At 49.2% G+C, this 121,896-nt stretch overlaps 3 protein-coding genes across 3 annotated transcripts; 2 read left to right on the top strand and 1 right to left on the bottom strand.

The window, feature by feature from the left end:
• The first annotated feature begins 493 nt into the window (after positions 1–493).
• LOC310707258 (alkaline phosphatase-like) lies at positions 494–26,379 on the top strand. The gene is made up of 11 exons (XM_083504250.1): positions 494–965; positions 5,167–5,283; positions 10,124–10,239; positions 12,186–12,360; positions 14,108–14,280; positions 15,596–15,721; positions 16,228–16,297; positions 19,979–20,113; positions 21,112–21,303; positions 23,643–23,759; positions 25,860–26,379. The coding sequence occupies exons 1-11, from the start codon at positions 893–895 to the stop codon at positions 26,159–26,161; spliced, it is 1,596 nt and encodes a 531-aa protein (XP_083360376.1). The 5' UTR covers positions 494–892; the 3' UTR covers positions 26,162–26,379.
• A 2,722-nt stretch (positions 26,380–29,101) lies between these two features.
• LOC310707265 (intestinal-type alkaline phosphatase-like) lies at positions 29,102–51,255 on the top strand. The gene is made up of 11 exons (XM_083504259.1): positions 29,102–29,591; positions 34,053–34,169; positions 37,668–37,783; positions 39,647–39,821; positions 40,948–41,120; positions 41,826–41,957; positions 44,054–44,126; positions 46,331–46,465; positions 46,638–46,829; positions 48,579–48,695; positions 49,570–51,255. The coding sequence occupies exons 1-11, from the start codon at positions 29,531–29,533 to the stop codon at positions 49,830–49,832; spliced, it is 1,554 nt and encodes a 517-aa protein (XP_083360385.1). The 5' UTR covers positions 29,102–29,530; the 3' UTR covers positions 49,833–51,255.
• A 1,682-nt stretch (positions 51,256–52,937) lies between these two features.
• Positions 52,938–95,806, bottom strand: ECEL1 (endothelin converting enzyme like 1). Its single transcript, XM_083504090.1, has 17 exons — positions 94,653–95,806; positions 74,362–74,430; positions 73,848–73,958; positions 72,593–72,685; positions 71,741–71,865; positions 70,763–70,985; positions 69,268–69,366; positions 66,032–66,106; positions 64,589–64,692; positions 63,275–63,333; positions 62,771–62,822; positions 61,764–61,831; positions 60,722–60,846; positions 57,969–58,034; positions 56,633–56,728; positions 55,826–55,902; positions 52,938–53,468 (listed from the first exon to the last, which is right to left on the bottom strand). Exons 1-17 carry the CDS (start codon positions 95,415–95,417, stop codon positions 53,369–53,371), a joined length of 2,307 nt encoding a protein of 768 aa, XP_083360216.1. The 5' UTR covers positions 95,418–95,806; the 3' UTR covers positions 52,938–53,368.
• Positions 95,807–121,896: the final 26,090 nt, after the last annotated feature.

Raw genomic sequence — 121,896 nt, 5'->3', positions numbered from 1 at the left:
CAAATACAACTCCCATGAGCTCCGGCCAGCATAGCTCTGCTAGATGGTGCTGGTGGGAATCGTAGTCTGAAGCATCTGGCATTTCACCAAACTACATTCCGCCCTGTACTTTGGACTTGTTTGGATTCACCTTGACTTGTAAACTCCAATGTATTTGTATGTGTTTTTCAAATTCCATTGCTTGACATGCTCAGACACCGTTTTCCATTGCCCTTCTGGTTTTAAGCGAGTAAATGCAACATTGGGCAGGAAGGGAACGTGCATCCTGGGCAATTTCCAATCGTCAGCAGACCAGACCAGACCAGATCTGCCCAGTTCTATGGAAGGAAGCAGGACTCGGTTTTTCCATGCGTGTTGACTTCCCAAAGTGTCCTTGCCACTCAGTTCAGCGGAAGCAGCTAAGGAGGCAGGCATGAGCTTTGCAGTGACCTCTGGGGCAGCCTTTGTGTCCTAGAGGACCCTAACCGCCTGACTCTCCACTGGCCGGGCCCACAGGAAGAAGACTCCCTATCTCTTCGCAGAAACCTGCAAGTGGCTGTGTGGTCTCCTCAACAGGGCAATAGCCTTTGGTTTCCTTCCGGAGCTGGTGTTCAGAAGAGGTGTCCGGGAGGAGCCTTGGAGCCTACAGATAGGGCTGGCCGATTCAGCAGAAAAATGCTCTCTCCACTGCAGACTTGAAAGGCTGTGATGAAACTGTGTTGTGGGCAGATACCGGTACTTCTCTTGGGACAGGGGATGGGACGTCATCTTCATTTCCTTTCCCACCCCTCCCAGCCTTTTGGCCCCGTGCCCCCCTGGGTCCAAAGGTGAGAGGAGGAGCATAAAAACCCCAGAGCCTCAGAAGCTGCGGTCTTTCATCAGGCACTCTTTCCATCCTTGGCTTGGCTGCAGGATGAAGCCCCTGGCTACCCTGAGGATCCAGGCTTTCTTCTGCTTCTGTGCCTGCCTCTCTGCCACATCCTTAGGTGAGAAACTAAGCTATCTGTTGTTGTTTCACAGCTTGGGAGAGGGTCTTCTGGACCCAAATCGGCCACCAGCCCAAGTTTCTGGAAAAGAGGGTTGTTGTTTGTTGTTGTTTTTTGAGAGAGAGAGAGAGAGAGAGAATACAGGAAGCTGCCTTATACAATTTCAGACCTGTAGGTCCCTCTAGATCAGTGTTGTCGGCACTGGCTGGCAGCAGCAAGCCAGGATTTCAGCCAGGGAGTCTTTTCTGACCCTAACTGGAGAAGCCAGGGATTGAACCTGCGACCTTCTACATGCAAGACAGACACTCTGCCACTGTGTTACGGCCCTCCTCTGCTTCACTTGGAGATAAACTTCATCTAAGTCAGTGGGTGCTTGATCTGACGAGAGCAGAGAGTCTTCTGTAGACATTCAAAGCCCAACCATGGAAAGGGCTGTTCTGTAATGTAAGCATTCAAGCTGGCTTTGTTTTCTGCACAGCGGCGATGCTCTGGCTGGGACGGAGGGGAGTGTGCCATGTTCTGGGGAGCTGCATGCCTGCTTTTAGGGATCCTGACTTCTAACTCACCAAGCAAAGGAACCAGCTTCTGCTTTCAATAACAGCCCAAGGAAATGACCCCTCTGGGCTTGTGCAGAGTGTTTCCCCAGGAACTGACTTCTCTTAAAAAATGAAGCAAGCTTAAGGAGTCCTAGCTGGTTTTCTACAGTTTGTCCTGTTGCATTTGAATGTCTGAGGACTTGATGTTGTTTTTAATAGTGCTTAAAATAGTGATTTGCTGTTTGTACGCTTGGAAGGATTTGGGTCCTGCTCCCCAGGTAGCTGTTAGGGCAGGTCAGCCACTGGAAGAGCAGGATACCTTATGGGACGGGCCTTTGGCCTGATCCAGCTGCAAGGCCATCTATCATTCTTAAGGAAAGGTAGTGATGCTGCTTACGAGAAGAACGGGAGCACAGGTCCAAATTCAGAGGTACGACTTGATCTACGCGGTTTCTTAGTTTGCAGAAAGTCTGTGTCCCGCTTTGCTCTGTTGCCAACCTTTGCTAAGCAGGGAGGGTGAGGGCAGGCAAGTATTTTGAGCAGTCTTCAAAACGGAGGAAAGTTGTGTTAGTCCAAATCATAAAGCAAGAATGTAAAACCCAGGCCATATAATCATCATCATCATAAAATGGGCTGAGATCAGCAGGTGAACTCACAAGGTTCTCCCCACTCTGGGTTTTACTTTTGCAGAATTTGTGCTGTTTCTTTCGCAGAGAAGTTGCATCAATGCACAGAGCGTGTCCTGGAAACAAATTGCCCACTTCCTTCCACTTGGTATCTTATGCTCTGGTCTGGTCTTGCTTAAAGAGGATGTTGGGCAAGATTTGCAAGGCATTGCTGCTGCAGCTGAGAGCAGAGGCTACTTACTGTTGTCACTCTCCCTGCACCTCTGCTGAGATGGTTCCTGTGTTATCTTCTGCAAATATCCACAAGAGGGTTGTGGAACAAACTGGGCCAAACGAGACTGTGCAGGAAATCAGTCAGTTGCTTCCAACACAATGCAAAGTTGCAAAGAACAGCTGACCCTCAAGAAAGGAAGTGTGTGGTGAGGGAACCAGCAGTCTGAGAGGACAACCCTGGTTGAGCCTCTTGCGCTTTGACCGGGGCTCAGTTTGGGGGAAGCAAAATGTCATGGATGTGCGATGAGTGGGTTCCTTATGTCCTTATGCACGCTGATCTGCTTCAGGTTCCGGGGACGTTGGCACAAACAAGGCCACCCCAAAGTTGGTAGGTGGAAGTCAGAGGCAAAGAACTGGAGTTTGGGGGGCACCTGGCTGCATAGAAAAGGGATTGCGGGCAAGCAGAGCTTCCCTTGTTCATTCATGCTCCCCCCTTTGTTGTTGTTTAGTCGTGTCCGACTCTTCGTGACCCCCTGGACCAGAGCACGCCAGGCACTCCTGTCTTCCACTGCCTCCCGCAGTTTGGTCAAACTCATGCTGGTAGCTTCGAGAACACTGTCCAACCATCTCGTCTTCTGTCGTCCCCTTCTCCTTGTGCCCTCCATCTTTCCCAACATCAGGGTCTTTTCCAGGGAGTCTTCTCTTCTCATGAGGTGGCCAAAGTATAGGAGCCTCAGCTTCAGGATCTGTCCTTCCAGTGAGCACTCAGGGCTGATTTCCTTCAGAATGGAGAGGTTTGATCTTCTTGCAGTCCATGGGACTCTCAAGAGTCTCCTGCTCCACCATAGTTTGGCTGAGTGTTCCATGCCAGCTGCACCAGGAAGGTGGGCAGAGAAGCAGGACTTCCTAAGGGATCATAGTGTGGGATCTGAAATCTGGTGTGTGTGTGTGTGTGTGTGTGTGTGTGTGTGTGTGTAGGAAAAGAAAGGGAAGGAATATGATTCTCTCTGTCCCCGCCCCCGAACTTTCTTTATAGATGATGAAGTTTTAATAACTGTCGTTTTAATTATTGGGTATTCAACATGGTTTTATTGCATTTTAGGCTGCTATCTGTCCTTCGGTGAGGGAGAATGGGACAGAAATTGTCATGAAAAATAAATAAGTTATGCCCACACTCCCCTCCCCTGGATGAATGAGTCTGTGCATATCAGGCAATTTTTATAAGCAACAAATGAGGATGCTCTGCCTATTTGATTCCTTTGCCAATCGCACAGCTCTGCTAAGCGAAGAGGCTCAGTCATTTAAAAGGCAAACCCCTGATCAATGGGTGATTAATGAGCATGCAAGGGTTGTGAATGGGCAGGGTCTGTTTTGCTAGGGACCAGGCGGTTGATGCCTGTGACCTTTGCTCCTTGTGAGGTCAGGTCCCAACTGGATCTGTTGATCCCATGCAGCCTTGCTGATAAGAATTCCCTGGGACGGGCAATTCACAAGCCCCCTGCCTCCAAACACAGGAAGCAAAGGCTGATGCGGCAATTTTAGAATCTCATTTCCTAAGGCTTCACAAGAACATCAGGTCACAAAGATGGTGGTAGCCTTCCTTCCTTCTGAGTTCCGGGCATCTGGTGGTAGACTGCCAACATCTGTGGAAGGTCGCTATCATACTCTAGCCACCACTAGCTCACCGCTGTCCCAAGACTGAGTGAGGAATGTCAATTGGGGTGCTCTGGTCTTTGAAGAGGCCATTTCCTTTGGGGAAATTGCCTCAGGGGGCTTATCATGTCCTTGGCAAATGAGCTGCTCCTTCCCAAATGTATACACAGCTCCGAGCTTCAAAGTGGGGAGAGCAGCAGCAGCAGACTTTTGCAATCTTTTGTAATGTGACGCCCAGGGCGAGGCCAAAATTTGGTGCCCTCAAAGGAATCTTCTCAATTATGGATCTTCTCAGTTTTGTGCCTCCTGGGCTTCGCACTCTGGTGGTGGCATTGCCCTCGCCACCCTAAACCCAGTGCTGGGGGAGAGGCATATCCTTGGTGTCAAGGTGCCAAGGAGATAAGGCTCATGGAGGGTTGAGTTGAAGTGTGGGATTTGGGAAGCAAAAACATGTGGGCAGGAGCTGGAGAGGAATAGAGACATTTCTGAAAGAGTCTTCCCTAAGAGCCCTTGCGCTTCTTCAAGTCCACTTTCAGCTTCAAAATTTCTTAAGAAATAAAATAAATAATAATAATAATAATAATAATAATAATAATAATAATAATAATAATAATAATTTATTTAGACCCCACCCATCTGGCTGAGTTTCCCCAGCCACTCTGGGCAGCTCCCAATCGAGTGTTAATACAGCATTCAAAATTAAAAACTTCCCTAAACAGGGCTGCCTTCAGATGTCTTTTAAAGATAAGATAGCTGCTTATTTCCTTCACATCTGGTGGGAGGGCATTCCACAGGGTAGGTGCCACCACCGAGAAGGCCCTCTGCCTCGTTCCCTGTAACCTTGGTTTCACAATGAGGGAACTGCCAGAAGGCCCTCAGAGCTGGACCTCAGTGTCCGGGCTGAACAATGGGGGTGGAGACGCCCCTTCAGATTCCACAGTTGAATGCCTTAGGCCAGGCCTGAGGAACCTGTGCCCAGATGTGAGGGGATCTATCTCAGCCAGAATGGCCAATGGCCAGGGGTGGTGGCAGCTGGAGTCCAAGAATATTTGGAGAGCCACAACGTGCTTCACCCCTGTGTTAGGCAGAAGCTGAGTTTTCACTCAGACCAGCCAATCCAAAAAACACAAAGGCATACAGAGCAGTAACTTTCTCCTCCCCTGGTTCTTCTAGAAGAGGAAAAGGACCCAGAATATTGGAACATGAAAGCCAAGCAGACCCTGGAATCAGCACTCAAGTTGACACCCATGAACCACCGAGCAAAGAACGTCATTCTCTTCCTAGGAGACGGTGAGTTTGCACATGGGTGTACAAGGCTGCGCACCCAGAGTGGGTCTGGGGGCAGATTTATAGGTGCACACAACTATGGGGCCTGGGTGGGTCTCCAAATCTGTGAAGCGAAAGCCAGTACAGTTAGAGTTATGGACTAAGACCCAGGAGAGCAGGGTTCCAATCCCCGCTCGGCCATGAAGCTCCCTGAGTGATCTTTGCCGAATCTCTGCCTCTCCCCTGAGCCGACCTCACAAGGCTGCTGGGAGGATAAAAGGGGGGAAAGTGTGAATGCCACATTGAGCTCCTCAGAGGTGGGAGAGAAATGCAATACAAAGGCCAAATGCAAACATTTGAATTTTGGATCTTTTCCCACTCCATATCTACACATTGCCACCAGAACCAGGCATGCTAATTTGGGTAGCAGCAGACCACTCTAACCATCCTGACCCAATGAAAGCAGACCTAACCAGGAAACGTGCACATCCTTTTTTTGTCCATCTTAGGCCAGTCCCACTGCCATATCTGGGACTTGCTTTTGAATAGACCTACCCAGGATTCCTTCCAGTAGCACCTTAGAGACCAACTAAGTTTGTTATTGGTATGAGCTTTCGTGTGCATGCACACTTCTTCAGATACACTTCAAAGTGTTGGTGCTGACCTTTAAAGCCCTAAACGGCCTCAGTCCAGTATACCTGAAGGAGCGTCACCACCTCCATCATTCTGCCCAGACACTGAGGTCCAGCGCCGAGGGCCTTCCGGCAGTTCCCTCCCTGCGAGAAGTGAGGTTACAGGGAACCAGGCAAAAGGCCTTCTCGGTAGTGGCACCCGCCCTGTGGAACACCCTCCCACCAGATATCAAAGAGAAAAATAACTACCAAACTTTTAGAAGACATCTGAAGGCAGCCCTGTTTAGGGAAGCTTTTAATGTTTAATAAAACATGAGTCTGACCAAACTGCGGGAGGCAGTGGAAGACAGAAGTGCCTGGCGTGCTCTGGTCCATGGAGTCACGAAGAGTCGGACACGACTAAACAACAACAATTTTAGTGTTTTGTTGGAAGCCGCTCAGAGTGGCTGGGGAAACCCAGCCAGATGGGCGGGGTATAAATAATAATTTTTTTTTATTATTATTATTATTATTATTATTATTATTATTATTATTATTATTACACTTCTTCAGATACACATATTCTTCGGGTATGAGCTTTCGTGTGCATGCACAGTTCTGTGTATCTGAAGAAGTGTGCATGCACACAAAAGCTCATACCAATAACAAACTTAGTTGGTCTCTAAGGTGCTACTGGAAGGATTTTTTTTTATTTTGTTTCGACTACGGCAGACCAACACAGCTGCCTACCTGTAACTATTCCTTTCTTTGATCGCAAGGTGCAGAGAGGGCTCTGGCCCTTTCGTTGTGTAGAAGGAAGCATTTCAAAAGGTGCAACTTTGCGGGACAAGTTACAACAGCTGCTAAAAATCCCCCCTTTCACACAACTGTTAAGTTTGCAGGAGCCACATTCTAGTTTGCATCTGCCTACCAGAAACCCTCCAACATTTCTCTGATGAAAATAGGGATGTCCTATTCCATTAATAATAATTTTACTATTTATACCCCGTCCATTTGACTAGTTGCTCCAACCTCTGGGCAGCTTCCAACATATATAAAAACATAACAGAACATTAAAAATTAAAAAAAAAACCAAAAACCCTTCCCTGAACAGGACTGCCTTCAGATGGTTTGGGGGGTCAAATATCCTCCAATATTTATCCGATGACAATAGGGAAAAGCAGGATACTCTAGGATCAAACCAGAAACCAGGACAGCTTCTGTAAATCTGGGACTGTCCCTGGAAAATAGGACACTTGGAGGGTCTGCTGCCATCCCAATTTCTTTCTCTCTCTCTCTCTCTCTCTCTCTCTCTCTCTCTCTCTCTCACACACACACACACACACACACACACACACAATTCTACTGTATATTCTTCAAAGTTGTTTATCTGTTTGCTGTGCCCCTGGACACTTCTTTAGCTGTTGTAACCAAGCTTTGTGCAACGCTCCCTGAGTTCAAGAAGCAAGTTTCCATCTCTGTTTGGACACAATTGGACCCCGCTTGAGTCAAAAAGGTGCACCAAACCTTTTGCTCAGCATTTGCCTTTGCATGCAGATGATGCCCAGGTAGCATCTCCAGGTGGAGTTCGGAGAGACTCCCTGCCCGAAATCTTGGAGAGCTGCTGCCAGCCAGTGCAGACAATACTGAGCTAGATGGAGCAGGGGTCTGACTGGGTATAAGGCAGCCTCTTGTGTCCCTGTGATTCAAGACCCTGGCCCAGTGCTTGAGTTCCAAAGGGAGCATTTCCCTGGTCTCTGCTTCCTCTGGCTCAGCACTCCCAGCGAAGGTCTACCAGGCAGCAGTCCAGCCCTCTCTTCCTCCTCTCTAAGGTGAGGCCCAGCCTCCCTCCTGCCACTCTCCAGCTCCCCTTCATGAAGCTGATTTACACCCTTTGGCCGCTGCCTCTGGCGCTGTCAGAGAGCCGTCTCCGCATAACTCAACCCAGAGTTTGCGCAAAGTGGATTTTGGCAGGCGGAGGAGCAGCCGCAGACCTCGCCAAGACCCACTCATCATCATCCATGCAGGTGGGAGGCTCTTTGGGTCACTGCAGGCCATTGACTGCCAGGTCGTTCTGCCCTCTGGCAGCTTATCTTAGGGACTGGTGGCGAGATGGGGGAGACTCCTGGATCGGAGGAGGGAGGCGAGGAGAGCCAAGCGCTGCGGAGACCCAAAGCTCCCAGTGGCTCATGCGCTTCTGTGCAGAAGCAAAAGGCTGTGCAGAGGGCACTGTTTCCTGCACATTTCTTGTAGGGAAGCATATAACCCCCAACTTCTTCTGCATGCCTCCAGGTTATCTGAGGCCATCACAGGAGCATCCCAAGAGGAGGCCGGCCCCTCCAGAACTTCTTTTCCAGGGACAGTCCTGGATTTACAGAAGCCGTCCTGGTTTCTCTTTTGATCCCGGAATGTCCCGCTTTCCCTTAGGACGTCCCTTTTCTTATCGGAGTTATGCAACCCCTGAGCCAAGGAGATAAGTAACTATGCAACCTTTAGAAGACATAGGAAGACAGCCGTGTTTAGGGAAGCTTTTTAATGTGTAATGTTTTATAAGGTTTTTATATATGTTAGAACCCACCCAGAGTGGTTGGGGCAACACAGTCAGATGGGGAGGGGCACAAATACTATTATTATTGTTATTATTATACAGGACATCCCTATTTTCATCAGAGAGATATTGAAGGGTATTCCCCTCTACCCACGTTGGGGCTGGTGGGTAGAGAATGAGACATTTATTGAGCTGTTTAAAAATAAAATAAAAAAATAAAGTACAGATTTCAATGTCCAGCGGTTTGACAAAACTCTCAGCGACAAAAAGACACGTAGTGGATTTTCTTCAATTAAATGCACCAGACGCGATGTTTTAAGACAGTTTTTACTTGCTGGAAAAGCACAAAAGTGGAATCCACGGCCCTATAAGTTGCACAGGCTTATTTTAGAGGTGTTTCCTTGTCTTAGCTCTGCACGTACAGTAGAAATTAATCCCTGCAATAAGGAAAAGGTAGCTAAGCAGCAGTGTTATCAGAAGAGCAAAAGTAATATCACAGACACGGGCTTTGAGGAAGAGGAGCGAGGCCATCTGTCAGTGTCAGCAAATTCCTTCACACGTCTTGCCAGACATCTTGACTCTTACGACATCCTTGCAGCCAGGAGTCTCTTCACACTTACGTTTACTGCTCTGTGAGCTATCTTTCAATGTATTCAATCTGTAGGTTTATATGTCACAGCTGCCGATGGTGACCCTTAGTATTTCACAAAGTGATTCAAGGATTTCACATGTATTCTTGTAACCCTTAACACCAACCCTGTAATGTGGGCCAGGATTATCCCATTGACCCCCACATTTCTGCGATTGAGGTTGCTTGCCTAAAGTCACCTAGTGGGTTCATATCACAGGTGAGATCTGGGAAAGGAAACTGCTGATCCTTAGCTCAGCCTCTTAGTGGCGATGCTTTTATTTAAAAATAAATAAGAAACTGAGTCTGGCTCTCAATCCATTTACCCTTGCATTTAACACAGTGCCTGGTTCTGCTAAAACCGATTCATTTTAATGCTTGGCACTCACTGCTACAAACCACATCAAAGTTACAAAAATCATAGAACTGTAGAGTTGGAAGGGACCCCGAGGGTCATCTAGTCCAACCCCCTGCAATGCAGAAATCTCAGCTAAAGCGTCCCTGACAGATGGCCACCCGACCTCTGCTTAAAAACCTCCAAGGGAGTCCACCTCCTTCTGAAGGAGATAGTAAATAATGGACCAGCTAAGCAAGACCATGGTCTTGCTTAATGCAATAGTGTTTATTTATACCATCAGGGCTGCAAGCTTTAATTAGTAGATTAATCAACTTAAGTTGCAGTTGATTAACTGGCGGAGGCTAGTGTCATTAAGGAGGGTGAAAGTTAATCATGTGCTTCTTTCTCTTCAGAGTTATTTAACACTTGCGTGTGCTTCTGTAATATGAAAGGGGGAAATATGAAATATGTCCCTTTCTTTCCGGCAAGGACAAAGGCCACATTCGCTCCATACATTTAAAGCACCGTAGTACCATTTCTGCACCCTTAGCAAACTATAGCTCCCAGGATCCTTTGGGAGAAACCACGACTGCTTAAACGGGTACCAAAATAGTAGGAAGTAGGCCCTGTGGAAGAATGTGCCTCCTGTTGATCTCTCCAAAGGCAGGCGCTGAACCTGCTCCATCCGTTTGTTTAGCCCCTTGACAACTCTTCTAATGACCCTCCTTCTGCCCTTTCAGGCATGGGGGTGCCCACCATCACAGCCGCGCGAATCTACAAGGGCCAGCTGGCCGGAGGCTCCGGGGAAGAGAGCGTGCTGGCGATGGAGAGATTCCCCTACGTCGCCTTGTCCAAGGTGGGAGCCTGTGCCAAGGAAGAGAGTGCCGCTGCACGCTGCTGTGTTCGCCCTCAGCCAGTTCAGGGATAGGAAGTTCCCAAGGAGGGCCCAGCCTGGCTATTTTCCAAGGCCTCCCTCCCATCAAGCCTTTACCTGGGATTTTCTCCCAGGTAAGTGTGCCTAGGAATTGCAGCCTTAACTCACATAATCATAGGGCTGCCGAGTTGGAAGGGGCCCCATGGGTCATCTAGCCCAGCCCTCTGCAATGCAGGAATCTCAGCCAAAGCATCCCTGACAGATGCCCATCCAGCCTCTGCTTAAAAGCCTCCAAGGAAGGAGAGTCCACCTCCTTCCAAGGTCACACCTGGAGTGTGGCCACACCCTGACCACACCTGGAGTCCTGTGTCCAGTTCTGGGCTCCACAATTTAAAGAGGATGTTGACAAGCTGGAAGGTGTGCAGAGGAGGGTGGCCAAGATGGTCAGGAAACCAAGCCTGATGAGGAACGGTTGAGGCAGCTGGGTATGTTTAGCCTGGAAAAGAGCAGACTGGGAGGAGATATGATAGTCATCTTCAAATATCTAAGGAGCTGTCACATGAAAGAAGGAAGGAGCTTGTTTTCTCCTGCTCTACAAGGTAGGACTCGAATCCATGGCTTCAAGTTATAAGAGAGGAGATTTTGCCTAAACATCAGGAATAACCTTCTGACAGTAATACAGTGGTACCTACGGTTACATACGCTTCAGGTTACATACGCTTCAGGTTACAGACTCCGCTAACCCAGAAATAGTGAGCCAACAATGTGACGCGGCAGCTAAAAAAGCCAATGCAATTCTGGGCTGCATCAATAGTATAGCATCTAGATCAAGGGAAGTAATAGTGCCACTGTATTCTGCTCAGGTCAGACCTCACCTGGAGTACTGTGTCCAGTTCTGGGCACCACAGTTCAAGAAGGACACTGACAAACTGGAACGTGTCCAGAGGAGGGCAACCAAAATGGTCAAAGGCCTGGAAACGATGCCTTATGAGGAACGGCTAAGGGAGCTGGGCATGTTTAGCCTGGAGAGGAGGAGGTTAAGGGGTGATATGATAGCCATGTTCAAATATATAAAAGGATGTCACATAGAGGAGGGAGAAAGGTTGTTTTCTGCTGCTCCAGAGAAGCGGACACGGAGCAATGGATCCAAACTACAAGAAAGAAGATTCCACCTAAACATTAGGAAGAACTTCCTGACAGTAAGAGCTGTTTGACAGTGGAATTTGCTGCCAAGGAGTGTGGTGGAGTCTCCTACTTTGAAGGTCTTTAAGCAGAGGCTTGACAACCATATGTCAGGAGTGCTCTGATGGTGTTTCCTGCTTGGCAGGGGGTTGGACTCGATGGCCCTTGTGGTCTCTTCCAACTCTAGGATTCTATGATTCTAGTGCTTCAGGTTAAGTACTTTGCTTCAGTATGAGAAAAGAAATTGTGCTCCGGCGGTGCGGCAGCAGCGGGAGGCCCCATTAGCTAAAGTAGGTTAAGAACAGTTTCAGGTTAAGTACAGACCTCCGGAACGAATTAAGTACTTAGCCCGAGGTACCACTGTAACTGTTCTACATTGGAAGAGACTCCCACAAGAGCTGGTGGGTTTTCCTTCCTTGGCATTTTTAAAGCAGAGGTTGGATGGCCATCTGTCATGTCCAATCTAGTTGAGATTCCTGCAGGGGGTTGGACTATGATTCTATGATTCTATGATCCAATGAACAGTCATGGAGCATCCTGGGAATTGTAGTTTGTTAAGGGTGCTGGCCTAATGGAGCTGCCATTCCCAGCATCCTTAACAAAGAAATATCCTCCCGGACAGCTGCTAAACATCCCTTTCCTGTAACATATCTCAGGATGAGCTCCTGGCCCCTTGCTACACGGCCGCCTGCCAGTCTTCTGCCAGGCCTCCCTGAATCGCAGCATCTCTCCATTTCTATCGGCAGACGTACAATGTGGACCGGCAGGTGCCTGACAGCGCTGGAACCGCCACTGCCTACCTGTGCGGGGTGAAGGCCAATGCTAAAACCCTGGGCCTGAGTGCTCGTGCCACCTTGGGCCAATGCAACACCACCTTTGGCAACGAAGTCCACTCTGTGCTACATCGGGCAACATTGTCAGGTAGGAGCTGAGGGAAAGAGGGAGACATTGTGGGTCGGATGGGGGGGGGGCATTGACAAAGATCAGCCTTTCTCCAGGACTGGAAGCTCCTTCTCCATGTAGTAGCAATTATTATTATTATTATTATTATTATTATTATTATTATTATTATTATTATTATTCCCTGCCCATCTGGGGTAAAATAAAAGCCACTCTGGGTGGCTCCCAACAGAATATTCAAAACACCATAAAACATGGGGGAGAGAAACTTGATTTGATTTCCCAAATACAGGAACCGAAAAGCAACTGCCCGCTAAAATCTGCATTTCTCTGAATTTTGCAATGTAGCTCTTCACGCAAAAAAGCGTGTATATTATTGGAAAGCAGGCATAAACTCCTCCCCGGTGGAGTGCTAGTCCAACCCACTGCTAATTTAGCTTTCCCATTTCCACGCCTTTCCCAATGACCCTCCTATGAAGGAGACAGATGACAAGTGTCTCTTTTAAAGGCATGTTGGGTCACATGGCAGGACTACTCCCTGCCACTTTAAACCCCTCAAAGGTTATCTCTCCTCGGTGTCTGACTGTCAGGAGTGCATGTAGGAGCCAGGCCATGTGACCAGTAGGGCTTTGCAGGGCTGGGACCTTCCTAAGTTTGTTCTCTAGAGGCGAGGTGCAGCTGCACAGGTGAGGCCAATTGGTAACTCACAGCACCTGGTGGCAAGAGCCGGGAAGGGATATAAGGTCAGCATTTCCCTTTGGCTCTTTGCCACAGCAACACATTTCCTGCCTTGCTGCGTTTGGCTCCTTGACCCCTTGCTTCCTGACCCTCGGACCCTTGGCTTCTTGACTCCTGGCTCTCTGACCCCCAGACTCTTGGCTCCCTGACTCCTGACTCCTGTTCCTGCTCCCACCCCACCATCTTGCCCTGGTCCTGATGTCCCCAGCCGGCAGTGGCGTAGCATGGGGGGTGCAGGGGGGGCCGGCCGCACCGGGCGCAACATCTGGGGGGCGCGCGCTCGCACTTGCAGCTCTCTGCCCCTACCTGGCTCACTCACTCTCTCTCACTGCAGTGGTGGCTGTGCGAATCCGATCCGAGCCGCTGGGTCGCCGCCCACTGTGGAGGGGGTGGGTGCCAGGCGTGCGGTGCGGAGAGAGAGCGAGGGACTATCTGGGGGAGGGACAGTGCAGCAGCCGCCCAGCGCAGCGCTGAGCGCGGGAGAGAACCACACCAGACCAGACCAGGCAGCAGCAAGAAGAAGCTGGCAGCGGCGGCAGGTTAGGGGTTAGGGGGCGCAAATTACTTGCCTTGCCCCGGGTGCTGACAACCCACGCTACGCCACTGCCAGCTGGGCCTTTGATCGCCCGTGAACCGGACCGTGACACTGACCCAGTGCATACTGGCATGCCAATGGATACATTGCTCTTTCCAAAATGGCAGTTTAGAAGTGTAAAATTGTAGAGTTGGAAGGAACCTGTAGAGTCATCTAGTCCAACCCCCTGCAGTGCAGGAATCTCAGCTACGGCATCCATGACAGAAGGCCATCTGACCTCTGCAGATCAACCTCCAAGGAAGGAGAGTCCACCACCTCCCGAGGGAGACGGCTCTGCTGTTGAGGTGGGGTGAAGCAACCGCCTCAGGCGGCTAAAGCACAAGAGATGGGGGCCCAACCGGCAGCAGTGGGAATGGTGGGGAGGGTGGAGGGGGAGTCCCATTCCTATCCCCCTCTTTCTAATCCTGCCTCCCACATGCCCTCTCCTCCTCACAGGGAAGTCTGTGGGGATCGTGACCACCACCCGTGTGCAGCATGCCTCTCCGGCTGCCGCCTATGCCCACTCGGCCAGCCGCGAGTGGTACGGCGACGTCAACATGTCGAAGGAGGCCGCCAGCCAAGGCTGCAAGGACATCGCCTACCAGCTGGTGCACAACACAGACATCAACGTGAGTGGCTGCGCAAGGCGGGGCGGGGAGACCCATTCAGGGGCCTGGCCGGAGGAAGAATAGAATCATAGAATTGTAGAGCTGGAAGGGACCCTAAGGGTTCATATAATAATAATAATAATAATAATAATAATAATAATAATAATAATAATAATAATATATATATATATATATAGAGAGAGAGAGAGAGAGAGAGAGAGAGAGAGAGAGAGACAGAGTTGTTTAGTTGTTTAGTCGTTTAGTCGTGTCCGCCTCTTCGTGACCCCCTGGACCAGAGCACGCCAGGCACTTCTGTCTTCCACTGCCTCCCGCAGTTTGGTCAGACTCATGTTTGTAGCTTCGAGAACACTGTCCAACCATCTCCTCCTCTGTCGTCCTCCTCTCCTTGTGCCCTCAATCTTTCCCAGGGTCTTTTCCAGGGAGTCTTCTCTTCTCATGAGGTGGCCAAAGTCTTGGAGCCTCAGCTTCAGGGTCTGATTTCAGGGCTCAGCACTCAGGGCTGATTTCCTTCAGAATGGATAGGTTTGATCTTCTTGCAGCCCATGGGACTCTCAAGAGTCTCCTCCGGCACCATAATTCAAAAGCATCAAAATGTCTGCTTTATATACATTATTTACACAGTGGGCCCCACATGATTGGCTAATTCCGGGATTCTCCTGTAGGCCAATCAGGTTGCGGATTCACTTCTACCTGGAGCTGGATTGGGTGGCTCCTGTGGACCAATCAGACTGCTGCATTCTGGATCCTATTGTTCTGGGACCAGTCGGACTGCTGCATTTTGGATCCTATTCAACTCAGTACATAATGAACAATAATTTATTATTTGTACCAAGCCCATCTGGCTGGGTTTCCCCAGTCACTCTGGGCGGCTTCCCACAAAGATTTAAAATACATCAAAATGTCACACATTAAAAACATCCCTGAACAGGGCTGCCTTCTAAATGCCAGGTAGTTGTTTATCTCTTTGACATTTGATGGGAGGGCGTTCCACAGGGTGGGTGCCACTACCGAGAAGACCCTTCTCCAACCCCCTGCAATGCGCGATGAAAATTCTGAAGAAAAATAACTCTGTGACTATGAAATGCAGTAGAGGTATGAGGTGGTCAGAACCCTCCGAACTTGAAGCATGGGAAGATAATTTGGCAGAATATTTGGATTATTTGATATGTATATGTATAATTTGGAATATTTAATGTGATTTGATTGGATTGTTAAAATGGAAAATTTAATAAAAATGAATTTTTTGGGGGGGAAATAACTCTGGCGAGGTGGTGATGCTCTCTGAACAGTGACGGTGCCTTATTCACATTGGCAGGTGATTCTCGGAGGAGGGCGGAAATTCATGCTGCCTAGGAACATGAGTGACCCAGAGCATCCGAAACAGAATGGGACCAGGAAGGATGGTCTGAACCTCATTGAAATGTGGTTGAGCAACAGAATGGTAATGGGAATTGGGGAAGGGCTGGGAGTCCAGCGGGATGGAGTGGGGGGCAGAGGGAGGGGAGAAAACCCTGGTTGTGTCTTAGAGAAAACATTCTCTCCTCCTCTACTCGAACTCTTTCCATTTCAAGCCTGTAACCCAGAACTACTGGCTGCTTTCTTCTTCCTCCCTCCCAATCTCGTTTTCCTTTTGTGCTGTTCCTTTTAGATTTTAAGCCTGAAGGCAGAATCTGTCTTATTGCTGATCTTTGTAAGCCACTCTGGGAGCCTTTGTTGGGTTGAAGAATAGGGCAAACATGCTTTAAATGGTAATCATAACAATGGAAATATATCCATTTATTGTACCTGTTTAATGCAGCCTCCCCCGCCCTCTAGATGTTCTGGACTGCAGCTCATATCAGTGGGAGTTGTAATTCAAGACATTAAGAGGGCACCTGGTGCGGGAAGGCTGGTGTAATGAATATGCTGTTGATTCCTGGCATTTATGAACCCCATATTTGTTTCTAGGGAGCTCAGTATGTCTGGAATAAAACAGGCCTGGCCTCCGTCAATGAAAACACTACCAACCATCTTATGGGTAAGAGTACTAGGGGGGTTTCCTGTTTCTCTCCTACTGGTCAGAGGAAGGGGACAAACTTTTCCTGATTCCTGACACCCTGCAAGGGAATGTGAACTGTGCAGGGAGAGATTGTGTTTGGACACAGATAAACAGCAGACAAAATAAGCCACTAAGGTAGAATCTAGACACATATAAAAAAACGCTGGGAAAATGCTTTTTTAAAAAACGTTTTTAAAAATATATTGAAATTGCCGTTAGCTCACCATTGCCATCTAGTGTCACATTTGTATAATGCACATGAAACACACTTAAAATGTTATATTTGCAGCTGCATAGCTGAGTCCTCATTGAGTGTACTCTGCCTTTATTCAGCATTTTATGCCTGCTTGACCCTTAAGAACATTACTTTTCAAATGTTTTTAATATCTGATGTTTTATTATGTTTTTATATGTGCTGGAAGCCGCCCAGAGTGGCTGGGGAATCCCAGCCAGATGGGCAGGGTATATAGTCGTACCTTGTTTTGTGACTGGGATCCGTTCCAGAGCCCTGGCCGCTAACCGAAACGGGCGCAGCACAAAGTGCCACATCTGCGCACACGCACGGAGCGGTTTGTGCTTCTGCACATACACGAAGTGCGATTTAGCGCTTCTGCGCACGCGTGAGCGGCAAACCTGGAAGTAACTCGTTCTGGTACTTCCGGGTTTGCCATGGACGTTCGCCAGAATGGACACTAGACAAGGCAGACATTCACGGAGGTATTACTGTAAATGATAATATCATTATTATCATTATTATTACTTTAGGGTTTCACACCCCCAAAGTTATTTGGAAGAAAGAAAAGGTGAGTCATAGGAGAAATGATAGATAAAACTTTGCATGGTATGGAGAAAGTGAGGGTGGGTGGGTGGAACTTTTATCCCTTTCCCATAATATGGGGACTCTTGGACAATGGAGCTGAATGTTGGAATTAATAATACTAATAATTATAATAATAATAACAACAACAACAACTTGTATCCTGCCCATCTGACTGTGCTCCCCCAGCCACTCTGAGCAGCTTCCAGCACATATAAAAACATAACAGAACATTAAACATTAAAAACCCTAGACAGGGCTGCCTTCTGTATAGTTCTTTATCTCCTTAACAACTGATAGGAGCGCGTTCTACAGGGCGGGCACCACCACCGAGAAGGCCTGGTTCCATGTAACCTCACTTCTCACAGCGAGTAAATCGCCAGAAGGCCCTCGGAGCTGGACCTCAGTCCACAACCCAAAGGGCTTGTCCACACTCCCACTTGTCCTGTGCCAAGAAAGCAGAGGTCCAAGCAATACAGTGTTTCCCCTGGCCATTTTTCTCTGGAAATCCCGCTCTTTAGCACTAAATCAAAACAAACACCAATCTGGAGAAAACCAAATTGGCATTTGCTACGATTCAGCGGTAAACAGCAGATTTCCCTGGGGGGAAATGGTGGGACAAGCTGAATCTTGACTGAGCCCATAGTTGACCTATGGAACTCCCTGCCACAATATGCAGTGATGGCCGCTAACTCAGCTGGTTTCAAAAGCGGATTAGTCAGATTTATGCAGTGTAAGGCTATCAATGACTACTAGCCACAAGGGAAATGTCCAAGTCCAATGTTGGAGGCAGAATCTGCCTGAATGTCAGGAGCTGGGAATCGCAAGGGTGGAGAGAACTGCTGTTTGTGCTCAGGTTCTGCCTGAAGGCTTCCCAAAGGCGTCCTTTCATTAATTTCCCACTCAATCAACATTAAACTGAAATTTCCTGGAGGCAGGGAATCATCTCTCTCTCTCTCTCTCTGCACTTGTTACTCTGCCTAATAAATGTCTCTCTGCAGCCGCCATCCCCATTAACGCCCACTCTCTAAAAAGAACAAAAAACCGCAGAGCAATTTTTCCAACCTAATTCATGGGCAGTAGTAGCCAGGGGTGAGGAGAAGCCATGGACCATATCAAAGGGGCTGCCCCATCCCTAATGTAAAATAATAGCAATAGTGTTATTATTAATATTATTATTAATAATAATAACAATAATAACAATAATAATATTGTTATTATTAAATTTGCATACTACTCTCCATCTGAAAATCCCAGAGTGAAGGAGCCCAGGAAAGGAGTGCCAGCTTGGTCCCACGACGGTGGGTGCCCAGGGCCGTGGGGGCCATGCAGAGTGCATGGCCCCAAAATTTGTGGGTGCTCGGCCCTTTCATGGGGAATTTTGTGGGTGCTCAGGCAACCAGGGCCCCAGGGAGTTGGCACCTATGGCCTAGGTTGACAAATGCACCATATATATATTTTCTTAAAACGGTGAGCAACAATCACCTTCTCACAGCCCATGCTTGAAGGGTTTCCAGGAACATTGTCTTTCACCCATCAAAATGCCTGGGTAAACAGGAATGTTTTCAGATTCCTCCCAAGACTCGATCATGAGAGAGACAGGTGCTCTTCACCCAGGGAAGGAATTGCACAAACGGGGAGCCACCACCGAAAAGGCCCCGCCGGGATCAAATGCCAACTGGGCCCACGCCCCAATCTGAATAGCCAATGATAATGAAAACATACCGTAAATTTCGCTCCAAAACACGCACTTTTTTGCTCCGAGAAAGTAAGGGAAAATGCCTGTGCGTGTTAAGGAGCGAATGCACGGATCAGAGCCATGGCTGCCGTCAGTCAGGCAAAGCGGGAGCCACTTACACGCTCTACGAGGCTCTCACTTTGCTTTCTTTAAAGCGACCTGGAGCCAGGAAGGAGGGAGGGAAGGAGAGCCATAGCAGCAAAGCCGGCAGCAGCCGCTTACACGGGAGGGAGAGACGCTTGCAAAGGTCTGCGCGCTCTCTAAACAGAGCAATGAGGCTGCAGAGAGACGGCAGGAAAGATAAAATTTAAGCAACCAGCAGCAAAATAAAACCAACCTCTAGCTCTGAGCCACGCAGTGAAAACCAGGAAGTAAAAAAAAAAAGGCTGGGGAGGGCATGAGGGAGAGGGGAAAACTTCGCAAATCCCCCGCGTCTCAGCTGATCGGCTGGGATGGAGCAGCTTGTTTTCAGGCAGGATAGATTTGAGGATTGTCTGGGTCCTAGTGCCCCTACCGCTTTTTTGTGCTCCATTCTATTGCTGCTGCTGGTGGCTGCTTACCATTCAGGCTGCAAGGAGGAGCACTTTTACACAGCTAATGGCAAATCCCCTGCAATCCCAAGTCCTCCTCACTTGCTCAAATCTATTCCGCCTCAAAACAAGGAGCGGAAGGAAAAGGCTGCAAACTGTTAAATGGAAAAAAAAACCCAGGCACAGGGCACATACCTTAAGTATACCTTTAAAGCAACAGTGCTCTTTCCCTCCCTCCTCCCCGCGGAAAAGCTCCTTGTCCCTTGAGTTCTTTTCCTTCCCTCCCCACTTAAAATGTGGTTACAAAGCACGGATCCACATGGATCCTCAGGATTTTTGCATTGGGCTACCCCAAACTCGCTGTCAGATCACATGTCTGTGGCCACAGCATGAACCATAAAAATCATACATCCACTGTTTCATTTAGAATATTTTTTCCTCGTTTTCCTCCTCTAAAAACTACATGCGTGTTATGGTCAGATGCGTGTTATAGAGCGAAAAATACGGTAATCTTCCCTCGTCTCTGTCAGGCTCCTGCCACAGCGACACTCACTTTCTCTGATCCAATCCGCTAGGTCTCTTTGAGCCGCACGACATGGCGTACGAGCTGGACCGAGACAACAACACGGACCCCTCCATTGTGGAGATGACGGAGAAGGCCATACGGATCCTGCGCAGGAACCCCAACGGCTTCTTCCTCTTTGTGGAAGATGAGTATCCTCGTTCTCCGTCTTGAAAGGGGCAGCAGAGACCCCCGGGAGATGATATGGCGACCACTGTGCTCTGGGAGGGAACCGGCACTGGCTCCCGTCTGAACCCAGGAGGGACTGGCAGGCCTCGCGTTGGCTAGGGCAGTGAACCTGCGCAACTCTGGCTTGCAGCTTGAGGCTGACGTGACTGGGTGGTTCTCTGAACAAACAAAATGGTTCCCTCCGCTCAGAAAACGAGCACCTCAGGCAGGTTATGCTAGAGACAGGAGCTGCCAATCTGTGGGCACGTTTTTTGAATTTTGAGAGAGTGCTCGGGCAGGCAGTCACAAAATGGTTGTCATGGAGGGCCTGTGGAATAGTACAAAGTGGCAGCTGTGAGGCAGGGCAGAACTCAAGATGGTCGCCATGCAGAGCATGTGGTAGAACACAAGATGGCCGCCATATAGAGCAGGTGGCATAGAACAAGATGGCCGCCATGTGTCAGAACACAAGATGGCAGCCATACAGAACAGAGCATGTGGCAGAACACAAAACTAGAGAGACAACCAGCCTGGCCACCTTATGCTTACTATGGGATGTCAGATATTTCCTGCTGGTCCTGACATACAGAGTTCACACCCTGCTGCTCCTGCTGCCTAATAGCAACAGGGAACATTGTTTGATACCAGGAAATATACCACACCGCTCTCATTCCACTTCGTAGGTTACCTGCACATTTTACCTCATAACTTTCTTTCTGGGAGAGCTAGAGGCTCACTTTTTGAAAATGAACGCTCAGAGACCGGGTCACCTGCTCTGGGTGGGGCAGCACCGGAAGCCTTGACGGGTGCCCGGGTGCCCATGAGCGCTGGCTTGGCGACACCTGGGCTCGAACCTTTCTCCCTCACACCCTACTTTTCATGTTTGGGGGAATGTTTGGTCATGAGCTTGAAACAGTGTGGTTGGTGTCTCTTGCGGGCTAGAAAAAGGTCTTGATATGTTGCCTTTTTCTCCTTTACGAGGCAGGATTGACCATGGGCATCACAAGGGCAGAGCCAAGCTGGCCCTGAGCGAGACTGTGATGATGGACCGAGCCGTGGAGAGAGCCGTGGAGCTGACTGACGCCTCAGAGACTCTCATGGTGGTCACAGCTGACCACTCGCACGTCTTCACCTTAGGCGGCAACACACCACGGGGCAACAACATCTTTGGTGAGAATAAGTTCCCAGGCTCTTTGAAGAGCAAGATTTTGCTCCCTATCTCAGAGGCAAGGGGCAATGCAGAGAAGCTTTCCCACCTCTTCTGGAAGTCTTAGTCTCAAAATACTCTGAGCCACCAGGCTGAGAAGTCATAGAATTCATAGAATTCAACGGATTGAAGTTGAATCCTGACAAGACAGAAGTACTGTTCTTGGGGAACAGGGGGTGGGCTGGTGTGTGATCCTGAATGGGGTAACCGTACCCCCGAAGGACCAGGTGTGCAGCCTGGGAGTCATTTTGGACTTACAGCTGTCCATGGAGTTGCAGGTCAATTCTGTGTCCAGGGCAGCTGTCTACCAGCTCCATCTGGTACGCAGGATGAGACCCTCCCTGCCCGCATACTGTCTCTCCAGAGTGGTGCATGCTCTGATTATCTCCCGCTTGGACTACTGCAATGCGCTCTAAGTGGGGCTACCTTTGAAGGTGACTCAGAAACTGCAATTAATCCAGAATGCGGCAGCTAGACTGGTGACTGGGATCAGCCACCGTGACCGTATAACACCGGTCCTGAAAGACCTACATTGGCTCCCAGTACATTTCTGACCACAATTCAAAGTGTTGCTGCTGACCTTTAAAGCCCTAAATGGCCTCGGTCCTGTATACCTGAAGGAGCGTCTCCACCCGCATTGTTCTGCCTGGACACTGAGGTCCTGCTCCGAGGGCCTTCTGGCGGTTCCCTCCCTGCGAGAAGTGAGGTTACAGGGAACCAGGCAGAGGGCTTTCTCGGTGGTGGCGCCCACCCTGTGGAACGCCCTCTTAGCAGATGTCAAGGCAGATGTCAAAGGCAATAAACAACTATTTTACTTTTAAAATAAACAACTGAAGGTGGCCCTGTTTAGGGAAGTTTTTAATGTTTGATGTTTTATTGTGTTTTTAATATTCAGTTGGAAGCTGCCCAGAGTGGCTGGGGAAACCCAGCCAGATGGGTGGGGTATAAATAATAAATTATTATTAATTATTATAGAATCGTACAACTGTAGAGTTGAAAGGGATCCCACGGTCATCTAGTCCAACCCCCTGCAATGCAAGAATTCTCGTTGGTGCAAACCGCACTAGGAATCGCATCGCTTCTGAGAAACAGAACTGCCCTTTTTAAAACTTGAAAGCAAATTTCTAGCCCATATGGTTTCCCAGGAGGGGGGGGAAATCCCAGAAGGGCACAGTTTCTGTTAAACCTTTTCAGCTAATGACTTGTGTAAGGGATTGGATTTTAGCACACAGATAAGAACGTAAGGAAGGAGGCGAAAGGCCCCTCTAGCACAATTCCCAGGGTAGTCTGAGAATCATAGAAAGTGTGGGGTCCCCAATGGTCATCTAGTCCAACCCCCTGCAATGCAGGAATCTCAACTAAAGTTTCCGTGACAGATGGCCATCCAACCTCCAAGGAAGGAGAGTCTGCCACCTGCTATGGCAGTCTGTTCCATAGTTAAATGGCTTTTAGTGTTAAAAAATTCTTCCTGGTGTTTAATCAGAATCTCCCTTCTCTAGAGCAGGAGAAAGCAATAAACCCCTCTTCACAGGGAACTTGGGAAATTGTAGCTCTATGAGGGGGAGTAGGGGTATCCTAACAACTGTTAGCACCCTTAATGAACTACAGGTCCCAGAATTCCATGGGGGAAGCCACCATGGCTGTTTAATGCGGTTCAAATCCTCACAACGGGGTGAGCTCCCATTGCTCGGTCCCTGCTCCTGCCAACCTAGCAGTTCAAAAGCACATCAAAGTGCAAGTAGATAAATAGGTACCACTCTGGCGGGAAGGTAAACGGCGTTTCCGTGCGCTGCTCTGGTTCGCCAGAAACGGCTTAGTCATGCTGGCCACATGACCCGGAAGATGTCTGCGGACAAACGCCGGCTCCCTCGGCCAGTAAAGCGAGATGAGCGCCACAACCCCAGAGTCAACCACAACTGGACCTAATGGTCAGGGGTCCCTTTACTTTTCCCTCAGATCTGGAAGCCTCTCCTTCTGAGGAAGGAGAGTTGAGTAAGATTAGCTAAACCAGGACATTTGCATTTTAAAAAAATAAAAAATGGTGAGGGACAAACAGATAAATCAGGTGCCCTCCAGGTCTTTTGGATTACAACTCACATTAACCCAGCACCATACAGCTGTTGGTAATTGTAGTTCAAAACATCTGGAGGGCACCTGGTTTGGGGTGGGGGCTGAAATAAATGCACATTTATTTATCCGGCCAGCCTGAGACCCTCCTCCCATTGATTCCACTCTGCTGTAAGTGTGTCTGACTCTGGTCAGGTCAGAGCCAGCCCTGAGCATCGTCTGTGTTTCTCCACAGGCCTGGCACCCAAGCAAGCGAAAGACAAGCGGGCATTCACCAGTATCCTCTATGGGAACGGACCTGGGTACAAGCTCAGGAATGGCAGCCGCCCAGATGTCAGCTCCGAGGCTATCGGTATGCAGAGCTTTTGGATGCGGAGCTCAGCAGAACCACCTCTGCTTATGGACTGAGGGGCTGCAAAAAGAGGGGGCGGCCTGGGAAGGGGGGTGCCGATGAAAGCAGGGGTGTGCAAGGCGGGTGTGCAAGGATAGGAAGGGTGGTAGTGTCATAGCAGGGCAGAAGCTGAAAAAGGTTTGTAGAAGTTAAGCCGTGTGGGACGGGGAAGATGCAACTGATTAACATGGGGGCGGTCTGTGTGCGAGGGGAGATGCGACAAAGGAGGGGGGAGAAGAGAAAACAAGTGCAGAATGGGAGAAGCTGGGACTCCTTCTTGACTGGGAAGACAAGAAAAGGGTATGGTAGCAAGCTGAAAATGCAGGTGAAAGCAGATTCCGCTCGCCAGTATATACAGAGAAAACATGGATCCCACTCCTGACACCAGTGTTACAGAGGTTGCACGCCACCCCCAATCTCTGCTGAGCAGTGCACAAGATTCCAGGGGATTCCAGGTGTCTACCTGTGGTCGTGTTTCCATTGGGAATTCAGGCACGTCAGAGACTGTAGTGTTTTAAGATATATGGTTTATTTTACACCTATATACACCTGGAGGGGGTGTGGAACATTATACCACAAGAGTGTCTCTCATTGCCCCTCTCATAGCTTCAGCAAGCTTGGGTCCAAAGCAGCAGTCAGTCAAGGCTCCCGGTCTCTCCGTTCAGACTCTTCCAGCCATGAAGTTCTGCTCACGTCCTTTTCTTTTTTTGTTCCCATAAACTCCTTTAGATTTCAAAAGGACACATTTTCCTGTGACAGAACCGGTGTGGGTGGGGGGGACAGTTCTTTGGCCCGTAATGCCTCAGTAACTGGCTCGCCATTGTTCCTTAATGGCTCTGCACTTCGCTAGCCCGGTCAGGCTGGTTTGCAGAAGCTAGTCCTGGGTTTCCCAAACTTAGCCCTCTAGCTGTTTTTGGACTACAATGCCCATCATCCCTAGTTAGCAGGACCAGTGTTATATCTGCATTTGCCAACACCATTTCTTGCATTGGCTGATTGTGGATTCAGACATGGATCATTCTATCGCACCTTCCCTCACACCCTGGGCCTAGGAGCCCTTCCCTCTGAGGACGGACCCACAGCCTGAGTTTCTGCATGCAGCCATCCCTGCCCCACGGTGCTTTGCCCAGTGGCAGATTGTTCTCCAAGTTCCTTTGTCCTAGAGAGGCCATCATTGCTTACTGTTTTGAATTCCATTTGCGCTCTTATTTTCCTTAGCGGGTCATTCAAAGAAAGCTTTTGATAGGGTAGGGGATGAGCTTATGCAACCCAGGGGCTGGTGGCCCACAGAAATGTGGGTGCCACTACAGTGGCGTAGCGTGGGGGTGTTGGAGGGCCGTTGCCCTGTGTGCATTTTCCGGGGGGGGGGGTGTGTGCAACGAGGCGCCCCCACTATAGCTCCCTCATCGAGGGAAGCCGCAGCCGGGCTGGCCTTCGGGGTTGGGGCAGGGACATGCCAGGTGCTCAGATGAATGAGCTCCATCAGCCCTGACCCCACGAAGTGTTGCGGCCAAGGGAGCTTGTTTCTCCTTTGGTGCATGGGGGTGCTGCGGTGGGCTCCTTCACCCTCCATGCCCCACTCCCGATAAGCCCCATCTCAGTGCCCCCTGGGCGCCATGGGCTCACACAGTGCCACCAAGGCACTGTCCAAAAGTCTATTTTTTATAATATTTTATTAGGTTTTGACAGTAGAAAAGTTTAGAAAACACAAAAGGCAAATGCAAAACAAATACAAAATACAAAAACACAAAAATACAAAATACAAAAATACAAACATTAAACACAAAAAGAAGAAAAAACACATATAGAAGAAAAACAAAATTTCTCTCTTTCTTAATCTCTCCACTTTAAATTGACTTATTTTCCTGACTTCCTCACGTCTCCCATTATTGTATCCCTTTTAAATTTAGTTCAGCAAATTCCTGATCTATTAGTTTATCTATTATTAGTCCCCTTATACTTTTTACCTTGTTGCTAGAGCCCCTTCAATTCATTTCAATGTCATCAACATTCAGCACTGTCCAAAAGTCTAGACTGACCTCTTGCCTCTCGCCCATCCAGAGGACAAGGACTACCGGCAGCAGGCAGCTGTGCCCCTGGACACCGAGACCCACGGCGGAGAGGACGTGGCCATCATGGCACAGGGACCCATGGCCCATCTCTTCCACGGCATCCAAGAGCAGAACTACATTGCCCATGTCCTGGCCTATGCAGGCTGCATCAAGCCATATGACAGGCACCCCGACTGCCCTGAGCAGGTCCGGACTGAAGGTTTTGGATCACCTGGCCTGGGTGTCTTACATCGCCCCTCCTCGCTACCCCTCCTTGCACTCTGGGCCTGCCTTTTCTTGCTGATGATGTGACACTGAAAGACACACACACACTACTGGAAAGCTCGTCTTCAAAATACCTCTCTGGGCATCACCTGGGAGGTTGCTAGTGTCCCCGGACATTCCCAAAGGGACATCAGTCTTGTTCATTCATTTGTTTGGCTTCATTGCATACAACTGTATATTAATGGATGGTGATGCTCTCCTTAGCCTCAGCTTTCAAAGAATAAAGCATGATGTTGTTTTCTTTATACCTGTAATATTATCATTATTATTATTATTATTACCTTTATTGTCAAGGTTACCTGTGTACAAGGAAAATAACCGAGCCTCCCTCTCCCCCACACAAACATTCAATCTCATTGCACTCTGTGTGCTTGTTGCACTATATTATTTTCCGTTCAGCAGCCTAACAGCCCATGGATAGAAACTGTTTTTTAACCTGTTGGTTCTTCTATATCTCCTGCCCGAGGGTAGAAGATTAAAGGTTGTATAAGGTTGCAAGCTTTCACTTCCTGCAGTTCAGAGCTAAGGTGATGGAGCAAAGCCACAGCCTGAGACATTGGGCGGGGTGGGGGGTGGGGGGGAGTGCCAGAGGGTCAGAGTTTACTTATCAGTAAGGATGGTGGATTCAGTTTGCATTTCAAGGAGAACTCGCCAAATTTGCACTTTCCGAAGAATACATTAGGTGGGGCGCAACCTTGCTTTGAAATGTACAATTAGGGGAGATTTGTTCTAAAGTGCTGATGAATTTTTGAGGCCTATTTTTTTTAAAAAAAAAACCTGAAGGGAAGTTAGGATTGGAAAGAGAAACGGACAGATTCACACATCCCTCCGAAAGGACCGGTCCTTTTGCTGGGCATAGCAAGGGTGTCCATGGGTCCTTCTTTGGCCAGAAGACAGTCCTCTGTTGGAAGACATCTTCTACTGGAGGGGGCGCAACGGCCCTCTCTCTCGCTGGCATTGCTGCGCCAGCCCTCTGGTTCCCTTTCCCTCAGGTAAAATCCCTAATGGAGAATGAATCACGAGCGACAGTGGGTCTTTCTTTTGGGAAAACAGGTTGCAAACAAACTTTATTATAATAAACAAGGAGTTTTGGTTCTACTTCCACAGAAATGTAACAAACTGAGGTTATTCACGGCGCAGTGCTGTTGTTTTTTATTAAAACGTATACTGCCTCAAGTTATAGGCTGCATGCTGTTCAGGCTTAAAGTCAATTTCTTTTACACATTTTCCATAGATCAGACTTCTTCACACACACTTGAGGAACGTAGGATTTTAACTGGACTGTTTCCTTACAGACCCCCCAAATCCTCCTTGGCCTTGGAATCACTGAAGTGTAGGTGGGTCCCCACAAGGCAACAGCAAGAACGTTTATTGAACTACGTAACTGGGAAACAGGGGCAAAGCAACTGCTTATATACATTCCTGGAAGCCTGGGCCACTCCCACTCCCAACGTGATTGGCTGTCTAAACTTTCGAGCTGCGAATCATGACTCCGAGTTCAAGGGCCAATGGCAGAGGCCCAAATCCTGAAATGTTCTGTGATTGGACATCATTTATCGAATCAGAACGCAGACACTCAGAATCCTTAGTCCAGACTCAAGCTCAGACAAACACTGACCACTGAATACATAACGATCACTACTGCCCTTTCCTGTCAGAGTACAGTGGTACCTCTGGTTGCGAACGGGATCCATTCCGGAGACCCGTTTGCAACCTGAAAAGAACGTAACATGTGTCTGCATTTGTGCGGGTCGCAATTTGCTGCTTCTGCGCATGCGTGTGACGTCATTTTGCGTGTCTGCGCATGCACAAGCGGCGAAACCTGGAAGTAACCTGTTCCGTTACTTCTGGGTCGCCGTGGGACGCAACCTGAAGCAAACGTAACATGAGGTATGACTGTATTCCCTCTGAGGATCCTTTTTCCTGTGAATATCATGTGGGACTGTGTCTTGACTATTTTTTAAAGGCGTTCTGCAATTCAGAACCTGAGAGCATATACTCTCGGTTCTCCTCAGCTCTACCAACTGTCAAAATGAACTTTCCTGACAGAAATCCCCCTCAGAGACCCCATGAATCGCTCTCATACAGTCACTCACTTCCCTTGTTATGTACTGAGTTGAATCGGATCCAAAATGCAGCAGTCTGATTGGTCCTAGAACAATAGGATTCAGAATGCAACAGTCTGATTGGTCCACAGGAGCCACCCAATCCAGCTCCAGGTAGAAGTGAATCCACAACCTGATTGGCCTACAGGAGAATCCCGGAATTAGCCAATCACGTGAGGCCCATTGTGTAAATCATGTATATAAAGCAGACATTCTGTGGGAACTTCTATTCCTCCTCACTACTATGAGCTGAATAAAGAGCATGAAATCCACTCTTGAGTATATTTCACCTCTCCAACTGCCTCCCTTGGAACTCTGGCCAATCAGGAGCTCTTGCTAGTTAACTGTTTGCTGGCGGGGGACGGGGACACGGGGACGGACACACTCGGTGACTCAACCTGCTCAGTAAACAAACTTTTCTGTTGGAGGGGGTGTCAAAGTCAATTTCAAAGATTAAAGAACCTTAAGAAGGGAAAGTGGGGGTGGGGCAAGGGAGAGGCTTGAAATGGCTGGCCCACCAGTACTGGCAAGCCAAGATGGGGGAGAATCTTAAAAGTTTGGAAGGAGGAAAGACAAGTTACCTTGGCCAACAGGAGCTAATAGGAGATATTAAAGGTAAAGGTAAAGGGACCCCTGACCATTAGGTCCAGTCGTGACCGACTCTGGGGTTGCGGCGCTCATCTCGCTTTACTGGCCGAGGGAGCCGGCGTACATCTTCCGGGTCATGTGGCCAGCAGGACTAAGCCACTTCTGGCGAACCAGAGCAGCACACGGAAACGCCGTTTACCTTCCTGCTGGAGCGGTACCTATTTATCTACTTGCACTTTAACGTGCTTTCAAACTGCTAGGTTCAAGATATTAGGAGCATCTATAACAGAAGGCACAGGAAGGAACCGGCCTGGGTGAAAGCAGGAAAGTTTAGGCAGAGCCCAAAAAGAGTGAGAACAAGACAATGAAAAGAAACAATGGAAGAGGAGAAACCGTTGGGGGCAGAGAGAAAGCACTCTTAAAAAGTGAGGACTGGAGACTTGAAACCGGTGTGGAGGTTGATCTTCTGCCAAAAGCCTTGGAACCGGCTTGATGACCGCACCATTGCACATTTCCTGTTGCCAGCAGCAGTTGTGAAACTCCCCAGGGTGGGGTCTGGTGAAGGGAGGAATCTGGGTGCCACTAATGATGGTTTGCAGCTGTCCAAGTGTCCAAAGGTCTCCCTGGGTTTAGTCTTATAAGTCACAGAGCTTCCTGAAATCTCTCCCGCTTGCCCTGAAACAGCTCCGCTCCATTTGCAGCAATGTGGCTCTCCGGACTGGCTCTCTGCCTGGGGCTGGCATTCGCGGGTGCCATCATCCCAGGTAATGTGGCCGGGTTGTGAGGCTTGCGTCTGCTCCTCATCCACTCTACTGGGTTGGTACCAGAGCTTAGGGAGATGGACATGGCTAGGGTGAAGAAAGATTAGGGTGCTCGGGTCATGCCCAGGGTCTCCAAAATGGCAAGGAGGAGGGCAACCAAAAGGCCTGGAAACGATGCCTTATGAGGAACGGCTAAGGGAGCTGGGCATGTTTAGCCTGGAGAAGAGGAGGTTAAGGGGTGATATGATAGCCATGTTCAAATATATAAAAGGATGTCACATAGAGGAGGGAGAAAGGTTGTTTTCTGCTGCTCCAGAGAAGCGGACACGGAGCAATGGATCCAAACTACAAGAAAGAAGATTCCACCTAAGCATTAGGAAGAACTTCCTGACAGTAAGAGCTGTTTGACAGTGGAATTTGCTGCCAAGGAGTGTGATGGAGTCTCCTACTTTGGAGGTCTTTAAGCAGAGGTTTGACAACCATATGTCAGGAGTGCTCTGATGGTGTTTCCTGCTTGGCAGGGGGTTGGACTCGATGGCCCTTGTGGTCTCTTCCAACTCTATGATTCTATGATTCTATTCTATGATTCTATGATTCTATTCTCCTGGAGTGTCCTCAGAATGGGAAGGTAGGATGTATCAAGAGAAATCTCTCCACCTGGGATTTGTGAGGAAAGTTGCCCCAGCTGAATAATTGCCTGGGGTCTACTGTGAAGTTCAGGGGCGCTGAGCGACTTTGGAGTGGGTCTCTTTTGTAGATAAATTTTTAATGTTTTCATCATGTAGTTCTTTTTCCAACAATCCTTATTATCACATTATAATCCCTTTGACTCTGCCGAGTCCTGACTTCCTCCCAACCACTGGTATATACATCACATACTTTTTCTGTATATTATTATCATAACTCTACTCTTTTACATTGAAGGTGTTATTCCACTCCTGCTAGTGTCTTAATATTTTTGTTGTTCTCCTTTATATATTCAATAAATTTGTTCCAATTGTCACTGTATCTCTGGTCCTCTTGGTCCCGGATCCTTCCTGTCAATTTGGCAAGTTCTGCAAACTTTATCATCTTCACCTGCCACTCCTGGATGCTTGGTAAATCTTGTGTTTTCCATCTTTGGGCCAGTAAAGTTCTTGCGGCGACTGTGGCGTACATGAACAAATTCTGGTCTTTTATTTTAATTTCTCTTCCCACCAGTGGGTCTGTTTTGTTGCAGTTCCCATCTGCTATGGAAACCCCTGAAAGATGACCCAAAGTCATTGAAATACATCAGAGCGGACTCACCTTCCTTGTAGGTTTTTAAGCAGAGGTTGGATGTCCATCTGTCATGGATGCTTTAGCTGTGATTCCTGCATTGCAGGGGATTGGACACTGAGGTCCAGCTCCGAGGGCCTTCTGGCGGTTCCCTCCCTGCAAGAAGTGAGGTTACAGGGAACCGGGCAGAGGGCCTTCTCGGTGGTGGCGCCCGCCCTGTGGAACGCCCTCCCATCAGATGTCAAGGAAATAAACAACTATCTGAATTTTAGAAGAAATCTGAAGGCAGTCCTGTTTAGGGAAGTTTTTAATGTTTGATGTTTTATTGTGTTTTTAAAATTCTGTTGGGAGCCACTTAGAATAGCTGGGGAAACCCAGTCAGATGGGCGGGGTACCACCACCACCGCTAATAATAATAATAATAATAATAATAATAATAATAATAATAATAATAAACAATCATTAGATGACCCTCTGGGTCCCAGGTCTACAATCCTGATTCAATGAACTTATGTAATCACTGTATACAGATCAGCATATTTCACCCCTTCTGATAAAACATAAAGGGTTCTCCGTTTTCTTAAAGTATTCTTCCATCGCTTCCCTTCCCCAATCAGTATGTGCAATGTCGTTTATCATGTCGTTTATCTGGTCGTTCATTAATAGTAGTGATACACTTGGCTTCTCTCCAATATGTTGCATATCAAGTTCCACTTGTCGAGGGTTTACAGATAAATAATTTCCTTATCCGATACTGGGATATTCTACTGAATGTCTGTTGAAAAAGAGGATGGGTTGTAAAATTGAAGCAACAAGGTGTTTATCTATTGTAACTTGCATTTTCAACTTCAAACCAATAAGTCTGTGTTACTGAGCATATCTATGGGAGCATGGGGGGAAAAACATATTTTATTTTAAACATTTCCATACTGCCCTCCAGCTGAGACAGTCTCAGGGCGGTGTGCCAAAATAATAATAATAGTGAAGATATTAACACTGCAAAATAAAACTGTGGAAGTACCTATTAAAATTGAGGGAGGGGACACTCTTGCGCCAATGGTTCTGACTCTGAACAAGACAGCTTCCTATGTTTAAAAATATGTCTCTCTAATTATTACGCACAGCTAAATCAGCTTATGTGTCTACCTTTCTGTCTAAGAGTTCTTACTTTGCAGTTATGCTCCCAGCCACAGAAATAACTGAGACAATTGCACATTCCTTCCTTGGTTTCTCCTGCCTCCCATCCCCTCAGGTGCATTGAATTTTGAATTGTAAGCTCCTTGGGGCAGGGGCCTCTTGTACTCTGCACCTTATAAGTGTCATGTGCACTGATTGCACTGGATAAGTGATAAAGAAAGCCAATTAAATTTCACTCTCTATAATCATCCTAAAATAGACACTTGTTTCGGCTGCCAGGCAAAACATCTTGAGTGTAATAAAATTTATCAAGGTTCAATCGTGATTGCCTGGATGAATCGGTCCAAAGTCTACGGCTCCATTTGGAGCAGGTGTTTGAAGTTGAAATAAGCAAGTTCTATACCTGGAGCAAGTTCTCCATTCACTGTGTTTGTTTTTAGTATTTGGTTGGAAAAAAAATGTAGGTATGGTAAAATAAAAAGGAGAATTCCCTGGTTGCCTAGATCAAGGCTCGGGGCAAGTACTTTTGGTGAGAGAGCCCCAGCAGAAATTTAAAATCACAAAACAGGCAGCAAAGTAAAACGTGGAAATATAGGCTGCTTGACCTTTAAAATCTCCCCTTCTAAAGTTGCTTCCAAAGTTCCTCTTCCCTTAGCATAGAAAGAGACCACACATTTGGTAAGTTAAAAATGGTTTACTTACAAACTCTTCAAAGGTCAGATTCATGTGCTTTTCCATACAGCAGCAAGAAAAGACAGGCGGTATAGCTTTGGTTCCAAAATGGTAAATGTTTCTCAATTATTTGTACGGAAACACAAAGATGGCTTGCTGAAGCCACACAGTCGAAGCTTGGAGCATCCAGCTTAGACCTCTTTACTGGTAGGGTTTGTATGGTGGAAGAGTAGGAAGTGGTAGAACAGAGTTTGGTAAGCCAAGGTGAGGGGAAGCGATCAAGCTAAGCCTGGCAGGACAGCTTACTTTATGGTCTTAACCCCTTCATGCAATAATTTTGCAACTTGAGCAATAATTTATTTATTTATTGAGCAATAAATGCAACTTGAGCATGTTGGTTATATGAGGCTGATTTATCCCACACACCGTTCATTCCTGGTTCTCCAGGCCTGACACTCCTCTTTTTCTGGGGATTTGATATGCAATCTCTCCCTCACCAGTTAATTGCAGGTTGCATGTGATTACTAAGGTTGCTTCCAGGCTGCCAGTATTTTGCAGGAGGAATACGAGCACATACTAGACATTAAGGTCTGTGCAGTTAAAGTGGCTCTGCTTTCCTGGGGCAACAAATCCACTTTTTAAACAACAGCAAACTTTGTGCAGTTTGGAAACCGACAAGCAAGCAGGTGTGCTGAAAAGTGTGAGGTCAGCAAACGTTGATCCAGTTCCGGGCACCCCAGTTTAAGAATGATATTGACAATCTGGAATGTGTGCAGAGGAGAGCAACCAAGATGATCAAGGATCTGGAAATCAAGCCATATGAGGAGCAGTTGAGGGAACTGGGTATGTTCTGTCCGGATATGAGGAGTCTGAGAGGAGATATGATAGCCATCTTCAAATATCTAAAGGACTGTCACATGGAAGAGGGAGCAAGCTTGTTTCTGCGGCTCCAGAGGGTAGGACCCCAACCAATGGATTTAAATTGCGAAGAGGAGATTCCGACTAAACATCAGGAAGAATTTTCTGACAGTAAGAGCTGCTCCACAGTGGAACAAACCCCCCTTGGAAGGTGGTGGACTCTCCTTTGGAGATTTTAAGTAGATGTTGGATGACCATCTCTTGTGGATGATCTAGCTGAAATTACTGCATTGCAGGGGGTTGGACTAGATGACCCTCAGGAATCCCCTCCAATTCAATGAGTCTATTCTTCTATGAATGGGAAGGTGTATATCCTCCCTGCAGACAAATCAATACTAACCAATCTATCCTTCATGTAGGCTTTGTGGAAGCAGATCAGGATGAAGTTCAATAAACCAGTCATCTGGAGGAGCCATAAGAAAGGTTTGCACTTCCTGTTTGCCAACCCTAATTCCTGGTTGTTGTTTTCTGTTCCTCAAGCTCAAGAGGAGAAGCCCTCCTTCTGGAACCAGCAGGCTCTCAAGGCCATCGAGCAAGCCCTAAACCTTCGTCCCCGGCACTACAAAGCTAAGAACCTCATCCTCTTCCTGGGAGATGGTAAGTGGGCAAAACGCTTGGGTTGCGCTCCCCTGTCTGTGTAGCATGAGCAAGAATAAATTCTTCTCTCTGTGCACGCAGAACTAAGCGCACACAGAACAATGTGAGCCCCAGTGTAGAACCAAGTCAGCACTCCCAAGACGAGGCTTCCCCAACCCGATGCTTTGCTGATGTTGTTGGGCTTCAAAATGCCTGGAGGGCACCAGGTTGGGAACAGTGGTGTAGCATGGCTTGCCAGATCCTGGGGCAACACGGAAGGAAAGAAACAGACAGAGTACGCTTGCGCATTCAACTGCCTAATGCAGTGATTGTCAAACTTGGCCCTCCAGCTGTTTTGGGACTACATTTCCCATCATCCCTGACCACTGGTCCTGTTAGCTAGGGATGATGGGAGTTGTAGTCCCAAAACAGCTGGAGGGCCAAGTTTGGCTATCACTGGCCTAATGGCTTCTGTGTCACCCAGGAGATCATAGCCACAGAGATAAGAAAAGAAAAATCATTCCGTTGTCTGGAGAGGTCACTTCCTGGTTCTAGGAGAAGCTGTTTTCAACGGAGCCCAGTGACGGAAACACACAGCTGTTTTGAGACAGCACCAGGTGTTGGGATTTTGTGCCCCTAACAATTTTGTGCCCAGGGCAACTGCCCCGTGGCCTCCCCCCACATGTTACGCCACTGGTTGGGAAGGCTGCGTAGTCAAACAAGCTCCTTTCCCTGAGCCTTGCGTTTCCAAGAGCCAGCCCCAAGGATGCAGAAGCTTGCTTTCCTCTCCAGGTTGTGTTTGATGCTGATAAACCGATTTGGACAGGAGTCCTATATCAAGGGAAACGCTATCGGTGCATTAATGGCTCTCATTAACTGGCATTAAATGTTCAGAAGGTGTGTGCCATAATGATTTGCTGGTCGTGTTGTCAGTAGTCTTCTTTGGACTCTTGATGTGCTTGATGTGCACAATTCAGGGAAACTCTGGTTCCAAAGTCAGGAAGGAAACAATTCCGGAGGCTGCGAAGATTATGGGAACTGATGGTTATGCAAATTAAGTGAGATAAATTAATAACGTAAGAAGATCAGGCCAAAGTCCCACCTATTTCAACAATCATTTCACACACTGGCCAACCTATGGCAAGCAGGCCATGAGTGCAATGTCAATGTGTCACTCTTTTTTATAATAATAATTTTTATTAATTTTCAAGTACAATCCAATAATAGCCTCATTATAACAATACCAAAGTATAATACAATGACTAATACCAATCATTCAAATACCGAATTATATAATTTAGGTGCCGCCACCCCCACCCCGCATGCTAGAATTGATGGTTTGATTATTTTCTTTATTTCTGTGTTCCAAAATCTTATTAATTTCAGTTTCATATCGGTCAAAGTAATAATCTCTTATACAACAACTGCAATATTAATATCTTCTATTCGTATTGACACATTAAGTGATGTATAGAACTACCAGTGAGGCACTCTAACTATAACCTTGTTCTTCCTGTGTGTGGCAATTATTCTGTCCGTGGTGTTTCTTCCTGTCCTTGTAAAATGTTATGTCTATCTTTTCCTGTTTGTTGCTGTTATCTGTCATTCCTTGGGCGAAGCTGATATCCCATTATCGTTGCAGAAATTTCTCCGTTGCTCTGTCCCGTGCTTTGTTGTTTTGCAACTTTAACAACAGCTGCAAAAATCACTCTGTCCCAATAAATAGCCTGTGTCACTCATGTTCCCCAGCTTTGTTTCCCGTGAATTTGCTAAGGAGAGCCTGCAGGGTCAAGAAAAAAGTCCCATCTAGTACAGTATCTTGTTCTCACTACGGTCAGCCACACACTCCAATGGGGAGCCTGCAGTCAGAACCTGAGTGCAATCTCTTTGCCGCTGGTAAAAAACTGGGGTGCAAGGAGTGGTGGACCAACATTTGGGGCTTCCTGAACTGTCACAGGGGCCCCTTCACAGCCAGCAATGAGCTCTGGGTAACCTCTGTCATCTTCTTCAATTGGGTTGTTCCATGACAGATCTCCGCAAAGTTTCCACGAGTTTGTGTTTTTGGGGATCCACCTGAGGACTTGTGTGAACTCATCGTTATTCCTCTTTGTTATGACCTCTGTTTAAAAGGGGAGGGAAGCATCAGCCGCAGCAGAACAGCCAACTTAAACACAACACTCCACCTTTACAACACCTGTGCTTCTGACTCTGAAACCTTGGGATTGTTGAAATATATACCAAAAACAAATTAATCAATTTGAGTCATGCAACTCAAATTGGGGACTCAGCCATGTAAAAAAACAAAAACAAAAAAACCCCAGCATTTTGAATGTGTTATAAATATGCAACAGCAGATGGCAATGAAGAGCAAAAAAAAAAATCTTTGTGATTTTCCATAGTGGTTTTTTCCTTTTGTTATAACGGTTTAATTTCTGGCTTATTTATAGCATTTTATTCCTGTGTATAGATCCACCCTGGGTCTACTAGACCCCACTTTTTTAAGCAATGTAGACTAAAGCCGTTTCTGGGGCCCTCTGGGATTGGGGGCCCTGGGGTATATGCTTCGTTAGTTTCATAGATGATCCAAAGCACCAGTCCCTCTTTCAAACCATCTTTCCTTCTGTTGCCTTAAACTGGGTTATTTTTTGTTTTGGTAAGTCAGGGAGTGTGAAATACCCCATTTTTCACTCCATAAGACGCACCTGACTGTAAGACACACCTAGTTTTTAGAGGAGGAAAACAAGAAAAAAAAATATTCTGAACAAAACAGTGGATGTATGATTTTTGTGGTTCATGCTGTGGCCACACACATGTGATCTGATGGTGAATTTGGGTGACCCAATGCAAAAATCCTGAGGATCCATGTATATCTGTGCTTTGTAACCACGTTTTTGCGCCATTGTGGCCCCAGGAAACAGTGGATGCGTGATTTTTTTGGTGCAGGCTGTAGCCATGGACATGCTATGTGATCTGATGGTGAATTTGGGGTGACCCAATGTAAAAATCCTGAGGATCCATGGGCTTTTACCTCCCCCCACCCAGGCAGCCTCCTCTAGGTCCCTTATCCCTCTTCCGATCCCACTGATCAGCTGTTTCCTTTCAACACTCCCTTCCCTCTTGTTTGCCTTAGTGTCAGTTTTTTGCTCCTCCTTTTCTTCTAATTTCTCTCCTTATTGCTTTAGTCTTCCTGTTTCCTTCCTTTGCAAGTTTGCCGTCTTTACCTCCCCTCGCCCAGGCAGCCTCCTTTATCTCTAGCATCCCTTATCTCTCTCCCCAATTCATGCTTTTCGCCCCTGGGCAATTTGGCTCCAGGGTCCACGCATTCTCTCCATAAGACACACAAACATTTCCCCATACTTTTTAGGAAGAAAAAAGTGTGTGTTGTGGAGCGAAAAATACAGTAGATGTCGTTTCTCTGGGAGGAAACTGGTCTGGGAACACTGTGGATTGAAAGGCATAAGAGGTGTTTGTGTCAGGATCCTGTGGGTTGCAAACCTTCTCACTCTGTCTCCCTGTCAGGCATGGGCCTCCCCACCATCACCGCCACCCGCATCCTGAAGGGAGAGATGATGAACCGGCTGAGCCCCCAGTTGCCTCTTGCGATGGATGCCTTCCCTTACGTGGCTCTTTCCAAGGTGCCTTCCATCTGCGCTTGTCCCTGCAGTTCCAGGGGCGGGGGGGGGGGGGGCAAATGGCTTTCTGGGAATTGTGCCTTCCTTTCCGCTGAGAAGGTTCTTTTTCTCTACTTGAGGCCAATCAGGCAGTAATTCAGCAGGTGAAGCCTGTACTGACTGCACCTTCTTTGGGCGAGGCTCGTAGCTCAAGCTCTCACCTTGCATGCATGCAACTGCCAAGTGCAGTCTTAACATAGCTGTCAACTTACAGATTTGAAAATAAGGGACCAGCAGCCTTGAAAATAAGGGATCAACAGCCAAAATAAGGGATTTTCCCAGCACAGGTATGTTCAACTTCTGAGCCCCTCTGAGCCAAAGGCAGAAAGCCCAGCCAGCAGCCAAACGAAGCCTCAAGCGGTGGTTCCCACAGCGCAGCAACCCAGCAAAGGGGATGCAGCAAGGAAAACCACTGTCACCTCTCCGCTGGGAAGCGCTGAGCAAAGGCGAGTCCCCAGGCAACGCGGCCGATTTGATCGGCACAAGGCATGCAAGCTCCACCCCCCAGTCGTTCTTAGACTCCTTATTGGGTGAGCAACGCAGCCAAGCAACCCAGTTGGAGCCTCCCTCCTCCCTGACCGGCAGGGAGGGAGGGAGAGGAGCTGCTTCCTTTGAAACCCGGGAAATTTAAGGGACATCATCAATCCGGGAGAGCAGCGGGACATGGCGCTGGGATAAGGGACTTTCCCACCAAATAAGGGACGGTTGACAGCTATGAGTCTTAAGCAAGTTGGTTTGGGGAGCATTGCTGGAAGAGGCGGCAGAGAGCCAGTAAAGGACCTGTGGCAGCTATATCACATTTTCCCATTCATTGGCCATGGAAAAGCGTCACATGATTGAATTTTCACCTGCTGTCAAGTGTTGTCTGCAATGACTGGTAACCTCTCTCCAGGGGTTGAGAGAGGGGTTCTTTACTGGAGATGCTGAGGATGGAAGCTGGGACCTTCCCTCTCCTGCAAAGCAGATTCTCTGTCCCTGAGCTACAGCCTTAGTCAAGGTGGGGTTGAGGAACCACAGAGAACCCAAAATCAATGCAAGTGGGGCAAGTGTGGGAGACATTTCCCTTGGGTCTTCAAGTGCGGAGACTCACACCCAATTCCTAATTAGGTTGTATTCAGTATGCATTACCAGACGGAGTCCTAAGAGTCTGCCAGAGCTTACCAGTGCACACACACTATACAGTGGTACCTCGGGTTAAGTACTTAATTCGTTCCGGAGGTCCATTCTTAACCTGAAACTGTTCTTAACCTGAAGCACCACTTTAGCTAATGGGGCCTCCTGCTGCTGCTGCGCTGCCAGAGCACGATTTCTGTTCTTATCCTGAAGCAAAGTTCTTAACCTGAAGCACTATTTCTGGGTTAGCGGAGTCTGTAACCTGAAGCGTATGTAACCTGAAGCATATGTAACCCGAGGTACCACTGGTAGTGGAAAAACATGTCACCTTGGCTGTCTCATCCTCTTCCAACCACCTTACGGCCACCCCATCACCCCACAATTTCTCATCCTTGGAAAAACTTACTCAACCCACTTTTCCAAACTCTACGTGCAAAACCCTCCATGCACCTTACCTCAGTTGTTTTTCACTTTGATGGTCAGCTGTTAGCTTCCAGCCATGTGGTTTTGCCATGTTCTTGCGTACGTGACACTGTTCTCGCTGACAGAAATGCCACAAGCAATTTTCTCACGTCCTGTTCACGGGCTGCAGGAAACGGCTGCCTATCGTTCCCTTACCCCAACAGTAGGGCCGGCCTCCCAACAGCTCACTGGAGGGTGTGAGAGGGCAGCCTTTAAGCTTCTTCCCAGCCATGTCTCCTTTGGTTTTGGCAGACGTACAACGTGGACCGGCAAGTACCCGACAGTGCTGGCACCGCCACCGCCTACCTCTGTGGGGTGAAGGGCAACTACAAAACTATTGGGCTGAATGCAGCTGCCCGGGTCAGCCAGTGTAACACGACAGTTGGCAACGAAGCCGTGTCTGTGATGCAGAGAGCCCGTGCAGCTGGTAAGATGGAGGGCACAGATGGAGAAACAGAGTCTCATTCACATGAGGGGTGGGATTAAAGCACTTTTATTTCATCACAAAGAACCCTGGGAACTGTAGCTACTAGCAGGCGCTGGGAGTAAACTACAGTTCCCAGGATTCTTTGGGGGAAGCCATGTGCCTTCAATGTATGTTGTGTCCAACACCCGGCCTGCTAGGTCTTCTTGATGCTTTAAGAGAAATGTTTTGAGTCAGGATAAGGCCCCTGGGTCAGAGCCTTCTTGGGTCTGGAGGTGGAGCAGAGCAGTTTGTGGCAGATCTATTTGCCCAAGACGTACAGCTAAAAAGAACATCAGAGGAAGTGGGGTTCATGGAATCAATTTGCCAGCCCATGGTGGTTGGCAACCATTTTTGTAGCCATCTGGGTGGTTTGTCTGTCGAAAGCTCTCCGATGCTTGTAAGGAGTCACAACACCTCCAGGCCACCAGGGGGCAGCACCCCAACACTTGGTTACAGAAATGTTTTTGTGTGTGTGCCCCCCCCAACTTAAGGTAAAGGGTAAAGGGACCCCTGACCATTAGGTCCAGTCGTGACCAACTCTGGGGTTGCGGCGCTCATCTCGCTTTATTGGCCGAGGAGCCGGCGTACAGCTTCCGGGTCATGTGGCCAGCATGACTAAGCTGCTTCTGGCGAACCAGAGCAGCGCACGGAAATGCCGTTTACCTTCCCGCTGGAGTGGTACCTATTTATCTACTTGCACTTTGACGTCCTTTTGAACTGCTAGGTGGGCAGGAACAGGGACTGTGCAACGGGAGCTCACCCTGTTGCAGGGATTTGAACCACCAACCTTCTGATCGGCAAGCCCTAGGCTCTGTGGTTTAACCCACAACGCCACCCGCGTCCCTCCCCCCCAACTTAGTTGGCTCAGGGCTTGCCCTCACACTTGCAAACCCTTAATCCCAGAGATGTAGATGGTAAGCATGGTCCTTTCATACTTAGGGGAGGCACTCAGAACATGCCCAGAAGCACTGTCTTCTCCTTCCTCCAAGTTTCTGATCAAAGATGAAACCCCAGTTCAATCTCTTGCCTGGCCCAGACAGTCCCTCTTGCAGACAATCTCTCTCTCTCTCTCTGTGTCCAATTTCAGGAAAGTCTGTGGGGATCGTGACCACCACGCGAGTCCAGCATGCATCGCCCTCCGGGAATTATGCCCACGTGGTGAACCGGAACTGGTACTCGGATGCCGACATGCCCGCCTCAGCAATTTCAGAAGGCTGCAAGGACATCGCTCAGCAACTTGTTAAAAACGTCAACCTGACGGTGGGTTGTGGAGAGGGGCAGCAAACCTCCACCTTTCTGGGCCTGCAATCTACTCCTGCCCTCTCTGCTCTGTTATCCTGCTTAGGGCAAGCTGTGGGGCAGCTTTTGCCAACCTGGTGCCCTCTCCCCACTTGCGACTCCCTGCAGCTGTAACCCTGCATTCTTCCTTCCTGCCTGGGCGTCCCCCTCTTCCCCATCACGCTTCCAGGCTTACCACACATTCTGAACTTACATTTTGTACTTTTGTAACTTAGATAGTAGCTATAAACCTGCCCCTCCATTTTTCTGCCATAACTGCTGCTTCAAGACCTAGATTATGTAAGTAAATACTACTTTTACTTCTTCACAAAACAATGTTGTTTTAAAGGGGAGACACCAGGGAAACCCACCCTGTCTTAAAAAAGCGTCCTGGATTATTGCTTCCAGAAGGTTAAATCAACCTTGTTTTAGCTTCCAAGTTTAAGCTGCAAAACATGGTATTCTGTTGATCTCACCCACTTGAGCAAGGAAGGATAATAACTATATCATATATCCTCTCCCCGTGCCTGTATAAATCCATTCCTCCAGCGCACCTCTCGAGGTGTCCTTGCCCTGGGTCCCTTCAAACCTGGGAAATCTCCAGCCAAGATGGCTCCCCTGAGTGCTTGCTTTCGCTTGTGTGCACATTCACACAACCCTTCGTATGACATGTGACTTTCTTGACAGGTGATCCTGGGAGGCGGTCGGAAGTACATGACTCCAGCGGGCACTCAGGACCCCGAGTACAACACCAACTCCAGCAAGGGCATTCGCCAGGATGGCAAGAACCTCATCACAGAGTGGCTTAACTCCTCGCCGGTAAGTTTATTGCACCAAAGTGCTTTTGCTTTTGGAATTGTGGACTTGACACTAGGATGGTGTAATAAACAGAAATCTGCCCTTATTCCCTTATGGGGGACACAAGAGCCCTTATAGAGTCCTTCGTAGGTTCTCCATCAGTCGGAGAAAAGAACAGAGGCCAACCAGAGAATATTGAGAAGCAAAGCAGCTCATAAGCCTGATCTTTATTGATCTGTTGCAACAGGGTCTCCCCTCACACGCAGGAAAGGAGGAGGACCCAGAACCAAGGTGTGTTCACCCTTATATAGACATTTTAAATTGCCTGCCTTGGAGTCCAAGACCACCCCCAGATACATCATACATACATCACAGAAGGGGTGTAGCTCAAGATCAACCCCCCCCGCCCAGACACATCATACCTACATCACAGAAAGGGCGGTCTACAGCAGAAATCTGAGTTGTTTATCTCCTGTCATTGTTTATCTCCTGTCTGGCAGGTTACCTGTTAATGCTTGCCCTGGGGAGCCTGGCCAGTCCTTTGTAGTAACAAATACCCAGTTCCTGAGCCAGGCCACAGGCTCACCCCATTCATACACAGATATACCCTTAAGACAGGATTTGTGAAGGAAAAGACAATTTTGCAGAGAAAACATTTGGTCAGATTGGGAGCCAAAATGGCTCCAGGACTGCCCTCCTGCGCTGCTTCAGACATGTGGCTCACATATTTATGTACATGTTTGCTTGGTACATTTATGAACATTTATTATATACATAAGACCTTAATTTATTTATTTCAATGGGAAGCAGGTGTGTACGTGTTGTGCAACATCATTTGCAATGTACTTTGGCTGTGCACACATTGTACACCTCTGGAGCACGTTTTCCCTCGCAAAGATTTTCGGGCACCATAGGGTTACAATTCTCAGTAGCCCTTATGAAATTGCAGCTCATGCAATTCTTTGAAGGATAAAATGTCTCTGATGTTTTAGCTGAGTTTACTGCATTGTAGGGGGTGGGACTAGATGACCCTCGAGGTCCCTTCCAACTATGATTCTATGAGATAAGAGGTCAATGCTGGGTGTGTCCAAAAGGGGTCTTGTTATTTAGTCTGTGGGTCCCATTGGGCCACACAGCCAGCCATCAGGGGAGGGACTGCAGCTCAGCAGAAGATTTGTGCTCATGCTTAAATTCAAAAGATGCCGGGTTCAATTCTTGGTACCTCCAGTTAAAAGGAGCACATGACAGAGAGCTCTTTCTGCTTCAGCGTTTGGAGAGCGGCTGCCAGTCATGTGGGGAGAATTTCCCCTTGTGGGTTCAAGTATGGTAGCTCACACCCAATTCCCAACTAGTCAGACTTTATTCAGCAATGCATTTCTGGACGGAGTTATAACACTCTGCGAGAGCTTAGAATGCTCTCTGTGTAGGAAAAATATAGGGAAAAATATCTGTGTAGGAAAGAGCCAGTGTGGTGTAGTGGTTAAGAGCAGTGGACTCGTAATCTGGGGAACCGGGTTCGCGTCTCCGCTCCTCCACCTGCAGCTGCTGGGTGACCTTGGGCCAGTCACACTTCTCTGAAGTCTCTCAACCCCACTCACCTCCCAGAGTGTTTGTTGTGGGGGAGGAAGGGAAAGGAGAATGTTAGCTGCTTTGAGACTCCTTCGGGTAGTGATAAAGTGGGATATCAAATCCAAATATGCAATCTTTGCTATTTCATTCTCTCCCCATCCACCTTCTGCCACCCCGTCACCCCACAATCTCTTATCCAACCACAATCCTTGGAAACACTTACTCAGCTCAATCTTTTTTACTGTATGCGCAGAGCCTTTCTTGTGCCTTATCTGGAGCTGTTTTTCACTTCAACAGCCAGCCGTTAGGGAACTCCAAAAGTGGCTCTTACCAGTCTTCTGGTCAGGTCTTGTTTCTGCATACATGATGCTGGCCCAACTGAGAATGCGTTTAACAAAAACCCCACCTCACAGAGGGGACAATATTGGAGTAGACAGGCAAATATTCTCCAAAAGGAAACACATTTTAAACTGTGGTGGATATGGCAAGCTATGTTGGGACTGAGAGGCGTAGAAAATATCCCCTCAATTCTTTGTGTTTCTTCCTAGGGCACCAAGTACGTCTGGAACCGAACACAGCTCCTGAGTGCTGCAGACGACCCAGCTGTGAGCCGCCTCATGGGTAACGGGTTCAAATCCCCATTTGCCTCCCAGTTTCTTCATCCATGGTGTCTTAGGCAGCTTACAGCTTTAAAGCACATTATTTCCCTCAAAGGGTTATGGGCAATGTAGTTCACCCCTCGCAGAGTGACAATTCCCAGCAACCCTTAACAAACTACAGTGCCCAGAATTCTTTGAGAAAAAGAATATGCTTTGAATGTGCTTCAAAGGCACACACAGCCTTATTCAGCCCTGTGTTGAAATGCATATCACTCACCGCACTTCCCAGTTACAGCGATTAGAAGCGTTTTTCTCAGAATGCGTTTAAGACCGGTTTATACACACAGGAGAATCAAGCAGAAATCCTGGACTGAACCGCTTTGGGCTGCAGATTTCCCTGTGTCTCTCTTCACGTGTGAATGTTTCCTCATGTGGGGAGTGAGGGAAGCCCCATGACATGTGTGAAATTCCAGGAGTGAGGGTTTTGTGGCACAGCCTTCAGACCAGCACTTCTCTCCTCTCACCAGTCCCACTGCACACAAAATGGTGCCTTCTGGGAAAAGCTGTAACCCTGGGGTGGGGAGCCATTTTCAGCCCCAGAGACAAGCTACTGGGACCTGTCAATCACCTGACAGCACGACAACTTCAGAGCTCCCGAGGGCTCCTTTGCAGCCATCTCTTTACCTGCCCCACGCCTGGCTTCACATATGATGCCCAGGTGGATGTGGCTTGGAGAAAACTGTTCCGTTCAGAGTCCCTCAAGGCTGCGAACAGCGGGACTGCTGTGGCGTCCAGTCCGCTTCCACTGTGCCAACCTGCTTCTCCCGGCTACAGCAGAGTATCTTGCCCAGTGGTGTCCCTGTGTGGAAGGAATCTCAGCCATGCAGTAAAACTCTCGTACAACGGCTTCCTCTATTCTATGAAGCGTTCATTGTACAGCAGCAAAATGACAACAGCCAGGGGAAAGCGAAGACACGATGCTTCTCCTGTCGCAGCCGAAACAGAAAGTAAAAACGTTCACATAATAAAGATGCGAACACACCCCAGTGACAGGACGCCATTTCCCTTGAGCTGTTAATCCTGTAAGCTCTGGGTATCCTCACAAAAACAGCCTCACAGGTCAAAACAGGACCCTGGATAGTTCTTATTTAAGCCAAGAGGCCGGAGTTTGCCCAGCTCTGCTGTAGCACTTGGTTCTGCCAGGTTGTGTGAACTGTGGCTTGGAGCGGGCTAGGAACGCATTCTTTCTTCTGACAAATCCTCTGACTTGGGCTGGTTGGATGCAGGGGAATGGTGGGAGGAACCAGCTAGGGAATCCCCAGGGGAAGAAGACTCAGAACCCGGGGAGTGGTGGTGGGATGACACTGAGTGGACAGACGGAGAAGAGGGAGAGGAGTGGGAAGAGGAGGTGTCGGAAGCTGAAGAGGTAACAGGGCTCAGTGAGCTGGGAGAGTCTGTGGCAGAGAGCAGTCCAGAATCAGAGGCAGAGGCTGAAGCAGAAGAGGCCAAGAGGCAGAGATGAGTCAGGCTGCTGAAGAGTCCCAGGTGTCTCCTACTCGTCCTGTGACAAGTTCCCCTCCTGCCTGGTCTCCCAGAAGTAGGAGAGGCATGAAAAGGGCGGAGGAGAAAATAGCGTCCCACAGGTGAAGTCTCAGATTGCTTGGGGGAAAACCCTGGAGAGGACTTAGACAACTGTAGGAAGGCAGGAGCCTTCAGTCTTGGCAACTGCTTCATGGGGACCAGACCCACAGGGATGAGCTGCTGTGCTCATTAGGCCTGACACTCAGCCAAGTCTGCAGAGATCATGTTACTGCTAATAAAGACATAACTCCAACTTTGAATGGTGTGATTGACTGCCAGCTGACTCTTGGACTTCCTCTCACGCTTCACGCCTCAAAACAGTCCTTTCTCCCATGATGCACTTAGAACAGGCTGTTGTTCTCTCTGTCATCCAGAGAGCCAGTGTGGTGTAGTGGTTAAGAGCGGTAGTCTCCTAATCTGGGGAACCGGGTTCGCGTCTCCGCTCCTCCACATGCAGCTGCTGGGTGACCTTGGGCCAGTCACACTTCTCTGAAGTCTCTCAGCCCCACTCACCTCACAGAGTGTTTGTTGGGGGGGAGGAAGGGAAAGGAGAATGTTAGCCGCTTTGAGACTCCTTAAAGGGAGTGAAAGGCGGGATATCAAATCCAAACTCTTCTTCTTCTTCTTCTTCTTCTTCATCCCCAGGCCTCTTTGAACCTGGCGACATGAAATACGAGCTGGTCCGCAACAATCAGACCGACCCATCTCTGGCGGAGATGACTGAGGTCGCCTTAAAGATCCTCAGCCGCAACCCCGAGGGATTCTACCTCTTTGTTGAAGATAAGTTGGGGCATCTTCTGGGCTGCGTTGACCAGGGTTTGGGTAGAAAGCAGACTGGGATCTTGTAGTTAAAAAATTGTAAACAGCTCAGTGAAAGGGGGATCCATTAACTGGGGCGATTGCAGGTGTTTTCCCTGATCTCTCTCCTTCTAAGTTGCCCTTTTCTCCGCACGAGGCAAGATTGACCTGGGACACCACAACGGCATTGCCAAGCAGGCTCTCACCGAGGCAGTGGAGTTCGACAAAGCTGTCCAGCGGGCAGGGGAGCTGACGCAAGAAGCCGACACCTTGACCGTGGTGACCGCTGACCATTCCCACGTCTTTGGCTTTGGCGGCTACACGCTGAGAGGCTCCTCCATCTTCGGTATGGGGCTGGTGATGAAGCCGTTGGTTCTGGTTCTGGTGGGCTCAGCTGGAAGTGTGTGTGGGGGGGAGGGCCCTAGATCAGGGTTAGAACACCTGCCTTGAATGTAGAAGGTCCTGTAGGACTGAGGAAGCCCATTCTGAAGCCCTGGAGAGCCACTGCCTGCCAGTGCAGACAATGCAGAGCTACATGGGCCGTTGGCCTGACTTAGGATTGTAGAATTGGAAGGGACCCTGAGAGTCATCTAGTCCAGCCCTCTGCAGTGGGGATATCTCAGCTAAAGCATCCACAGCAGATGATCATCTAATCTCTGCTTTAAAACCTCAAAGGAAACAGAGCCCACAACCTCCCAAGGGAGTCGGCTAAGGAACGGCTAAGGGAGCTGGGCATGTTTAGCCTGGAGAAGAGGAGGTTAAGGGGTGATATGATAGCCATGTTCAAATATATAAAAGGATGTCACATAGAGGAGGGAGAAAGGTTGTTTTCTGCTGCTCCAGAGAAGCGGACACGGAGCAATGGATCCAAACTACAAGAAAGAAGATTCCACCTAAACATTAGGAAGAACTTCCTGACAGTAAGAGCTGTTCGACAGTGGAATTTGCTGCCAAGGAGTGTGGTGGAGTCTCCTACTTTGGAGGTCTTTAAGCAGAGGCTTGACAACCATATGTCAGGAGTGCTCTGATGGTGTTTCCTGCTTGGCAGGGGGTTGGACTCGATGGCCCTTGTGGTCTCTTCCAACTCTAGGATTCTATGAGTCTGTTCCACCATTGGTCCGCTCCTCATGTCTTCCTGATGTTTAGTTGGAATCTCCTTTCTTGTAACTTGAAGGCCCTTGGTTCAAGTCCTACCCTCCAGAGCAGGAGAAAATAAGCTTGCTCCATCTTCCATGCGACAGCCCTTGAGATATCTGAAGATGGCTCTCAGATCTCCTCTCAGTCTCCTCTCTTCCAGGCTAAACATAAGGCAGCTGTCTATTTTCCAAAGGTCTTCAGAACTGTGCTCCAAACCACTGGAAGAATGTGGTGGTAACAAGGCAGTGAAGATGCACAGCCTCTTGGGCTGCGTCCAGAAAGGGCCATGGCTTAGAGAGCAAAGCCTGTGTTTCGCCTGCCAAAGGTCCCAGGTTCAATACCTGGCATCCCCAGTTGGGGGGAAAAAAAGATGTTTTCTAGTAGAGTTGAGAAATACTTCTGCTGTAGATCTTGGAGAGCCTCTGCTGCTCAGAGTATTGAACTAGATGAACTAACAGGCTGAGTGGCCCTCCAGGGATAAAAGCATAGAATCGTCGAGTTGGAAGGGACCCCTGAGGGTCATCTAGCCCAACCCCCCTGCAATGCAGGAATCTTAGCTAAAGCATCCATGACAGACAGACACCCAACCTCTGCTTTAAAACCTCCAGGGAAGGAGAGTCCACAAGCTCTGTCTGGCCCTCGTCACTACCCTCTCCTTGCGTCATGCCTTTCAGTGGCTCTGCTTCACGCCATGGGTGTTTTTGCCTGGCTGGAATATGCCCTTGAACTCAGACCATGCCTCTCGTTTGTCTGGATGGGGGTTAGGGAGGGGTGCGTGCGAGTGTGTGTAGAAAGCAGCCTCCCACACAAAGGCAGAATGGGCATGCCCTGCTCCGCCCACTTTTGCCATTGGCCCTTGGACCCACTGGAATTCGGCCCTTGGGAGCTTGCCCAGAAAGGAAACCGGCCCTTGGCCTGGAAAGAAGATTCCTCACTGTCCACTACGCTCCCTCCACAGGCTTGGCCCCTGAATTAGCAGAAGACAGGAAGGCGTACACATCCATCGTGTATGGGAACGGGCCGGGCTACCAGATCACCAGCCAGGGCCGCCCCAATTTGACCGAAGAAGAGAGCGGTAAGAGGGATGGCGCTGCTGAATTGGGGAGGCCTGGGGTGGGGGTGGCTGGACAGGGCGTGTGGTCAACATTCAAGGCTAATTTGACTCTATGGCAGGGATTCTAAGGCCACAGCAGACGTCACCCAAGGGTGTTAATTGAGACGGCAGTGGTTGTGGTGTTTAACCCTCCCTATGTCATTTTCTGGGACGCGGGTGGCGCTGTGGGTTAAACCACAGAGCCTAGGACTTGCCAATCAGAAGGTCGGCGGTTTGAATCCCCGCAACAGGGTGAGCTCCCGTTGCTCGGTCCCTGCTCCTGCCAACCTAGCAGTTCGAAAGGACGTCAAAGTGCAAGTAGATAAATAGGTAACGCTCCAGCGGGAAGGTAAACGGCGTTTCTGTGCGCTGCTCTGGTTCGCCAGAAGCGGCTTAGTCATGCTGGCCACATGACCCGGAAGCTGTGCGCCGGCTCCCTTGGCCAATAAAGCAAGATGAGCTCTGCAACCCCAGAGTCGGCCACGACTGGACCTAATGGTCAGGGGTCCCTTTACCTTTACCTTTATGCCATTTTCCAGATCTGAGGTTCAAACGCCTCCACCCACTTATTGTTGCACCAATCCACATCAAAGCTTAACCCTCCACTCCATACTTGCTTTAAAGTAATACCCACCCATCCCCCAAAACTAAGGGAGATCCTGTTACTGATCTTCCACATTATGTGTGGCCTGGACCCTAAGCCTGTCCAGTGTCCTTCACAGTCGTAGGCAGTAATGCTTCTGAAAATCAGTTGCTGGAAACCACAGGTTTCCACCAGGCATCTGGTTGGCCTCTGTGAGGGGCCCCTGGCCTGATCCTGCAGCCTCTTCTTATGTTCTTCCATTCCTCTCTGTAGAGCGTGACGACTACCACCAGCAAGCTGCGGTGCCCCTTGACTCGGAAACCCATGGGGGCGAGGATGTGGCCATCTTGGCAAAGGGCCCCATGGCTCACCTATTCCATGGGGTGCAGGAGCAGACGTTTGTTGCCCATGTCATGGCCTACGCTGCTGGCATAGAACCATACCAGGAGAATGGCCTGGACTTTAACTCTGCCAGGTTGACAAAGCCCACCTTGGTGACTCTTCTCTTGGCCTCCTTGCTCCTTTGGGCCTGTTAATCCTCCCCTGGACAACAACTCGGGGATACATCTCTCTCCTCTTTCTCTCCTCTGGACAGTGCTTCCAACTCTGATGCCACATAGAATGCACCCTCAAGAGCTTTGCTTCTTAAGCTAAACAAGTGTCCTCCATCCTGCTGAAGGCTGAATCAATGAATGTCTTCCATCTTGTTCCACCAAAAGTGGGGTTGGCAGTTCCAGTCATGGTGTGAACATGCAGGAGCACAAGCAGGGATATCTCTCATTTCAAGGAAACATGAATTCCACTTCTGACACCAGTGTTGCACACTACCCCCCAATCTCTGAGCAGTGTGAGATTCCAGTGATTCCAGGTGCTTAGGAGTCGGAATGAGGAACAGCGGAGACGGTGGTGCCTCAAAAGAGGGTGACATGCTCAACTTCAGACCTGAGAGCTGCTCTCCTACCTAGACCTGAACGGTGGGTGGTGGTGCACCAAAAGCATGATGCCATGAATGCCACAGGGAGACCATGCCCAGCTTCTAGAATGCCAAGCAATGCTCAAACCCTGCAGTGCCCCAGTCCTCCGTTTCTCGTAATCATTGTTACTAGCATTGATAGGTAGAGGCTGGAGCTGTGTGTGTGTGTGTGTGTGTGTGTGTTGTGCAGTTTGAAAGGAGAGGTTCCTTGGGCAGCTGACAGGCTCCTTCCCATCAGCTGATTCTTCACTCCATGCCAGTCATCATGGAGATGTGACGTGATGCTTCCTAACCCAACCATCACACTTCCACCTGGATTTGCCATGTCTGACTGGGAATGGTCTCTTAAATAACCACCTGTGCTCCAGATCAGGACGGCAAGGGAGCTGCCAGGGACCATATGAGGAGGGCTGCACTGAGGAAAATGGTGGGAGCTACCCTCTTGGTGTGGTGTAGTGGTTAAGAGCGGTAGTCACGTAATCTGGGAAACCGGGTTCGTGTCTCCGCTCCTCCACATGCAGCTGCTGGGTGACCTTGGGCTAGTCACACTTCTCTGAAGTCTCTCAGCCCCACTCACCTCACAGAGTGTTTGTTGTGGGGGAGGAAGGGAAAGGAGAATGTGAGCCGCTTTGAGACTCCTTCAGGTAGTGATAAAGTGGGATATGCAGAGGGGCTTAGTTGGGAAGGCAAAAGCTGGGAAATACTGGATGGGGAACAGCTAGCAGAAGAAACACTAGAAGAGAGAGAGTCAACAGATTCACGGTCTCTGGATAGTATCTACCCCCTTCCCCCAAAGTCCTGGAGAGCTCAGAAAGTGTCAGAACAGAAAACACAGAGGCTCCAAGCTCAGATTACAAGATGTAGAAGTGATGTAGATTAATAGGGACGGATCAGGGAGTGAACTTAATTGGGAGCACCACCATTCTAGTCAGATGCTTTTTTTTTTGTCCCTTGTTGTGTTTATTAAAGAAACTAACTGGTAAGAACTCTCTTTTGTTTGATCTGCTCATTTATGGCCACGGGGGGAGGAAGCGGATTCCCTGAAGCCTGACAGGAGCACAGAGACCGGCTGTTTTGGTTTCTGATTGGCTGCGCCTCCATCTTGGAATTCTTCCTCCCAGAGGATCTGAGCCCAAGCATCTTCTGGAAGTGACATAAGTGATAAGGCTCTCCGTGGCCACTAACCTCAATGGCTGTGTTCTGTCTCCACTGTTGGAGGGAGCAATTTTTTGCATACAAGTTGCTGGAAACCAGAGGAGGGGAGAGTGCTATTGGGCTGATCCAGGGACGCGGACTTAGAAAAAATATTGGGGGGGCCCGGGAAAGCTCATGAATAATAAATAAGCTCATGAATATGCAAATAAAGTGGCTCCGGCCCTAAATCGGGCAAGCCACGCCCCCCAGCCAGCCGATTGGCTGGCTGGGAGGTGTGGCCAGTCGGGATTCCCCTGTTCTCGCGGGATTTCCGGCAGTGCCTTGGCTGGGATTCCCTTGGCCGGGGCTCTCCGATTAGGGCGCGCGGCTGGCTGGCTGGCGAACGAGCAGGTGGGGAGGAGGCGGGGGACGGCGGCGGCGCTCTGGTGGAAGGGCGCCCGCCCGAGATTATTGGGGGGGCTGAGCCCCCCCAAAAAATTTTTTGAGGGGGCTCGAGCCCCCTCAAGCCCCATGGAGTCGGCGCCTATGGGCTGATCCTGTGTACAGACCTGATCCTGCGTGCTCTTCTGATGTTCCTAAGCAAGACATTTTAATTCAATTCTATTGATTCATTAAATTAAATTAAAGGATAAGGTAGCATAGATAGCAGGTTGGCGTCTCCTCCAAGCCCTTGGGAAAGGGAGGGTTGCAAGAAGCCCAACGAATAAATCACACCCCTTTGCCCATGCAGACAAAACAGCTCTGGCCTTTTAATTCGACATGATCAGCAGCAGAAAAATACAGCGCGACATTTTCTGTACAAAGAGCCACTTAGCCCTACAGCCCAGACAGCGCCACCTGCTGGCTAGGAGTGTATGTGAAGGGTTTGGGAGATTGGGGTGGGGTGGGGGGTGCGGTTGGCCACACAGCTGACCATGCCAGCCTGCCTCCAGACTCTCACTGTTTTGCAGACAGGAGCCGATCGCGTATCGGCAAACTCAGGTTGCATTTGGGCTGGCCTCCTTCCACAATGAATCTGTCCCCATCTAAAAAAAAGATTGACCTTTTTTTTGCAGCAAGGAGAAATGTGCTGGAAAGTATGGGATAGCAATTGCTTGACGCGATCCTGTATAACCTCCCTGCAAACAGATCAAAATAAAGGCTCGACGGAACGGGGGTGCCGTATAACCTCCCTGTGACTTTTGTGTAGGCAGTTCAGGACGAGTGCTTGCCTAGAAATCACCCTGGTCCTCCCCCCTCCCCAAATATCTACATGGCCTGCATTCCCTGGTGTGCTTTTGCGCAGGGGAGAAGGGGACAGGTGGCGCATGGCATGCCAGGGTGGGCAGCCTGGGGCAGGTGGGCGTCCCTGAGCCACAGCTGCCCCTTGCCAGGCCTACTGACCATTTTAGAGAAGGCCCTGATCAATATTTCCAGCACCCAAGGAGAGTTTGGGAAGGAGCTGAGCTTGAGAGGAGATCTGGAGCTTTGAGGGGAAATTAGGAGGCACCTTGGTTTGGCCTCGTCCGCCATCTTGTTTTGTTTTGTTTTCCCAGATTTGGTTGGAGAAACAGGCCTCACGTTTGCCACCTCCATCTGGCTTGGCTGTAGTGTCCTCTCTTGGGTGGCCTTGCCTGAGTTTGGCTGTTCCTCTCCCAACAAGCAGCGACACAGGTGTGCACAGAGGTCTGTGTGAGGTCTTGGGGAGAAGAGTGCCCAATTTCTGCAGGAGTCGGTCCATCCCCACCTCCCAAAATAATGGCCCTTGTCTGTCGGTGTGCATGTTGGTCCCTGAGAACGGGGCCAGCTCGGAGCAACAGGGTGTGTTTGTGTTTGTGTGTGTGAGTGTGTGTTTCCCTCATTTTTCTCTGTCCAGCTGGTGGGCAACGAGGTTTAGAGTGGTGGCGACTGAGCCCGGCGAGCGTTTCGGCAAACGCCAGGGGTGGGTTGGAGCGCGCGGCTCTTTCACCAGACGGAGCATTTGTGAGCCGGGTTCATGGGCGAGTTCTTGGGGCAGTGGAAGACCCGGCCAAACTCCTCAAACTGCGAGACGCTGCCCAGGACCCTACAGGGGAGAGGGAAAGAAGAGAGGAATGACGCAATGGCAGCCGCGAAAGCCTGAGAAGGATTGTTGTATAAAACGAGAAGTGTGGGACTGCACCTAAGATGCCTCCCCTGTTTTGCAACCCTTGATTCCTCACGTGGAGGCTGGCTGCAGGGGCTTGGTAGAAAGAGGGAAGCACTTTTCACATGCTCAGATTCACTCTTTGCTCCTTCTTCTCAAGATCTGGTGGCTGCATCCTGACCGCTGAGAGGGAACTGTTTCAGATTTAAGCCCCTGGCAGCTCCAAAGGATTAGAATCATAGAATCATAGAAGATTTGGAAGGGACCCAAAGGGCCATCTAATCTATCCTATCTAACCTAAATTTATCATTAATTTATTTCCATTTATTCCCCAGCTTCCATCTGACTCAGGTATGAAATCTCTCCTAGGCCTTCACCCCTCTCTGTGTGTCTCATTCCCCAAAGCACGCCCATTTCCCTGGCTGAAGCTGCTGACCTGAAGGTTTCTCCTGCCTCGTTCAACATGCAAACACACCATGTCCCAAATTCGGATATTGGCCTGCCTGCTCTTAGAGCAGGCATCCCCAAACTCAGCCCCCAGCAGTTTTGGCACTACAACTCCCATCATCCCTAGCTAAGAGGACCAGTGGTCAGGGATGATGGGAATTGTAGTCCCAAAACAACTGGAGGGCCGAGTTTGGGGATGCCTGTCTTAGAGGAAAGGCTGGTCTACCAGGGATGCCCCCAGCATGGCAGGGGAAATTTGCTGAGCAGTCAAGCAAGGAGACCACATAAGGCGACCGTCAACCGTGGGTTGGCAAGCAAGGCTCTCGGAACACGAGAGTGTCCATGCTTTATTTATTTTGTATCAACAATCTGTGCTCTACTTAATCTCAGCAATGTACAAGAGCCATAATACAGTAGGCATAAAAATGAGTCAAAACTATAAATTCAGAACTCAGTTTTTAAAAAGCCTGCTGGAAATGGAAAGAAGAAAAAGCCCCTAGAATGGCAGATCTAGTTGATGGACTATGCTGAAATAGCAAAAATGACCAGAAGACTCAGAAATCAGGAAGACCAGAATTTTAATACGGAATGGGGAAAATTTATGATCTATCTTAAAAACCATTGTAAGCAGCTAAAATCGTTAGTGGGATTGGAATAACACCTGTAGTTTAATGGTGAATTTTGGACATAATGGAGATGCAAAAGATTTGGATTATTATAGAAGATGCAGGAGGAAATGAGTAACAATAGGAGCCACAGAGGAGGGAAGCCCAGGAGATTCTGTGGAATCTTGTTTCTATATTGTAAGTTGTTATGTTATTGTAAAATTTTCATTTGAAAAACCCAAATAAATAGATATTTTTTTTTAAAGCCTGCTGGAATGAAATGAAAGTCTTTAGGAAGTGCCGGACGTTCAACAGAGAGGGGACTTGCCTGATCTCAACAAGAAGGGAGTTTCACAAAATTGGGCCCACAATACAAAACACAGAACTCCTGGTAGATATGACCCATTCATCCAAGCAGGGATTCCTGCAAAAACCTCAGAGGTCGAGCAGGAATATACGGGATGGGATGGTCCCTGGGGTATTCTGGACCCAAGCTGTCAAGGACCTTGTAAATCACCATATTTTTCGCCCCATAAGACGCACCTGACCATAAGACGCACCTAGTTTTTAGAAAATATTCTGCGCAGAGCATGTAAGTGGCTCTCGCTTTTCTTGCTTTAAAGCAAGCAAAGTGAGAGCTGCTTACATGGCTTCTCTCCTGCTTTGCGCAGCTCTCACTTTCTTGCCCATCCCTCCTCCCGCCTCACTGTAAAAGAGGAGGAGACACCGGGACAGGTGCTTTGCTTGCTTTACAGTGAGGAGGGAGGAGGGATGGGGAAGCAAAGTGAGAGCTGCGCAAAGTAGGACAGAAGCCATGTAAGCGGCTCTTGCTTTGCTTGCTCCCGTCCATCCCTCCTCCCGCTTCACTGTGAAGCCAGCAGAGCAAGCTGCGCAGCTATCACTCTCGCTGAAGCCAGCAGTGCAAGAGCGATAGCTGCTGGCTTCACAGCAAGTGATGGACGGGAGCCATGTCAGCTCATGACTGCAGTGGTAGCCAAGGGATCCCTCTGCTGCCCAGTGCATTCGCCCCATAAGATGCACAGACATCTCCCCTTACTTTTTAGGAGGAAAAAAGTGCGTCTTATGGGGTGAAAAATACGGTAATGAAAGCACCTTGAACCTGGTCCCATAGCTTATGGTCAGCCAGTGCAAGCCAAACCCAAACGGCATCCCTTAGCTGGCCCTTCTCCTTCCTGTCCCCTCCTCTTGCACACAAACACGTATACGCACCCCCCCCCCAGGTACCTGTAGTGTTCAGGGGCGTGTTTGTCGGTCAGCACCTGCAGGTAGATGGATTGCGAGCGCCGTTTGATGCACCAGTTCTGCAGGGAGAAGAAGCGAGAAGTGGGAGACTGAATCTGTCAGAGATTGGGGAGGGAAGGTCCAGTCTGTGGCTCCAAGGTGAGGCTGCCTGGGAGGGCCCAGGGCTCTTAGCCAGTGTCTCAAGCCTCTTTGCCTTAGAGACCAGGCAGCCCGCTTAGCCCTCCACCAGAAACGCCTTTGTGTGGCACAATGGTGGCAGCAGCAGGGGTCTCTGGCCAATGTTAGGAAAGGCAGAAACAGGTGCGCATGAATCCCTCCCCTCCCCTTTGCTATCACACACACACACACACACACACACACACACACACACACACACACACACAAACACCACACTCTCATTTCAGTCTTCAGAGGCTGAAAACTAGAACAGTAAAACTGTTTAAGCTCTTTGATGCAGCCTTCTCTCCTTTAAACACCACACCTGTCAAATTTGGCTCACAAGATTGATCCTGATAAGGATCTGGGCCACCCCTCCTGTAAACTCCTGAGTGCAGCCTTTCCTTCACCAGCCTGGATCTCTGCAGATGACTTGGACTCCTGGCAGAGGCTGATGAGAGTTGTAGTCCAGAACATCTGCTTGGGAGCCAGGATGCTGAAGGGCGCATTAGTGAGTTGAGAATGCTTTGGAGACGCCTCAGTCTGATGAGACAGGGCAGCAGCGTTTGCTCAAGCCTCTGGGGTCTGATCCAGGAACCCCAAGGAATCATTCCCTGGGCACACAGGCCTTACCTGGGCAAAAGCGATGAAGAAAAGTTGTTCGTGGGTGTATTTGAGAGGGTGGAGAGGGTTCTCAGGACCATTTTCCCGCACCCACTTCTGATAGGCCTGCAAGAGAAAGTCTTGCTCAGCTAAATGAGGTGGCTGCTCCCCAACCCTCCCTGCAGGACCCTCCCCAAAGGTGAAATTGCTAAACGGCCTCGGTCCAGTATACCTGGAGGACCGTCTCCACCCCCATTGTTCTGATCGGACACTGAGGTCCAGCGCCCAGGGCCTTCTGGTGGTTCCTTCACTGCGAGAAGCCAAGTTACAGGGAACCAGGCAGAGGGCCTTCTCAGTAGTGGCACCCGCCCTGTGGAACGCCCTCCCATCAGATGTCAAAGAGAAAAACAACTACCAGGCTTTTAGAAGACATCTGAAGGCAGCCCTGTTTAGGGAAGCTTTTAATGTTTAATAGACTATTGTATTTTAATATTCTGTTGGAAGCAGCCCAGAGTGGCTGGGGTATAAATAAATTATTATTATTATTATTATTATTATTATTATTATTATTATTACTACTACTACTACTACTACTACTACGACTACTACTACTATTAAAGTACCCAAAGGACAGAGCTTTTGAGTCCTAGTTTCTCCCCCCTGTGTTTTTAAGGCATTCTTATTTGTTGTCTGTAAGACGCCTTGAGTCCCTGACAGGGGAAAAAGCAGGGTATAAAAATCTTAACAATTGTGTTTCTTATCCAAACACGGTCCTTCAGTGCCATCTGTATCTGCAAACGTCTGGCTCTTTTAAGACTCTTTGCTGTTATTTCTTATCCAGTATAATTTAGTAACAATTTGCCATAATGGTTGAGAGTGAAATTCTGTTTCATAATTACCTGCCTAAGTTTTGAGAGTTAATTTTATTGCATACGTTAACATTCTAATGGACGATTGAGTATTCCTTCACTAGGTAGAAGTTGTTTTGTTTTATAGTCCTTTTCCCCCCCTATGGGTTATTTGTTTAGGATTGCTAGAAAATTTACGATCTCTGTGTGCATTTTGCAGTTTCTTCAGCAATGCAGAAAGGCGGGATACAAATCAAAAGTGAGATGAAACCGCAGTGGGGTGGAGTGCTGTGCATAGACTGCTCTCCCATGAATCATCTAATTCTCTTTTAAAGCCCTCAAATTTGGTGGCCATCACAGCCTACTGTGGGAGGGAGTTCCACAGTTAACTAGGCACTGTGTGAAAAGCACTCTTGCACGGGTCTCTGAGCTTGGGAAGATGTCAGGCAGACACCCTGTTGGGTGGACTTTGCACATGTGACTGGGAACTCCTCTTCCCTCGGGGGGGGGGGACTTACATAGTAGGCGAGCTTAAGTCCCCCCATATCGGCAATGTTCTCCCCAAGGGTATGCTTCCCATTCACCTGTAAGAGAGACAGACAGACAGACAGACAGACAGCTGAGTTAGGATTGGAAATGATTCCTTTCCACCATGCCACAAAACCCCAGTATTGAGAACAGAGGTCCTCAAACTTGTTTCTCTGGGCAGCACCAATTTTTTATCGATAAGGAAAACACTGGGAAACAAAAATAATCAAATCCTAGCAGTGCTTAATTGATAGCACAGAACGCAACTGCTTTATAATAGGATCATGAGATGCCCAGAAAGTATAAAACAATGCAGCAACATAAGAACACAAACTATTCCCAAAATATAAATCTTACATATGCACCTGAAGTATGTACAGTCATACCTCATGTTACGTCCGCTTCATGTTATGTTCTTTCAGGTTATGTCCCGCGGTGACCCGGGTTACTTCCGGGTTTCGCCGCTCGTGCATGTGCAGACGCGCAAAATGACATCGCACGCATGCGCAGAAGCGGCGAATCGCAACCCGCACGTGTGCAGATGCGCTGCTGCGGGTTGTGTTCTTTTCATGTTGCGAACGGGCCTCCAGAACGGATCCCGTTCGCAACCAGAGGTAACACTGTATATGAACTCAATGGGAGGTGTGAGCTTGTCTTTGCTGGGTAATCTCGTTTATATCTGGTCTAATTTGAGACAAACAAGCTCTCATCTCATCAACACAAAGAAACCTTTCTCTTTCCTGGTCTTTCTTATTTGTCAGAGTTGAAAATCCCTGTTTCTTTGCCCTTGAATCTCCTCGCCACTCTTGTCAACCTCTCCTGCCTCACCCTTTGAAAACGCCTCGCCCAACCTCCTCCCTCCTTACACTTCCCCCAACACTATGTGTTCATATAAAGGCTTGAGTGCCCCTGCGCGAGGCTTGAGTGTGCTCCCACACCCCCCCAAAGTTGGATTGCCACCTTTTTTGTGCCTGGGGCTCCCCTGCCTTTAACAGCTGGGCGTTGGGCAAACATTCAATTGCCCCTTTCCAGGGCTGGCATCCAGTGCTGATTGCTGCGTGACCCAGATGTGACATCTAGTTCAGCAAATGCAGCCACTTTGGAAATTAACAGCTGGCACCAAGATGCCAACTTCCAAATGCCATGGTAACTGTAGAACTTTGTTCTGCCACTGACACGGTACGATATGATACGATAATCTTTATGGTCATTGTCCCATACAGAACAACTGGGCATTTGCTTCTTACTCAAAAGCCTGTCTATATGACAGTGGGCCAAAATACAGGTCCGCCCTTCTTTGAGGGGGGGCGTAACCCTTCCTCTTGCCCATTGACTTATAATTTGCGACGGCTGCCTCCTATAGCCTGGCAAATAGAAGGAAGGTACTAAGGGCACGTTAAAGCTATGGTTTTCCCAGTAGTGATGTATGGAAGTGAGAGCTGGACCATAAAGAAGGCTGGTCACCAAAGAATGGATGCTTTTAAATTATGGTGCTGGAGTAGACTCTTGAGAGTCCCATGGACTGCAAGAAGATCAAACCTATTCATTTTGAAGGAAATCAGCCCTGAGCGCTCACTGGAAGGACAGATCCTGAAGCTGAGGCTCCAAGACTTTGGGCAGCTCATGAGAAGAGAAGACTCCCTGGAAAAGACCCTGATGTTGGGAATGATGGAGGGCACAAGGAGAAGGGGACGACAGAGGACGAGATGGAGGGACAGTGTTCTCGAAGCTACCAGCATGAGTTTGACCAAACTGCGGGAGGCAGTGGAAGACAGGAGTTCCTGGCGTGCTTTGGTCCATGGGGTCACGAAGAGGCGGACACGACTAAACGACTAAACAACAACAACTAAGGGCACAAGCCCTACTCATATATTCTATTTATTTATAATGACATTTGCACCCCGCCTTTTCTCCAAGGTGCTGAGGGTGGCTGGCATACGCACCTCCCCCCCCCATTTTATCCTCACAACGACCCTGTGAGGTAGGCCAGACGGAGAGGTCGTGACGGGCCCAAGGTCACCCAGTTTAGCTCCATGGCTGAGTGGGGATTTGAACTCAGGTCTCCCAGGTTCTAGTCTGATATGGTAATCATTACAGGCTATACAGTGGACTCCAGACTTTTGACTCTCCCAAGAGGACACGCCTGGTTACAGCGATCAGAGCTGTAAGAAATTTGTTCCTCAAATTCTCCTCTGCAAATTTTCATTTTCATTATTTTAATTGATTGCCTGCACCTTGGGGTGGGTTACGACAATTTAAGACATGGCGTTAAGAACAAATCAATAACGCCCTGTTAGAAATACAAATTTTAAGTGGGTCCCATCATATATTCTCTAGTTATGTGAACGCATGCCCAATATTTGTTGTTCATTTTCAGAATATTTGATATCCACCTACTGATAACATTATTTGATAGCCATGCTGTGATAGTATTGAATATCGAACTGGATTTGAGTGATGATGCACAACGCCATTCAGAATTTTGACAGCTTCTGGAGTGGGGTGTGTGTTTCAGATTTGATGCCTGCCTTAAATAACAAGCCGATATTTGGATATTGTGGGGAAATGTCACAGTCAAAGGGCAAATGCAGATGCGAGGTCCCAAAATTTCATCTTTTAAAAACATGGACAGTGGAGCTGAAAATTTGGGCATTTCCCACATATTTGCAAACACTGGTTTCGGGTTCTACGGCAGACTCTTTGCAAAGGAGGTCTCCCCCTTTGCATGGCACACCCCGCTCACCCTCTGGTTGTAGACCGTGAAGTTGTCGTACAAGTTAACGATGCATTCTGCCTTCTTAAGAAACTTGCTGTAGGATGAGTCGGTCCACCAGTGCATCAGGTTGCCATGGCGATCGTATTGGCCTCCTGCAAAGCGGGACAGATAAGGGTCAGTCACAAGGGTAGATAAGGCTTAGAACAGGCCTAGCCATGGGACATAAACATATTTTTAAATATTAAGAATATAGGACGTCGCTGAGTCCAGAGGTCCATGATGGGCATATTCAAACTTAAGTTGAAAAAAATGAGGAGGCAAGGATCAACAGCTAGTTCATACAGGGCTCATATTTATGAGTGAGGGAAAGGGTTTTGTGTTTTGGGGGTGCATGCCTGTTCTGTGCCCCATTGTGCAGATGAAAGAATGAAAATGGATGGCCTCTGGTAGACATCTGCAGTCTCTGTGGGAGCAGCTGTAAGGCCTCCCTTCAAACCAGGCCAGGACCGGCCCTACTATGAGGCAGAGTGAAGCAACCGCCTCAGGTGGCAGATTATCGGGGGGGGGGGCAGGCAGGCAGCATTGGCGAGGTGTTTCAAGGACAAACCTGTGGGTTTCCCACCATGATCCTTCTAAGCCAGGGTTTCCCAAACTTGGGTCTCCAGCTGTTTTTGGACTACAACTCCCATCATCCCTAGCTAGCAGGACTAGTGGCCAGGGATGATGGGAGTTGTAGTTGTAGACAAGCTTGGGAAACCCTGTTCTAAGCTAACCTGCTTCCCACAGGTGTGAGAGGATGGTGCCGACCCACCATTTATTAAAAATCATTTATGAAACCATTTAATGCTTTAAAAAATCTCTAGGAGGCCCATCAGCAATACTGAAGTAATATTAAGCCGCCCGTCTGCTTGGCTTCCATAAACTGAATTGAATTGGAAGCTGAACGTTTCTGCCTCAAGCAGCAAAATGTATCAGGCTGGCCTGGTTATTAGGTTTTGGGAAGGTTCGGGGAGATGATTATCAGGCCCCGAAATAGGTTTGGGGAAGGGAGGGGGGAGGGGGAGCTCACCCCAGTCATCGTAACCGTGTGTCAGCTCATGTCCAATAATCGTTCCAATCCCGCCGTAATTCAGGGACCTGTAGGTGGGAGATAAAACGTTGGGGGCTATGGGGTGGCAGTGAAACAGGGGGTTGGAGGGTTGGGGAACAGGTGAGAGCCCAGATTCCGCCAACAGATGGAGAATTTTAGGCTGGAAATCTGCGAGGGGCTAGAGGGGCATGATCCACGTCAGCACTGTCTTCTGAATCTGCCCCAGGCTAATAATAATAATAATAATAATAATAATTTATTTATAGCCCGCCCATTTGGCTGGGTTTCCCCAGTGACTCTGGGCAGCTTCCAACAAAACGTTAAAATATAGTGCTCTGTTAAACATTAAAAGCTTCCCTAAGCAGGGCTGCCTTCAGATGTCTTCCAAAAGTCTGGTAGTTGTTTTTCTCTTTGACATCTGGTGGGAGGGCGTTCCACAGGGTGGGCGCCACCACCGAGAAGGCCCTCTGCCTGGTTCCCTGTAACCTCACTTCTCGCAATGAGGGAACCGCCAGAAGGCCCTCGGCGCTGGATCTCAGTGTCCGGGCTGAACGATGGGGGTACTTTCTCTTCAGAACAAACGTGGCCACTTTCCAGCACATTTTTCGAAGAGCACATTTTTACAGTTCATTCACCCGCCCAGAAATGTGTGGTGAAATAAGCAGAGCCCGAGCGTTCCTATGAAGGAAGGGATTCCTTTCCAGGGATGGGCCATCATCCCCACAAAACTTGGCCTAAGAGAACAGAAGGGTTGGACTGAAACCCGCCAGCCCACAATTTTTCAGCCATCGGCTGCCTAGACGTTGTAGGACTACAAGTCCCATCATCCCTGGCCACTGCCTAAGCTGGCAGGGGATGATGGGAGTTGTAGTCCAACGGAGTCTAGAGACACAGGGTGCAAGAGTGTTGCTCTAGCCTGAATCGCCACCAGCAGAACCCTCCCAGAAGCCCATGGTGCGCTCCCAGTTTGCGGAAAAAGCACTTACTGTGGAAACTCTGGGTCATACAGCGTGGGCTGAAGAATTCCAGCTGGGAACACTGAGGAGAAATGAGACAAAGATGGTAAGGGAACAGAAATGCTCAGCAAATATGGAGCCTTCGAGAAGCTGCCCTGCAGAACGGCAGACGGCAAATATCTTGCGAGGGAAAAAGCTCTGCATTGATGGTGATTGCATAGGTCATGTAGGTATGGAGCGGCCTTGCCAAATAAAAGTAGGATTCCTAACCCCAGTGGAGAGCAAGATTTGTTGGCTGCTATGCTGAGATTTTGAGATTCAGTCTATAGCAGTCTAACTATGGAGCCTGCTTGGGTGGCATTTCAGGGGAATGGTGCTTGTCAGTCCATAGCAGGGCTGTGGCAATGCAAATTCCTGACTCTCGCGCCTGCAACGGGCGAATGAAGGAGGGGGGATGAACGCCACTGTGCGACTTCCTTTTCCCATGAGCTATCCAGTCCCACGAGAGATCCAGAAATGCAAATGTGTCCATACCCATTTGGTTCTTGTTGGGAAGGTAGTAAGCGTTCAGCGCCTGGGGGGGCAGCAGCCACCTGCAACGAGAAAGCACACCTTGATCAAGAGAGGTCTGCTTGCAGCACAAGGTGAGGCCAATAACCGTTAGATGCAGAAGACAACATCTGTCCGCACAGGAATGAGATGGGGTCTCTTATGTCCTCCAGAAGGCAGAGAACACACTGGATTTCTTTTCTATTACTAGAGGTGAGTCAAGGAAGGGGCAGGAAGTATCAGTGCTGGGGCTGCTAAGGGATGGGAGACTTGCCAGCCTCCAGATATTGTTGGACTCCAGTTCCCATCAGTCCCCACCAGCATGACCAGTGCTTGGGAATGGTGGGGCTTGTAATCCAACAACAGGTTCCCCAACCCTGTGCTAAGGGAGCAGGGAGCAGGTGCTCCAAGGGTTTCTGTAGCAGCTGTCAGAAACAGCTACAGGACTTCGGAGGCTTCTGCCCGCATGGAAATTCATGAACCAGTCCTCACAAAATCACTTCCTTCGTTCTCAGAGCAGTGTTTCCCAAACATGGGTCTCCAGCTGTTTTTGGACTACAACTCCCATCATCCCTGACTACTGGTCCTGATTGCAAGGGGTGATGGGAGTTGTAGTCCAAAAACAGCTGGAGACCCAAGTTTGGGAAACCCTGTTCTCAGAGCAAGCTATCAATCTTGGATGAACTCAACACCTGCTTGTATGTTGCGTGAAGAACACTGGCTGGTTCAAACATACTTTTCAACAGCGGGTTTGGTTCAAAGGAGGCAACGTCCCTGCGCTGTTGCTGCCAGCCACTAGAGGTTGCTCAAGCCTGGGGAAATGAACAGACAAAGAAAGGGAAGAAAGAGGAAGCAGGTTGGGGGAGACTGGGGTGTGTGTGACTCCCAGGCTGTCCCTGTTTCCAAGAGGGATTCCATCATCACATACCAAGAAATTCCGATTGCACAATTGAGATGGATCTGACGCTCCTGTGCAGCAAACACACTTCAAGAAAGAAAGAAAAGCCGGAAAGACAGAGATAGGAAAATACACAGAAAGTGTGGGATGATGCTTGATGCAACAGTGTCTGACCTCCCCACAAGCAATCAGTAGCTCAATCAGTAACAAATGTCTAACCTCCCTGCAAACAAATCAGGACCAATGCTGGAAGTGCCGCCAAATTCAGACCTCCGCAGTAGCTTTCGCGAGAATTTATGTGCAATATTTCTAGGCTCTCCCCGCCTGGGATAACTCAGGGTGCAGGCTCTCCGCAAGCCTGCCTGAGCCGCGCGCTTCCTGTCAAAAGGAGGGATACCTACGCCGACTTGTCCACTTCCTGCCGGATCTTCTTCACTGACAGCTTAATGCTGAATTTGATGCTGTTGAGGATGTTCTTGAAGTAGGTTTTCTCGTGGACCTCAAACTGTGGAAGGAGACAAGTGAAATTAGGCTCAAGGATTTGGGGGAGGGTTGTAGCTCAGCGATACATGCCAAAAGGTCCCAGGTTCAAGACCCCTGTTGCAAACCCCAGAGAGAAGCAAGCTGCTCATGTAGGCAGGACTGAGCACGGTGGGGAACCACTCAAAAAAAAAAAAAAAAAAAAAAGAGGGCACAAAAGGTGCATAAAATGTGCATATGCTCACCTCCATGCACACATGAGTTTAGGACTAATTATTACGATTTAAATAGAAATACACCTCGCCATAGCAGGAGTGCAAGGCCTTATAAAGACTTTTGAAATTGTGACCCTGTAGATCAAGACCACCCCCAGAAACATCATACATACATCACAGAAGGGGTGTAACCTAAGACCACCCCTCAGATACATCACACCTACATCACAGAAAAGGCGGTCTTAAAACAGAAATTTGAATGTTGTTTTTCTCCTGTCCTTGTTTATCTCCTGTCTGGCAGGTTATTTGATTGGATTGCCTGGGTAGCCTGGCCAGTCTTTTGTAATGATAAATACTTAGTTCCTGGGCCAGGTCACAGGCTCACACCCAAGGGTAATATGAAGTTTGCTTCATCAAAATAATAATATCTTTATTGTATGTCTGACAACCAATATTCTCAATATTCTCTGGTTGGCCTCTGTTATTCTCTCCTACCAATAGGGAACCTATGTAAGGACGCTATATGGGCTCTTGGATACCCCATAAGGGAAAAGGGCAATTTTTATTTACGACACCTGCAACCCAATGGCACAGGCTTTGTGACCCACTTGTGTTTTACAGGACTGTTTCCTGTAAAATAGGACACACAACCACATTATCTAGGCCAGGTGAGCTAATGTTGCAGCTCCCTGTATTTCTGTTTTTATTTATTGCATGCTGCCCTTCAGTTTATAATTACAAAGGTGGCTTCATATGACGAGAACAACAAATCCATTACAAAACACACACACACAAAAAACCATTAGAAAAATGCAATGGGGGGGGGAACCCAGTAATCAACAAAACAGCAGGATAAAATAGAAGCCGCTTCTTAAAACTCCTCTGATGTTAAAAGCCTAGGAAAATCAAAAAGGTCTTTGCCTAGTGCTGAAAACACATCAATGTAAGTGTTAGGTGATCTCCCTTGGGGAAAGAATTCCATAAACCAGAAGGCTCTTTCCTCACTTACCACCGGCCGTTATTTAAACACAGGTGATTAATCAACTGAAAACTCTTTAGTTGATTAATTGGTTGGGCTGCCACTCTCTGCCCAGGGAGGTTCTCACCCCACCCCAGGAAGCGTGGGCACTGGGCTCCTGGCATACTTGCCTCGTATTCCTTGTCAATCGCTTCTGGGTTGAGCAGGAAGTCTGGGTAGCCGATCATCACCATCATGTGCTGCAACTGCAAGAGAAGCAGGACTCAGATACCTGAGAGGCAGGACAGCTTGAGTGGCCTGCACAAGACAATCCTCAAGAACCCGTGAGCTGGATCAGCAATGCTGGGGAACCCACTGTTGCCTAAAAGCCAGTTCTCCAATGCACTTGCACCTTCAAAAGGCAGATCAGAGCTTAAAGTGAGGTCCCTAGTGATTCCACCTCTCTTCCCCCCTGGTGGTGGAGGACAATAGCCCAGACCAGGGGTCTGCAACCTTTAAGACAAAAAGAGCCACTTGGACCCGTTTCCGAAGGGAAATAAACTGGGAGCCGCAAAACCATTGCGATATTTAAAACAAATATATCTCCGGAGCCGCGATCTGACAGCGGGCGGGAAGGTGACGTCGGGACGGTGCGTGACTAACGCACGTATCGCCCCCATGTGACGTCACAGCCAGTACAGCGCCCGCCACAGTGGGGAGTGTCAGGGCGCACAATGCGCCTCCTCCCCTCGCTAGTATCCGCCCCGGAGCCGCAGTAAAGGTGTAAAAGAGCCACATGCGGCTCCGGAGCCGCGGGTTGCAGACCCCTGGCCCAGACCTATTAAGAGTGGTGGACTAGGACCTGGGAGACTAGAGTTCAAATCTCCACTCAGCCATGAAGCTCGCTGGTTGACCTTCAATCTCTGAACCATTCCTCATCAGGCTTGCTTCCCAGACCCGTGACCATCTTGGTTGCCCTCCTCTGCACACCTTCCAGCTTGTCAACCTCTTAATCTGTGGTGCCCAGAACTGGGCACAATATTCCAGCTGTGGTCTGACCAAGGCAGAATAGAGCAGTACTAGGACTTTCCTTGACCTGGACACTAGACTTCTGTTGATTCGCTTTTTTCACTGCTGCATCGCACTGTGGACTCCTGCTAAGCCTGTGGTCCACCAAGGCCCCTGGATCCTTTTCGCATGTACTGCCAGCGAGCCAGGTGTCCCTCATCTTATATTTGTGCATCTGGTTCTTCCCTTCCAACTGTACAATTCTATGATTCTAACCCGACCTACTTCACAGGGCTGTTGTGGGGATCAGTGAGTTGGAAGACCATGTATGCTCCTTGGAGAAAATGGTGGGACATAAATTCAATGAATAAATAAAAATAAGAGGGTTATAGGAGGTCTGGAGCGGAGTGGAGCATCTGCTTTGCATGCAGAAGGTTTCAGGTTCAATCCTCACCATCTCCAGATATGGGTGGGAGAGGAACCCTGCCTGAAGACCTGGAGAGCCACTGCCAGTCAGTGTAGACAGCATGAAGCTAGATAGACAGACCCATGGGTGTGGCTCAGTAGAAGGCAGCTCCCCGAGTGCCTACAATTTGAGGCACACTGTGCCAAACGCATCCCCACGGCCATAGCCAGGTTGCTTGAAGGACCACCTTGTCTCTTACACACCGGCCAGATCATCGCCCGGAGAAGCCTTCCTGACTGTGATGGCCTGGGACTCGGACTAGGAACAAGAGGGGTCTCAGACTGCACCGGATCCTTTGCCTCAGGCATCATCTGAACTATGTCTGGGGCCTCATTCTGAAGGGCCCCAGTCTGCACAGGTTCCCCTGCAACAAGCACCAGCTGGGCCGAGTCAGGGGCCTGAGCCTGCCCTGGCTCCAGATGTGGGGATGACCTCGTTGCCTCCAGCTGGGCCATCACTTACAGCTGCTCCACTACCAGTTGGGTCAGGGGAGGCCCCTGGGTCTAGTCACCCACCGACGTCTCCCGAGCTGCAGAGACGAAGGTCTGAGAGAAGGAGAGACCTGAGTACTCGCAGGAGGAGTGCTTGCCTTTGGGTGAAACAGGGAGGGGAGTCGCCGGGGGATCAGGACCGGCCGCTACCCTGACAAAGATAAAAGGCTGTCGGACCCCGCCCCAGGTTGTGGGAGCAAGATTGCTATATGCTAGATCCTGCCTGAGATCCTGTACCTGTCCTTGCCTGGTTTCCTGCCTCGTGTCCTGCCTTGGCCCTGTCGGACTGACTCCTAGCGGAACCCTTGGATCTGGACTGGACCTGGACTGTGTTTCTCAGGTCACCCCCGGGGCCAGCACACTGACTGTCCAATGTCACATCATCTTCATTTCGTTTCTAGGCACAACAAGGCCGCTTGATGTGCAACACCACCAGTAATTTGGAGCACATTCCCAATGAGATCAAACCGGCACCTGCCATGTTGATATTCCATCAACACCCATGAAAATGTTTTCGTTCCACCAAGTGTTTTTAGGGAATTAATTTGAATCAGCATCAGTTATTTGTTCTCCTTTGGTGATTTTATACTTGTATGCCCTTCTGATTATTCTATAGTAAACTGCCATGATAATTTTTTTTTAATGAGCTGGAACTGGCAGTTCATAAATATTCTTAGAAATCATAGATGGATGGATGGATGGATAGATGGATAAATAGTGCCTTCCTTTTGTTCCTCCTGGGTTGTGAGTGCAAAAGGTTTCTTAAAGTCATAGAATCCTAGAATCGCAGAGTTGGAAGGTGATCCCAAAGGTCATTTATCCCAACCCCTCTGCAATGCAGGAATCTCAGCTAAAGCACCCATGACATATGGCAATCCAACCTCTGCTTAAAAACGTCCAAGGAAGGAGAGTCCACCACCTTCTGAGGGAGACCGTTCCACTGTCAAACAACTCTTAACACCAGAAAGTTATTCCTGGTGTTTAGTCAGAATATCCTGTATGGTCACAAATCCATTAGTTCAAGTCCTACCCTCCAGAGTAGAGGAAAACAAGTTTGCTCCCTCTTCCATGAGACAGTCCTTGAAGATGGCTATCATATCTCCTTTCAGTCTCCTCTTTTCCAGGCTAAACATACCCAGCTCCTTCAACCATTCCTCATCAGGCTTAGATTCTGGGCCCTTTATCATCTGACAAAGGAGCTGATATGCCTAGTCCAGGCATAGGCAAACTCCCCCCTCCAGATGTTTAGGACTACAATTCCCATCATCCCTAGCTAACAAGACCAGTGGTCAGGGACAATGGGAATTGTAGTCCCAAACATCTGGAGGGCTGAAGTTTGCCTATGCCTGGCCTAGCCCTTTCTTGACCTCTAGGGCACAATGCTCAGTGTGTGGCTTCTGGGTCTGGGTAGATTCTTCTTCGGTTCCTCCCCACACAGTCCTGCCCCTCGCTGGCTGCCTACCTTGGCTCTCGCTGCCCGCCGTGTCTCCTCATCCATCCAGTCCAATTCTTCCAGTCGACGGTCCAGGATGTGTTTGATGTCTTCCACTAGCTGCTGCACCTGCTCAAAGGAAGTTGCCCAAGGTGGTATGAGTGAACATGGAAGACACATGCCGTTCTCCAAGCAATTCAGGGCAAAGAGATGTGGGGAAGACCCAGCAACCCAAGGCTAGCCCAAGATATTTTGCTGGGACGTCAAAGCACCGCAGAGGGGTTGCAATGAGCCCCACACAGTGCTTCAAAACCCCTGAGACTTCTGCTTTGGGCAATAAAGGCCAACAAAATCTGCTTTCCTTCTGCCAAGGCACATTTACGAGAAAGGCAATAAAAAACAACAACAGATCAGTAACTACAGACCAATCAGTTTAATAGATAGCATTGTGTCTGAAGTGTATGCTAAGTTCCGTCTTTATCGATCAGAGGCTTAGGCCAAGGCAAACAATGTTTTTTTCCAGAAGAACAAGCAGGGCTTTGATCATGGCCTTTATTGACTTGAAAGCTGCCTTTGATTCTGCCGGCAAAGATGGATGGTAGGCCATGTTGTCAAGTTCCAATTTAGATCTCGAATGCCTACATCTCGCCGGAGCTCTTTATACTATTACTGATGTCAAAGTTAGCACAGCATGCCCTCCAACATTGCTCCAATGAAAATAGAGACAGCCTATTCAATAATAATAATAATAATAATAATAATAATAATAATAATAATAGCAGCAGCAACTTATTGTACTTATACCCTGCCCATTTGATTGGGTTGCCCCAGCCAATTGAGGCACTTCCAGCACATAAAAAAAACCTTAATAAAACATTAACCATTTAAAAACTTCTCCTTGACATCTGATGGGAGGGTGTTCCACAGGGTGGGCGCCACCACCAAGAAGGCCCTCTGCCTGGTTGTTCCCTGTAGCTTCACTTCTTGCAGTGAGGGAACCACCAGAAGGCCCTCAGAGCTGGACCTCAGTGTCCAGGCTGGATGATAGGGGTGGAGACGCTCCTTCAGGTATACTGGACCGAGGCCATTTAGGGCTTTCAAGGTCAGCACCAACACTTTGAATTGTGCTCGGAAACATACTGGGATCTAATGAAGTTCCTTTAGGACTGGTGTTAAATGGTCCCGGCGGCTGATCCCAGTCACCAGTCTAGCTGCCGCATTCTGGATTAGTTGTAGTTTCCGAGTCACCTTCAAAGGTAGCCCCGCGTAGAGCGCATTGTAGTAGTCCAAGGGGGAGATAACCAGGGCATTGGCGCACTCTGGTGAGACAGTCTGCGGGCAGGTCATTGCTACGCCCTTTTTGGGCCCCAGCCCCACCTACCACTGGAAAGTGGCCCTCAGAAGGCTGAATACGGCCCTCAGGCTGGAAAAGGTTTCCCACCTCTGGAAACTCCCAGAATGCATTTTCCCCCACCCAATCAGAACCCTGCCTGCCCACCGCCCGCCATCTTGCGCTGGCTCCTACCTTGGCCTTGCTGGCAGAAGAGAAGTATTCCTCCACAAAGAGAGCGCCCAAAGCCATCCCAAAGTGCTTGTTGGCCTGGCTCAAACACACTTTCCCCAGCTCCATCTGCTTCTCGGCCCCCTCCATCTCCTTGGCGAGCTCGTGGATGGCGTCTCGGAAGGGCGTCGAGAGATGCTCGCTCAGCACCACCGCAATGCGCCACAGCATGTAGTTGTGGAGGATCCTGCAGCAGAAGGAGCGCAAACCGGTTTAGGATGGGGCTCGGACGCTGCATATCCTGGTCCGGTGGGGTGAGGGGAAGTAAGGAACCCATATATGCCTCATTTCCCTCTCTTTTCCTTAGAGGCCCACATTTTCAGATGCGGCAAAATCATTTTTCCGGCTGCAACACCTTAGTCGTCCACCAGCAGGACCACCTTGCATGTAGAAAGCTAGCGTATCAGGGAAATGAGTTCACATCATTTGGAGAACGGTGGGGAGCATTCAGACATGGAAAGCCACACCCTGGCACTCTGAAGTGGCAGTGTGGGGAAAAAGGACTAATTGTTTTGTTTTGCTAAAAGTATAATCTGGGCTTAGGAAAGCACAGCAAATTGTGGAAGAAAGGTTGATGCTAAAGGGATCAGGACAGGCCACCGTAATGAGGCTAAAGGTCCAATTAAAACCAGCAAAAGGAGTGGCCAGCAAGAACCACCACCAAACACCATTTGCAAACTGGTGCGCTGTGGCGCACAGCATCCTGTATGCACGAGATCTTCTGCGCATAGCCTGAGGCAACTATTGTCTTCCTGGGACTCCAGAGATCCAGCGTGGAGGGAGAACTGGATCCATGCAGTTTTCTGTGGGCATCGAATTGCATAAAGGAGACTTCCCAACCAGTTAGTTCCGCTCCTGTAGGTCGGCCTTGTGACCAACAGCCCTGTGAGGTAGCCCAGGCTGAGAGATAGCAAGCCGGCTTCCTCTCGGCCACATCCTTACCTGATAGGTGTGGTGTGGATAAGCTCAGACACCCTCTGCATGTAGTCTGTGGCCAGCAGAACCACCTCCTCGTCCTCGGAAAAATTGTCATGGAATATTCTGTCAAGGAGCCTCTTCCATTTGAACTGGAGATTAAAAATAAGAGCTTCCCAGAATGTATCCCATTTCTGTCCTTTTTATATATATACTGTTTTTATTTATTTTCATGGTACGGAACATAAATTTCGAGAAAACAATTGTTATAGCAGTAAACAACAAGTAACTTCTGTCCTTTTGACCAGATCTTTCTGAATATGACTGGGTCTTCTTTTTTTTTTTTTTACTGTTCATTCTGTGCATGAAAGGGATGGTGAATGTAGTCCAGATATTGATGGACTACAATTCCCATCATTCCTGCTGGGAGCTGGAGTCCAGCAACACCTGGAGGGCCACAGATTCCCTATCACTGTCATACGGAACAGGCAGCAAGCGGCTGTAACCAAATCCAGCCATTTTGGAGTTGATAGAGAGAGGAGCAGAGCTAGGACCCAGGGGAGTCTGGGCTCCTGATTGACTAAGGGGCGGGGCTATGGCATGGTCTATAAAGACTGCGTCAAGGTGGGTTGAACCCTCCAGTTAAAGAAGTGGGAGCTTGATTGTATCGGTCATGGACCAGACCTCCATGGCGCATGGAGTGGAATGCATGACAAAATAGTGGAATGCATGGCCCATGTGTGGAATGCATTCCCTTTTGTGGAATGCACAGCCCATGTGTGTGGAATGCATGGCCCATGGGTGGAATGAGCCACAAAACGCTTCTCATTTTTTCCAACTGCTCTCTCCCAAAGTGGCCCAATACAACTGCAAACCTACATGAGGTGTGATGCGCTGTAGTTCTCCCAGGGTCACCTTGTTGTACATGGAGTTGATGTCCCTGCGCAGGTCGTCGTACTCGGAGACCGTGATCTGAGAAATGGGAGAGGAAACAGGAGGGGTGGTTCTGTATCCTAACTTACCTCGCAGGGTTGTCATGAGGATAAAAGGGGGAGAAGGAAGAGCCACATACACTTGAGCTGCTTAGAGAGAAGGCGGGTATAAATGTAATAGGAAAGGAAAGAAACAAAAAAAAAAAAAAAGAAAGCCCACCCCCAAGAATCCTGGGAATGGCAGCTAGGTGAGAGTGATGTTAGAGATCTCAGTCCTCTCTTTAGGGAACCATGTTTCCCAGGATTCTCTAGGGAAAAGAGATGACAGCTAGGTAGTGCGCATGTGCTGGTTGGATTGTGTTTTAATGCAAAACGCACACCCCAAACGCCCTCAGAATTGTCAGCTAGAATCTCACGTTTTAAATGCAGGTAATGAGATCTTCAGAGTTTCACAGCAAATCTGAAAACCTGTGAGATACAAACGACTCAGCATCTTGCCCCATGTGACCCCCACATTCATCTCATTTCCCTCCAGCATGTGCTCACAGATTGTTTAGGGCCGGCAGGTGGGAACTACAGGTGGACAGGTGTAGCAGCTCCCCTGGGACAATCAGCATCGCCCCAGGTGAGCTCTGTCCCTGCGACTAAGAACCAGGGGTGGATGAATCTGTCAATTTCACTCTCCATTTCTAACTTTTACGATCATAAGTTCAAGCTTGCCATGTTTCTGCATCGGTTTGTGACCTTACTTTTAAAAAATTCTCACGAAGATTTGTCACTATGTCCCCTGACACTGCAACCAATTCCCTCCAAAATAAAGCATATCTCTGTGCACTATTTTCATGGATAAATGCACATTTTAGGTATACTCCCTGTTACCAGCTGCATTTTCCTGCACGCTATTTGGCTGGAGAAGTGTGCTGCAAAATTCAGAAATGTGCAAATACCAAAGGAATGCCATGTTCCAGTTTGCACATTGTGCAAATGATCGGCTAAGCTCTCACCGAAATGCAAATCAAAACGAATTCCTCCCCAATCCCTCCTCAGGATTATGAATTGCTCCAGAAGTTCACTGCTGGGGTATGATTTGACACAGGCCGCCTCTTCCAGGAATGGCCAGCCCTGGACCCCACCCCTCATTTATTTTTCCCCTCCAGCCCTGCCTCCACCTTCAGAAAGGAGAAGAGGAATGGCGGACTCACGTTGGCCAGCCGTTGCTCTAGCTGCAGAATCTCGCTGGCTTTCTGCTCCACGTTCTCAGCGCCCAGCAGACTCAACAGCCTCTCCATGAAGATGCGATAGGCAGCCAAGATCTGCGAAGGGACGAAGGAATTAGCAGGCTGGGTTTGGTCAAACGGTCCTTCTTGAAAAGGCATTTGACAAACTAAATGGGCAGAGCTCGAATGTCCATTTTCCTGAGGTACAGCATGATTTTATTTCTTATGCAAATATTGAGGAACACTGCCGTTCCGTGCCACCAGTATATGGCGATGTCTGGCTCCAGGTCACGGGTTCGAGTTTCACGTTGGGCAAAAGATTCCTGCCTCGCAAGGGGTTGGAGCAGATGATCCTACAGTGTGCAAGACCTGCAGTTTTGAACCCAGGCACCCAGCCGATTATTTTGTTCTTTACCCACACCTGTGGGTCCACAGGGATTCATATATTTTAAATTCCCCCAGCATAATATTTACCTGTGTGTTGACACTTTTCACTCACCTTTTCACTCTCCTCATCCTGTCCCAGGTAGAGGGTCCTCTCGGACAACGTCAGACCATCTTGATCAATCTGTTGAGGTAGAGAGAAAATACATCAGGCACAGAGGAGTGAGGGCTCCTCTTTCTTCCCATCCTATGGCTATATCCATGCAAAACTTGCAGCACATGTGAGGAACCTTCAGCCCTCCAGATATTGCTACAGTTCCCATCTTCCATTACCATTGACTGTTCTTGCTGAGGATGGCCGTGAGATGAATAACATTGCTTCTGGCAGAAGGGGAACTGCAGCAATATGGAAACGGTGGTGCAGGCAAGGAAGAGAAAAGGATTCCTTCTTTCGCCCCTAATTCATTCTGCCCAGGGCCGGTCCTACCCTTAGGAGGAGCGAGATGACTGCCTCAGGTGGCACATACTGGGAGGCGGCGGTGCCTCTCAGCTCTTCATCCTGAGTTCCTGGACCACAACTTTCAGTTGGAAAAGAGAGTTGTGTGTCATGCAACTTGCCCACAACTTTTATATCTACCCTATTACTAGCACTAAAATAGAATTTAGCAGTCAGTTCCGTTTCTGTGAAATGGGTGGGTGGGTGCCATTTTGTTCTTTGCCTCAGGCAGCAAAATGTCTCAGGCCGGCCTTCATCCTACCTCTTAATAGTGGAGGGGTGCATCTCCCATTGGGTCTGGTGACATCTGACCAGCCACACTTGGAGGCCCCTGAATCCAGTTCTTCTTCTGGCCAATTTTATCATATCTAGGTGCCTTTCCCACTCATCTCTGTGCCCTTTGCCCTCCTTTCTCTCCAAGATATTTTCATTTCCTGTGCTCCAGCCTCTCGCTCCTTCTCTGCTGGTTGCGGGAGGTGCTTCTTGAGAGATGCAGAGATGGCTGGCCGCTGATGCTTAGTTGCTGAAAGGAGAGGTGCTGGGGTCTAAGCCCCTTGTCCAGCCTGCGCCCAAATCCCAGATTTAAATGTGCTCCTGTCCGTGCCCTACTTTATCCTCTCAAGGGCTCAAATAATGACCGTGAGAAATGAGACCTAATGATCACAGGCAGAGGAGATTCTTAATAATCTGGTGGGAGAATGGATTACGGGATCGGGCTGCTGAGTTTTGGGACAGTACAATAGATGGCGGAATCATTTGCATAGGGGTGGGGAGCATCTAATCATTGTGCAGGAGAAGGCACTCTGCACATGCTCAGGGTTTACCATTTCTTTGTGTGTGTGTTTTGCTTCAAATGCCTAGCACCCTTGCCAGTTTTTAATGGTGTAGCGGGTTGCATCTCATCAATGCACAGGGAAACGGCACTCTGCAAATGTTCAGAGGCTACCAGTTTTTTGAGTATGCTGTAAAAATCTACGGTCAAATAGTTTTGCACATGAGGAAGTTACAACTATTTTAAAAAAAAATATTTAGAAAGATTTATATACCACTTAAGCAAAATTATATCTAAGCAGTCTACTTAATGCATAGGGGAAAGCACTCTGTTCAAGCTCAGAAGCTACATCTTTTTTTTTTTTACTCTGTCTTTTTTTCAAATATTCATGATTGAAATTATATAGTTGTTTCATAATTTAGAAGGGTTCCATATGTTAAGTTTATTGTGGACTTGATGCTACTCGTGAATGCAATGCTTGTTTTGTTTTTTGCAGTAGCCACAGGCCATCATCCTGATGAGAATGCCACCCCAAATTCTTGTTTGTATTTTTAATGTCAGATTTGTCCATTGAAATGGTACATCTGGATTTAAATGGGAAGACATTTTGATGAGGATCCTATAGTGTGGATGCTGTGGGAAAACTTCCATGCTGCTCCAAGTCCACAGTAAACACCTGTCAGGGCAATAAACACACTTACAGTGGTACCTTGGATTACATACGCTTCAGGTTACATACGCTTCAGGATACACACTCTGCTAACCCAGAATAGTCCTTCAGGTTAAGAACTTCGCTTCAGGATGAGAACAGAAATCGAGCTCCGGCAGCGCTGCAGCAGCAGGAGGCCCCATTAGCTAAAGTGGTGCTTCAGGTTAAGAACAGTTTCAGGTTAAGAACGGACCTCTGGAACGAATTAAGTACTTAACCTGAGGTACCACTGTATTCTATTCAGAGGAACACCTAGACCAGGAAGTCTTTCCCTCTAGTAAGGAACTCGAAAGGCGGATGTGTTCGCCTGCACACAAAGGAACTGGTGGGGATCTCAAGTCCAATATTCCTTGCCAGCTGACAAGCCCCACTGAGCCCCCTCCTCCCTCCCCACCTTCAAATCCTTCTTCCCCACCACGGGATGCTATTCAGACAAAAGCCTCCCCTCTCAAGAAACAATCAGCTAATGGTGGCGGCAGCTTGTTGCCAGGAAGAATCAATCACAAGACCAGTCAGATGCCCTGAAATAATTGATTTATTCAGATCACTTTGTTGGCCTCACTTGCTTTGAGCTCTGGGAAATGAGGTCCTGGGGACTGAGAGGGGTCCTGGGTTCCTCTGGAGGGTTGGCGGTGAGAGACTAGGTTTCCAGGGACAAACCTAGATTTACAGGAGCCGTCCCGATTTCTGATTTGATCCTGGAGCGTCCCGGTTTTCCTTAGGGTGTTCCTATTTTCACTGGAGAAATGTTGGAGGGTATGCAGTTATGCCAACCCCCGAGCCCTCTGAAGACAGCCTTGCTTAGGGAACGTTTTTAAAAAATTACAGTCATACCTTGGAAGTTGAATGGAATTCGTTCCGGAAGTCCGTTCCACTTCCAAAACGTTTGGAAACCAAAGCACGGCTTCTGGTTGGCTGCAGGAAGCTCCTGCAGCCAATCGGAAGCCAGGGAAGACCTGTTGGACGTTCGGGTTCCAAATAACATTCGCAAACCGGAACACTCACTTCTGGGTTTGCAGCGTTCAGGAGCCAAAATGTCTGAGTACCAAGGCATTTGGGACCCAAGTTATGAGTGTATTGTGTTTTTATATGTGTTGGAAGCCGCTCAGAGTGGCTGGAGCGACCCAGTCAGATGGGTAAATTAGTAAAGTTATTGTTATAGAACAGGATGTCCCTATTTTCATCAGAGAAATGTTGTAGGGTATGCGGTGATTGTGCTTACATGACTTTCATGGCTTAGGACCCTCGTACCTACGGGACCGCCGCTCCCGGTCTGCCCCATGGGGGACCTTAAGGTCCATAAATAGCAACACCCTAGAGGTTCCGGGGCCTAAGGAAGTCAGATTAGCCTCAACCAGAGCCGGGGCCTTTTCAACACTGGCTCCAACCTGGTGGAACGCTCTGTCTCATGAGACCAGGGCCCTGCAGGATCTGATTTCTTTCTGCAGGGCCTGTAAGACAGAGTTGTTCTGTGTGGCCTTTGGCTTGGAATCAACTTGATCCCCTTCCCCTCTTTCACCTTTCTCCTTCTGTGATGGAACTCCTATTTGGGGACTTCCCTGGCTTTTTTTCTGGCCTACCTAGGACCAGTCTGGCTAGTTGGCCTTGGTGAAGATTTGACATTTTCATCCCCAAAAAGTTTTTGATTTGAGTTTCTATTGAAAGGAGGCTGCATTTTAATGTTGTATTTTAATCTTGTTTTTAAGTTGCATTTTAATCAATTGTTTTATACCTGGTGTTAGCTGCCCTGAGCCTGGTCTTGGCTGGGGAGGGTGGGGTATAAATTATTTTTAAAAAATTATTATTATTATTATTTATTACTGCAATTTGGGCCACATCACAGAACCATAGAATCGTCAAGCTGGAAGGGCAAGGCTTTTGTGTTGTCGCTTCCAGTTCTCTGAGAGCTTCGGCTGGGTTAAGGCCCCCATCCAGAGAGGTGCAGCCTGGGAGCACTGGACTCCATCCCTCAGAGAACAACAGGTTCCGAGACTCTAGAAGCAAGTGGTTTTGTGTCAGTGTAGCCCAGAAGCCCCAGTTCTGAACATGGTTATTATCTACATGATATTTGAGAGAGGAGGGTGGGGGAGAAGCCAAGCCTGATGAGGAGCGGTTGAAGGAGCTGGGTATGTTTAGCCTGGACAAGAGGAGACTGAGAGGAGATATGAGAGCCAAATATCTGAAAGGCTGTCCCAGGAAAGATGGAACAAGCTTGTTTTCTGGAGGGTAGGACTTGAACCATAGAATCATAGAATCATAGAATCATAGAATCATAGAATCATAGAATCATAGAGTTGGAAGAGACCACAAGGGCCATCGAGTCCAACCCCCTGCCAAGCAGGAAACACCATCAGAGCACTCCTGACATATGGTTGTCAAGCCTCTGCTTAAAGACCTCCAAAGGAGGAGACTCCACCACACTCCTTGGCAGCAAATTCCACTGTCGAACAGCTCTTACTGTCAGGAAGTTCTTCCTAATGTTTAGGTGGAATCTTCTTTCTTGTAGTTTGGATCCATTGCTCCGTGTCCGCTTCTCTGGAGCAGCAGAAAACAACCTTTCTCCCTCCTCTATGTGACATCCTTTTATATATTTGAACATGGCTATCATATCACCCCTTAACCTCCTCTTCTCCAGGCTAAACATGCCCAGCTCCCTTAGCCGTTCCTCATAAGGCATCGTTTCCAGGCCTTTGACCATTTTGGTTGCCCTCCTCTGGACACGTTCCAGTTTGTCAGTGTCCTTCTTGAACTGTGGTGCAAACCAATGGCTTCAAGTTGCAACAAAGGAGATTCCAACTAAACATTGGGAAGAACTTTCTCTCAGTAAGAGCTGTCTGACAGAGGAACAGGAGGTTGTGGATTTTCCTTCCTTGGAGGTTTTAAAGCAGAGGTTGGGTAGCCATCTGTCCTGGATGCTTTTGTTGATTCCTGCATTGAGAGGGTTGGACTAGATGACCCTTGGGGTCCCTTCCAATTCTGCAATTCTCTGATTCCCAGTAGCTCTCCACAAGTCTTGCCCTCCTCCTGCCCCCTAATATTTTCTTTTCTGTCAGAAATTTAGCATGTGGAACGAAGCTTGTCCCCTCGGCAGAATACCCCCCCCCCACTTATTTTTTGGCCTGCACGTATTGTCGTACAGTACTGCATGTGCGTGTCAGGTCATGTGTTTAAGTTCTGGGTAGCAAAGGACAGACAGATTTAGAAATTCGTGTCCATAGGTGTGTGTGACAAATTGCAGAGGGGTCATCCGGTTAGGCTGCAATAGATTGCAATGGATGCTTTGAATTCATTTCGGCATCAGGTCTAGGGGGGAAATCGCCCACACCGCCCCCTCCGTCCTGCCCTGTATTTTGCTAGAAGAAAGGTGGCAACCAAGGGCCCAAGTCTAAAAGAACAGAGCAAGGGACATGACCGCCAAACAGCGTGCGCAAGGCTCCCCTCATTCTGAGGGGGAAGGAAAGGCCCCATGTCACTCATAGAAAGAAACTTTGGGCACCTCTTCAGTGGCGTAGCGTGGGTTGTCAGCACCCGGGGCAAGGCAAGTAATTTGCACCCCCTAACCCGTGGATTTGCGCCCCCTAACCCATGGATTTGCGCCCCCTAACCCATGGATTTGCGCCCCCTAACCCTAACCCCCAGGTGTTGCGCCCGGTGCGGCCGGCCCCCCCTGCACCCCCCATGCTACGCCACTGCACCTCTCCTCTGCTCAGAATGGCAGGGGGGCTGAGTATCTGGCCCTGGCATCTCTGGAGCAGCGTGTCCAAGGAAGGAGAGGCTGAGCCAAGAGCAAACAGGGACTGAACAGGAAAAGCAAACCTGCGGGTTTCTGAAAGAATATGGAGACCTTTCCCAGGTACCCTAGCAGGTACCGGCAGGTATACTGCCCACCCCGTGGGCACCAGGTTGACAACCCCTGCATGGGTTATTGTTGTTGTTGTTGTTTTGCAGGCCAACCTTCTACTGCTTCTTGGTAGGACCTCCCCTTTTCCTCTTCTGCGTGACCCACACAGCTACAGCAGCCTTCCTCTTGCCAGGCTGGTAGCGTTACCCAGTGGGAAGGGTCGGTAGAAGTGCTCCCTGCTTCAGCATATGGCTGTCATAACCCTGACAGCTGCCTGTGTGTAATGAATGGTTTGATTCTCAGGCCCACTGCGAAACATTGAATTCTCCGTGCAAGGTCAGAGGCACGAGCGCGGCTGACATCGCCGGGTAGGAAATGAGCCTGCAAGCTCCGACTTGGATCCCATTCAAAATGTAAAAAGCTATGGAGGGGAGAGAACCAATATTATTCTACAAGGCTGTGATTAAGCCAGGAATGCTACAGAGACAGGGAGCAATCAGGACTGAGAGGCGTCCAGCCTGGAGAGGACAAAGGGGACACAGGTGAGGGAGAAAGGCAGAGAGTGATGGACGATCCCTGCAAAGTGAAAGAGAGTACAGATATCTGCCAGGGGCTGACAGGGGAGCTCCCCCCCCCAATTGTTTAATCTCAAATGAGAAATTAAATCAGAGAGGGTTCCCCATTGAATTATCACTGTTTGAAATTATCTGGGTTCACAGTGCTTAAGAAATTCTATCTCAGTTGCAAGGAGGGGAAGGGAAAAGTCACAGCAAGAGTGAACACTTTTTTGTACTTAAAATATTTCTCCTAATGCTTGACCAGGCCAATGACCCACTGGTCACCACTGCCTCCTGCGAGATTGAATCCCACAGTTTATGCGCTACACAAAGATGTACTTTCTTTAATCTGTCGTGAATCTTCCAGCATTCAGCTTCACTGATGTCCACAGGTTGTGGTGTTATGAGAGCTGGGGGGAAACCTTTTTCTATAGACTTTCTCCCTGGCATGACTTCCCCTGCTCACCAATCACCCAGCAATACACCCCCTAAAACGTCCCCTCCCCACCCCATGCAACAGCCAGGTTCACTTGTCCCCTTGCCAGCCCCAAATTCCAGGATTGTAACATGGCACTGCAAATCCTCCAATGGACCCTGCGTGATGACAGCCTTACATTTCTATGTATATAGGAAGATAGAGCAGGCTTCTTAGCTGAATTGGTACAGCATAAGACTCTTAACCTCAGGGTTGTGGGATCGGGCCCCACTTTGTTTGAAAGCTTCCTGCATTGCAGGGGGTTGGACTCAATGATCCTCGTGGTCCCTTCCAACTCGGGAATTCTGTGATTCTCCAACCTGGAGAAGCTCACCAGCTCTTTTGGACTAGAGCTCCCAATACCCCCAATCAGCACAGCCTTGCATGTATCAATAGTTTTTTTGCATACACCATCTTGCTGAAATCCTTACGCCATCCCTATAAGGTAGGTGAGCATCATATTTCAGACTAGGGGAGGGGAGAATGAAAGTCTGCTCTAAGGCTGCCTTGGGAGTCCATGCCAGAGGCAGAATCCATAGCAGGCACCTTCCAGTTTACAGCTCAGTCTCTTAACACTCCTGCCACACTGTCAGGCTGTAATAGCTGGTCACATCTCCCAGCTTAAGCAATTCAATGCCCTGCCCAGTAAAAGAAACCCCATGAAACACAGCAAAGCCGTGTGTCTGTCCATTATCGTCTCTAACAAAGGACTCTCCTTTTTCCTGTCCTGTGAATTGGAGTCAATTAATCTTGACATAAGGCTATTATGCCGTTTCAAGCAAAGCTGAGAAACCATCATCTAACAGCAACGATGATGGATCTCGCTGGCTGTGTGACTGCAGAGGCGCTCGGATCCAGACAGCCAGGAAGCTCACTCAAAAGCCTTCGGAGGAGAGATTTGGAAAAAGGTGTCTTGACAGAGGCAGTGTTTGCCCGTGTCAGTCTGTCAGCGTGTGACACCTCATAGGGACAATGCAACAGAGACGCAAGCAAAGCCTAATCTGTTTAAAGCTGGAGTTATTTGCTCCAGCCTCTTGCAAAGCCCAGACCTATTTCCAGGATTGCCAGCTTATTTAAACTGCTCCAGCTCCTGTGCATTTAACAGAAGCCTGGGACAAAGAAGATTCCCCAGCACTCATCTCCATGCAAGGGAACGGCTTCCTTGCTGAATGCCTGTGGGTTGTGCTGCCGTTAAAGGCAAAGGAGCTTATCACTTCATTCTTTCATTTACTAAATTTATATTTCACGCTTCCTCCCCAAGGAGCTCAGGGCAGCAAACATGAAAATTCAAAGCAAGGGTAAGGAGAGAGGGAGACACTCAAAGTTACACCCAGTGATCTGAGTATTTGAACTTGGGTATCCCCATCCTTATCTAACACTCTGACCAAAGCCTTTGGTACCCGGTTGATGTTGGCTGCTCTAACCAGAGACATCTGGTTGGCTTCTGCAGGGAACAGGATTCTGGATAGAATGGGCCAGCCAAAAGAGTGGGGTCATTTAGCGTCACCCTGCAGAACAGGAACAGCAACTCAATCTGTGATATCGTAGCTGTCTTCAAATATCTTAAGGGCTGTCTCATGGAAGATGGAGCAGGCTTGCTTTCTCCTGCTCTGGATGGTAAAACCCGAACCAATGCATTCACGTTCCAAGAAAGGAGATTCAGGCCAAACGCTTAAGAGCTGTTTGACAGTGGAATAGAAGGCGGTGGTGACTCTCCCTCATCGGACGTCGTTAAGCAGAGGTTGGATGGCCATATCTGTCAGAGGGTTGGACTAGATGACCCTCGGGGTCCCTTCCAACTAGACAGCTCTGTAGTTCAATCTCTTAAGATCCCTTAATGGGTGAAATTGTAGGCTGGCCAACATATGCCCCTATGCACGCCTGCATTCACACACGCACTGAGCTGCTCTACTCCAGAGGCTTTTATCATAAGCGCCGTGATTTAAGGAACGTTTTAAAAATCCTGAGATGGGCAATAAATCCAAGAGGAATCCAGCTCTCCTGTAAACCCAATTTCGGTCCCCCTTGGTTGGGTGGCATGGAGCAGTATAACATGTTGACACGTGCTCAAGGGACGCGGAGCGGAAGCAAAGAACAACCCCACTTGCCGGCCCCGTAAATCTTTGGATTTATGGCCATTTGGGGGCAGGCAGCCCTCTGCTTCTCCTCCCGCACGTTAATGCAAACAATCCAGGCAAAAAGCCCTGCAGGCGCAGAGCTGTCCCAGGACACAGCCTCTCCCCATTTCCACATACACATTTCTCATCACTTGGGGCATGTCTGCACATCCATGGGAAGCCACTGGGCAAGACGTTGTGCATCCCTTAAACACGTCCACCCTCCTTCCACCTGGGAGGTGCCAGAGCGCTGCAGTGCACAGATGGCTGTGGACAAGTCTGTGACTGGGGAACCTGTTGCCCTGCAGATGACTCCAACTCCCATCAGCCCCGTCCAGCATGACCAACGGTCTGGGATGATGGAAGTTGTAGTCCAGCAACATCCGGAGGACATCAGCTTGGCGGCTGCTACTCCTCTGGAGAATTTGTGGGCTCTGTCTGCCTCGAGAGACAATGGAGTGTGTCTGCAGAGGTGAAGCCAAACCCCTGAAGAATCACAACGCCTGCTGTGGCTGCAGAGGCCGGCAACTCGTAATTGCTGCCTCCCGTCTTGGTTTTTTTGCTGTATTAGCAGTGCCAAAGTGACCTCACCAGGGTGCACGTCTGGGCAGTGTGTCTGGAGGTCCTGGGATGTCCAGGGGACAGGACCCACCTCTCGGCCTCGCTGATGGGGTCCAAAGGAAGGCAGAGCAAGACACTTGGCACCAGCTTGGCTGCAGGAGTTGCCAGAAGGAGGCATACAAGACGCCATCCAACCACTTTGGATTTGCATAGGGTTACTCCTTAGCCTTCTCTTCTTCCTAAGATGTCCCGCAAGGCAGAGGCCATATAACACCAGTCCTGAAAGACCTACATTGGATCCCAGTATGTTTCCTAGCACAATCCAAAGTGTTGGTGCTGACCTTTAAAGCCCCAAACAGCCTCGGCCCAGTAGACCTGAAGGAGTTTCTCAACTCCCATTGTCCAGAACGGACACTGAGGTCCAGCTCTGAGGGCCTTCTGGTGGTTCCCTCACTGTAAGAAGTGAAACCACAGAGAACCAGGCAGAGGGCCTTCTTGGTAGTGGCACCAGCCCTGTGGAACGCCTTCCTGTCAGATGTCAATGAGATAAACATCTGCCTTACTTTTAGAAGACATTTGAAGGCAGCCCTGTATCGGGGAATTTTTAATGTCTGATGTTTTACAAGTTTTTATATATGCTGTAATCCACCCAGAGTGGCCGTGGGTGGAGTATAAATAATAAAATTGTTGTTGCTGTTGTTGTTGTTGTCTAATCAGGGAAGGACCTCAACAGTGGGTTGACATGACAAGAAAGGGGATTTGTGTGATGGCAGAACAGACCTTTTCTGTTGTCTTTGATTTAGCAAGCAGTTCAAGCTACGTCCTGAGTTCAAGTCAACCTTCGTCAGCCTGACCACAGCCACCAGCAGCTTCGGCCACCTTAGAAGATGTGCACTCATAAGAATGTAAGAAGAGCCTGCAGGATCAGGCCAGTGGCCCATCTAGCACAGCATCTCTCGGTGCCCAACAAGATGCCCTGTGTGGAGCCCGAAAGCAAGACCTGAGCTCAACAGTGACTCTCGGCACCTGTGATTCCCAGAAAACCATACTCAGAGGTCCCAATGCCTTTGACAGCAGAAACAGGACATGGATCATTGTTGTCCATGAATTTATCTAATCCTCTTTTATAGCCGCAAAAGTTGGTGGCGATTCCCAGCAACTGGTATATTCAGAGGCACAGTGCCTCCAACAGCAAGACTCCTGATTGATCAGGTTAATTGATCAGGTTAATTAAAATAAATAAGTAACCCACGTGCTAATCATGGGCTCCATCTGAGAAGCTGCCTTGCCCTGTCTCACACAGCGGGAGAAGCCTCTTCCAAAATAAAGGCACCCATTGCGACCTGCGCCTGCCCCATTTGGAACCAAAGGAAGCATTCCCCTCCAAAACTACAGCTACGGTCGCATGCAAATGTCGCCGTCTAATCTAGGGTTCCCAGATGTTCCCGGGGACAGTCCCCAGATTTGCAAATCTGTTCCTGGGAAACATGGCAGCGGCAGCCTCAGCAGCTCAGAGCCAGCCTGGTAGCGCAGTTGGCTGGCTTCAGGAGCTGCTTGCTGCTCGCTGCCACTGCTGAAGGTGAACCAGGGACGTCCGGCGGGACAGATCTCCCGCCCCCTTTATTTGACAGATTGGGGGAGGCTCAGGAGTCACAGGTGGGTGGCTGTTGCCCAGGAGGGGTGCAAGGTGTGCGGTTTCTCTGCCAGGCAAGGTGCAGAGTCCTTTCGCACCCTACGAAAGATAAATGCGGAGAGTTGTTTTTTTAAAAAAACTGGGCAACGGCTGCCTGCCCGTGACTTCCAAGCCTCCCCCGATCTGTCAAAACAAAGGGGGAAGGGGGCAGGAGATCAGGGACGCCGTTGCCCAGTTTTTTTTAAAAAAACCTGCGCATTTATGTTTCACAGGGTGCGAAAGAAGGGCGTTGCACTTTTATACAATATGCATGTGTGCTTGGGCCCAGGGTCTTTTGCCTCACCATCCCCACTACTGACTCCCTGTTGCTACTCGGCTTCAAAAAAGAAAAAGTCTCCTCGGATTCATTGAAAAAAATCTGGTAACCACAGTCTAATCAATTAAAACTTGTTGGCTTAAGATTTCCTTAATTGAGTGGCAGCGGCTGTTAACGGCCTTGGGCAAGGAGCCATTTCCATGAGAAGATTGGCAGGCAGGGTGAGGGTGTGGAATAATTCTCCCTCTTGCGATCCCCTCCCGGGAAGTTCTAAGTGCGTCCTATGGTACCGAGGACAAACTTTTGTTTGAAGGCTGCTGCCCAGCCCAAGCCTGGCGTACAGGTGAAGCATCCTAAGGAGGGAGGGCGTGGTGGCAGGGGTGGCGCTTGAAGTAGCTGCCCATTCACAGTGGGCACCTGGGAAGCAGAACGATCAGGCACACCCAAGTCTCCTGGTCGCAGTCTTCAGACTAAACATCAGGAGGAACTTTCAGACAGCAAGAGCAGTTCAACGGTGGGATGGACTCCCTTCGGAGGTGACGGACTCTCCTTCCTTGGAGATTTTTAAGTAGAGGTTGGGTGACCATCTGTCAGGGATGCTTTAGCTGCAATTCCGCTGCAATTCCTGCATTGGGGTGGGGGCAGGCCGTTAGATTACATTTTAGAATCTACAGTTCCATTTTAGAATCTACAGTTCTATGATTCTATACCTCAGTACTGCTTACACTGGCTGGCAACAACTCTCCAGGGAGTCTTTTTGCAAGCCCTACCCAGAATTGAACCCCCTCCGGGACCTTCTGCGTTCAAGGCAAGTGCTCTACCCACTGAGCAACAGCCCCCTGCATCAGGAGAGTCCTTCTGTTGCTGTCCTCCTGAACGTATACATGGAGGCACCCTCCCTCCCTCCCTCCCTCTCCTCCTCCTCCTCCTCCTGCCTTTGCGAATCCACCGCTAGTCTGGAAAATTGCCTGGTGCGCTGCTTTTGCTAAACACTGCAATTACGGGGAGGGAAATTGCTTGGCGAAGTTTCCCCTCCCGCCGAAGCCCCGTTAATTTGGGCATAAAAGAAGCGCCTCCGCCATGCAAATGAGGGCCCTGGCGCCGCACACCCGGCAGCACCTCGCGGGCCCGAGCAGGCAGTTGTTAGCGCTGGCGGCTGGTGGGAGAGCCGGCTGTGGCTCCCTCATTTTCCTCGCAAAGCCGTGCTTGGGCAATGGGCCGGAAGGCCAGACGGCAGTCTCCTTGTCCGTGTGGCAAATGTCAACACACACACACACACAAATAAATAAAGAAACATGCCAGGCACTTCACCAGGGGAACAAATTGCCGGGGTAATGGAACAAACTGCATTAAACGTGTGCTCTTTGCATTGCTCACCAGCTTTGCACTTGAAAACCGGCTGGGTTCTTGGGGGTTGTGGAGGAGAGGGGCTGGCAGAAGAGGAGGTCTCTGGCCGTCATGCCTACGGTCTTGGCCTTTCCAAGCTATCGATTAGCGCAGCCTTCGCTAGCCAGGCTCTGAAATCGTTCATTTCATTTATTTTACTTTTCTGAACATGCCCTCCCTTCCTCCTGGTTCTGGCTCTGAGGCCTTTTCCTTGGGGAGCTTCAGAGGCAAGAGAAACGATGGGCGCACGTTCCCGCATCCTCACGACGTGGCCCTGGTCGGCAGCTTTCTAGCCACAACCCATTTCCTACCCACCTCCCTATAATTTGCCCGTTGCGGAGCTTTTAAAAGCTCATACGCCCCGTCGGGAAAATGAGAGGCAATAAGAGAACACAGGCAAAATAGTACAGGGCTGGTTTGCCCATGACCCAGGTTAAGAGAGGCTTTGGCAGGGGCAGGATAGCACCTTCCTGTTTTGGCTCAGGTGGTGAGCCAAAAGTGCTTCTGCAAAAGTGTTCTGTCTCTGCTTCTTGTGGGAGTGAGTTCCACAGTATAACACTGCAATGTGTGAAAAAGTTCCTTTCTTTTATCTGTCCTGAATCTTCCAACATCCATCAACTTCTACTAGCATGTCCCATCTTCCAAAAACTTTTTTAAATCTACAAAAGCTATGAGAGGGGATCAAAGAGCTGGTGGCAGAGCAAGCAGACCACCTGCAGAAAAAGCCCCCAGATTCAAGCTCTACAGTTAAAATGCAAAAAATGTGCAAAAACTCTTTCTGCATTGAGGGGGCTGTTGGGCCTCTTCAGACGTCCTCCTTATTGTGCATCCATGATGATTTGCACCCAGGATGGAATAGAGCCCGTTATATGCAATTGGTTTGAACTCTCAATACTGTTCACACGTGCAGATGTTCAAGGACAGACACTCTGTTTCTTTTCCAACCTGCAAATTCTTGCTGAAACCCTGGGGTCCTCCGCACCGCAAACATTGCAGAGTGTGCTTTTGTTGACCCGCTCTTATTGCTCTGTAGCGCAAGAGTGCCCCCCCCCAGCCAAGACACAACAATACGGCAACACTGGGGAAGCATTGCAGAAGAACTACTAAAGTGGAACGTTGTGTTGTGGACAGCCTAGTACAAATCCTGCACTAACTCACTACTATTTCATCAGTGGCAAATGGCAAAACACATCTGCAAAGAAAGACGCCAGCCTGGGCTGCAGTCAAATTAAGACAAGAAGGAGTTTCTGTGTTGCAAACTCACTCCCAATTAACTGATGGCTTGCTCAGATTTGCCGTTCTGCCTGGAAAGTAACCCAAAGTCAGGTTCCTCATTTGCAAATACACGTTGCTAATTGCCGCGGGAAAGCATCGACCCAGCCGCTGATTGTGATGCAATAATTACAAATCTGAAACCTCCTTTTATTAAATTGGAGTGTTCTCCTGTGGGAGATACTGTAAGGTGATTTCTTGATTACTGCTGTGAATGTAAATTTTGGGGGAGGGTGGGGAGGCATATCCTGTCTTCCTGACAATATAGGTAAAGGGACCCCTGACCATTAGGTCCAGTCGCAGACAACTCTGGGGTTGCGGCGCTCATCTCGCTTTACTGGCCGAGTGAGCCGGCGTACAGCTTCCAGGTCATGTGGCCAGCAGGACTAAGCCACTTCTGGCGAAACCAGAGCAGCGCATGGAAACGCCATTTACCTTCCCGCCGGAGCAGGACCTATTTATCTACTTGCACTTTCACATGCTTTTGAACTGCTAGGTGGGCAGGAGCAGGGACCGAGCAACGGGAGCTCACCCCGTCGCAGGGATTTGAACCGCCGACCTTCTGATTGGCAAGCCCTAGGCTCTGTGGTTTAACCCACAGCATCACCCACATCCCATCCTCACAATATAGCCTCACAATATTACCAGGAGCTTAAGATGCTGTAATAATCATTTGAACCGATTGACAGCCCTTTTTAAAAAACAGAACCCTCCCACCATTCTGCTCTGGAGGGCTGGAAGAACCCCCCCACAAGAGGGGTGCCAATGTGAATAAAATATGGGGGCAGGTTAGCTCTGCCCCACATAATTGATCACAAGACAGGGTGTGTACACACACCATTTAAATGGCAATGCCCTTCAACTTTGGGGTCCCCGGTCCCCTCAAATATTTTATGGGGGGGAGGGACCTTGGCGCTTAGGAACTGGCTCCTGTGCCCCAGGAACAGTGCAATGGGGAGAAGAAGGGAAATGGTTCTGTCCAGCAAGCAGAAATACTTGCAGTGATGGAACAATCATAATAGCACGATGGCAGATTCCCTCCAGATCTTCAATACTTGTTGGGAAAACTTTGGCCAGGGAAAGAGTAGCACGTACACAAAACAACTTCTTTCTTACCAGAGTGAAAGACTACGGAATAAATGTCACCCTCTGGTTTTCCGTCCATATTGGCAGACCCACTCACTTGTCTTCGCTGCAATCAAAGCCAATTGCATAATCTTACGTCCATTTGTACAGGACAGTAGCTGTGGGGAGACTGCAGCCACTTTCCTCCTGCTGGCCACATTTGAGGGGTTGGATGAGGCCGCCCACTTGCCCATCACCTGACATCACGATGATGATGTTGGAGTCCAGCTCATAAGAACCTAAAAAAGAGCTCGGCTGCTGGATCAGGCCAGTGTCCCATCTAGTCCAGCATCCTCACAGTGGCCAAGCAGAGGCCTCCATGGGAAGCCTACTAGCAGGACCAGAATGCAACAGCCCACTTGCGCTTCCCAGTGTGCTACCTCTGAGAGTGGAGGGAGAACCTCATAGCACGCCTCATAGCCTCTGGTGGCCTTATAACCCTCCAATCCCCATCAAAAGCCACCCAAGTTTGTGGTTGCCATCCCTGTATCTTGTAGAAGTGCATTCCATCGCTTAACTTTGCGCTGTGTAAAGAAGCTCTTCCTTTTGCCGGTCCTGAATCTTCCACTGTTCAGGTTCACTGTTCTGGATGTTCCAGAGTTTTATGAGAGAGAAACCATCCCTGTCTCCACTTTCTCCATGCTGAGCATTGATATTATGCAGCTCTGTTGCGTCCCTGCTCCCTTGACTCTTTTCTAAACTGATGCACACCCAAAATGTTGAAAGCTTCTTGCAGTGGCCAACCAGATGTCCCAAGTTGCCTGCAAGCAAGACCTGGGCACAGCACTCCTCTCCTCACCTGTGTTTCCCGGCAGCCATGGAGGGAGAGCCGTCAGCATGGACAATTGCTGGTGGAAGTTGCAATGCAGAGGACCGCATCCGCCCTGCCCTTGTTTCTCTTGCCATCTGGTCCAGGAATAAGATAAGGCTCGCCTACACAGAGCTGCTCCTGCACAAGCACCCCTGGGATGAACTCCACAAACTACGTTTGACCAGAGCCTTGCCTGCCTTGCCCACCTCATCCCACTGCAAGATGGCGGCAATGCAGGGTCCTCCTCGTCTTTCAGAGATGGAACTGGGAGCAGGAGGTGCCCACCCCTGTTCTAATGCACCCCTCTCTGTTCCACCAGGCTCCCTCCACCAAAGTTATTGCACATTTAGGAGAGAAAGAGCTGGTTGCCTGAATTCATGTGAACCGTTCATTGTTGTGAGGTTAATTTGAACATGGACAGAGGTAACTGTTTTGAGCAAAGTACACAGACAGTACACAGATGGTTCCAGTGCAAATACTGTATTGCCCTTAACCCAAAAGGGGCAGGCAGGGCGGTCCATTATTGGTTTCGACCCATTTCTCATTTTTTTCCAAGCTTAAAAGTCCAGTTCTCCACATTTCCGGAATTTACATTTTATTTTACTTTATTGAAGCCCTCGCAGAAAACTGCCAGCATTTTAGTGTACTACCTTTTTCGATGCAATTTGTCCAACATATGCAATTTTTTGCAAGCAGTCTTCTTTAATATAAAAGCATTTTTGAATGTTACTTCTGCAAATGTATGCATTTTTTTAAAAAAACAAACACATTCCCCTAATATGTATAGCTTTGTGCATATTATTTGCTTGGAGAACTGCATGACAAAATTTAGAGAGAAGTGCGGAATTTGAAGGATGGCTGTGCTACAGCTCGATGGTGTGTGGATGAAGTGGATTCTCTCCAAAAGGGGATAGGAACTGAATATCACCTCTGTCCCTATAACCCCCATGCAGGTAATTCTGTCAAGTCTGAAGGACAGGACATGCATCACACAACACACACACACACACACACACACACACACACACACACACACACACACTGCAACCCAAGAGCTTTACGTGATTGCCGCACATGCATCTTGATGTTTTCTCTTCTATGAAAGTACCATGCTGATAGATGGGTAACCAATGGCAGGGGAGCTCTGTGCTGGTGCCCCGTGACTCTTATTGACCTGCCTGCCCCCCAAGATCAGCAGATGAGGCCTTGGGGGTGCCTAGCCTGGATGAAGAACACGGGTGCTGCGAGCCTAGGAAAGGGTCTTTTCAGTGGTGGCTCCTCATAAGTGGAACTGAGGTGCCTCTGACCCCACCTCACTTCTCCTACCTAGGCAGTTATCTTTCCACAAGCGCCAACATTGATGCCGAAATCCAGCATCGCCTGAGCTCTGCGAGTGCAGCTTTCTCCCGACTGAAGTGCAGAGTGTTTGAGGGAAATCAAAATGCTTGTTTACAAAGCTATTGTCCTACCAACCTTACTATATGCTTGTGAAACATGGACCACTTATAAACGCCATCTCCAACTCCTCAAAAGATTCCATCAATGGGGTCTCCAAAATTATTTACACATCACTTGGGAAGACAGGCGAACTAATATCAGTGTACTGGAAGAAGCAAAGATCACCAGTGTTGAAGCAATGATTCTTCAACATCAACTTTGTTGGACTGGTCATGTTGTGCGGATGCCTGATGATCGTCTTCCAAAGCAACTATTCTATTCCGAACTTAAAAATGGAAAGCGTAATGCTGGTGGTCAACAAAAGAGGTTTAAAGACGGTCTCAAGGCAAATCTAAAAAAATGTAGTATAAACACTGACAACTGGGAAACACTGGCCTGCGAACACTTCAGTTGGAGAACAGCCTTTACCAAAAGTGTCATGGGCTTTGAAGACACTCGAACTCAGGACGCAAGGGAGAAACGTGCTAAGAGGAAGGCATGCTTGGCAAATCCACACAGTGATTAACTCCCGCCCAGAAACCAATGTCCCCACTGTGGAAGGATGTGTGGCTCCAGAATTGGCATCCACAGTCACTTATGTACTCACTGTTAAAACCATGTTTATGGAAGACAATCTTACTTGGCTATGAATGATCGCCAGAGAAGAAGAAGTAGTAGTTTTAGTCGACTGGTTCTGATGAATCTGTTTTGGCAGGAATTTGGAGGAGGAGAGACCTGGTGGCCGCTGCCACTATTAGGAACTGCCCTTTTGTGATTTATTAAATGTTTTTCAGGACTGCATTATTTCATGGATTTTTGAAATCCCATTTGTCTGCTGCAAACTGCCCAGTGGCTTGTGCAGCAGCAGGTGGCATTTAAATTACATACACACACACACACACACACATGCACAAGTACTGTGTGTGTATGTGTGTGTGCTTCTGTGGCTGACCTTTAGCCCATACACATTGCATGCACTGTTCAGTTGGTAGAGCATGAGACTCTTAATCTTGAGGTTGTGGGTTCAAGGCCCATGTTAGGCAAAAGAGTCCTGCATTTCAGAGGGTTGGACTAAATGACCCTCGTGGTCCCTTCCAACTCTACAGTTCTATGATTCTGTGCCTGCTTCGTTTTCACAACAGCCCTGCAAGGTCGCTTGCATGATTCCCTTTCCACGGGCTTTTGGAACAAAGGCTGAGAGATAAGAGTTTTGCATTATCTTTGCAATGCATTCATTTGCTACCCTGAACTGCTTTGGGAAGAAGGACAGGAGATAAATTGGAATGATAACAATAGCACACATCAGGTGCTGTAAGATAAAGGGTCTGGGGGAGGGAGTGTCACCTGAAATCAAATCCATGTGCTTCTATTAATCTCTTACTTGGTTTTCATGAGGAGGTGTGGACAGTTTAGTATCTCTTAACGGCTAGAAAAACCATCGGTTGGCAAATGGCACAAACTGCCTGTACCTGAACACGACAGAATCTGGGGAATTGCTGGTACAGAACCATAGAATTGTAGCATTCGAAGGGACCCCAAGAGCAGAATATGGCAACCCTTAAACTGAAGACAGGCTTCTTGTTGTCGTTCCTTTTCGTACAGACATCGGAAGCTGCTTTATGATACTGAGTCAGTCCACTGGTTCATCTATAATGACTGGCAGCAGCTGTCCAAGTTTTCAGAGTTTTGGGCAGGAAGACTTTCAACCCAACCCTACCTAGAGATGCTGTCGGGGATTGAACCTGGGACCTTCTGCACTCAAACAGATGTCCTACCAGGAAGGTACACTCCTTCCACAAGGCAGCACGGAAATCTTCCTGCAGCAACTTACCCCAGCCTCTCTTATGCTTAACAGGCTTAGCAGGTGTCTGTATTGCTGCAGAAACCCATTTATCTAGAGCTGAGAGCGGGGCAGAAGAAATTGGTGTGTGGGTGTGCCTTGCCAGAGGAAGCACATCCTCTCGCAAGCCACTTTGGGCTGCCTCAGAAACGATTGTCTGACTTCAGCCTCGCTGAATATGTATGACAGAGGGAGCGGATAATGAACACTATGAAAGGGACGTCTTCCTTTTGTTAACTCTTGGAAGATGAGGTACAATACGGCTGTAAGTGCATATAATAATAGTTGAATTATGCGCCTGAGTCCCTCCCCACCCTCCTCCCTGCGATCTGATGTTTCCACTGAAAATGCGCGGCTACGAAGCGGATAAAAGAATAGCAATGAATCCCAAAAGTACACTTGCGCAGCAAAAGTGCACCTCTCGCAGCAAGGACAACAAAAGTGCCCAGCGATGCACACACGAAGGCGGGGCGGACGGGGACATGTGAGGTTGCAAAAGGAACAAGCCCACATGCAAACATGAACCACACATGCATCCGATCAGAGGCAGTGAACCAGATTCAGCCACTAGGGGTCGACAAAGCCGCACATGTAAATGGCTCCAGGCACACCCTGGATCAACGCTGAGACAGAAGGACCAGCGGTCCAATTCTGGTACGAAACAGCACCCCATGGCCCCTCCTGTGTGATGACACTCAGTTGGTTGAACATGAGACTTTTAAATGTCAGGGTTGTGGGTTCAAGCCCCACGTTGGGCAAAAGATTCCTGCACTGCAGGAGGTTGGACTAGATGACCCTCGTGGTCCCTTCCGGCTCTGCAGTTCTATCATTCTATGACCCAGCTTAGACCAAGAGGCTCAACTCAGTGTTGAATTTAGGGCCATTCCCCTGCACAGGCCACTGAGCCAAGGGGGCACCACATTGAGAAGATCCATCACTGAGAAGATCCATTTGGGGGCACCAAATTTTGGCCTGCCTGAGGGGGCCAGGATACCAAAGATGACCCAAGTCTGCCCCCACTCAGTCTCATTTCCCACGAACAGCGGGGTCCGACTTACCCGGATAACGTAGCGCGAGGAATTCTTGTCGTCCAAGTTGACCGTGAGGGAGAAGAAGACGGCCGTGCTGTAGATGCCCTGCGTCTTGTACAGGAGCTCGTTGAAGTCCCATCGCGCCTGCCTGGCCGTGGCGGCGGCCATGTCCCAGCCGCCGCAGTCCTCCAGGACGTCCAGCATGGGCCGGGCGCCCTGTTGGTCAATCTCCGCCATGTCCAGGCAGGAGCGGAAGAATTCCTTGACCTTCCGCTCGGCCGAGGCCTGGTAGGGCCTTCGTATGGGCCTCAGCAGCAGGCGCCGCAGCTTCTCCTCGTTCTGCTCACCAATGGCGGCGATGATGCCGTAGATGAGCTTGTCCTCTGGGATGGCGTGCCGCCGCAGCCAGCCGCCACAGGCGAAGGAGTAGAAGTCCTTGCAGGGGTCAATGGTGTGGTCGATGTTGCCGGCGACGAAGCGGGACACCTTGACCAGGGCCTTGCGCTCCTGGCATCCCTTGAGGCAGTAGGCGTCGTATTCGAGGGCCACGTATTTCAGAACCAGGATGCAGCCGAGGATGACGCAGAGCCCCGCTGCGAAGACCAGGCCCGAGAGGAGGCAGATCTCGCGCCGGCTCCAGCGGGGAAGGCCGCAGCGAGGCTTCTTGGGCACCGTTGCGCCCAGCTGAAGGTTGAACCCGTTGGGCAGGGTGCCGCTGCTGCTGTACTTGCTGACATACCTCACCTCCTGGAACTCGTCGTAGTGTGCCGTCAGAGAGTACGTCTTCTCCATCTTCGCAGCAGCGGATGTTGGGCTCTCAAAGTTAAGGGGCGCCCTGTGCGATGTTAAAAGCCAGCACTCCCGCCTCCTGTGCTTCGTTCTACGGCATGGTTGCGGTGCAGCCGAAACAGTTGTGCTACCCTAAAACCGTCTCCGCTAGCGGGCCAGAGGGGAGCTTGGCGGGCTAGCTGGGGACAGGGGCACAGAGGTCACCGGGTGGCCATGATGGCGCTGCGGCAGGAGATTCCAGCAGGGGGCGTTTAAGGCAAGCGACCAGGCAGGCAGCAGCAGCAGCAACAGAAGTTCCTGATTTGGAAGCACCTCAGACCAGGGAATCCCTCGCGGGACGGGGGCATCCACGCGCGGGGAACAGGTGGAGCCGCTTATTTTCCGCGGGGAGAGGCGGGGGCTGCTCTGCGAAAAATAAAAATAAAAAACAGCAACACACATACAGTGAGATGTTTTAATTAGCGGGAGGGAAGAGAGGCGCTTCCATATTTTATAGCATCCTCGGGCGCGCAACGCGCAATAAGAGCCTCGTCGGGAATCGTTCCCCGTCCGCACAGGGAAATAGTGGGGCAGGGAGCGGGGAGAGGAGCCTGATCTCACGCCCACCTCCCCGATCCAGCCCCGCCAAACTCTCCCCACCCTTCCTAAACTGCAAACTCCCTTCCCTGCTAAGGCCCATGAGATTACGCGCCCGACAAAAGTACCCCACCACCACCCTCTCCGGGAGAAAAAGAGCATTTTTAGCGGGACAGACTCCAAGGAGAGGCATTGCCTGGGGCTGCAAGGAGAATAGCAGCCCCCCCCCAGCTCCCGGCGGGAAGAGACGCGCGCCTTTTTGGAGACGGGCGGGGGGGGGGCGCTTGAAATTGGGACCAGTTCATCGCGACCACCCTTGCCTTTGAATCATTTCTCCCTTCCAACTAGAAGATGATCCGTTGGGGTTTTTGTCTTTCGAGGAATGGGTCTCGCTATGGATGATCTAAGGGGGTGTGTGGAGGCGATGCGCGCCCCCTCCCCATCTCTAAGACTCGCCGGCTTACAAAGACGCCCCCTCTCTCTTTCCATCGCGGAACAAGGGGAAGGAGGCAGCGGGCGGAGAGGTCCGACCAGCCCTGCTACATCTAACTTCCCTGCAGCTCGGGTCGCCCCCATCCCATAACTTGAAGTCGGGGGGGGGGGCCCGATACATAGATCTTCCTTCTGGGGTCTGGGCACCGCCGACCGTCTCTTTTCGCCTCTTCTGTGAAGGCTTTTCCGCCCTGCTTGTCTTTCTTGCGCGGCATCTCATCGGGAGAGGCAGAGCGGGAGTCCCAATCTTCCGGGACCAGCGCCAGAAGCAATGGGGGGTTTTTTTGAGGGGGGGGCGTCTGGGACTTCCAGCTTGCCAGGGCTTTCCCTCGCCTTCTCCTCCTCCCAGGCAGATTTGCAGCCGATCCCAAAGGAGGAGTCGGGGGGGGGGGGAGCTAGCGGGACCCCACGACGCCCGGCCAGCCATGAGAATTGGGGGTGGGGTGGGGTGGGGGAACGCCGGGTCCGCGCGAGGAAGGGAGCGATCCTCCAAGCCTCGCCAACTTTCCAGCTCCTCTTCCTCCAGAATAAATAGGGGGGCGTTTAATTCGCGGGGTCCCCTCCGACGTGCCCCCTTCTTGGGGATAAGCGTCTGCGCCCACTCACGGTGGGAGGGGGGTGGAGGAAGAAGGTGGTGTGTGCCCCCCCCGGTCCCATTGTTCTTGGCCACCTTCCCCCAGAGCGCAGCGGCTTCTTCTTGGCACAGCTTTGGGGGGCTCAACAGCTCCCCGTCCCTCGAACCGATCCCGACCCCCCCCCCACTTTGGGACATGCCCGAGCACCGCTGCCCACCCCTCCCCGTCCGGCCGCCTCTCCGGTCTGGATCTGTTGCGCTCTCCACGGCGCAAAGAAAGCAAGCCCGGAAAGTTGCAGGAGCAGATCTCTGGCTCCGGATCGTGATAGCAGGGGGTCGGCGGGGGGGCACGTCTCCCTTTCTTGAGACCCCCACCCTCTCAAAAAGAAAGCTTACCTCCCCCAAAAAGAAACCAAGTTGTGCGGAGCAGAACCGGTGCGCCCCTACCTCGCTGCCCAGTGACGGTCGCGCAGTGGCTGCGCCGGGAGGCAGAGCTGGGCGGGGGGGGTCTCTCCCCTCTCCCCCCTCCCGGGTCCGATCCCCCCTCCCCAAGTACCTGTAGTCAGAGCCTCGGGTCGCCTGGCTCAGAGCTGCCGCTTGCCTGCCTGCCTGTCGGAGGAGCCGGCGGTGAGGAGGGGGGTGTCTTCGCCTCAGCCCCTCTTTCCGGGCTCCTCCAGCCCGACCATCCCCTCCCCCCTTGGAAGTGCGGGAGAGAGAGAGAGAGAGAGAGAGAGAGAGAGAGAGAGAGAGAGAGAGAGAGAGAGAGAGAGAGAGAAACCCGCTCGATGATTATTATGCAAATGGCCCGGCGGTGCTGAGCTCCGAAGTCTTACCTCATCCCTGCCAGGGCTGGGAGAGGGAGGCAGGGGGAGCTGGCGGGGGGGGGGGAGAAGGGGACCACCTCCTCGCCCCTCCCTCCAGTGGGAGAGACCCCTGGGAGTGGGGAGGGGAACCCCCTGATTACTTGCAGGAGGGGTCAAGAGAGACCCCCCTTCTAGAAGAGCTGGTTGAGGACAAGCCCTGGTGAGTGTGAAGCGGGCGGGGGTCATCGCCCCTGGACCTGGGCAAGGGAATGAGAACGGGTAAAAAAAGGGACCCCCTCCCCCCCAAAAAAGAATCTCACTTATAGACTCCTCTCGCTGCAAAGGGGAGAGAAGCCCTTTTCCTGCCTCTGGAGGGACTGGAGAGTTTCCCTTCACAGATGTGGTTGGAGGAAGCGCCAGATGTTCGTTTTTTTGTGGCGGGGGCAATTTCGACCCAGACTGGGCGGGGGCGCGCGGTTCAGCTGGCTTCCTCCAAGCACCTGAAGAACCTGGCCCGCAGCTGCGGCTCTCTGCTTGGGTGTCTGGCCAGTTGCAAGGGGTGGGTGGGGTGGTCCCTCCCCTCAGGCTTGGCTGCGGGGTGGACCCGATGTCCTCTGGGTTCCTTGCCGCTACAGAACGGCATTCTTCAGAGCTCTCTCTCTGTGGTTCCACAGGGGGTGTTTGCTGGGGGGGGGGAACAGCTGTGTGTGTGGCAGTTCCGTGCCTTTGCTGAGTGTGTGTCTGCCAGGAAAAGTAGAGACGGGCGTGGATAGGAGGGGTTGTATCGTCCCTCCCCCCCTCTCCCCCCACCCCACTTCCAATATCCAGATTGAATCCAATCGGGAACATAACGCTGCATTGCAGATGAATCCCCACCATAAGTCCGCCCTCCACAGCGGGTGTCGCCGGTGGAGATTTATAGCCCATCAATTACAGCGGGTGTCACTCTGATCTGGGTAAATCAAAAGGGTTTGAATATTTATAGGGGGCACATGACGCCACGCACCTGCGGCTACGTTGGCCCTGCTGGCATGCCGCAGAGGGCACGGCGGGCAGCCCCCTCCCTGCGGCCTGTTGGCTTAGCCTGGGAGGCATCTTGCTGGGACAATTGACCACCTGTGGCTGCACTCGCCTGCAGGCCAAGCCGTTCTGCCTGACAAACTTACCTGCAAGGCACTCACTTGGCATCTTAGAGCGTCCAAGGGCGCATTGTTCCAAAGATTCTCACGAGAGCCTTATAGGGTAGGCCATGATTATACGCACGTTTTACAGCTGTGGGGGCAGAGTCAGGGAGAAGCGGCCTGACAAGTTTGGGGCGGAGGCACGGTTTGAAGGAGGAAATCCCTGGCTCATCGCCCAGTCTTGGCACTCGTGGGGTCCAAATGTGGTCCTCCAAGTCTCTCTGCCATTGGAGCTCTCGCCATATCATACACCCACACACACACCGCCAGGTCATGAGCTGGGATAGCTCAGTTGGCAGAGCATGAGACTCTTAATCACAGGGTCGTGCGCTGGAGCCCCATGTTGACTGAAAGATTTCTGCATTGCAGGGGGTTGGACTAGATGACCCTCGGCATCCCTTCCAACTCTACCATTCTATGGTTCTATGCTCCTGCTCTGCATTCTCCTTTACTGCTTTGGCCAAGCTGAAACGTCTCCTGAAACTCAGTTAATGCCTTCTTCTTGGCTGGAGGGAAGACAGAGTCGGATTTAGGGCAGTGCAAATGGTTCCCTTGCACTGGGTACTGAGCTATGATGTAGTGCACATGCAGATTGGGAGGCAAGGGGCAGGGGGGGGTGTGTGTGCCAAATTTTGGCCTTGCACAGGGCACTGCTGAAATTTGAAAGACCAATTTCTACCCTTGGTGTGTTTGTGTGCGTGTAGAAATTTTTTTAAAAGAGGAAAACATAAAGGACCCCTAGACGGTTAAGTTCAGTCAAAGGCGACTATGGGATGTGGCGCTCATCTTGCTTCAGGACAAGGGAACCGGCATTTGTCCACAGACAGATTTCCGGGTCATGTGGCCAGCATGACAACCACTTCTGGTGCAGCGGGACACCGTGACGGAAGCCAGAGCGCACAGAAATGCTGTTTACCTTGCCGCCAGAGTGGTACCTATTTATCTACTTGTACTGGTGTGGTTTCGAACTGCTAGGTTGGCAGGAGCTGAGACAGAGCAATGGGAGCTCACCCTGTCACGGGGATTCAAACTGCCGACTTTCCATTTGGCAAGCCCAAGAGGCTCAGTGGTTTAGACCACAGCGCCACCTGCATCCCAGTGTAGAAACTAGCCAGCTGTACAAAGATAACCTTTACTTCTCCCACTTGGGAATGTTTTGCAACCTTTCTTTGATACAGACTTATCTCCAGCCCCTTGATCATTTTGGGTGTCCATTTCTGAGCTCTCGCCAGCTCTTCCAGCATCCGCTTTGAGGTGCAGGGAGGAGAGACAACGCAGAGCAGCTCTAGGATGGGGAACCTGGTGGTCTTCCATAACTTGGTGAACTCCTACTCCCATCAGCCAGCATGGCCAATGGCCAATGATGGGATTTGTAGTCCATCAATATATAGAGGAGCACAGGTCCCTTGTCCCTGTGTAGCTTGTTGCATAGGAGCATCGGAAACAACCTTCTACAGAGTTGGACCAATGGTCCAACTGCCTCTGGGTTAGCTCAGTGTTGTCCTATGACCATGAAAAATAGAGTCCCTTGGACCACTCACCTTCTCTTCCCCAAAGCCAAGGATGTTTCAAGGACAAAATGGGATTCTCCACAGTAGGGGATGGGTGGTGCCTCTGGTGGGCGACACGTTGTCATCCTTCTGGGGTCGTTTGTCCTCCTTTGGTGCCCACTCTCACCTGTGGCTCCTGTGGGATGTGAAGCACAAGAGCAGTCAAGTACAACATTCCTAGAGTGGACATGTTTACACATGGGGAGGAATGTTTGTCCAGCCAGCAGGTAAACTTCCTATTTCCTTCTGGGCTGGGACAGACTTCCTCTGCATGTGACTAGAGGTGGGCATGGCCTCACCTGTGCAGGTAACATCAAAAGCACAGGGCAGGGCAGCTATCTCTCTCTTTGACTACATGCATTGAAGAAGCAACATCTGCTGTCTTCTTATGAGATAGTTTCCAGGTATGTGTTACTTTTTTAAGCTAAGTCTGCCTTCTGGGATCCGATTGTGAACAGAATGTGAGTAAACTTTTTTTATCCTTTTATAGAAGACTGTGTCGTGTCTTATCTTTTATGAGGGAATAAAGGGAAAATACTAGAACAGTTATTATATAGGCTTAGTGACCCTGAGCAAACGCATCTGCTGCAAATTTAAAAAGGGGGGTGTTACTCTGCTAAATTGTGAACCTGTTAACACAAGTTGGAAAGCCTATTATCAGACAATATATCCTCTCCTGCATCCCTGAACATTCCCACAGCTCCTGGAAGCTGTCAACATGCAACAGTGGCTACACCCTGGGAACGGCTTCAACTGGTCGGCTAAGCCAGGTGAGGGGAACTGATGGGTCTCAAATCCTTGGGGAGTTAGGGATGTTCCCCTGAGTGTGAAGACAGGCTCTGGAGGATTGAGCAGACCAGACCAAGAGTGGGTCCAATGGTCAAGAAGGCAGTTCCTGCACATGCTGGAGAGGGAAGTGAGGGCCAGATGGGGCGCATCAGTCTGGGAAAGGAGCCCATCTAGGAGAAGGAAAACTCCGGTCCTAAATCCCAGCTGCCTTGAGGGATATCTTCAGGAGAAGAAAAGGCTAGGGAGTAAACCCTACACAAATCTGGAGTGGAGTCCCCAAGACAGTTGGATGGAGCCTTGTACGCCTCCTTCTGGCAACTCCTGCAGCCAAGCTAGTGCCAAATATCTTGATCTGCTTTCCTTTGGACCACATCAATTAAGCTGGGAGGGGAGTCTTGTTGTCTGGTCAGCCCAGGACCTCCAGACACACAGCCCACGCTTGCACAAATTAATGCAGCAGTTTGATGTAGCACACTCCATTGTCTCTTGAGGCAGATGGATACCAACCAAGTATGTACAGTGGTGCCCCGCAAGACGAATGCCTCGCAAGACAAAAAACTCACTAGACGAAAGGGTTTTTTGTTTTTTGAGCTGCTTCGCAAGACGATTTTCCCTATGGGCTTGCTTCGCAAGACACGTCTTGCAAGTTTGTTTCCTTTTTCTTAACACCGTTAATACAGTTGTGACTTGACTTCGAGGAGCAACTCATAGAACGCGGTGTGGTAGCCTTTTTTGAGGTTTTTAAAGACTTTGGTGATTTTTGAAGCTTTTCCAAAACTTTCCCGACACCGTGCTTCGCAAGACAAAAAAAATCGCAAGGCGACAAAACTCGCGGAATGAATTAATTTTGTCTTGCGAGGCACCACTGTATTTGAACCTGTTGTGTGAATTCTCATCCATGGAATTTGTGTAGTGGTGATCAAGAGTTCCTCTTAGCACGTGCAGAGTTTTCTTCTTCTTCTTCTTCTTCTTCTTCTTCTTCTTCTTCTTCTTCTTCTTCTTCTTCTTCTTCTTCTTCTTCTTCTTCTTCTTCTTCTTCTTCTCCTCCTCCTCCTCCTCCTCCTCCTCCTCCTCCTCCTCCTCCTCCTCCTTGAATTACTACCACTGGCTTCCCAAGTGAGTTTGTCCCTGCCACTCTCTTTAAGTGGGCCTTGAAGAGAGCCGTGAAGGGGGAAGCCGGCTGATTAATTAGAGGGAGGGGGAGCTTCTGCTAGCCAGAAGACAGAGGGGAAAGCGTGGGAGAAAAGCCAGAGAGCTTTCACAGAGGGCCAAGGGTGAGTGAAAAAACGGGGTTGATGGAAGGCGGCACACTCAGGAAGAGACGGGGCTGGCTGGCAGAGCATCAGCTGCCAGCCAGTGTAGGCACCACCGAACTAATCGACTTACTGAAAGAACTTCATGGTGAGTTTTTCCGGCACCTATTTTTCTTTGGGGCGGGGGGAGTGCTGCCTCCTAATCAGATTTTATTGTTCCACCTGAATTTGTCAGTATGTGACAGAATCCCACCCGAAGAGAGGAGAAAAGATTCCAGCAGTTGCTTTCTTTCTGTCTTGAATGTCAACTTTCTCAGGCCAGCCCTGCTAAGGCAACCCTCCTCCTCCTCCTCCTCCCTGGGTTTGGAGCGCAACAAAAATCCCTCTAGGAACTTGTGATGGGGAGAACAGTGGGTTGGGCTTTTCATAGTTCCACCCCAGGAATGATCTACCCCGAGTCAGAACACACAGATCCCTCCTACGTTATTAATGGTGGTAGCCGCTTGCTCGCACAGGGTAGTAAAAATTACAGGCTGCACAGAGTGGCTGAAATAATAAATCCCAGCCTTTTGCTAAGCACTACACAGTCTTATTATTATTTTTTTCTGCAGGACTATGAGAGGTTGGGTTTTAAGTAAGGACGCAGTTTCCTACAGGGCTGCTGCAGAGAGCTACTGAGAGAGTCACACGTGGCTCCTGGCTAGGAGACTGAGGTCTGCGAGCCACCAAGTCTCCCTTTGCTTCTGGCATAATAATAAAGGAACAATAAATATTTATAAACACCTTAAAAAAAAGCACCCTGGAACCCAGTACAGTATGAAACACAGAATGAACAATGATGGAAAACCTGCAGGGTAGCAATCTAAAGAAACAGACACACAACGAGGATGGAGAGAAAGAAGAGGGGGAAATTGAGGAAAGATTTTGGAGGAAGAGAGGCAAGGGAAAATAAAAATTGCCAGCAGAACGGAAGGCAGCCTTAATAAAGCCTCTGTCGCTTTCTCTCAGCCTCAGTCTCCCACCTGCAAAATGGGCGTAGTATGACTCACCTACCTTGCAATGGTGTTGGGAGGAGTTAATGCATGTGAACTGCTTTAAACAAGAAATGGGGTGGCCCTCCAAACGGGAGAACCAAACAAACCTGGATATTACCAGTTACAGATAGGTAGCCGTGTTGGTCTGCCATAGTCAAAATAAAAAAAATTCCTTCCAGTAGCACCTTAAAGACCAACTAAGTTAGTTCTTGGTATGAGCTTTCGTGTGCACAGTGGCGTAGCGTGGGTTGTCAGCACCCGGGCAAGGCAAGTAATTTGCGCCCCCTAACCCGTGGATTTGCGCCCCCTAACCCTAACCCCCAGATGTTGCGCCCGGTGCGGCCGGCCCCCCCTGCACCCCCCACGCTACGCCACTGCGTGTGCATGCACACTTCTTCAGATACACTGAAACAGAAGTTGCCAGATCCAGTTTATCTGAAGAAGTGTGCATGCACACGAAAGCTCATACCAAGAACTAACTTAGTTGGTCTTTAAGGTGCTACTGGAAGGAATTTTTTTATTCTGGATATTACCCTAGATGTTTTCCGTAAGGTTGGAAGTTCTTAAGTTATTTTTCCTAACCAGTCAGAGGACAAGACTTGGGCGAAGTTCCTGCTCACCTCCTCGCAGGGTATCTGCCTGCCCCCAGCCAGGCCACTCCAATGCAAAGGGAACAGAATCCTCTTAGAGTCATTGAACTATAGCATCTAGTCCAACGCTCTGCAATGCAGGAATCTCAACACAAGGTCCCGCACACAATTTGAAACCATACCAGACCCTGCTTAGCTTTGCAAATGTGTTCACCGTTTTATTCTGTGGGGGTCTGATCTGAGGGCTGGGTAGGGCGCACCTCCTTATTGGAGACTAGCGATCCTCCTTGGATCAGGCCCCCAGAAGGTTGCAATGTGGCCCCTGGTCTGTAAAATCTCCCCCACCGCTGCCCACTACCCCACCGCTGTCCCTCCTCATCAGAAGGATCTCCTGCTTTCTCCAGGACTTTCCCCCCGCCCACCAGCCTGCATGCCCACAGATTAGGCTGTAAGTCTTCTCATTTTCCTTTCTGCAGGGGCCTACTGCGAAAGAGCGTCGCTCCTCTCCGGTGGGACACGTCATCTGTCACTAGCGAGACAACGGAGCATTTGTCTCTGGCAGCCGCCGCGATGGAGTGAAGGGAGCAGCCCTCGAAAGGGTCCCCAGGTTATTGACGCGCCTTGTTCTGAGCTGCTTTGAATTCCGGCAGCGGGACGGAGCCACACTTGCAGGCCTCACCCTGGCAATCCCCTTGCCAGGCGCTGCCTGGGGCACACCAGAATGCCAAAGAGAGATCTGGAAAGCCCAGCTTAACAAAAAGAGTCATTTTGAAAGATGGGGGAAGGTGGAGGAGGACAAAGCTGCCGCTTTGTGGCTTAGGGCCCCCGTATTTACGGGACCGCCTCTCCTGGTCTGCCCCACAGAGGACCTTAAGGTCCATGAATAACCATAATTTAGAGGTCCCGGGCTCTAAGGAAGTCAGACTATCCTCCCCCAGGGCTAGGGCCTTTTCAGTGATGTCTCCGACTTCGTGGAATGCTCTGTCCCATGAGACCAGGGCCCTTCAGGATTTAACCTCCTTCCGTAGGGCCTGTAAGACAGAGCTATTCCACCTGGCCTTTAATTTGAATTCAGCCTGATCTTTTATTTCCCTTCTCTTCCCTCCCCCTCCCCTTTTATAAAGCTTACCCACTCTGGGTAAAGTTAAAGTTAAAAGGACCCCTGACCATTAGGTCCAGTCACGGAAGACTCTGGGGTTGCGGCGCTCATCTTGCTTTACTGGCCGAGGGAGCTTCCGGGTCATGTGGCCAGCATGATTAAGCCACTTCTGGCGAACCAGAGCAGTGCACGGAAATGCCGTTTACCTTCCCGCCGGAGTAGTACCTATTTATCTACTTGCACTTTGATGTGCTTTTGAACTGCTAGGTGGGCAGGAGCAGGGACCAAGCAACGGGAGCTCACCCCGTCGTGGGGATTCAAACCGCCGACCTTCTGATCGGCAAGTCCTAGGCTCTGTGGTTTAACCCACAGTGCCACCCACGTCCCCACTCTGGGACCCCACAGCTAATTCTCCCCTGGCCTCTTCGCTGGCCCAAGTAGGACTAATTCAGCCAGCTAGCCCTGATGACTAGCTAATGTTTATTGGATGGATTTTCCCCAAATTGATTTTTGAACTTTGAATTTTATTGTCATTCATGCTTTTATACTGTATTTTTATGCTGCTTCTATGTTGTATTACAATTAAGTGTTTTAAATTTGTTGTTAGCCGCCCTGAGCCTGGTTTTCTGAACTGGGAAGGGCAGGGTATAAATAAAATAAAAAATTATTTATTTATTAAAGGAGCAGTAAAGAGGAGAGTGAGAGGTAATAAGACAGCCGTCTTTGCATATCTGAAAGGGCTGTCACATGGAAGATGCAGTAAGCTTGTTTTATGCTGCTACGGGGGCTAGGACTCGAAACCAGTGCTTTTTTTCTCCTAAAGAAATGTTTAGGTGTACTCTCATTTTCCTACTCATATTGAAATACTGCCCCTCAGTGAGGCCAAACTTAGATTCACAAAATGTTTAGGGGCACCCCCCAGAAAAAAGCACTGACTCAAACCAATGGACATTGGCAGATGTGGGTACTATGCTGCTCTGTGCAAGGTCAAAATTTGGCAACCCCAGCTCCCCAGCCCTTCTGCTGCCTTTCCAAAGGTGGGTAAGGAGGTGCCCAACTTTGAGAAAGAGGTGTGAGGCTCTGGCAGGGAATAATAATAATAATAATAATAATAATAATAATAATAATAATAATAATAATAATAGTTTATTTATACCCTGCCCATGTGGCTGGGCTTCCCCAGCCACTCTGGGCAGCTTCCAACAAAGTATTAAAATACAGTAATGCATCAAACATTAAAAGCTTCCAAGAGCTCTCTGTCTCTTATCCAGAGCTGGGAAAGCATTGGGAAGGAACCGAGAAAACTCTAGGGCCTCGTCAGAGCCTTGTGCCTCCTTCCTACAACCCAGCGCCCCCTCGGATCAGCACCCATCACTCGCACTGCAATGAATTCAAATTCCAGGAAAGGAGATTCCTTGGACGTTTCTAAGCAGAGGTCGGGTGGCCATCTGCCAGGGATGCTTGAGCTGAGATTCCTGCATTGCAGGGGGCTGGACTAGATGACCCATGGGGTCCCTTCCCGTTCTATGATTCTATGACAGGAAGCTCCTGGCCCAAATCATAGCTGGTCCGGAGAGCTGAAGAAGGAGAGCAAGACGTTGTGTGCAGCTAAACGACAGCCTCCGACCAGAAGCATTTTGCAGCCGACTTCATTGCGAGAACTTGGAGTGTGCATGTTTGTGGCTCGGCAGTTTGTCGTTACATATTAAGTTAGGGAAGATCTGCAGGCGTCGGCAAGGAAACAAATGGTCCCACGCCACCAAAGAGAACAACAAATACACCAATTCCGAATTAGATCACTGGATCTCCTGCTCGTCTCTGTTCCTTCTTCATGCTAGCGTTTCGGGCACTGCGTCAAAATTATGGAGCTCATTCAGTGTTGGGACCGGCTACTTTCAGCTGCCAGCGTTAGGAACGGCTCTACCATTAGGTAAAGTGGAGAGGCTGCCTCAGGTGGCAAATCCTGGGAGGCGGGTGGCAGAGAGGCGTTGGAGAAGAGACCTGTCTGTGCCACACAAACTGCCCTGTGTCCTTGACTAAGTCAGCTTCCTGGCTTCATTTGGGGTGGATGACACTGACCTCCCTGGTCAGACATCCTGTTCTCACAGTGGTCAACCAGATGTCTATGGGAGCAGGATCCAAGCAACACTCTTCCCTCCTGCAGACCCTCTAAATGTTCCTGTTTTCCAGGGACTTCCTTGACTTAGAGAAGCCCCCATTTCTGATTTGATCCCGGAATGTCCCACTTTCCCTTAGGATGTTCCTATTTTCATTGGAGAAATCTTGGAGGGTATGGAGTTATCTGACCCCCTTAGCTGTCCAAAGGCAATCCTGTGTAGGGAAAGGGTTTTTAAAAAATGTTTAATGTTTTATTATGTTTTTATATCTTTTGGAAGCTGCCCAGAGTGGCTGGGGCAACCCAGTCAGATGTGTTGGGTATGGAATCTCAAAAGATTCCACCAACAGTGTCTCTGAAAAAATTTACACATCACTTGGGAAGACAGGCGAACTAATGTCAGTGTAGTGGAAGAAGCAAAGATCACCAATGTTGAAGCAATGATTCTTCAACATGAACTTCGTTGGACTGGTCATGTTGTGGGGATGCCTGATTATAGTCTTCCAAAGCAACTACTCTATTCCGAACATAAAAATGGAAAGCGTAATGCTGGTAGTCAACAAAAGAGGTTTAAAGACTGTCTCAAGGCAGATCTTTAAAAATGTAGTATAAACACTGACAACTGGGAAACACTGGCCTGCGAGCGCTCCAGTTGGAGAACAGCCTTGACCAAAGGTGTCATGGGCTTTGAAGACACTCGAACTCAGGACGCAAGGGAGAAACGTGCTAAGAAGAAGGCACGCTTGGCAAACCCTCACCATGATCAACTCGCGCCCGGAAACCAATGTCCCCACTGTGGAAGGACGTCTGGATCCAGAATTGGTCCCCACAGTCACTTATGGACTCATTGTTAAAACCGTGTTTATGGAAGACAATCTTACTTGGCTACGAGTGATCGCCAAAGAAGAAGAAGAAGAAATAGTAAAATTACCATTATGAAATGGGAGGTCCCTATTTTCATCGGAGAAGTGTTAGAGGATATGCTCCTGTGGTTTCCAGAACTGGTATTCAGAAGCATTGATGGAGGCAGAGCATATCCAAAATGCCTAGTAGTCACTAATAGCTTTATCCTCTGTGAAAGAAAGTAGGTGAGGCAGGACTGGAGCGAGACAGCAGGAAATCACACTGAGCAAGCTGCAGTTAACTCTTTATTAGCCAAACAGGATCTGTGCAGGAGCGTCAGTCCCAATGAGCACAGCAACTCAGGTTCTCTCCTTCCTTGGAGGTTTTTAAGCAGAGGTTTGATGGCCATCTGTCATGGATGCTCTAGCTGAGATTCCTGCATTGCAGGGGGTTGGACTAGATCACACTTGGGGGTCCCTTCCAACTCTATGATTTTAGGCGTTGCTTCCATGAAGCAATTCCCAAGACGAAAGGTCCTTGATTCCCCACAACCAGCTATGTCTCCTCCTCTCCAAGGTTTTCCAAGCGATTTGCATCTGTGTCTTTGCTCCTCCCTCTTCATGTCTCTTCTGGTTCTGGGAGACAAGTGGGGAGGGGAGCTTGTCGCAGCAGGAGGGGGAGACACTCATACCTCTTCGGAAGCCTGACCCATCTGGGGAGAGTGAAGTTCCTTGCCTCTCTTTTTTGTTGTTGTTTAGTCATTTAGTTGTGTCCAACTCTTTGTGACCCCCTGGACCAGAGCACGCCAGGCATTCCTGTCTTCCACTGCCTCCCGCAGTTTGGTCAAACTCATGCTGGTAGCTTCGAGAACACTATCCAACCATCTTGTCCTCTGTCGTCCCCTTCTCCTTGTGCCCTCCATCTTTCCCCACATCAGGGTCTTTTCGAGGGAGTCTTCTCTTCTCACAAGGTGGCCAAAGTATTGGAGCCTCAGCTTCAGGATCTTTCCTTCCAGTGAGCACTCAGGGCTGATTTCCTTCAGAATGGAGAGGTTTGATCTTCTTGCAGTCCATGGGACTCTCAAGAGTCTCCTCCAGCACCATAATTCAAAAGCATCCATTCTTCGGCGATCAGCCTTCTTTATGGTCCAGCTCTCACTTCCATACATCACTACTGGGAAAACCAGAGCTTTTACTCTACAGCTGCCTAAGTACCCTCCTCATGAGGACTTTTCCCAAGCAACAGGAGATTGCACCTACATGCAACCAACCTCTCCTCTGCTCTTTTTATGCCTCTTCTGGTCCTGGCAGACAAGTGGGGAAGGGAGCTTGTCGCAGCAGGAGGGGGAGACACTCGTGCCTCTTCACAACCCTGACCCATCTCTGCCTCTTGGTCTTCCTCCTCTATTGCTTCTGCTTCTGAGCTTCTCTCTGCCGCAGCCTCTTCCTGCTCACTAAACCCTGTTTCCTCTTCAGCTTCCGACACTCATCTTCCCAATCTTCTTCCTCTGACCACTCGTTGTCGCCCCACTACCATTCCCCAGCTTCTGAGCCTTCTTCCCTCAGGGCTCCCCCAGTTGGTTCCTCCAACCATTCCTCTCTGCATCCAACCAGTCCAGGATAGGCAATGTCTGCTTCGTCCTACGGCTTCTGCCTCCACCAAACCAAGCCCCATTGGACGACTCCTCCTAGCCAGCTACAAAACCCAGACTTCTCTCTTTATCCTGAACCATCTCTACCATAGCTCAAATTTAACCAGGTTTCCTTGGCCTGGAACAAATGCTCCATCAGACTTTCTGATCCCAGATTTACCTCTGTGGCCCACCCACCCACCCACCCCCACCTCTGAGCATAGCTGCTCCTTTTTATTTCTCCAACCTGCCGATGTATTCATGCCTCAACAGCAGGTGACAAATAGGATTTTTCCACTTGTATGATCAACACGGCGTGATTTTGCAATTGAAAATGCAAAGCCAGCGCAGCTCATCCTCGCGCACCGGGGCTGCCGGCGCCGATGCTCGCCGGCTATTTATCCAAGCAATGGGCGAATTAATTGTCCGGCAACAAAAGTCTCTCCCCTCCCCACTGAGCTTTCTCAATTTGCAGCTGGAGGAGCCCTCTTGACTGCCCCAGCGGTTTCTGTAATGGCGCAAGCCCAGATCTTGCCTTGGGATGGAGGGGAGAGGCTGGGGAGGGTCTCTGCACTGCAGCCAAGGCCAGATCAAGACCCTAAACTCTGCAAAGATTATTGTGCCCCCTCCATGTAAAATATAATTTTAGTTTTCCTAAACTTGTGTGTGGGACGCAGGTGGCACTGTGGGTTAAACCACAGAGCCTAGGACTTGCCGATCAGAAGGTCAGCGGTTCGAATACCCGCGATGGGGTGAGCTCCCGTTGTTCGGTCCCTGCTCCTGCCAACCTAGCAGTTCGAAAGCACGTCAAAGTGCAAGTAGATACAGTGGTACATTGCAAGACGAATGCCTCGCAAGACAAAAAACTCGCTAGACGAAAGGGTTTTTTGTTTTTTGAGCTGCTTCGCAAGACGATTTCCCCTATGGGCTTGCTTCGCAAGACAGAAATGTCTTGCAAGTTTGTTTCCTTTTTCTTAACACCGTTAATACAGTTGTGACTTGACTTCGAGGAGCAACTCATAGAACGCGGTGTGGTAGCCTTTTTTGAGGTTTTTAAAGACTTTGGTGATTTTTGAAGCTTTTCCAAAACTTTCCCGACACCGTGCTTCGCAAGACAAAAAAAATCGCAAGACGACAAAACTCGCGGAACGAATTAATTTCGTCTTGCGAGGCACCACTGTAAATAGGTACCGCTCTGGCAGGAAGATAAACGGCGTTTCCGTGCGCTGCTCTGGTTCGCCAGAAGCGGCTTAGTCATGCTGGCCACATGACCTTGGAAGCTGTACGCCAGCTCCATCGGCCAATAAAGCGAGATGAGCGCTGCAACCCCAGAGTCGGCCACGACTGGACCTAATGGTCAGGGGTCCCTTTACCTTTTAAACTTGTGTGCATGCTGAAATGCAGATGCGTGTATGTCATGTGCAACACATGACAGCATCTGATTTCCTTGCATTATGTTTTATCTACCTTAGTAGGGTGCCCCCCTGGTTTAGGTGGGGATAATAAAAAGAGAGCAGGAAATTGGGGGGGGGGCAAGTACAGAGTGCAAGGAAGTTTAACTAAGTGTTGATTTCCCCTCTGATGACTGCATCAATGTTCCTTCTCCTCCTCTTCTTCTGGAAATATCAAATGTTATATTCTTAAAAAAAAAACAAAACAATCCTTTTTTGTGTGCCGCTGCTCTGCTGGTTCTCTAAGAAGTAGCCGAGTCTGCCGCTTGGGGAGTTGGCTCAGTCAGTAGAGCACGAGACTCTTAATTTCAGGGTTGTGGGTTCGAGCCCCAGATTGGTCAAAAGATTCCTACATTGCAAGAGGGTTGAGATAGATGACCCTCGTGGTCCCTCTGCCAACTCCCATTCTATGAATCCAGCGCTGACTGTCTCTGGGGATCCACAGGCAAACCAGCCTCAAAGCCTGCCTCTTCCAACCTGCTGCCTTCCATATGTTTTGGACTAAAACCCCAGCCTTCTTCTTTTTTAAAAAAGATATTTATTAAAGTTTTTAAAGTATAACAGTAAAAATAACAAATAAAAAGAAACATACAAAATAAAAACAGTTAAAAAACACACATTGATTTTCCATAACATATCTTCCTTACACTTATTTCCCCAGACCTCCTCGTACCTCCCTTTTTTGTATTCCACTTCAGTTTGTTAGTTCAGCAAATCCTTACCATTAAGCTTTTGCCCTTTTGTAAACCTTTTTTTCATATCTCTTAAAGTATTGCAGCTGGAAACCACTTGGTTTCTATCCAACATCCTTCTAGCATTCATTAATTTTACAATATTTCTGTAAATAGTCTTTAAATTTCTTCCAGTCTTCTTTCACCGACTCTTCTCCCTGGTCTCGAATTCTGCCAGTCATTTCTGCCAATTCCATGTAGTCGATCACCTTCATCTGCCATTCTTCCAGAGTGGGTAAATCTTGTGTCTTCCCCACCCCAGCCTTCTGATGGCACCAGCTTGGCAAAGCCTGTTACAGATCGCAACTGATTTCCACCCACCCGGAAAAGAGAGCTCCCTGCTTCATTCAGCTGTCCCCAGAGCCCAGAAATAAGTCTGGCGGGTCGTAACCATAAAGTTGTGTCCGTTTGTTTTTCACCTAATTAACTCAGAGACATCCTCCGAAATGCCAGGCCGCGTCAGGGGGAAGCGAAACACACACAAACCCCTCGTATTTGATATATTTGCCATACAGCAGCTGTTCCATAAACACGTTTTATAGGCTATTAATAATCTGAGATCTAATAGAGATTTTCCTGTAAAGACCTGACCTGCAATTAAACTGTGTTTAAAGGCTTCGGTCCCCTGGGAGATTCTTGGGAACAAAAAGCTTCGCATCCCAAGTGTTTATCTTCTCAGCAGGTCGGCAAAATGAACCGGCAGGTAAATGAATAAGCGTGCCCTCCCCCCCCCCCCCGGGCCCATTGCCTCTCCAGGTCTCTCAGAGAGCATACCCCCCCAAATGTCCTGATTCCCCAGGGACAGTTCTGGAATTGCAAAAGCCATTCCAGCTTCTGATTTGATTAGGGTTGCCGTTTTTCAAAAAGTAGTTTTGGCCGAAGCTTTATCTGCAAATCTCAACCAAAAAGAGTGAGTTTTTTTAGCTATTTCTTATGAAAATCGCCAAATTGGTCTGCCATTCAGTTGAGTGGGGAGAAATGTTCCTAATTTCATCTGAGGAAAGTTGGAGGCTGTGTATTATGCACACCACATGCAGACGTGGATGTGGAGCTGAGCATGAGAGTTTATCAGCCTCCCCATCCCATATTGGTCCCCTCCCCTCAAGTCCAGCCCAGCTGAATGAGTCCTACTCCCAGGTAGAGCACTGCAACCTTAACGGATCGGATTCCCTGCCGCTGCAAATGATTTATTCCATCTGCTACAGCCTGAATTTGGAGTCTAGCCCTTTATTTCTGTTTTACTTTGTTTATTCAAGCCCTCAGTCGGAGATTCACCTTGTTCTCTACCGCTTCTGCTTCATTTATCTTCGACTTCAATTAGCTTAAGTAGGCTGATTAGTTTGTTCAAAAGTGGACTAATTGAAGTCAAATGTTGCGCAAGCTAAGCAAATTAACAACATCAAATCAAACCAAACACTGTTTTCCACCGCTAGTAATTATTCTGGGCCACTGGAAGACGGGGTCTTCCTCAGCCTTCAGTCTCAGTTAAACTATCACTTTTGGGGGGGATTTTGGGGGGAGGGCGAAGCTCAGAAAACATGATGGGGCAACAACCACCCCCTTAAGCACTTGTTTTCCTGTGTCATTTCAGAACCACCATACCACCTTTCCTTCTCTGTCTCTGCAATCCTAGTCCAGCCTTTGCCCAGCCTGAAACTTCCAGAAGTTTGGGACTACAATTCCCACCAGCCCCTGCCAGGAAGTTGTAGTCCTGAGCATCAGAAGGGGAGTATTAAATGTCTGATGTTTTACTGTAGTTTTATAATTTGTTGGAAGCTGCCCAGAGTGGCTGGAGCAACCAAGTCACATGTTGTAGTTTAGTCGTTTAGTCGTGTCCGACTCTTCGTGACCCCCTGGACCAGAGCACGCCAGGCACTCCTGTCTTCCACTGCCTCCCGCAGTTCGGTCAGGCTCATGTTTGTAGCTTCGCAAACACTATCCAGCCATGTGGTCCCCTTCTCCTTGTGCCCTCCGTCTTTCCCAACATCAGGATCTTTTCCAGGGAGTCTTTTCTTCTTATGAGGTGGCCAAAGTACTGGAGCCTCAACTTCACAATCTGTCCTTCCAGTGAGCACTCAGGGCTGATTTCCTTCAGAATGGATAGGTTTGATCTTCTTGCAGTCCATGGGACTCTCAAGAGTCTCCTCCAGCACCATAATTCAAAAGCATCAATTCTTCGGCGATCAGCCTTTTTTTATGGTTCCGCTCTCATTTCCATACATCACTACTGGGAAAACCATGGCTTTAACTATACGGACCTTTGTCAGATGAGTGGCATATAAATAACAACAACAAATTTTTATTTATACTCCACCCTTTCCAGTTCAGAAAACCGGGCTCAGGGCTGCTAACAACAAATTTAAAACACTTAATTGATGCAACAAAAAACAGCATAAAATACAGTATAAAACATGAATAGCAATAAATTCAGAATTCAAAAATCAATTTAGGGGGGAAATCCATCCAATAAACATTAGATGATCACCAGGGCTAGCTGGCTAAATTAGTCCTATTTGAGCCAGCGAGGAGACCAGGGGAGAATTAGCTGCGGGATCCCAGAGTGGGTTATCTTCATAAAAAGGGGAGGGGGAGGGAAGGAAGGGGAATAAAGATCAGGCTAAGTTCAAATTGAAAGCCAGGTGGAATAGCTCTGTCTTACAGGCCCTGCGGAAGGAAGTTAAATCCTGCAGGGCCCTGGTCTCATGGGACAGAACATACCAACAGGTCGGAGCCATCACTGAGTAGGCCCTGGCCCTGGTGGAGAATAATAATTCTTTATCATCATCATCACCACCATCATCATTACCACCATCATCATCATCTTGCAGGGGTCTATCCTAAGACAACCACAGATAATTCTATGAGTGGAATGCTCTCATGTGACTACATGACCAATTAGATTCAGCTATATAGCACCATGACTTAGGGTAAACGAAGCAACCCTGCCCACACTCGGAGCAGAGAGGAACAAAGGCATCCCTCTGGTAACTGCAGAGTTGGCATCAGCAGCTGGCATATCTGGGCAGTGCCAAGGGCCGTGGTGTCTTGGGATGCCCACCACTGATGCCTACCTGGGGCTCCCTGTCCCCCACAGACCAATGGGCTGAGCAGCACCAGCAGGGCCGGCACACCCATGAGGCAAGGTAAGGCAACAACCTCAGGTGGCAGCAGATCCTGATGTAGAGCTTTAGTCCCCCACTAATTCACTAGAGCTTCAGAGGGTCAGTCTGGATGACATCAGTGGGTCCCTTCCAGTCCCACGATTCTGTATCCAGTGAGGTTTAGAATCTAAGAGGCCGCTGTAAGATGATGGCCTTAGCTGGCCAGCTAAGTACTGCCATTTATATATCTAAAGACCTTCCCCTGTTGTCATAGAGATAAATGGATGGGCCTTTCCCCACCTCATCTGGCTGAATGCCATATCATCATTAGGCTGGGGGAGCGGGGCAAGTGCATGAGTTTGGGCTGGACGCAGAAGCTTGCCTTGCTCTGTATTGGACCCCTATCAGAAGGGAACCAGCAGTGAATCACACTGTGCAAGCTGGAATTAACACACACAATCTCTAAGGACCTGGCAGAGTGTTAGACCCAGTGAGCACAGCAACTTAGTTCTGGTTGGTCTTGCCCCCATGAAGCAGTTACTGAGACTGAAAGTCCCCTCCTGCCCAGGGCTTTCCCCAAGCAATCGAAGACTGAACCTGTGTGAAGCCAACCTTTCCTTCGCCCTCTTCATGCGTCTTCTGGTTCTGGGAGACCAGGGGTGTTGGGGAGCTTATTGCAGCAGGAGAAGGAGACAACAGTGATTCTTCAGCAGCCTGACTCATCTCTGCCTCTTGGCCTCTCCTCAGCTGGTTCCTCTCACCATTCTTCTGCGCCCAGCCAGTCCACGACAACCCCAAACTGTATCTTGGGGATCTCTCTGGGAACCTCCCGGGCAGGCCAGATCTGTTGGTGTGTCAGTCCATCCTAAGCTCAGCTTGCACATATCGATAAATCAAACCGCATTTCCCAAAGACACCACCATCTCCGCTGACTTCCATTCCAAGGAAATTGAACCCTGGGTAAATGCAGGAACCCCCTGGAGTCACTCGCTGCTCGGAGATTGGGGAGTGTGTAAGAAGGGTGCTGCTCCGTCAATCTCGATTTGCCCCCAGCCTCCCCTGTCTGTCTTCTTACGTGCAATGGGGTGACTCAGCCTGACCCTGGCTCTGGCTTCTTCCCCACCAGTCCCAATATGTGTGTAACAGTCACACAGCTTGTGCACATGGAACAATTCATGCACTCCTGCCTTGCACATGGAAAGATGGCTCTCTTAGACAAACACACTCATTTCTGCCAAGCAGACCTTTGCAGATTCGATTTGCTTTCCTAATTTTTGTATGCTGTGGAGAGATCATTTGGCATTATTATTATTATTATTACAATAACCACTTAGACTGTGAGTGGAACACCCGGCAGTTGCTATTTTTCCTCTCTCTGCTCGTGCCAACTGCAACTGCAAACTACCGGCTGAATTCGGATACCATGCAATCAAAGCGTCGTCTGACTTAGCCATAGATTACCCAGCCCAAACCACAGGTTTCCAGATGTGTAGGCAGACAAGCAAGCCACGGTTTACAGACGCCTGACTGTTTTATTTCTCCATCTATATTTAGTGCGGAACAGCCACCACCACCATGGTTTGTCAATTCGCTTATTGCCCCAAACTATCGTTAAGCTTCCCAAACCATGACTTGGCATGATGTTGAACTCACTACTCTGTGTGACCGAGATATATATATTTGATCATAGAAGATCAGCACTGCACTGAAATCTATCCGCTGCCCCTACAGAAGAGACTTTCATTTTTGCATCATTTTCTTGCACTTTGGAATTCCTTTAAAGTTTCAGTGGGTTTTTGAGGTCACCTTATCCTTGCAAGGTGTGCGGTTTTTGGTTTCCATTAAACTAGGGATGGGGAATCATTTTTTTAAAAAAATACTGTTTTTCTTTATTTTCATGGTACAGAGTATAAATTTTGAGAAAACGATTGTTACAACAGTACAGAACAAATAACTTGTTCTGATCCAATTACAGACTTTTATTATGCCATGTGTTAAATTTCCCTTGGATTACTCTAAGAGATCACACCACATTTTCCAGTGTTGGGTGGAGGGCCACATTGTTTTCCAAATAACCTTCTGGGGGCCACAGGCTTCAGCTGAAGGAGGGGCACCTGGGGAGGCAGAAGAGTTCAGGCTACTGGTGGAATGATTGGTGGAATGAAAGAAAGGAAGACTAGCCCTAAGTTGCTCTTGGCTACCTCAAAAACCCTGAGACCCACCTGCGACAATTTCATAAAAGGTTCTCTTTCCTCTTTGATCCAGTGCAATTTCTTAAGAACACAAGAAGAGGCTGCTGGATCAGGCCAATGGTCCATCTAGGTCACTATCCAGTTTTGACAGCAGACAACCAGATGCCTGTGGGAAACCCGTAAGCAGGATTTGAGCACAAGGGCAGCTCTCTGCTCCTGTGGCTTCCAGCCACTGGCCTTCAGAAGTATTCCTGCCTCCTGTGGCGTTCGTACGGAGCCCCCGGTCATCTCATGGACTATTGACCCATACACCACTAATCCGCTGCCACCAACCAGGTCCTCCCCGGTAAATCACTTAGTCTCAGTCAGGTTCTTACGTTAACAAAGAAGAGTGTCGTTTATTGCAAACACAAATAAACTTTAACTGCATTCCAAACTGTTATGTACTGAAGTTCTCACCCTGGGCCAGCAGAGGGATACTGTAGATAGTTCTCACTCAGGTCCAAATATGCAAATAAGGGATGGAAAGTGACGTTCAGTGATTGGATAGTTACAGAAAGTTGTTGCTGTTGCCTTGTAGTTGAGCTCTATATAAGCAGGTTGGCTGAACCCTTCAGCCCAGTTCAGTTCTGGCCTGTGAATAAACAAGAGCTGTCTGAAGAATCGCTGTGTCGTCTGATATGTTCACCCACAACTTAACACAAACGTTGTTACTCTTTACCTTCTTAGTCTTATTTTATCCTGTCTCTAACTCTTCTACCCCTCCTCACACAAGAACCAACTGCACTAACTGTCTCTCTGTTTCCAACTCTCTGCCAACTGCTTTCCCAACCAACTAAAACCAACCAACCCAAACCTCAGGCTAAGCCCTTTTATAAACAGGTAGGCTCCGCCTCTGGCTTTTCTATTGGTCTACCTATTAACTCTTTCTCTCCCCCTATACAGATATTTTCAAACGAATGGGCAAACACCACACCTCCAGCTGTGGAAGCAGAGCAGAATTAGCCATCAATAGCCCTCTCCTCCGTGAATTTAAAGCCATCCAAGCTGGGGTTCATCATTGCCGCCTCCTGTGGGATGGAGTTCCAAAGATTAACTATGCACTGTGTAAAGAAGTACTTCCTTTAATGCATCCCAGACCTTCCGACATTCATCTTCTTTTCTCATTACTTAATAGAGAACGGTATGGAAAACATGCAGGACGGGTTGTTGTTGTTGGTATAGCACCTTAGAAGATGCCCAGGTATGACAACGCTGCCCTGAGAAAAACTCTTGTTTTGTTAGTCACTGAAATAAACATACGGTTTCAGTGTTCAAATGCATCCTTCCGGAATCAGGAGCAAACTTGTTTGAAGTGCTGTTTGATGCTTTTAAAAGCATCTCTCTCCGGTACGAACGCATTTGCTGCAAACTAAAATCACTTTTCAGTACAAATTGAGGTAAAAATACCAGCAACAACAAAACTACAGTCTGTAGGCCAATATCAATTATAGCAGGGCTGGAATATCCAAGTTTCGAAGACCCATTTAAAAGGAGCCAGGCTGGGAACCAGGTGAGGCAAGTGATCTTAGGACCCAGACGTATAACAATATTGTATAACAATATTTTGAACCCAGAGCTTTTGACATGTAAGCCAGTTGAGCTAAAGTTTGCTCCAAAGGGCTTGGGCTAGCAGGAGTGAGGTTCTTGCAGCCACTGACATGACTTTGTTTATTAATTTCCAACATCCATCACCCTGCTTTACGCCATAGATGGGCACAGAGTGGATCACAGAACAATCAATAAAAGACTCTTGTCAGTCAGAATAATACAGAATCGAAAACAGACAAGCAACAGCAGCAACACATAAAAACATGGGTTCAATACACAGGCAGGCATAAAACAACATGCTTAAAATGCCTGCTGAAAGAGAATCATAGTTTTGCAGAGTTGGAAGGGACCCTGAACATCATCTAGTCCAACTCCATTCGTCAAGCACCTGACGTTCAAGAGGTGTCAGTTCGGAGGGCCCATGGAATAAATACACAGCTCCTAGTGGATAGGAACAGCACACATGAGCTTGGGAGTGGGGGGAAGGACACCAACAGCTCTAGGGCTGGCCTGGCTGGGGCTTTGCCCTCCTTGCAGAAGCTGTTTCAGAAGAGCCAAACTGTTTCTGGCGGGCTCCAGGCCTCCCTTCACACCTCAGCCAGGGTGGAGTAGCCGGCCTAAGCATTGCCAGTTTGGGAAGCCTAAATTCTAAGCTGCTGTGGGTTGCCATGGCAGCCGCAACTGGGATGCGAGCAAGGCAGCAACCATCCTTCGACAATATCAGAGCATCCTTTGGCCCGGCGACCACAAAGTAGAGCAGGTGGGATGGAAAGGAATGTCTAAAGTGGCGTACAGGTGTCATCTCTTTTCAGGTATCGCTGCTTAGGAGACCAGGACTGGTGTTTGGAAAATGGAAAAAGTTCTCAGAAGTACAGATTCCCCCTCTTTGGAAGGGCCAAAGCTCCTCTTGCTTTGCATGCAGAAGGTCCCAGATTCAACCCTCAATATTTCCAGGTAGGAATGTATTCCAGGTGTGGTCTGACCAAGGCAGAATAGAGCAGTACTATTACTTCCTGTGTTCAGCTGGTCTGAAACTAGACAAATGTTGGGAGGAACCGGTTGGGGAACCCCGAAGGGAAGAAGGCTCAGAGCCCGGGGACTGGATGACGATGAGTGGACAGAGGGAGAAGATTGAGAGGAGGTGTCAGAAGCTGAAGAGGTAATAGGGTTTAGTGAGCAGGAAGAGGCTGTGGCAGAGAGAAGTCTAGAATCAGAGTCAGAAGCAGAAGCAAGAGAGGAGGAAGACCAAGAGGCAGAGATGGGTCAGGGTTGTGAAGAGGCACGAGTGTCTTCCCCTCCTGCTGTGACAAGCTCCCTTCCCCACTTGTCTGCCAGGACCAGAAGAGGCATAAAAAGAGCAGAGGAGAGGTTGGTTGCACGTAGGTGCAATCTCCTGTTGCTTGGGGAAAGTCCTCATGATGAGGGGACTTAGGCAGCTGTAGAGTAAAAGCTATGGTTTTCCCAGTAGTGATGTATGGAAGTGAGAGCTGGACCATAAAGAAGGCTGATCGCCAAAGAATTGATGCTTTTGAATTATGGTGCTGGAGGAGACTCTTGAGAGTCCCATGGACTGCAAGAAGATCAAACCTCTCCATTCTGAAGGAAATCAGCCCTGAGTGCTCACTGGAAGGACAGATCCTGAAGCTGAGGCTCCAAGACTTTGGCCACCTCATGAGAAGAGAAGACTCCCTGGAAAAGACCCTGATGTTGGGAAAGATGGAGGGCACAAGGAGAAGGGGACGACAGAGGACGAGATGGTTGGATAGTGTTCTCGAAGCTACAAACATGAGTCTGACCAAACTGCGGGAGGCAGTGGAGGACAGGAGTGCCTGGCGTACTCTGGTCCAGGAGGTCACGAAGAGTTGGACAAGACTACATGACTCAACAACAACAACAAAGAGAGGCAAGGAACTTCACTCTCCCCAGCTGATTCAAGACCTGCCAGAGAAGAGTTGATGTGCTCATTGGGCCTGACACTCCTGTGCAGCTCCTGTTCTTGCTAATAAGAGGTTAACTCCAACTTGCACAGTGTGATTTACTGCTGGCTGGCTCCTGACTGCCCTGCCCTCCCATTGAGAGGCAGGCCTGGCTGCAAAGGCTCCTCCGTGGCATTATCCTTGCTAAGCAACAGGATGCTGCAAATTGAGCCATCAACATTACAGGTTGATGAGATGCAAAATCTCTCTGGTGGGAGGTAGCTCTAGTTCCAGAAGGGTCTCAGGGGACAGTGCTGGGGGGTGCGCGTGTGAGGAAGGGGTCTTTCCCTGGCCCCTCCTTGCTCCTGAGAGCCATCTCATATTCTAATCTCTCTCTCTCTCTCTCCCTCCCTCTCTCTCTCTCTCTCTCTGCAAAATTAATCTGAGGTGGAGAGGCAGCATTATGTAAAGTGTGGTTATTGCAGATCGTCGGGGGGAAGCACGGCTGATGGCAAAGTGCCTCTTTGTATTTTTAATATGCATTTTTCCCTTCTCCCTCTCTCTCTCCCTAGCAGTGCATTTTCGGGTGTGTAATTTGCTGCCTTTTCAGGGCCCGATTGGTATCATTTCTCCAGCAATGACAGCTTTTATTTGCTCCAAAATGAATGCTGTGAAATTTCCAAGAAATAGCCAAGCGCCAGCTATTGTCTCCTGGCTCCCTGGAACTGGGGGGGGGGGGGTCGAGTCTTCTTTGCCGCCACGAGAAAATGCCCCGAGCCATCACTCCAGCGGCCAGCCGGCCAGCCCTCCCGTTCCATTCCCATCACTTGCCCATCATCACAAATTGCCATTATTATTTGATCATATCTGCAGCGATTCTGATGTGCACCGTATTTTGGAGTCCCTAGCTCAGTCGGTAGAGCATGAGACTCTCTATCTCAGAGTCATTGGTGCAAGTCCCACGTTGAGCA

The sequence above is a fragment of the Podarcis liolepis genome (assembly GCF_965112155.1).
Source record: "Podarcis liolepis genome assembly, chromosome: 5".
Classification (NCBI taxonomy): Eukaryota; Metazoa; Chordata; class Lepidosauria; order Squamata; family Lacertidae; genus Podarcis; species Podarcis liolepis.
Note: the sequence above shows the minus strand (reverse complement) of the source record. Positions and strands in the feature narration are given on the sequence as shown.

What these genes read in the sequence shown, in the direction of transcription:
- ECEL1 (XM_083504090.1), bottom strand. Translation starts at nt 95,417, where the DNA reads ATGGAGAAGACGTACTCTCTGACGGCACACTACGACGAGTTCCAGGAG. An exon ending in TACAGCGCATCACACCTCAT is followed by an intron (nt 71,866 to 72,592) that starts GTAGGTTTGCAG and finishes TTTAATCTCCAG; the next exon opens with TTCAAATGGAAGAGGCTCCT. An exon ending in TCTTCATCGCTTTTGCCCAG is followed by an intron (nt 55,903 to 56,632) that starts GTAAGGCCTGTG and finishes TTCTCCCTGCAG; the next exon opens with AACTGGTGCATCAAACGGCG.
- LOC310707265 (XM_083504259.1), top strand. Translation starts at nt 29,531, where the DNA reads ATGTGGCTCTCCGGACTGGCTCTCTGCCTGGGGCTGGCATTCGCGGGT. An exon ending in GCAGAGAGCCCGTGCAGCTG is followed by an intron (nt 39,822 to 40,947) that starts GTAAGATGGAGG and finishes GTCCAATTTCAG; the next exon opens with GAAAGTCTGTGGGGATCGTG. An exon ending in ATTCTACCTCTTTGTTGAAG is followed by an intron (nt 46,466 to 46,637) that starts ATAAGTTGGGGC and finishes TTTTCTCCGCAC; the next exon opens with GAGGCAAGATTGACCTGGGA.
- LOC310707258 (XM_083504250.1), top strand. Translation starts at nt 893, where the DNA reads ATGAAGCCCCTGGCTACCCTGAGGATCCAGGCTTTCTTCTGCTTCTGT. An exon ending in CCTACGTCGCCTTGTCCAAG is followed by an intron (nt 10,240 to 12,185) that starts GTGGGAGCCTGT and finishes TTCTATCGGCAG; the next exon opens with ACGTACAATGTGGACCGGCA. An exon ending in TGTGGTTGAGCAACAGAATG is followed by an intron (nt 15,722 to 16,227) that starts GTAATGGGAATT and finishes ATTTGTTTCTAG; the next exon opens with GGAGCTCAGTATGTCTGGAA.